This window comes from Aquarana catesbeiana, linkage group LG01 (assembly GCF_042186555.1).
Source record: "Aquarana catesbeiana isolate 2022-GZ linkage group LG01, ASM4218655v1, whole genome shotgun sequence".
Taxonomy (NCBI): domain Eukaryota; kingdom Metazoa; phylum Chordata; class Amphibia; order Anura; family Ranidae; genus Aquarana; species Aquarana catesbeiana.
In genome coordinates, this window is record NC_133324.1 from 893,234,597 (window position 1) to 893,378,775 (window position 144,179).

The 144,179-nt window shown below is 43.1% G+C and overlaps 2 protein-coding genes across 3 annotated transcripts in view; one reads left to right on the plus strand and one right to left on the minus strand.

The window, feature by feature from the left end:
• Positions 1-813: 813 nt before the first annotated feature.
• LOC141118535 (uncharacterized) lies at positions 814-63,750 on the plus strand. Its single transcript, XM_073610921.1, has 9 exons — positions 814-993; positions 6,244-6,366; positions 27,246-27,381; positions 29,515-29,603; positions 38,883-38,946; positions 46,672-46,760; positions 58,866-58,978; positions 59,421-59,577; positions 63,193-63,750. Exons 1-9 carry the CDS (start codon positions 912-914, stop codon positions 63,354-63,356), a joined length of 1,017 nt encoding a protein of 338 aa, XP_073467022.1. The 5' UTR covers positions 814-911; the 3' UTR covers positions 63,357-63,750.
• A 31,318-nt stretch (positions 63,751-95,068) lies between these two features.
• Positions 95,069-144,179, minus strand: part of NSD2 (nuclear receptor binding SET domain protein 2) — a 117,864-nt gene continuing 68,753 nt past the window's right edge. Inside the window, exons 7-23 of one of the 2 annotated variants that reach the window (XM_073610923.1) lie at positions 138,713-138,790; positions 137,154-137,254; positions 134,368-134,443; positions 131,745-131,863; positions 131,559-131,660; positions 126,070-126,193; positions 124,283-124,483; positions 119,977-120,156; positions 115,601-115,757; positions 115,189-115,394; positions 114,275-114,378; positions 104,701-104,970; positions 101,814-101,930; positions 100,538-100,679; positions 100,268-100,374; positions 97,092-97,296; positions 95,069-96,325 (exon numbers count right to left, since the gene is read on the minus strand). In XM_073610923.1, coding sequence (XP_073467024.1) covers positions 96,084-96,325; positions 97,092-97,296; positions 100,268-100,374; positions 100,538-100,679; positions 101,814-101,930; positions 104,701-104,970; positions 114,275-114,378; positions 115,189-115,394; positions 115,601-115,757; positions 119,977-120,156; positions 124,283-124,483; positions 126,070-126,193; positions 131,559-131,660; positions 131,745-131,863; positions 134,368-134,443; positions 137,154-137,254; positions 138,713-138,790 — 2,531 coding nt within the window. In that variant the 3' untranslated portion in view covers positions 95,069-96,083. Of the gene's footprint in view, positions 96,326-97,091; positions 97,297-100,267; positions 100,375-100,537; positions 100,680-101,813; positions 101,931-104,700; positions 104,971-114,274; positions 114,379-115,188; positions 115,395-115,600; positions 115,758-119,976; positions 120,157-124,282; positions 124,484-126,069; positions 126,194-131,558; positions 131,661-131,744; positions 131,867-134,367; positions 134,444-137,153; positions 137,255-138,712; positions 138,791-144,179 lie in introns of both variants that reach the window. The other variant, XM_073610922.1, reaches the window with a different exon arrangement.

Consider the following 144,179-nt stretch of genomic DNA (forward strand, 5'->3'; position numbering starts at 1 on the left):
TTGGATCATTGTCATGTTGAAATGTCCCAGTACATCCCATGCCATGCGCTCCCTATTGAGCATCTGTGGGGCATCTTCAAATGGAAGGTGGAGGAGCAAAAGGTCTCCAACATCCACCAGCTCCGTGATGGTGTCATGGAGGAGTGGAAGAGGACTCCAGTGGCAACCTGTGAAGCTCTGGTGAACTCCATGCCCAAGAGGGTTAAAAATAATGGTGGCCACACAAAATATTGACACTTTGGGCCCAATTTGGACATTTTCACTTAGGGGTGTACTCACTTTTGTTGCCAGCAGTTTAGACATTAATGGCTGTGTGTTGTGTTATTTTGAGGGGACAGCAAATGTACACTGTTATACAAGTTGTACACTTACTACTTTACATTGTAGCAAAGTGTCGTTTCTTCAGTGTTGAAAATCTGTGTGTGTGTGTATATATATATATATATATATATATATATATATATATATATATATATATATTCATATCACATTTATATATATATATATATATATATATATATATATATATATATATACACATATATATTTTGTCAGCACAGAGATATCTTTCAGAAATGAATACGTTCAAGCCGATTTCTGAAGAATTTGTAAGCAGTTTCCTATTTCAGATCTGATGAGGTTTTTTTTTTTGTTCCATGAAAGTTCTTTATAACCATCCAAGCAACCCCCAACAAAACCCTGGACACTAGACTCTTGCAGAATGCAGACATTAAAGCACAGGAACAATAGGTTTGGGGAGGGCCCTGTGTCTGAAGTTCCCAATCTGCGTGGATTGCTTGGAGCTGAGTCAGACACATGATCGCAGTCAGCTGACAAGCCAGTCTCAGGACAAGCCAAGCTGCAAACACAGGAGGAGGAATTTTGAAAGTTTGGATTGTATTCCAAGTCCCATGAAGAAGTCTACTGTCCGGGGACATGCCACTGTCACCATGAATAGACTCTGGGGGGTCATTGGTGGGCTCTTCGGCTTTGGTGAGTGATGAGTAGACACCATACACACAATCAGAGGTTCTTTCATTCACTTTTATCCTCATTTCAATGGATTAGTGCAGCTCTAAATAAATAGTCATATGATGTGAAAACATTATTGAAATTATTAGGCGCATTATCTGTCAAAGGCCAGAAACTGCGCAAACCCGCGCCCCATACATTTATGTCTGCTGCTATGGTTGGCAGAAAGAGACACTAAAACGACACTTGGTATTTTTTCTTTTTTTTTTATTTGACTGCTTGGCCTGAAATGAAGGGCACTAATAGGAAATGTTTCTACACAGGATTTATGCAGAATTCAATTTGGATTTAATTAGGAAGATGTGTGAATCCTGGGTGAGAAGTGTGTAAAAACGTTTGTACATATACCGCTTATTGTGCTCTTTAAAACGTTACGCCGTGCCACAGCACCTGTATTTTATACTTTCTCTTTAATCACATAAAGCTAATAATAATTGATGACTATCATTTAAAAACTCTTTCATGCATAGTTTGGGTGATGCCATGACTGCATTTTTTTCACTGAACACAAGTCCTGTTTATTAATAATAATAGGTTGTTCTTTTAAAGAAAGGGAAAAATAAAAATAATCACATTTTTATCCTAGTAGGGTTTGAAATAAATCTGGGGTAAAAAACAGTGGTCGAGATTAGCCGTTAGACAGTGTGCTGTATAATAATCTTAATTTTTAACATCTATATAAGCCTGACGTATACCTGCAATACGTTTATATTTTTCTTTATCTTCTTGATCAAAATGGTGTATTGCTATCTGCAAATTTCTTGGTTGATTGGTACCTCTCTGGTGATATAATAATGTTGTTATCTTATACATAAATAAAGAATAAAAAAAAAAAAATGGTGGAAAAAAAATGCAGTCATAGCTTATATATAATTTTGTAATTAAAAAAAAAAAAAAAAAAAAAAAATCTTATATATAATAATTTTTTTTTCTGAACACAAGTTAAAAAAAATGTATATATTATTTTATGGGCCCAGATTGTTATAATGATAATTGATGGACTATGTTATGACTTATTTTTTTTCACTGAACACAATTAGAAATGATATTTATTATAATATGATTTTATAATTTTTATTATTAACTGCTGTTTTCACTAAACACAATGTTAAAAAAATATTCATTTTATTGGGCCAGGGTTTGCATTTTTTACTAAACACAAGTTCAAAATAATATTTATTTTAAAATAATATTTTTGTTGAACTTGTGTTTATTGAAAAATGCAAACCCTGGCCCAATGAAATGTATATATTTTTTTACATTGTGTTTAGCTGATGATGATGATGATGATAATAAAATCATATTATATATTTTCTAATTGTGTTTAGTGAAATGCAGTTATAACTTTAGCCCAAAAATGATGATAATAATATTTAAAAAAAATATTTATTTTAAGACAACAATGGTCTTAAAATGTATATTTAATTCTAAGACCATTTTTGTGTGGCAGAATTTTTCTGCATAATGTAAGCCCAACACCAGGCAAAACTGCGTAGAGTGGAAAAAAAGGCTAGATCTTCTCTCAGGTATTTTTTGCCAGCCTAGTCCCTAATCTGGAGAATTCCTATCCTGGCGACAAGGTCTCACTAGCATAGATAAGGCAAGGGAAATCTTCCCTTTCCTTTTTTCTTTTTTTTCTCCCCACACAAGCTGCAGGGAAAAAACGAGGGTCTAACTATTCTCCAATTCAAAAAGCTGGCTACGTTTTGGGCTTCAGGACTTTAATAAATAAAAGATAATATTTTTAACTGCCTACACCTATAAGGTACCTGATTGTAACACACAATTCTTGAATCTTTCTAACATCTATATACAAGGTAAGAATACTGAAAAACACTTCTTCCTTTTTTTTTTTTTTTTTTTTTTTTACCTATACCTAATCAAATCTACATACTTCCTTCCCTGGTGACACGACAGAAGGTAAGGAAACGTTTTTTTTTCAAAATAGGAACACAGAAAGCAAATATACCTCGCCTTGTCCAAAGCAAATTATCTGCCATGAAAAAACTACCATGGAAAGTTCTGTAATAAATGAGCACTTCAGGGGCACTTGAAAAAAGTAAACACACTCTGGAAGGGGGAGATGATAAAGTGTTGTAATGTCAGAAGGTTTTTTTATCTTAATACATTCTGTGCATTAAGATAAAAAGCCTTCTGTGTGCAGCAGCCCCCTAATACTTACCTGAGGTCCCTTTCTGTCCAGCGATGTCCACAAATGTCTCGACCGTCCGAAACTCTCCCTCCTGATTGGCTGAGACACAGCAGCGGCGCCATTGGCTCCCGCTGCTGTCAATTAAAGTCAGTCAGCCAATCAGGAGAGAGAGGAGGCGGGGCCAGGCCACAGCTTCATATCTAAATGGACACTGGAAGCTGTGACTCGTCTCGAGTGCCCCCATAGCAAGCTGTTTGCTGTGGGGGCACTCGACGGGAGGGAGGAGCCAGGAGAGCCGAAGAGGGATCCGAGAAGAGGAGGATCCGAGCTGGTATGTGTAAATCCACTGCAACAGAGCAGGTAAGTTTAACATGTTGTTTGTTTCGGGGTTTTTTCTCAATAAAAAAAAAAAAAAAGACTTTACAGTCACTTTAAAAAGGGTTTAATATCCAAGTTGGGAAATGTTGTATCCAAAGTGTAGTGCTGCAAGCATACGCAGAACTTCTTTTTTTTTTTTTTTTTTTTTTTTTTTTTTGTTACAGCCCAACTCTGGCTGAAATATTTTGGTAGTTGCTGGAATGTAGAAAGAAAAGTCCACTCCAATGACCTCCAAACTTATTTTTATTTCCATCCATTTGAAGCCAGAATGGGCAATGGAATTGGGTGCTTCAGCTTTTTATAAAGCAGTTGCGAGGCTTCCAGGTTTGGGATCATTTGCCCTATTGGTTGGCCAGGCTGGGATGATGTGTGCACACAGGAATTCATTCATCCCAGCAAATGCTGGATTTGTGCACTGAGCTTCTCATGTGGAGCTCTGTGTATATTACCAGGAAGATTGCAAACACACAGATGGGAATCTTTTATTGCAGAAGAGACATAGTGGGGTTGATTTTACTGATACTGGAATGTGAAAAATCTGGTGCAACTCTACATAGAAACCAATCAGCTTTCAGTTTTTTTGTCAAAGCTTAGTTGAACAAGGAGAAATTAGAATCTGGCTACCGCGCACAGCTGCACCAGATTTGTAGTCTCCAGTTATAGAGAATCAACCCCAGTATGTCTCATCTGCAATAAAAATCCTGCCTGGCTGCCATTTATTTAGGGCTTATTTACACTTGTTTCGGCTTTAAAACGCATTCAATTGCCTACCGTTTCAACATGCTATTTTGCTTTTTTTGGTTTTTGCTTGTTTTGAAGCTTGGCAAATGTCCTCAGAACCCCGGCTCAGTAGTACCCCCAACTCATTAGTATCGCAGATCCCCAGATTATTAGTACTCCCCCCCCAGCAGATCCCCAGCTCATTCGTACACTTGCACAGCAGATCCCCTACTCGGTAGTAACCTCCTAGCTCTGCTGATTCCCCCCCCCCCCGCCCCGCTCAGTAGTAACCTCCCAGCTCTGCTGACCCTCCTCTCTCTCCAGTCCCCGCTCACCTTCTGCTATAATGCTCCCATGCTGCACACCATGTGTGTGACATTTGCTAGTTTCTCCTGCTCTGGCCCCCAGCTCTGCTGATCCTCCACTGCTGAGTACTATCTCTCTGGTCCCCGCTCACCTTCCGCTATAGTGTTCCCACTTTGCGCACCACATGCGCCATCTGCTAGTTTCTCCGCTCCGGTCTAGTTCCGACTTACCTCCCTGATTCTCCATGCTGCACGCCGGATGTGATGTCTGCAACAGACCCTGCCAAAATATATACACATGAACTGGAAGTGACTACTGATGATGTCTTATTCTGTTTCGCTTGTTGGTTTCCCACTGCATCCTGGGATATCCCATACCTCCAAAACAAGCAAAGCTATCTCTGAATAAAAGCCTCTCAAATACTGCAGGTGCTGTTAGCGAGCATTCAGCTGAACTCGCACAATTTCATTCCTGCATATCGGTCCCGACTTCGGGGGCGATTTCAGAGACATCTGTGTGAGTTTCTGCACAGATGTTAATGGAAATCACATTCCAAAATCACCAAAAGTAGTACAGAAACTACTTTTGTGAATCAGTGTGGACGCTGACATTGCCAGCAGTTTCCACCAATTTGACATATCAAATCGCATCAATGTGAACCAGGACTTAGTTATGAATGACCACGGTGAGTGATCAGTACAGACCACTCATTGTGTTTATTCAGAAAAGTAAGGGGCCAGTAAATTACATATTTACCGACATCCCCCCCCCCCCCTTTTTCGGCTCTCCATTCTGAAACATCCCCTGCAGCAGCCATCTGGAGAGGGAGCACTGCAGGGGGAGGGGGACCAGGGGAGCATGCAGGGGGCCCAGGCAGGAGAGGAGAGGGGGAAAGTTGGCAGCACTGCGGGAAGAGGGGGGGGAGTCTGACCAGGGGAGCATGCAGGTGGCCCAGGCAGTAGAGAAGGAAGAAAGAGGGAGAGGAGGAGAAGCAGGCTTTCGACGGCTGCAGGAGGAAAATGAAGGGGATGGGCTCCAGTATATAACACCCTCGCCTCCCCTCCTGTACAGGTGTAAAACCAAATGTGAAATAGAGGCTGCACGGCCTCATGGAGCATGGGCGGAGTTTCTATTGTGACCTCTGAAGCTACGTCAGTGCACATGGGGTGATTAAGGTGTGCCTATGGCACCTACAGAAGGAGATTCGAGAGTACCTAAATTCTACTTTTCTAGAATGAGACACCTCAAAGTTATCCAACCTCAAGTACAAAAACATACTATATTGCAGTTTACCAGATCTTGGTTGTGGTGGCTGTATAATATTTTATTTTTTTTTAAGCTAAGAACACTTTCTGTTAATAGAGAAAATGCCTATTGGTTGTTTTAGAAATGCTGTGTCCTTGTCACTTTTTGTGAGCTGAATTCAAATCGCAAACCATGAGATCTTCTTTTCGGGGCCACTGCTTTACCATACAGGAAGTGTTTCTTCTGGCTGGTGGTGCTTTCCATTTTTTTTAAAGGGCAGAACATGGTTTACTTTTCTTTATAACTTTATTGAAATGTCACAAGCCAGGGGCAAAGAAGTACGTGTGTTGTTTGCACAATGATGCTGGTTGAGTGGTGTGAATTGATTTGTTGCCTTTTATTTCTTGCAGCATGTTTAGTTGGTAGTCAGCTGACCACAACCAGCATTGTGACGACCACCGCTGATTTCAACTGCAGCTCTGTCAATACCACTGAATGCACGGTGTGCCCTGCTGGTACCTACCCTGATAATGGTAAGTGCACATATCACTCGGGTTGTTTTTAACTGCGTTGTCTCTAAGTGTCAGTTATGTTTGGCAAAGCTTGACAAACCAATTCTGGGTTTCCAGCAGATTTCTTTACTGCAGCAACCACTTTTTGAGAGTACACACATAGATGGCACAGTTGGGTAAATGGAGTCTGGCTTACACTACATAATTGTGTTCATATAAGTCTGCCAGCCACTCACAGATTTACTTCTACTGTAGGTGGAGCATAATGGACTGGGTCAGCCTCTGACTTCTTGAATATTTGAAATACTTCAGCATCAATATCTCCCCGCTGCATCCCTTAGGCACCATTCACATGGGCGTTTTGGTACACTGCAATTCCCAGCAGCAGGAATCTACATGTGTGCAAACAGGCACGGATAACTGCAGCCCATGACAGCCTGTCGTTGTAGTGTACAGGCTCAGCAGCTGCTGCTATCCACACACAGCTGTCAGTCCCAGCAGGAGGAATCGTAGATTTCCCCTAATTGTCTTTCAGGACAGCCACCCGAGAGACCTTGGCTCCTCCCCTCTGTAGGAAATACTGCGCCAGCCATCTTTAAATTTCCTTCTCCCCTGCTGGCTCCTCAGTTATTTGTGCTTCCTCCAGACACCACCTGGAATCGAGCCAGGGAGGCTCGGGCAGAAAGTCCTGAAAGGAGCAGAGGCTCTTCGGACAGGCCAGGTAAACTTACCTGGTGAAGATCGCCACCCCCACATCCCTGAGGTCAGGTGTAGGTCAGGGGGGCTCCGTTTTCACTACCGAGTGTGGTAGATGAGAGGTGCAGGCCCAGTCAGCGGTTCCAGAACCGCAGCAGCAACATGGCAAGCACAGCAGTGGAGAAACCATGCCGGTCTCTGGGACCGCGCAGAAGCCAGGTGACGTCACGTCCGGCGGAAGGGGCGGGCACCTCTGTTTGACCCATGGCTTCCAGTTCCGGCCACGGGACGCTGAAAAGGAGCCAGACATGGGCTGAAGAGGGGCTGCAATTGCTGTGGAGACAGCACAAGCTCCGGTGGCGGCACCAAGATGTCGGAAGCAGAAGGAAGGGACCAGACTGCTCCAGCTGAGGCCAGCTCCAGCCACGCTAAGGTAAGGGGAACCTAGGGTGAAGCTCCCTTTGCCAGACCCTCCCCTCCCCTCAAGGAACTAAGGGGGGGGGGAGAGTCCTTCAGGTGCCAGAGGGAAGTTCATGGGCCCCTGGAGAGGCAAGCCCACACAAAAAGTCTGCGCACCTGCAGTTTACTGCAGGAGAGGTTAAAGTAAATTTTTAATGCCTGTGGGTTTTTTTTGTGTCTTTCAGAACAAAACAGACAAACCCAGACCCCCTCATAGCTCTAGTAAGAGGTGCCCCTCCTGTAGAACTACACTTAGGGACTCCTGGTAAACACTATGTAGAGAATGTATTATCAAACTAGTGCAGGAACATGCCACTGAGCAGGGCAGTGAGCTAGCGGCATCAGTAAAGGAACTTTCTAATGTTTGAATCCTTTAAAACCTTCTTTGAGGGGTTTCAGATCCCGCAGCCTCAGACTGCTCCTCTATCAACACAGCAGGTAGCGTTACCAAGAAATGCAAGTATTACCATCCACTAGTGCAGGCCCTCCATTAGTCTCCAGGGAAGGGGCTAAGGAGGAGCCAGACAGCGCAGCCTCCGGCTCCCAAGAATCAGAGAGAGAAGCTCTGGAAGGGGATTCCAGAAAACCATCCCAGTACAAACTGTCACTGGAAGAGGTGGAAAATCTCTTGGAGGTGGGGGCATTTATACCACACTAGGTATGCAAATGGAAAAACCCCTATCTCTACATAACCAAATGTACGAGGGCCTGGGAGAACAACAAAAGAAAAATGTTCCAGTCCATGAGGTTTTAGTAGAGGCAATAAAGAAAGAATGGCAGGACCCGGAAAGGAAACCCTTCCTTCTTTTCAAAAGCATTAAAAAGAAGGTTTCCGTTTGTGGATGATCTGGCATCAGTTTGGAATAAGACCGCAAAGCTAGACGCAGCTTTCTCCCAAATCTCGAGGCACACAGACTTGGCCTTCGAGGACATGGGGGTCCTGTCCGACGCAATGGACAAGAGGATGGATTCCCTCTTAAGGAAGTCTTTAAGTCTTCCCACAGTGGGAAGCCTAAAACCAGCTATGGCAGCAACTGTAGTGGCTCGAAACGTGGAGTTTTGGCTAACTCAGATACAGGCCCACATTGAGGAGGGAACTGCAAAAGAGCAGATTCTATCCTCCTTTTTTTCTCATGCTCCTTCGAGGCATCGCTTATATCGCAGATGCATCAGCGGAATCAGTACGGATGGCAGCTAGATCCTCCGCCTTATCAAACTCCGCAAGAAGAGCCCTGTGGCTAAAGACATGGCAGGGGGACTGCGCGTCTGAAGCCAAACTTTGCAGGATGCCATTTACAAGGGACTTGCTATTTGAACCAGGGCTGGAGAAAGTACTGGATCGCACGACGGACAAAAAAAAAAGCATTTCCGCTGAAGCGTAAACCAGCTTGGGGACAGCCACAGCAAAATAAAAAAAGGCAAAGAGGGGGCACAAGATCCCGCTTTAGAGCACCCAAGGCCAAAAACCAAATAGACCTTGGGGACAGAGAGGAAAGGGCATAGGAGGGGCAATTTTTCGTCCTCCTGAGCATTTATTTTAATTTCAGGGGCCAAGAAAGGGCACAAGGCTTCAAAGCGCACTATAGCCAGATGGCTAAGAGAAGCTATTGGCCAGGCCTATACATTGGGAGGTATGCAGATCCCAGAGGGTATCAGGGCACACGCTACGAGATCAGTGGCAGCGTTGCAGGCAGAGAGAGCTGGAGCAACGCCGGAACAGATTTGTAAAGTGGCAACATGGTCCAGCTTCGCAAGTTACTTACTGGTAATGTTCTTTCCCAGTGTCTTTCAGGACAACACAGGTACCCACCCAAATGTATAAAATACTTGAGATTTCCTTATAAGAAATGTGATATGGTTTAACTATGTGTATCATATTTTCATGTGCCTCCCCAGTGGACTGGAGGTGCTCTTTTAAAAAACTGCGGAGCCAGCAGGGGAGGAGGAAATTTAAAGATGGCTGGCGCGGTGTTTCCTACAGAGGGGAGGAGCTAAGGTCTCTCAGGTGGCTGTCCTGAAAGACTCTGGGAAAGAACGTTACCAGTAAGTAACTTCGTTTTCCTGCCATTGGGATTCGCAGCATGGCAAATCGCCTGTGAGAATAGTGCCATATAACAAAAATCAAGTCTAGTGGAAGAAGTGAGACCCCCTAACAGTGTGGGGGTGTGGGAGCAATGTGAACAGAAGACATTCTGGGGCCCACAGTACAATGAATCCCTCCCTGCTGTTTGGTGCTCTTGTTTGCACATTTTGTGGTCCTGAGCTCATTTTAACATCAGGTATACTACCTGGAGTGTGTACACCGATTAGCCATAACATTATAACCACCCACTATAACCCATTGAGGCATGAACTCTACTAGACCTCAAGGTTTTCTGTGGCATCTGGCAGTAGCAGATCCTTTTAAGTCCTGTACATTGTAAGGTGGGTCCTCCCATGGATTGGACTTGTTTGTCTAAAACACCCCACAGATGCTCGATTGGATTGAGATATGGAGAATTATGGGGTCAAGTCAACACCTCAAACCCCTTTGTTGTGTTCTTCAAACCATTTTTGATTTCATCAGACAAGACTACCTTTTTCTCCCTTTTTTTGCCCACTGTATGGGTTTGGGCTGTGGACACTGGTTAGAATGAGCACCCTGACTGGTCTGTGGCTATGAAGCCCCAACTGCAATGCAATTTGTGTTCTGACACCTTTCTATTGGAACCAGCATTAACTTTTTCAGAAATTTGAGCTACAGTAGCTCTCTTATTGTGTCAGACTACATGGGCTAGGCTTTGTTTCCCACGTGCATTAACGAGCTTTGGTCACCCATGACCCCGTTGTTGGTTCAATGGTTTTCTTTCTTTTGACAGCTTTTGGTAGGTCCTGACCATTGCACCCCAAGAACATCCCACAAGGGTTGTAGTTTTGGAGTTGCTCTGACCCAGCCGTTTAGCCATGACAATTTGGCCCTTGTCGAAGTCTCTCAAATCCTTATGCTTGCCCATTTGTTCTGCTGTCAAAACACAACTTCAGTGACAACATGCTCACTTGCTACCTAATATATCCCACCCACTTTCAAATGCCACTTTAACGAGATAATCCATGTTATTCACGTTAACTGTCAGTGGTCATAATGTTATGGCTGATCGGTGTATGTTGTTGTTTGCACTGGTTTCCTCCCACCAAAAGGTAGACTACTCTTAGCAAACTGGCCTGTGTGTAGCCATCCACCTCTGAGGGTGACAAAAGCACGTTCAGAAGCAGAGATTGATGTGAATTGTTTTTTATCCTCAGATGCGATATACAGAAATGTAATTAAAAAATCTTGGATTTGCTGTTTCACTGTTTTCTTCAGCTAAAGTAATATATATATGTAGCACTGGTATATTTTCAATCTACTGCTTATAGGTAAATTTGGTGGGTTATCTGTTTATACATAGTCAGATTTGCCTCTGTTCCAGCTTGGCGTATAGTTGCGTGTAGTTTCACACTGTGCCTGTGGGTGTCGTCACCATGGGTCGGTGTTGGAAAGGCAACACGTTGAAGCGCATGAGTGCTCCTCTGTCCCGGACATAACTCGGTGGAGGTGGTCCTCCGAGTTGCATTCTGGGAGAGGGTATTTATGGGACAGACGCCATGTTTTGGGGTTCGTCTTTCGTTCCACCTGCTGGCCCTCCTGGCCAACAGGTATGTGCTAGGAGTACTACCTCGTGGTCCTCCGACCGGGAGGCCCACATCGCTGCAGCGTGTGGGTGGGCCCAGAAGTCTATCTGGGGCCTACCACAGCGGCAGAGGAATGGTCCTGGGCTGTCTGTCCTATGGGAAGAAGCTGGACAACTGAGAAGATCCCAGGGGAGGACCCGTCGCGGAAGGATCATGCAGAGTGCTGGTCTGGAGAGGGGCCTGGTGACTCAGTTGGAGGACGCATCCTAAAGTAATCTTACTGCATAGTACTGCCGGGTCGGCTTAAAGGTTCTAGTGCTGTGTTTGCTGTTCATCATAAACCATTACATCCTGTGGCAGAGGATCGTACGGGTTTTGTTCCAATCAAGTCTTGCAGAGACTTTTGTGCGTACTGGCTGCTAGGTTATTGAGAGAAACATATCCAGGTGTATGTCTATGCATACTAGCTCATTATGTCTTTGTCTTGCAGGGTGTTTATTTTTTTCCAGAGGGTTTACTTCCTCTTTAATGTGTTAATTTGTTGAAGCCCTTGGAAAAGCCTGGTACTTCTGGGTATGGGGGAGCATATGACCTTCGCCACTTCCTCCCAGAATGCGGTAATCTACCCTGACTGGCCAATCAATAGGCCTCAATGTTGTCACCTGGGGGTCATTAACCCTTTGTAAGCTCTGACACCAAGCTTGCACAAAAAGATTTGGCCTGGAGCTCTGACAAGTAAATGGGGAGTTGGAGGAGTGCCGTGATGGTGAGATTCGGTGAGCTTTGTTTTGAGACGTTAACGCTTTGACCTGATTGGGGACAATTCTTTTAACCACTTGCCTACTGGGCCAATTTTCAGCTTTCAGCGCTGTCACTCTTTTTAAATGACAATTGCGCGGTCATGCAACACTGTACCCATGTGAAATTTTTATATGTGGTTTTTTTTTTTTTTTTTTTTTTTTTTACCCCCTCAAATAGAGCTTTTTTTGGTGGTATTTAATCACTACTGTGGTTTTTTATTTTTTGCTAAAAAAACGGATTTTGAAAACAGGTAATTTTTTCTCCTTCATTGATGTGCGCTGATGAGGCAACACTGATGGGCTGCACAGATAGAAACTGATAGGCAGCACTGATATACACCTGTAGGTGACACTGGTGGCATAGCAGCAGTGCCTCTCCCTGTTCAGTACCGATGTCCCTCTGTCAGAAGCCGGTGATCGCTTTTTTTTTTCCCTATGCTGGCGAGGGGGGGGGGGGGGGGGAGCAGGTTATCGATCTTCTGTTTACGTCACATGATCAGCTGTCATTGGCTGACAGTTGATCACGTGGTCAAGAGCTGGGATTGGCCTCTTACTCCGATATGTGATGAGCTGAGTCTCATTGACTCGGTGATCACAGAGTGTGCCGCATGCGCCTCGCAGGCAGCTCATGCATGGGAAAACATCTTTTGACTCCTTCCCGGCATTATGGCCCACGCTGTAGCCATCATTTGGCTATAGCGCGTGGGGGGGGTTAAACAATGTGTCACAGATTATCGAAGGCCTCTCTGAAGCTTTCCAGTGCATTGCAACCAGCACTTAGTATCACTGCGCAGTAACCTTAGCCGAGGGCAGCCATGGACTTTCTCGAGTAGGAGTTAGTGTGGAAGAGGCAGCTTGTCATAATTTAGTTATTTAATCCTCTTCTGTCATATGAGCTTAAATTGGGTGAGTGAGTCAGCTGCATAGCTATTTCTGTTCAGATGACAGAATGGAACCATTCACAGTAATTCATTTAGAGACAAACAGGAATTGTAGATTGTCCCATTTACTGGTATATTTGATAGCTATGCATTCTATTAAAAATACGCAATCTCTTATGCAGGTGAAAAACACAAGGTTAAAAAGTTGTGCATTGATCATGTAGTTTCATTGTGTCATTTTATTGCCCTGTATACACCACCTATAGTAGAGTAAATCTTCATATTCCGGTGTTAGCAGTTTCTGTTTGTGTTCAAGCTTGAGGTATTAGGCATGACGCTGCAAAGGTTAATGTATGACCTCTGTAGTGTGAGAACTGACACTTCCTGTGAAGAAACTACCCGACAATCCCTGGGCTTCTGCAGGTGTGAGCTAATTTAGTAATTACAGTGAGGGGGAAAAAAGTATTTGATCCCCTGCTGATATTGTACGTTTGCCCACTGACAAAAAAATGACCAGTCTATAATTTTAATGGTACGTTTGTTTTAACAGTGAGGGACAGAATAACAACCAAAAAAAATCCAGAAAAACGCATTTTAAAAAAGTTTTATAAATTGATTTGCATTTTAATTAATGAAATAAGCATTTGATCCCCTATCAATCAGCAAGATTTCTGGCTCCCAGGTGTCTTCTATACAGGCAACGAGCTGAGATTAGGAGCACTCTTAAAGGGAGTGCTCCTAATCTCAGCTTGTTACCTGTATAAAAGACACCTGTCCACAGAATCAAACATAACCAATGACCTTTGCTAAATATATCAGTTTTGCTATGTGGAATAAACAGACCCAAACTATCTGGAAAAAACTTCAAGTTATGGAATAGAATACCTGTACCTCTATTTTTGGAGGTCGGTACAACTTCGGATATTCTCAGTGCTGCAAAAAAAGTCAGTGTAAAAACTGCCTTAAATAATTAAATCTTCATAGTCAGATCTGTTATTCACTGCTGGTATCAGACACAATTTTTTCAACATTAACCACTTCCCGACCGGCGCACGCCGATGTACGTCGGCAGAATGGCACGGCTGGGCAAATGGGCATACCTGTAAATCCCATTTGAATTTCCCGCCGTGCCATTGCGTGCGTGCGTGCCGGCAGCTCCGTGAGACGGGTCGCGGGTCCCGCGGACTCGATTGCTGCGGGGATAACCGCGATCGCCTCATGGAGAGGACGAACGGGGAGATGCTGATGTAAACAGTATCTCCCCGTTCTGCCTAGTGACAGTGTCACTGATCTCTACTCCCTGTCATCGGGAGCAGATATCAGTGACGTGTCACAGCTAGCCCATCCCCCTACAGTTAGAATCGCTCCCTAGTACTGACTAGTACTGACCATCCCCGTCCCCTAGTGGTTAACCCCTTCACTGCCAGTGTCATTTACACAGGAATCAGTGACATTTTTATAGCACCGATTGCTGTATAAATGACAATGGTCCCAAAAATGTGTCAAAAATGTCCGATGTGTCCGCCATAATGTCGCAATCACAATAAAAATCACTGATCACTGCCTTTACTAGTAAAAAAAAAAAAAATAATTAATAAAAATGCCATAAAACTATCTCCTATTTTGTAAACGCTATAACTTTTGCGCAAACCAATCAATAATCGCTTATTGCGTTATTTTTGGTAAAAAAAAAAAAAAAAAAAAAAAAATGTAGAAGAATATGTATCGGCCTAAACTGAGGAAAAAAAAATTTTTTTAAATTATTTTTTGGGGATATTTATTATAGCAAAAAGTAAAAAATAAAGCTTTTTTTTTTTATTATTTATTTTTTTTTTTTTTTCAAAATTGTCGCTATTTTTTTTGTTTATAGCGCAAAAAATAAAAACCACAGAGATGATCAAATACCACCAAAAGAAAGCTCTATTTGTGGGAAAAAAAGGACGTCAATTTTGTTTGGGAGCCACGTCACACAACCGTGCAATTGTCCGTTACAGCGACGCAGTGCCGAATCGCAAAAAGTGCTCTGGTCAGGAAGGGGGGAAATTCTTCCGGGGCTGAAGTGGTTAACAAAGTAATAGGTTTTCGACTGTCAACTGTAAAATGAACTTTACGGTAACCTTTTAAAGCCTGACGAACTGAGAAAAAAGTCAAGCAGTCAGGCAAATTGTTCAATTTCAAAAAGAAAGACACTCCAGCCCATCAGTAAATTCAGAAATCCTAACATTTGTTTTTTCCGAAACGTCTAAAGGCGTTAAATTTATCGAAGATCCATAAGACCCCCATGCCTGCCATGCGTAGGAATAATTATTCCAAGTTGTAGGAGCCACCGAACATTGAATATGTGCCCATGGTAAATCAAATCCCATAACTTCAGAGGGAATGGCTGACAAAACTGATCCACGCTGGGTAACCACTGGAAAAAACACTGCATCTGTCAATGAGAAAGGGCATCTGCTATTAGATTTAATTTACCAGGAATATATTTCGCTTTAATCCAAATGTAATATTGAAGACACTGAAAAACTAAGTATCTCAACAAACGAATAACCAGTGGTGACTTGGAGGACAGACAATTGATTGCAAATAGAACACCTCTATTGTCTGTACTAATCAATATCCGTCTACTGGCGAATTGCTGAAACCAATAATTTTCATTTATTTATGAAAATTAATGAAACCATAATTGGGAAGGGCTCCAATAAAACTATATTTTTGCAAAAAACTTTTTTCAACCATCGGTTAGGCCACAGTTCAGAACACAAGTGTGTATTCCATATTGTGCCAAAACCCACAGAACCTGCTGAATCTGTAAATAGACAAAATTCAGTGTCCAGTACAAATTCCTGTTGTACAAATTCCTGTTGCCATATCGTTTTTCCATTGAAATACTCCAAAAATTCCAACCAAACTAATAAATCTTCCTTCATATCAGCTGTTGCCCTAACATGTGAATTTGGATTTTTTTAACCCCGAAATCGCAGAATACCAACGTCTAGAAAAAACTCTCCCTATAGGCAAAATTCTAGCTGCAAAAGCTAAGGACCCTAATAACGACTACATTACTTTCAATGTAGCCTTCCGTTTTCTTAATAAAGACAACATGAGCTGTTGCACTTTATACATTTTTTTTTCTTCCGGTAATCGAAATTCCATAAGTGAGGAAACTATGGTTATTCCCAAAAATTCTATATTAGTGTTTGGAGATATAGTCTTTTCCATAGCCAATGGCACTCCAAACACCCTGCAAACCTCTTGAAAAGCAGACAATAAATCATCGCATTCCGCCAAGTGTGCTGGACCCATAAATAAAAAGTCATCCAAATAATGTATGAGATTATTGGAACCTGTTGTATATGATACAAACCACTCCAGGAATGTAGAGAAAGTTTCAAAATATACACAAGATAATGAGCAACCCATTGGGAGGCACTTATCAAAAAAGAAATCGAATTAAAGCTAAACGAATTAATCGGTAACAATCGAAAAGCTGAATGTCTGCTTTTGCAAGAAGCGCATTCGGACCCAACCTTTGCAATACCAAAAGCGCTTTGTCGAAAGATGTGTAAGAAACTGAAGCTGGTTCCTGGATCAATCTGATCATTTAAAGAATCTCCGTGTGGGAAACTTAAATGATGAATCATCCTATAACTATTATGCAGCGTACACACGATCTGACATTCCGACAACAAAATCCTGGATTTATTTCCGACGGATGTTGTTTCAAACTTGTGTTGCATACACATGGTCGCACAAATGTCAGAAATTCCGATCGCCAAGAACGCGCTGACGTACAACACATACGACGGCACTAGAAAAGGGAAGTTCAATACCAAGTGCGCCACCCTTTGGGCTCCTTCTGCTAATCTCGTGTTAGTAGAAGTTTGGTGAGAGACAATTCGCGCTTTTCAGATCGTTACTGCTCCTTCAGTTTGTGCTTGTGGGTTTGTATCTGGTTGTTAGTGCTTGTAGTCAGTTCGCATCTCGTTTTCAGTGCGCACTATTTATAGTACGTATTTGATATGCAGTGCGTTCTTGTCCACACGTTTCTGATTTTCAGCTCGCTCTTCTCAGGCCTTTCTGATTTTCAGTGTGTTCTGTTAGTTCGTTCTGACCAGCCGACCGTTTTGAAGCCATGTTGCGGGTACGTACTCATCATAGAGTTCGTGCTGTGCGGGGGCTTGGTGTTGGGGTTCTTACTTTGACCCAAGCCCAGTCCATGAACAGGGCGAGGAGGAGTTCATGGAAGAAGAATTGGTTGCTCCAGCGTTACCAATTCTCGCACATGCCTTTGTTGCGGGAGATCCAGGAGAATAATCCTGATGATTTCAGGAATTCTCTCCGGATGACAGACCCCGTTTTTCACCATTTGTTGGCTTTGCTGTCCCCTTATATTACGAAGAATGCATGCGGCAAGCCATCACTCCTGAACAGAGGCTAGTCGCCACGTTGCAGTACTTGGCGACAGGGAGAAGTCTGCAGGACATCCAAGTTCTCGACAGGCATCTCCCCCCCAAGCTCTGGGGATCATTATTCCAGAGACCTGTTCTGCCATCATTCAAGTCCTGCAGAAGGACTATATTAGGGTAAGTTTTCTCCTTTAACATCACAATCTATGTATTTAATGTTTACTAATGTATTGTATTTCTTTCATCATTCCCTAATTACCATGATTGTAATATGCTGTGAATGTCCTTTTTGTTCTCATGCATGCTGGAAGTTTTTAATGCTTTTTTTTTTTTTTTTTTTTGTCCTTCATGCATATTTGCCTTCACTAACCTCCCCAGCATGCTATCCTGGGCCCATACACCCCTAGCCTAGTCACTTAACAATGTATTTTGTCAGCTCCATAGTAGTGCTTTACCCTAAACACCCCCTAAAATGTGTACAAATGTTATTTTTGTCCTTAAAAATTCAGGGAGCGTGCAAGAGGCTTTTTTTGGGGGTCCCAAACTCATTTGGAACCCTCCCTCCCCCCAACCGCTAAGTCAACCAAAACCAATACTCTATCTGCTGACTTTGCCAAACCCATACACACTATACCTACCTCTTTTGTGTTCATATTTATGGATGAATTCACCAAAGCATGTAGTGAAGGGGCCTGAATGAATACTTTCAAATGGTGCTGTTTAAAGTTTTGTTCTCCTATTATCTTGATAGGTAATTGCAGAATGTAAAAATGTTCTTCAATTTGTACAGTGTGAATTCATATTTTTTGTATTATGACACTTACCTGTCCAGTGGGCTGTAAGTAAGGAGGGGCTGGCCAAAGTAAAACACATTACAGTGGAAACTCGGATTACGAGCATAATCTGTTCCAGGAGTATGCTCGTAATCCAATGTACTCACATATCAAAGCGAGTTTTCCCATTGAAGTCAATGGAAATAATTAATTCTGCATTGACTTCAATGGTATGCAATACGGCATGCGAGGGCCTTGTAAACGGCTGAAAAGGCCCGAGGGACACTTCGGCGGACCTCGGCAAACCTCGAAAAGACTCCGTTCATGAGCCTTTCTGAGGTTTGCCGAGGTCAGTCGGAATGTCCTCGAGCCTTTCCGTGCATTTCCGAACAGCGACTTTCGGCTCTGCTCGGCTCCGGCGCCCCCCACCTCAGGCCAAAAGCGGTACTGCACACCGCTTTCGAACTGAATCCTGCTCATTTTGCAAGACAACACTCGCAAACCGAGTTAGGAATTTTAGAAATACAGAGCTCAGTTTGCGAAACGCTCGTTAACAGCGTTACTCGCAAACCGAGGTTCCACTGTATTTATGCATTTAGTTCTCAACAAAGTGGAGAGGGTTACCTGTCCAAAACATCTCCCCCCACCATACTTGATTTGATTGTAGCCGTATTAGTGCAATTGTGACAGAGAACATTGAGTACTGTCCATGATACTTTTTTTTATTTGCACTAACCTACAATTTTTAAGGACAAGCTTTCGGGGTATGTCACCTTCAAGGTCCAAGCAGTACTGATTTACAAATTTTTAAGCAGTCTTATCTCACTAACTCTGCTGCTATCTTTATTACCATTGATTTGTATGTGTTTGGTTTTCCCTTTTTTTTTTTTTTTTTTTTTTTTTTTTTTTTTTTTTTTTACATGCTGCTTAAAAATTTGTGAATCAGTACTGCTTGGACCTTGAAGAAGGGGACATACCCCGAAAGCTTGTCCTTTAAAAATTGTATGTTAGTGCAAATATATAAAAAAAAAAGTATCACGGACAGTACTCAATTCCCCCCCCCCCACCCTAAAATTTTTACAATGGGCCATCAGAGGGGGTGAGGAATCTGATAAGTGGACCTTATATTTTTGTCTTTAAATATTAATTAATGTTTTATAATTATGTTGGCCAAGAATGTCTGTGTCTAATTTGCTTGCAATGTTATGTGTAAAAGTACTAATTTTAATTTATTTTTTTCTTGTTTCACTCTACAGTTTCCTTCAACACCACAGGAATTGCAGACTGTGGCTTCCCAATTTGCCCAGCGGTGGGACTTTCCCAACTGCGGAGGGGCAATTGATGGGAAACACGTCCACATCGTCCCACCCCCCAACTCGGGGTCATACTATTACAACTATAAGGGGTTTAATAGTATAGTGATGTTGGTGGTGGTGTCAGCGACATATGAGTTTCTCTATGTGGACGTGGAGAAGAATGGCCGGATGTCGGATGGTAGAGTCATTGCCCAAACCGAGTTCTACGGATAGCTCCAGAGTGGTGGCTTGGGCTTGCCACCTCCTGAAGACAACGTGGATGGTCTACCGTTCGTCTTTGTCGCTGATGAAGCATTTGGGCTGGGTAATCACCTGATGCGGCCGTTCCCGATGAGGACCCCCACCCGGACCAGAGGGTTTTTAACTACCGGCCAGAGCCAGAAGAGTGGTAGAGAATACTTTCGGCATAATGGCAAGCCAGTCCCGCCTATTCCTTCCTATATCCCAATCAACATGGCGGAATATAAACTAAACCATATAATACTTGCATGCTGCATTATGCACAACATTCTCAGGAGAAATGCTACAGACCATGTGGCCTCAGTTGGGCCTGAGGCCGGATTTCCAGAAAGAACAAACAACAACCCTGACGGCGCTTGAAGCTGGCCGTCCTGACTTGCCCCCCCAAAGCGCCCGCGAGGTCCGTCAAAAATATCTGGAATACTTTCCGGGTAAGGGGGTCTTTGATATGCCAGCAAATGTTTAATATACATTTTTATTTTAAACTGAAATAATATTTCATTTGATTTACTGCTTGTGTTTCTTTTAGCTGTCTCCCAGGTTCTCCAATGGGCTTTTCTTTTTGGGCATTTTCTTCAATAATGCAATCGTAATTTATTTGATACATGAGGTGACAATCTCTTCTTCAGCTAACGATTATGTTGTGGGTCTGCTACACACACACACTGGTTTTGTTGTTAATGTATGTAATCCATTAATGATTAAAAAAAAAAACATCCTTTTCAGCACCATGAATTAATTGTTTTGAGTCCCGAAACTGGCCTGATTGGGGAAAATTTTAGAGCACTATGGGGTTATTTACTAAACGAAAATCCACTTTGCACTACAAGTGCACTGAAACTGTACTTGTAGTGCCAAGTGGATTTGCCTTTAGTAAATAACCCCCATTATCACTGTAAACACCAACTTACTCCAAAAACTGGTATTGAATATTGAAAGAAGAAGCCACACATTGTTGAGTAAAAAAGATTTTACTCAAAGCACATTCACATGTGCATTAGAAAAGGGTTTTTGAACAAACCAACATATTTGTTGTATGTAAACATTTTTATGTTTGACAGTAGAAATGGTCTTTTTTGGGTTAAACAGGCATGTTTAAAACCATAAAACATGCACAACTCAGGAACTTACAAAGTTCAACTTTGACAAAATGAAGGCAATATCAGACATTAGTATGCCTAAACTGTGTTGATCTTGTCTTCATCAGATGGGGTGATGTCATCCCTGTGAAAGCCACATTTTGAAGATGCACACAAATTGGGAGTCAAAATGGGGATTTTCCTCCTGATCCCATGCCTAATGTCAACATGTGCTATCTCCCACCATGGGGGATCAATGGACGTGTTTTGGGTGTGCAACCCCCCTTCCTCTCATCTACTATAGGAAGGGGTTGCACCCACAACGCGTACATTAATATCCCGTGATGGCAGATAGCACATGTTGACAGACTGTGTGCATCTTCAAAATTTGGCTTTTAAATTACTTTAATTTTTTTTTTTTAAATAACAAATATAACAAGCTTGAATATTTTTGGGTCGTTTTTAGATTCTGCCTAAAACATCAATGATGTTTTTGAGTTTTTTTTTCAACATCATTAATGTCTTCTTTCATCTTCTGTAATTGACGATTGCACACCATGATCTCCTTCTTCAGAGCCTTAACAGTCCTGTTAACAGTCCTTTCTGACATTTGGGTTTCGGTAAGGTCCATGCTTCCCATCATAGTCGGCACTCTTCAAGATGTCCACCATCTCTACAAAGGACATATTTGAGGCCTTAAATCTCCTCCGGGATCGGGACGTTTGTAGCTCCGGGCTTTCGTCATCCTCCTCGTTGCTGCTCTCCTCTGCATGCACTTGCTCTTTCTTCGCCATGTGCTTTCCCACTGCGATGAAAGAAAAGGGGCAGGGAATATACTAGAAAGAAGGTCAGGGGCGGGCGGAGTTTCACGCATGCACAGTGTATATAAAGCGTTACACATGTGCATCGTACGTACGATCTGTGAGCGGAGGACGGAGTAGCATAAGCGGCGATCGTGATAATGAAGGTACAATTTTAACTTGGGGCATCAGTGGTCTATACTGCTCACAGACTGAGGCCTATATTGGGACGAGATTATGAGAGTTTAGCCTGACATTAGGGTTTGTCTTGTGTTGTGTTGTGTCTTGCAGATAAAATGGATTGATTCAATGATCACAGCTTCCTCCCCCAATTCATTGATATGTACCGAGAGCTGCCCTGTCTGTGGCAGGAAAAACACCCCTTTTATACTAATAAAATAAAGAGGCAGGCAGCGCAGGATCAATTGCTGGAATTGATGAAGCCGCAGATCCCCACGGCAAACATCAACTATTTGAAGGCCAAAATTGGTGGCCTGAGGAGCACATATAATAGGGAGCGCAAGAAGGTCCAGGCTTCCATGAGATCAGGAGCAGCAGCGGATGACGTTTATGTACCCAAGCTGTGGTACTACGACAGACTGCAATTTCTGTCAGACCAGACTGAAATCGGGCCATCACTCTCAACCTTTCCTTCCACACTTTCTTCCACCCCAGCTGAGGCTTCCGACGTCCAACCTGGGCCTTCCACCCAGGAAGAAGATGTGGAGGAGCCCAGCTTGAGTCAGGCATAGCATTGTTTAACATGTTTCTCAAAATTGTGTTTGATGAACAATAAACTAAAACTATGTCCCATTTTCATACACAGGAAAGCCTCAGCCAGGAGGAGGCTGTGGAAAGTGTCAACCAGGAGGTGGCGGTGGAAAGTGGCAGCCAGGAGGTGGTGGAGGTAAGTGGCAGCCAGGAGGTGGCCGGGCCCAGTAGCCTGTCCGAATCCCAGGTTCCTCCCCTCCGCCTTCCAACAAAAAGGACCAGGAAGGGGAGGAACGTGCAGGAGTCAGCGCTTTCTTTGATTCGGGAGGCTACTGCGGCCCTCAGAACCACCCCCCTTCAATAGGCCTATGCCTGCATGGTAGTCAGCAAACTGCAGGAAATGGAGGTGGGCCAAGGCCTCATTTGTGAGGAAGTGATTTATCTGGCCCTAAATAGGGGTTGAGGGGGCGAACTCACAAGTAACCCACCTGTGTGAGTTGGACCATCTTCCCATCTTCTTCTTCGACCATCTGTGAATTCTGGCAAATAAGAAACGTCCGAAAAACCTTCAGTAAGGAATTGTGCTTTCTGTCGCTCCAGATAAACCAGCAGCCACTGAAGCATTTTTTCCAATTTCACTGGCGTGACAGCTTTTTTGAACCTGTTCTCTATGGAATAATTGTGTAGTTTGTAACTTTCGAAAACACTTAGAGATAGGATGGGCCCCTGCACAAAACGCACATTCATGACGATATTTGCATGCATTCAACGAACGCCACTGCCCATCATTGAAAGAAAAACAAACACCTTTCTTATATGTTGCACCCACCATTGCATTATTTGTGACAGTCTGTGATTTATAATAAGTTGGTCTCTGAGGTGAAAACAAATTTAACCACAGCCCAACATCTTTAGTACCCCACTTCAAAACTGATGGAACAGACAACTTATGGCGGAATGCTTCATCATATGAAAACCAGGCTGTGCCTCCGAAACTTCTATAGGCTTCCAAAATGATGACGTCGGCAACAAAGATAACAAATTAACGAATTCCCCTCGGCAAATTTTTTCGGCAAATTTTTTCTTTAATCATCAAAGAAAGATGGAAACCTAATGGCGACAATATGCATGGGATAACCTCTTTACCAATTGTAATGGAATTACTATTAGCCATCGAGGTTTCCCCATGCTTATTTAACCTATTTTGTGGAACAAAATTAGCAGAAACTTCTTTATCTGACACTGATGACGACCAAACACTGGCCGATACATTATTCGATGGAACAATGTGTGAAGATGCCCCATCAGGTATTTTACAAAATTACATAAATTCCTGTAATGTAGAAGAAATATTATCTAATTTAGCCCATAAAACAGACTCGCCGCGCGCGAAGCAGCCTATTGTGAAACAACATTCACAGGCTGAGATGAGGCACACTGTACTGGGATTTGTGCGCTCAGAATACCAGCATCCTGCTGCACTTCCTCCTCCACAGCTGTGCCGGTGTCATACTCTTGCACGACTAACGCAGAGCCTACAGCTTCTTCTGTTGCTACTTGTTGCCATGATGATGTATCGTGTCGCAGGCTTGAGTGGCATTCACTACTGCCTCCGCGACCTTCAAAACCAGCTCTGCCTCTTCTCTGTGCCTTCCTCCCTGAAGCCGACCGTCCCTTCTCTGATGCAGCCTCTTTAAAAGGTGAGGTAATGTATTTTCTGTTCGCTGAGCGCCGCCTCTTCAAAGCCAGGTGACCTCGCACTCCTCCTTCTTCAATGACGTCTGCCTGAACCGGATCTGATACACCGCTAATACCGGCTTCATTCTGCTGCAGGCAGCCACGCGATGTCTCGAGTCCATCTTCTCCCGCTGCTGACCCTTCTCCGCTCACACCGGCAGCTTTGGATTCCACCGCTGGGCTGTTCAGGGGGGACACCAGGCATTGTCGCAGCCACTCTTCGCCACCTGCCAATTCCGCTCGTTCTAGCAGCTGACGGATGAGGGTCTGCATGTCGCCAGAGGTGTGTGTTATAGCTCAGATGCTGAGCTCCTCGATATCCTCTGGCGACTGGCAAAAATTCTCCTCAGCTCTTCCTTTTTAAATAGGGGCTCATTCAGCCTCTAGAAGCTTCCAAAGGGGGAGCTGACCTTTTCCCACCTATCACAACTGACTCTTCCCAAGCTTCCAGAAGGTTCTTAACATGTGACCTATCATAGGCCACCCATTGATTTTAAAATCAATGGGGAACTTTGAAACTTCCCAACCACCATGATCCCATTAGGGAAGGGGAGCCTTAAGACAGGCATACCCCTTCTTTTCCCATACCATGCACAAAGGGAAAAACCTTCCCCGTGCAGGAGCCCTCCAAATATTATTATTATTTTTTTTTTTTTAACAATCAGGATTGCTTTATTGAAGGATAAAATAATAGAACATACAGAAAGTAAAAACTGAAACCACCAACTTGACATGGCAGTACAGTAGAAACAGATTGTGCATCTAAAGCAGTTAACAATAAAGTAAAAGAAAATGATGTAAAATAAAATAAGGGGGAACAAAAAAGTACCTTTTAGCAATTTTAATAAGGAAGGAGAGACACGCTTCCAGACAATCCCACAGTATCTTCCATGGCATATACATCTAGAGGGGGGGCTACACTCTCCCCGGAGGTGTCCCGGAGAGGGAAGGCAAATAATGGAGGAGGCGAGGGAGAGGGGAAGGAGAGCGGTTATGGTCAAGTTTTTGAGGTAGTACAAAGGTTCAGCATAAAAGCCCCACCCTATTGGGATGTCCACGGCTGCCACACCCTCTCAAATTTCCAAGGGCAGCCACGACTGATGTACGCCAGCTTGTAAAGAGGTAACACGGCATCAATCATAGCCACCCGAGAAGACAGAGCAGGCGGAGTAGAGGAGGACCATTTGCATTTTTTTGCATACACCTTTTTAGTGTAGAATAGTAAGTAAGAAATCAACAGCCAGCTCAGGAGATATGGTAACCGACAAGTCCAATTTAGTGTTAATCAGGTCAAAGATTGCTGCCCAAAAGGTCTGTATCTTAGGGCACTTGCAAAGCATGTGAAAAAAGGTACCCATCTGGGTTTGACAATGTGGACAATGAGAGTCTCTATCTGGGTATATTTTGTGGAGTCTTACTGGTGTATAGTAAATACGGTGTAGTAGTTTTGTTTGTATTAGCTTGTTTCTCCATGAGACTACCAGCTTGGGGCATTGCTCAAGACAGTCCTCCCTGTCTAGGGGGGGAATGTCTGCTTTCTAGAGATCCCTCAATTTCTCATTTTTGGGGGAGTCATGTCCCATAAAGTATAGAGAGTGTTTTTTGCACACCTTCTTGTGAGAGGACTGCTTCTACAGGGTCTAGCTGGAGTAGAGTAGATGGTAGGGTCAGAAATGCGCAACAATATGAATTCATGAACGCATCCCATCTTGTGTTAGAGGTCAGAGAGCGCCAAATGAAAAGTCCTTAGGATTTTATTGCTCAAATGGATACAGCAAGCAGGGCAAAAAGACAGATTTGGCCTCAAGGTACTCCAACACAGACTGATCTGCATGTAGAGGATGTTATAAACAGCAGTCAGTGCTGGTGTTCACCATAGAAGTAGCAAGCTTGAACACCAGCACTGACTGTTTATAACATCCTCTACATGCTGGTTTGAAGTCCATTTAACATTCTGCCATTTCACCCAGCCCTGATGAAGGGGGATTGTGTGACCCCCAAAATGTGTTGGCTGTCCTTTGCCTTGCTTGTAACCAGTTGAGCAATAAAGACTTTGTACTAAGAATGTTTCATTTTAATTTAGTGTTAACCCAAATATGCAAAGCTGTGCCATCCCCTTTATTATAGGCAGACATAGCACACTGTATAAGTCTTTTATAAACATGAGCCATGTAAATATCTTTTTTTAGGGCAATCTTCAGGCTGGTCACGTGACCCGCAGACCCTGTACAGCTCCAATACATGGCTTCTGCAGGAGGGGCCGAGATCTCCCTCTGATGTCTGCCGGGGATGTCAAATGGCCGCTCAGACCCTCCCGCAGTAGCCCTGGTGACCCTGCAGCCGCGAGTCACGTGACTGGCCTGAAGATCGCTCTAAAACTGTATTTACATGCCTCGTTTTTATAAAATACTTGTACAGTGCTATGCATGCCTATAATAGAGGGGCTGGCAGTGAACATTTGTAAAAGTTTATTTCTAGTAATAGTGGCGGGGATGGGGGGGGGGGGGGGCAGAAACACAAAACACACAGAGCTGGCAGAAAGGAGGGGGTGAGAGAGGAGAGCAGAGAGGACAGCTGCGAATGACGGGAGGGACGTACGCTGACCCTGGTGGTCAGGGCTCAGCAGCCCTGATCATCTTGGTCAGTGCAGAGAGGGGGACACAGGAAGTGGCAGGATCAGCCAGGTTTAATACAGTTTAGAAGGGGGGCAGATTACATCACAGGGGGGGTTATAAACACTTTATGCTTGGATTTCTCAACTTGGGAATCCCCCAGGAGAGGACTTTCACCCATCTTTGTGGTGAGCTGCCAAATTAAGGCCAATTGGACTCAAGTAATTACTCATTTTAATAACCTGGTAACATCTGTGTCCAATGCCCCTCTACCACTGTGTGTGTCAGAGGTACAGGATGGTTTAATAGTGTGGGAAATGATTTTCTTTGCACATGTTGGCATCATTCCAATGCTCCAGTCTACTTGAGAATTCTTGGCGACAATGCGTATGAAATATGTATCTAATAAAATGGCTAGTATGTATGTATGTATATATATATATATATATATATATATATATATATATATATATATATATATATATATATATATATATATATATATATATATATATATATATATATTATGCAAAAGTAGTGCAGGAACTACTTTTGCAAATCGGTGTGGCATTGCAAAGTCGGCGTCGCACTGATTGGAACGGTGACATTGCCAGGAATAGGTTGTGACTTCAAAAGAGAGAGATATATATATAATCTCTCTCTCTCTCTCTCTCTCTATATCTATATCTATATCTAAAATCTCTCTTGTATACTCATCTATGTTCTTCCTGTACTACAGATACAGAATTTTGCCTGTGCTGTTCCAGCGGTGCCTGCGTAAACTCCTTATATTGCTTACCTTGCCAGTCTGGATATTACCAGCCACACAGTGGTCAAGCTGGTTGCCTGCCATGCCCACAGGGCTTTTATACCAAGTAAGTCATAAAAACGATTGACATTTTGCTTTTACAGATCATTTTCACACTATCCCGCAGCCCAAAACGCTGCTGCAGAACAGAGAGGGGGTAGCATGGTATGCATTTTATTGCATCACACAGCTTCCTTTTTTTTTTTTTTTTTTTGTTGACCAAACTTTATATGAAATGTACAAAGTGACACCTCATTCATGTCACTGCATAGCAGATGGGGAGCAGTGCAGGGCACAGCACTTGGAGTGCAGTGCAGGGCCATCCAGAGCAGTGGGCTATTATGCAAACATGTTGCATAATATCGCACAGCTCTGAAACGCAGAGTTCTATGTCATTGGAAACCATATAACCTACTTTTCATGCATTTTTGAAAAACAAAAGCGCTGGACTGCATGTGGTGTGAACTGGCCCTAAAAGTGACTCCAGGTCCAGATTATGTACACTAAAAGTATTTACATATTCTAAAGAATCAGTGAAAGCCTCTGTAGCTATAGGCATTGTGGAGAAATTCATCTTCAAAGTTCACAACAGAGGCACAGAAATCACAGCCCTTTTCTTATACATTAGAATCATGGCAGCCCACTAATGTAAATACAGAGTAGATACTTCTAGGCAGTTAGAGCTGTCTGAAACAATTGTAGAGTCCTAGTTGTGTGATAGATAGATATAGATAGAGAGATAGATCTATCTATCTCTATCAATATATCAATTATAATTTTTTTTTTTTTAATTCAGATTTCATGCAACTATAGTGGTCAGTGATGGATTGTTTTAAATCTCTTGCTTCTTTAAAAAATATTGCAGGCAGTGAAATTCGTACCTTTGCCAGAAAATCAGTTTCACCAAAATCAAAAGTCTAAAACCGCTAATAAAGATCTATAGAATGCTTAAAGTGGAGGTCCGCTAAAAAAAATTAATGAAAAGCCAGCAGCTACAAATACTGCAACTGCTGACTTTTAATATATGGACACTTACCTGTCCAGGGAGCCCGCGATGTCGGCAGCCAAAGCCGATCCGTCCTTCGGCTCTCGGCTGCTGCCACCACCATCCTCGGTAAGAGAATAAGGAAGTGAAGCCGTGCGGCTTCACTTCCTGGTACCCTACTGCGCATGCGCAAGTCGCACTGCGTGTCCTCTGGTCCCTGCTGTGTTCTGTGTCTCACAGAATACAGCGGGGGAGGATGGGGTAGGCGCAGGAAGCGGCGTAGGTCACTGCAAGCGCCGCGGTGATCTATGCCAAGAAGTGGGAGCAAATACCTGAATTAGACAGGTATCTGCTCCCTCCTCCCCCCTGAAAGGTGCCAAATGTGACACCAGAGGGGGGGAGGAATCCAAAAAGTGGAAGTTCCATTTTTGGCTGGAACTCCACTTTAAGTAACAAGTTCAGATGTCAGTATTTTTCACGCTGGCTTCTGGGTATCCCATAACAGGAACAGGACCTGTATTCCATCAGATTAGGCGACGCGTCAAATTTTATAACGGAAGCGACGTTCCATCACGGCCATCTTGCTGCACTCCGCACTTGCCCTTAGTAAAGAAACAGTGAGAAGCTGGCAAGCAAACATCTTTTACACCCACCGGAGTCTGCCTTTGCACACTTATTTTTACCACTAAACTGAGCTTATATAGTGAAATACATTGTTTTTAAATCGGTCTGACTGTTTTGATGTTGAATTTTAAAAGCAGTGGCAAGCCTGCTGATCTGACAGAACACGGCTGCTTTTATAATTCAACATCTAAAGAGTCAGATGGAATGCAAAATGCTGTATTTCACTATATAAGCTCAGTTTAGTGGTAAAAATAAGTGTGCAATGGCAGACTCCGGTGGGTATAACAAGATGTCCACTTGCCGGCTTTTCACTGTATCCTCACTGTGGGGAGTGCGGGGTGTACCCAGATGGCTGTGACGGAATGTCACTTTCGTTACAAAAAATGACAGGTCGCCTAATCTGCCGGAACACCTGCATTTAACTTTAACAGTTTATAGAAAGTATTATAGATGTAACAATTGCAAATTGTGACATGTACAGGCCATATGTATGAACCCCACATATCTACTCCTCTTATAACAGGCTCATTATGTCTATGTGATACAATAAATGTGGAAGTAATATTATTTTTTTTGCTATTTGTCCTGTAGCACTTCAAAAAGTGAGGTTTGCCAGTCATGTCAGCCAGGATCTTTTTCTAATGCAAGCGCATCCGTGTTGTGTACACCATGTGAAAAAGGTATGGTCATGTATTTATATGATAGTACGCTATAGCAGAACCAGGACTTTTATTCTCAGAGAATACAGTGGGGCAAAAAAGTATTTAGTCAGCCACCAATTGTGCAAGTTCTCCCACTTAAATGATGAGAGAGGCCTGTAATTGTCATCATAGGTATACCTCAATCATGAGAGACAAAATGTGGAAACAAATCCAGACAATCACATTGTCTGATTTTTGAAAGAATTTATTTGCAAATTATGGTGGAAAATAAGTATTTGGTCAATATCAAAAGTTCATCTCAATACTTTGTTATATATCCTTTGTTGGCAATGACAGAGGTCAAATGATTTCTGTAAGTCTTCACAAGGTTGTCACACACTGTTGCTGGTATGTTGGCCCATTCCTCCATGCAGATCTCCTCTAGAGCAGTGATGTTTTGGGGCTGTCGCTGGGCAACACGGACTTTCAGCTCCCTCCAAAGGTTTTCTATGGGATTGAGATCTGGAGACTGGCTAGGCCTCTCCAGGACCTTGAAATGCTTCTTACGAAGCCACTCCTTCGTTGCCCGGGCGGTATGTTTGGGATCATTGTCATGCTGAAAGACCCAGCCACGTTTCATCTTCAATGCCCTTGCTGATGGGAGGAGGTTTGCACTCAAAATCCCATGATACATGGCCCCATTAATTCTTTCATGTACACGGATCAGTTGTCCTGTTCCCTTTGTAGAGACACAGCCCCAAAGCATGATGTTGCCACCCCCATGCTTCACAGTAGGTATGGTGTTCTTTGGTTGCAATTCAGCATTCTCTCTCCTCCAAAGTTGGAGGAGTTGTGTTTCTACCAAACAGTTCTACTTTGGTTTCATCTGACCATATGACATTCTCCCAATCCTCTTCTGGATCATCCAAATGCTCTCTAGCAAACCTCAGACGGGCCCGGACATGTACTGGCTTAAGCAGGGGGACACGTCTGGCACTGCAGGATCTGAGTCCCTGGCGGCATAGTGTGTTACTGATGGTAGCCTTTGTTACATTGGTCTCAGCACTCTGCAGGTCATTCACTAGGTCCCCCTGGGTGGTTCTGGGATTTTTGCTCACCGTTCTTGAGATAATTGACCCCACGGGGTGAGATCTTGCGTGGAGCCCCAGATCGAGGGAGATTATCAGTGGTCTTGTATGTCTTCCATTTTCTAATTATTGCTCCCACAGTTGATTTCTTCACACCAAGCTGCTTGCCTATTGCAGATTCAGTCTTCTCAGCCTGGTGCAGGTCTACAACTTTGTTTCTGGTGTCCTTAGACAGCTCTTTGGTCTTCACCATAGTGAAGTTTGGAGTGTGACTGTTTGAGGTTGTGGACAGGTGTCTTTTATACTGATAACAAGTTCAAACAGGTGCCACTAATACAGGTAATGAGGACAGAGGACCCTCCTAAAGAAGAAGATAGAAGAAGATACAGGTCTGTGAGAGCCAGAAATCTTGCTTGTTTGTAGGTGACCAAATACTTATTTTCCACCATAATTTGCAAATAAATTCTTTCAAAAATGAGACAATGTGATTGTCTGGATTTGTTTTCACATTTTGTCTCTCATAGTTGAGGTATACCTATGATGACAATTACAGGCCTCTCTCATCTTTTTAAGTGGGAGAACTTGCATAATTGGTGGCTGACTAAATACTTTTTTGCCCCACTGTAGGTGCAGGAACTTCCCCCTTGATTCCACCCCCTACCCACCTCCCAGTACTGCCCCAAGTATCATTTGCTAAATAATTCGTATGGAATTTGTTCTTGTCCAATAACAAAAAAAGCAGTAAAAATAGATGCACTGGAGCCAGCAACAATAGACCCCACCACAGTAATAATTGATACTCCCAAGCAACAGTAGATTCCCCTCCCACCAATAATAGACCCCACCCCAACAACAATAGGTCCTCCCAGGCAACAAAAATTCCCCTCCCAGCAATAATAGACCCCACCCCAACAACAATAGGTCCCTCACACAACAATAGACTCCCCCAGCAACAATGGACCCCTCCCAGCAACAATAGATCCCTCACCCAACAATAGACTCCCCCAGCAACAATGGTCCCCACCCCAGTAACAATAGTTCCCCCCCAGCAACACAGAAACAATGGACCATCCACAACAAAATACCACCCTCAGCAACAAAAGATCCACCTTAGCAACATTAGACCCTGTCCCCCCCCCCCAGCAGCATCAACAGATCTCCCAGCGGTCAGCATTAATAGACCCTCCAGCAGCCAGCAACAATAGACCTCTTCCTCAACAGTAGATCCCTATAAGCACCATAAGACACACCCCCAGCAACAACAGATCCCCCACAAGCAATAATAAACCCTCACACAAAAACAGATCCCTACCAGTGACCATAAATCCACCAGCAGACAGCATCAATAGACCCTCCAGCACATCCCTTGCTATTACATACATTTGGTGCTGGAGGTGCTGGAACTGCGTTCCCGCTAAAAAAAAAAAGCCCTGAGCAGAACCTACGGGGTTAAAGCCCAGCTCTGGCAGTGCAAAAAAATATTAAGTGTCAAGGGGCTATAGCAAGTTCCTGGCTGCTGCTGCAAGCTTAGTATTGATTTTTTTTTTTTTTTTTTTTTTTTTTACAGCCGGTGATCAACTTTCAGGTAAAAGGGATTCTGGTGGCTCTAGCTAGAGCTAACCAATCACTTTTAAGGGGCTCTGAAGGTGCAGTCCACTACTGGCTCTTGCAGTTTCCCAGGCTCCCATTCCTTCACGGATCTCAGGGCTGTGGTAAAATGCTGTAACATTGAGAGCTGGAGAAGACTAATGAACCCAGCAGAAGATATTCAAGCACAATCTGTGCTTGATTAGCTGCAGTGGAGGGCAAGGGAGACATTGAGGGTGTAATGGGCCCCTGATGTCTCCATAAAGCGTACCTGTCATCTGCCCAAGCTGTCACACAGGGGGGCTGGTTAGTTCTCTTGTGATGGCAATAAAGTTACAAATAGAACAGAAGAGGAAAAAATAAATATTTATTAAAAAAATGTATGTACTCCCATTCAATACAAATGTGCAGGACATGCACACTTGTGGAAAATATCACACATTATCACACGTCAGAGTGAGAGCAGTAGTTATGGGGCCTGAATTCCTGGTTAACTTCTAAACCTATAACAGCTTTTAAAACCTATAGAACATTTGGGGTACTGTGTTTTTTTGCAATTTCACAGGCATGTACAATGTTAAGCCTTGACATGTTATTCTTCTTTTAGACTTGTTTGCACAAAAATGTATTTTAGTATATTTTTTCCTGAAAATATGCTTTGGATAAACCGCTTGGCATATATAGTGTGACATAAAAAAAAATTGAAACTGCCACTGTTTTATTCTCCAGGGTCTTTGCTTTCAGAAAATATAGTTGTTCGGGGGTTTAAAGGAATTTCTAGCAATAAGTGCAACATTTAACATGTATGCAAAAAAAAAAAAAATTGATTGCCCCAGTTAATTTAGAGTGTCCAGATAAAGAGAAGCCAAATTGATGTATCTGATTTGAGCCCTCTGTTGCTCTGCAGAGTTATTTCCAGAATTCTTACATTTTTGCTACTATAGGTTTTATAAGGATCCTGGGAAAATGCAGGGCCCCTCATTTGGAAAAGGAAGATTATTTTTTCTTGAGTGGATGACGTGGAATCATTTAACAGATTGAGCAACACCAGAACAAAGCACAAATGTTTTCATGCGGTCTGTGTTGCTATCCACCTTGTAATGTTTTCATAAAATGCAGTAAAGCAGCAATGTGTTCATAAAGTAGACCCGGCAGAACCAGTATTTTAACCACTTCAGCCCTGGAAGATTTTACACCCTTCCTGACCAGAGCACTTTTTGCGATTCGGCACTACGTCGCTTTAACTGATGATTGCGTGGTCGTGCGACGTTGTACCCAAACAAAATTGACGTCCTTTTTTTCCCACAAATGGCTTTCTTTTCGTGGTATTTGATCACCTCTGCGGTTTTTATTTTTTTCGCTATAAACAAAAAAAGAGCAACAATTTTGAAAAAAAAAGCAATAATTTTTACTTTTTACTATAATAAATATCCCTCAAAAATATATATAAAAAAATTTTTTTTTTCTTAGTTTAGACCGATACGTATTCTTCTACATATTTTTGTTAAAAAAAATTGCAATAAGCGTATATTGATTGGTTTGCGCAAAAGTTATAGCGTCTACAAAATAGAGGATAGTTTTATGGCATTTTTATTAGTAATGGCGGCGATCTGCGATTTTTTTTTTTTTATCGTGACTGCGACATTATGGCGGACACATCGGACACCTTTGACACCATTTTGGGACCAATGCCATTTCTACAACGATCAGTGCTATAAAAATGTACTGATTACTCTGTAAATGACACTGGCAGGGAAGGGGTTAAACACTAGGGGGCGATCAAGGGGTTAAGTGTGTCCTAGGGAGTGATTCTAACTGTAGGGGGGATGGGCTACCTAGGACATGACAGCGATCACTGCTCCCGATGACAGTAGATCTCTGTCATGACACAAGGGAGAATGGGGAAATGCCTTGTTTACAAAGGCATCTACCCGTTCTACCTCTCCACACTGCAATCGCGGGCCACCGGTGAACGTCGAGTTCCCGGGACCAGCTGGCACGCCCGTGCCCAAAAGGCGTCAAATTTAAAGGGACGTACCTGTACGCCCATTTGCCTGCATGTGCCATTCTGCTGACATATATGTGTGTGCGGTGGTCGGCAAGCGGTTAATTGCTAGTCAAGTCCATCTAAATTTGCTAGTGCCATCTAACACAGCTCTCTCCACAGATTGACAATGCTGCTCCATTGGGTGGCTTTGTTGTTGCTCCTCCATAGAGTAGTAGTAATCAGCATGAGTTTATGAAAGGACCTTCCTGCCAGACCAATCTGCTAACGTTCTAGGAGGAAGTGAGCTACCATCTAGACAGGGGAAGGCCTGTGGTTTTGGTGTATCTGGATTTTGCAAAGGCATTTGATACAGCCCCCCATAAACGCTTAATTTACAAGCTGAAGTCTACAGGCATGGACCATAAGGTTTGTTCTTGGGTAAAAAAAATGGTTACAGGGACCAGGCCCGGACTGGGACAAAAAATAGGCCCGGGCATTGTAGGCTGAGCAGCCCATTTTTTTTTTTTTTTTTAATACAGATCAGGGAAGCATGACATGTTGGTTACTTAATCAACCCCCACCCCCCCCCCGACCCCTCTTGTCACAGTGCGCTGCCAATCGTAAGCAGCTGAGACATTTTGTGGTCTGCAGCTGCACATATATAAGAGGAAGTGTATATGTGCGGCTGCGGGGCTATCCTGGCTGGAGAGCTCAGGATAGTTCAGACTAGGATCCAAACCCACCTGAGCTCACCCCTGCCAAGGGTGCAGAACTGGAGCAGGACCCTTTTTTATCCGCACCAGAATCAGATCGCATGGGTGTTCACACCTATGCGATCCGATTCAGCAAACTGCGCTGCATTTTGCAAACCGATTGTGGAATGTCGTTAACTTAACATACACTCTGCATGTGTATCACGTGGATACACATGCATCACTTGGTGGACAGGTTGCGGTTCAGATATTTAGATGCAGTGCTGAAACCGCAGCAAATTTGCTATGAATTCACACCACTTCTAGTGTGAACCCAGGCTAAGAGATGTCAGTTCATTTTAGGGCACATTAAAAATATATTACCCAAAATTATATATAATATAATCCAAAAGGTGTCCTGCATTTAAAGTGTGTATATATGATTTTTTTGTTAACACTGCACTGTACTTACCCAGCCAGCCAGTACTAAATTATACCACAATTACAACCACAAAAAAAAAAAAAAAAATCATGTATACACTTTAAATGCAGGACACCTTCTGGCCTGAGAACTGTCCCTCTCTCACACAATGTCTGACTGATCAATGATGCCATCACTTTACCGTCCTTCTACCTTAGTTCAGCTTCACTCTTTACTGTGTAAAAGAGACCACTGAGCAGACCAAAGCATGCTGTCATCATGCTGTGTAAATGCAGGTATAAAACATGATTTTTTGCAAACAGGCAGGCTGGCATCACTTACGTTTTAGCAGTCTTGTCCAGGCCCTGGTGTCTGCGGCTGCAGATACACCTTTCTGACATCAGGCAAAAGGGGATTCCTCAAGGCAGCTACTCCCCCTTCAAGGTCACCTGTCCCCTTCATTTCCGCCGCCTTAAAGCTGAATAGTCGGACGGCCGCGGAGCTGGCTGTGGTGAGGCCGGCTGAGCGGCGCCGACCCTCAAAGCAGCCCAGCTGCCTTGGGAGTGGGCGGTGGGGACTGGGGACCCGGCCAGAAGGAGATGGATGCGGCCCTCTCCGCTGAGCTGGCCATGGAGAAGCTGGCAATGGGTAAACAGGGCAGGCCCTAGCAGCTGCCCAGGAAGTCAGTCAGGCCGAAATTGACATGTGGCCCGGCAGCCCTGGCCCACCGGGTACATGCCCAGTGTGCCCTATGGCCAGACCGGGCCTGACAGGGACATGTCCAAAGGGTGGTGATAAATAACCTATACTCAAACTGGTCTGGAGTGGTAAGTGGGGTACCCCAAGGTTCTGTCTTGGGACCACTTCTATTCAATTTATTCATAAATGATATAGAGGATGGGATATATAGCTCAATCTCAGTTTTTGCGGACGACACAAAAATAAGCAGGGCAATGACGTCACATCAGGATATGGAAAATTTACAGAATTACCTGAACAAAATAATGAGGTTTAACGTGGAGAAAAGTAAAGTAAAAAAACATAAAGGCAAACTACTCACTAGGGGGAGAACCGTTGGGGCAATCAAGGATGGAGAAAGATCTGGGGGTCCTAGTAGATGACAGATTGAGCAATAGCATGCAATGTCAAGCTGCAGCTACCAAAGCCGGCGGAATATTAGCATGCATAAAAAAAGAAATATACTTCAGGGATGAAAAGATAATCCTATCACTTTATAAAACTTTGGTTAGGCCTCATCTGGGGTACTTTGTGCAGTTCTGGTCACCAGTCCTCAGCAAGGATGTGCTGGAGCTGGAGAGAGTCCGAAGAAGGGCAACAAAACTAATAAGGGGACTGAACACCCTACAAGGAACGACTAAAAGCACTAAATTTATTCTCGTTGGAGAAGAGATGCTTGAGAGGGGACATGGCAATCTACAAATACCTCAATGGTGATCCTAGCATAGGAAAAAAGGATTCAGTCTCAAGGAGTGTTAGAGGACATGGGGACACACAATTAGATTGGTGAAGAATCGGTTTAACCTTAAACTGAGTAGGGGTTTTTTCACTGTCAGGGCAATAAGGATGTGGAACTCTCTTCCACAATCAGTGGTGGCAGCGGGGAGTATGGATATTTTTAAAAAGACTCTTGGATGTGCATCTTAAACAGCACAATGTATAGGGATATGGGAAATAATTCTAAACACTGACACACGTGCACTTACACATGTTGAACTGGATGGACTATTGTCTTTTTTTTCAACCTTGCCTACTATGTAACTATGCCTTAGGACAGGAAGTGTGTTACTGGCAGGCTCACCAGGGGAAAAAAGCCTACAAAAAACGAATGCAGCCACCACTTTCAGGATCGATTGATAAGCTGCAATATATTATGTTTTTTGAGAGAACAGTCAATTCCCTAGAACAGCCTCATCTTCCTTGCATCTTACATAGCCCTCTCTTTTTCTGGGATTGTCCAGTTACTCTCTGTGCTAGCCTAGCTCCTCTGATTTTCAGTTCATATCCTTTTATGTAGTTTCCGGGGAGGAGTGAAGGGGAATACTGTAGAGATTTGAGTGACAGCTCTGGGACTGCTGACATCACATCCAATATGGCAGCGCCTAGCTGTAGTCTCAGGGCTTTTAGATGTCTACAAAAGGGAGGCTTTTCCAGGTAAATAATATGCATCAAATCTATTAGATGTAGATATCTTATGGGAAGAGATTTGTTGAAATCAATTGTCTAGTGATAGGGTCTCTTTAACCACTTGACCACTGGGCACTTAAACCCCCTTCCTAACCAGGCCAATTTTCAGCTTTCGGTGCTCTCACACTTTGAATGACAATTACTCAGTCATGCAACACTGTACCTATATGAAATTTATGTCCTTTTTTTCACACAAATATAGCTTTCTTTTGGTGGTATTTAATCACCGCTGGGTTTTTCATTTTTTGCGCTATAAATCAAAAAAGACTGAAAATTCGATTTAAAAAAAAAAAAAAAAAATTCTTTGTTTCTGTTAAAATTTATTGGCAGAGTATGGCAGAGTTGCAGTGTTGCCATTATTTATATTGAGCAGCACTGTGGGCACCAAACATCCAGCCCACAGCGCTGCCATCTCCCCCCCTCTCCCCCCGCACTGTACCGATCGGTACACGGAGGGGAGGGAGGAACCGGCGTCATGACGTGACGCCGGTTTGTTTACATGTGATCGCTCCGTCACGTGGTAAACGGTCGCGATCAGTGGCTATTTACCGTGATCCGTGATGCGCCGGGTCCTCAGGACCCTGCGGTCACGGATGTTCCCAAGTGTGACCCCCAGGGGGCGTACGGGAGCAACATTCTGGAATGACGTCCATGGATGTCCACCCAGAACTAGCTGACTGTGCTGTTGCCGTCTTTTGGCAATGGCCCGGTCAGCAAGTGGTTAAGGGACCTACAGACATTAACAATCCAACCGTTGGGTGTTGTATTCAGTGTTTGAATGGTTAATGTAGCAGTTAGAGCTAGAGGAACATGCATATTTACTGTGGATGGTAATGGATACTTGTTCGTCTGTTGACACCCTTGGCATCAACCAATAGTGATTGGTTGGGACAAAATCCAATCCCTGACGAGGGTTCTCAGGCTGGAGGTGTGGAGTTCTGGGGAGGACTTTTATAAATATTACCTGATCTAACCATAGATGGCCATATCAGCTGAACATTCTCTCATTTCCATATATACTTTTTTAGAAGCAGACCTGCCTTTTGGTAGTTTTGTCCTATTGGCAATATGTTGCCACAGCTCATCTTCTCCAGCATCAGCCACTTCCTCCAATGTCTCTCTGTATCCAGTATGTTATATTAGCCTGGTTCCTGCACCTCTCCCCCCATTCATACTATGTGAATAATAGGCATATCCAAAACCCAAACAGCTATTTTTAAGGCTTGTTTGTTCTTATAAGGTTGGAACTGTTAAATACACCCATTAACATTATGGTGAGGTAGGCCGCAGTTCCCTAATTATGCCACAATGTAACCAGAGTTTTGTTTCTTCCTAAAGGTTTCTTTTCATCAATTCAGAATGCCACTCAATGCCAGCCATGTACACCAGGGTCATTTTGCAAGTAAGTACATTTTTTATTTCCTATTATATGATGGACTATAACTTTTTAAACAGCTCCTTCCATCCTGCTTGCACTTTAGTCCAAGATTACTAAAGCTGTATTAAGAGTATGCATAGTGCTGTTTCCAATTTGGCAAGCTTTGCTTAATCTAAATTCTGTGTAACCCACTCTATCTGGATTTCAGATAGTTGCTTGCATGTAGGATGGGTGACTCGTTCTCCTGATGCTTGGACTCTGTAAATTTCTCTCTGTGTCTATTTCACAATGTGACTTTGAACTTAATTACTGGCTTCTATATAGATATGTTACAGTCTGACTGTGTAATCTGCAATAGCTTTACTAATAACTACACTACCTGTCAAAGGTTTTAGAACACCCCATTTATTCCAGTTTTTATTGAAATTTATGCAGTTTAATGTCTCCATGTACTCTGAAAATAAAGCATAGAACAAATGGACATAAAAAAGAATTCACAGAATCATTTTCTTTAACAACGTAATCTAAATTTTAACTCCTCAAAGTATCCACCTTTTGCAGATATATCAGCAGAACACACCTGGGGCATTCTTTCTACAACAGAAATCAAATATTGTTCTAAATGTTCTGCCCAACACTGTTGCAGATGTTCCCACAAATGTGTTCCACTTGTAGGTTACATTGCTTTCACCCTTCTGTCCAGATCATTCCAAACCAGCTTGATTGGGTATAAGTGTGAAGCCTGTGCTGGCCATTCCATAATTTAAAGCCTACAGTCTTGTTCTTTTCTTCTAAGGTAGTTCTGACACAGCCTGGAGGTATGATTTGGGTCATTATCTTGCAGAATGAATCCCTGACCAACTAGACATATTTTAGAGGGTATTGCATGGTGCTTCAAAACGCTGTGGTAGTTGTTTTGGTTCAAGATGCCACTCACTCTGTGCAAGGATCCAGCAGAAGAGCCCCAGACCATCACGCTTCCTCCTCCATGTTTGACATTTGGTGTCACACACTGAGGAACCATCCTTTCACCTACTCAGCAGCATACAAACACCCTGCGTAATGAATTGAAGATCTCAAATTTTTGATTCATAGGTCCAGAAGACCTTCTTCCAGTCTTCAGTAGTCCACTGGCAGTGCTTCAGGGCCCAGGCAAACCTCTTCTTTTTTGCCATCTTAGCAATGGTTTTCTTATAGCTGCAGCTCGAAGTCTTCTCTTCACAGTTGAAATGGAGACTTGCTTACTTTGATCGGTGTTAGGCAGTGATTCTGTTGTGGCTTTTGGTTGCCAGACCTCCTGTCAGTTTCCTCCAGTATCCAAGTGCCTTTTGATGGTGTAGGAAACTGTACTCACTGCTACCTTGGCTTTCTTTTCAATTTATTTAAAAGAAAGACTCTAAAGGAAAGAGTTATAATGGTCTTCCTTTGTTAATTCCCTTTTTCTTGCCATTTTGAGGGCAATATACTACTTCCTGCTGTACAATACTGTCAAAATATTGCTTAAAGGAGAAGTCCAGCCTGAGCTTGTTTGGCTGGACTTCTCCTATGGGTCACAGGAGTGCAATACATTTTGCACTCCTGTGACCTGTTTTCAGCAGAAGTCCACTCTCTGCTGACGTCACCAAGATCAGTCCAGGCACCACGTCATCCCGACTCTGGAAGTCTGGATCTGGCAGGTGCTTGGACTGATAGCCGTCTAAGCGAGCCGCTTCTTCATCAGTTTAGACCAATATATATATTCTTCTACATATTTTTGGTAAAAAAAATCGCAATAAGCGTATATTGATTGGTTTGTGCAAAAGTTAAAACGTCTTCAAAATAGGGGATAGATTTATGGCATTTTTATTGTTGTAGCAGTGCCCCTGTGGGGTCGCTGCTTGTTTTAGTTCCACAAATCACCCTGCTTGGCCAGACATTCATTTCATACACACTTTGCCAGTCAATGAACAGTCTTTAGCTTGTTTTTTTTGTTGTTTTATTTAGGGGATTAAACTTGGATGGGGAAAGGGGCATGGGATGCCCAGATGATGAATCTTGCTTGATTGAATGAAAATGGTTGGATCTAAATTGATGGTCTCCCATACTTCACACTCCTCCAGCACACTACTTTGCTTTCTACTGTACAAACTTAGATTCCTGTCACCGTTAGTACATGGTTAGGCCTCACTCTGAATAAGTCCTAACATTTTGCTAATAGCCAGGGCTGGACTGGGACAAAAATTTGGCCCTGGACTTCATCCAGACTGGCCCACTTTGACAGGTCTCTCCCATGCCGGCTGGACAAACCCGCCTCCCCCGGCCTGCCACCCAAGCCCCCCCCTCCCCCACTAGCCATTAGCCGTTCTACATTATTTCTCTTATAGGCAGTACCAGTGGGGAAGTTAGACATTATTTCACCTGGGGCAAAGAATCAGTTTGGCGCCCCCCCCCCCAATGGGACAAGATTAGGCAGGAAAATGAGGCCACCCTCCTTCCGGATCGTATGATGAGCTTCTCAGTGTTGACCCCTGAGCATCATGTCTGTATTCAGGCGCGCTGCATAACTAGCCAGGGAGAGGAGGTGAGCACTGTGGGGGGGACAGAGGACCGGAGGGAGGCGGCGGTCCACTGTCACTGAAATAGGCCCACTGAGCCATCGGCCCACCGGGAAACTCCCTGTAGTCCCGATGGCCAGTACATGCCTGCTAATAGCCATTTGCAGGCAGGGGTCTGCAGTCCCCTTAGTTGTAGCAACCAATTTAGATGAAAAAGGATAGTGTGCTGATACTTGGTGGACTACAGATCCCAGAAAGTCCGGTGCAAATCCTGCCAACCCTCCTGGCTACAGCAACTTGACTCCAACAACACCACAGTCTCTTCCTCTGGCTTCACATCATGTCTCTCACAGATCTTCTCACTGTGCTTCTCACTCACCGATCCTGGCATGGATCCCTCCTGAATGACTTGCCCAACAGTGCTCCCCACTGTCCTCTTCCTGCTCCTGTGCCAGGAAACCTATCAATGACCATAAAGAGAGAGGCTCCAGACCCGAGTTCACCAACCCCCCCCCCCCCCCCCCAGAGAGATGAAGCACATGTCAGTCACCTGCTGCTACACTAAACCACTCCCCAGCCCCAGATCAAAAACATACAGGCCTAGCTCACAGCTAGGCCTGCCTAAATTTACCTGCACTAGCAGTAGAAACAAAACACTACTCTAGCAACCTACGTAGCACCCCCCACCAGAATACAGCTGGTCCCCAGCTGAGGAAAAAAAAATAGAAAAATTACTCCTGGGCCCAGGAGCAAGGGCATCCCATTAATTGGTTGGATGGGGGAAGGGAAACAACTTGGACAGGGCTATGGTACAAATAATTTACGTACAAAAATCAATATAAAAGTATATACACTTTACATAAGTGACAGCCGTCCCATCCACGAAGATCCTAAAAAAAGACACATATCGTTACATCCTACACTTACATTAAAGTGGTTGTAAACCCTTATAGACCACTTTGTGTTACAGGTAGGCCTATAATAAGGCTTACCTGTAGCTACCCAGGATATCTCCTAAACGTCATCGGCACATGCGCACTGACACAAACTGAAGCAATAGCCCGTATGTGCTGTTGCTTCAGTGAGTGTGCTGTTATTGCGCGCATGCACGGGAGTGACGTCATCGTGGCTCCGGCCAATCACAGCGCCGGAGCCGCGATACCCGGAAGTAACCCCCGGGAGTGATGTCAGCCATCGGAGTGGTGTACGGGCACCGCAGCGAGGGCTTCGATCTCAGGTGAGTATTACATAATGAGCTAGTATGGTATGCATACTAGCTCATTATGCCTTTGTCTTGCAGGTGTTAGTTTTTTTTTTAAGTGGGTTTACAACCACTTTAAACCTATACACTGTACAAATCAGCACTGATAGGGGGATATGATCCTTCCAGCAGAGGAAAATCAACACGCAACATATATATTTCTGCTTGCTTTGTTCTGTCAGAAAGGAACTGCTAACCTCAAAACAGAACAACCACAACAAACTAAATACATTACTTACTTTTGAACAGGCCTTCTTTTGCTCCTGATAGAAGGGCCCCCTCCCCGGACAAACGGGCTCCAAAAGAGGTGGGCTGGAATAGTACACCCAAAGTGTCCGTGGCTAGGCAGTCCCTCTACCGGGCACACTGGGTGGCAGGCATAGGCTGTCCCTGCAAGAGTCAGAAAGGAAACGCACAACTCTGCCACTTCCCTGCAGTCCATGTGGCTACTTCTATGGTGGCTGCACAGCACAATAGTCCTCCTCACACATAGAAGCGGGGATCAGGCAATCTCCTCCTTCCATCCCCTTCCTCTCTGATAGAGACCAAATGGCTCCTGGTTGGCGACCCGCCTTTACAACAAGGATACGATCCCTGTAGATGGCTTGCCCCAATTTCCACTCCTCATGAATGTCCACAAATCGGGCCAAGGCTTCACTTTCTGGCACCCGCAGGGGTTTGGGGACGTGCATAAATCCCAGATGAGGTCATCCTCCCGCTCATCCCGGGAGTTCTCCATGATGTCCATTATCTGGGAAGGGACATATGGGTAGTCCAGAGCGACCCTTCTCCGTATCTCCCTCTGGAAGCGAGAGAACCGGGGTAATTCTATAGGCTTCCCCTTTCCTGGCAAGATGCATGCATCCCAGGATCTCACCACCCACTGCTGGTAGGTGGGCGCTCTGGTCTGGGTAGTGGAGGGTCTGCTGCAAGGGACAGGGGTCCATACTGTAGACTGGACATCTTTTCCTGCCTCTGACTGGGTCTCTGGGGGATGGGAACCTGCTGTCTCCCACTCCTCCTCTTCAGAACTTTCCTCAGGGGATGACCACTCTATTAGTCTCTCCAAAGACCCAAACTTTTCCAATATTCTGGGAGAACCCCAATCTATGACCCAGCCTTCGCTTACCTCATCCAGCTCACCTAGAGGCACATCTCCCTCTGGCAAAGACTCCCTCCGGATAGGTACAGCAAGGGACTTAGAGCTGGCCGGCTCTTCAGGGATGTCATCTGGCTCCTGCACACTAGCACATGCAGTCGCCAGGCCATAGGTCACGGCAGCCTCCTCTTGACCACATATGTCCTTTATCTTCACGGAGGGATCGCCAGGCCGCAACACCTCTCCGCCTCTTGGGGGTGATCCCTGGCCCTCTCCGGCGATCCGGGTCTTCCGTGGCTGTGGTACACAAAGTCCTGAAAGCAGGTTGATAATGTAATACTGCGGCTCCTGCTGGACGGGTCCTAGCCTGGTAAGTGGCTCCCCACAATGGCCCCACCGGGCCCAAGCAGTCACCTCCGCTGTCGGAATCTGCCACTCAGAGCAAAGCAGACAGTTGCTCCACTCTGTCCACCACTCCCAAGGCGAGCCCTCCGTGTAGCTCCAGCTGGATGCCAATGTCCACCAGCGCCCACTCCTGCACATTAGGTAACTACTGCAATGTGGGCATCAGCCGATTGCCCTCCACCATCTTCAGCTGCCTCATGGTGCCTGTTGCTAGCTGGAAGTTGTTAGTTTCCTTCAGGGCGTGGCTCCACCCTCCAACTTTCCGTCTGCTCTGCGCCTGAGGAACTGATAGCAGGCTCCTTTCTGCATGCGTTGCTTTAGCCCCTTGTTGGACAAGCCGGAGACAGCAGACATGCTGATAGTGCCCAGACATGTTCACTGCACCAAAATAACTAGAGACTGATAGCAGATGAATTGTCCAGTGGTTGCGTATGGCAACAATAAAGTCAATAGCCAATGCCTCCCTGTAAAGAACTGACTTAATATAGTCCTGCCCGCAGGCACCCCCAGGCTGCTTCCTATCACTTGGAGTAACAGTAGATATTCTCTGGCACACTTTACTGTCTTTAAGCAGGAGTCTGGAGCAAAGTGCAAGTTTCCTGTAATCTAGTGGGAAATGTCACCATTAGCACATGATTAGGCCTCACTCTGAATAAGTCCCAACATTTTACTAATAGGCATTTGCAGACAGGGGTCTGTCCCCTTGGTTGTAGCAACCAATTTAGATGAAAAAGGATAGTTGTGCTAACTGATACTTGGTGGACTACTGCTCCCAGAAAGTCCGGTGCAAATCCTGCCAACTCTCCTGGCTTCAGCAACTTGACTCCAACAACACCACAGTCTCTCCCTCTGGCTTCACATCCAATCCTGGCATGTCTCTCCCAGAGCTTCTCACTTACCGACCCCGGCATGGATCACTCCTGAATGACTTGCCTGGCAGTGCTCCCCACTGTCCTCTTCCTGTTCCAGGGCACCTCTCAATGACCGTGTAGAGAGAGGCTCCCTCCCAGCTCCAGACCGGAGTTCGCCCCCCTAGAAAGGGCGGGGGCGAACTTAGGGCAACGACAGTATAACACTCCATCATTCAGTTCTTCCATCCGACAACTCCTCCCCCAGCAGGCTGACCACGAGTATATATAGGAGGCCTGCCCCCTGCCAATCCTAGTTTGGGATTGGTCAGGGCTCCCAGATATACTCCATGCCACTCTCATCCTCTGCTCTGTCTCTTTTCCAGAACCCTCTGGAAACAAAGGAGGCGCCAGAGAGATGAAGCACATGGCAGTCACCTGCTGCTACACTAAACCACTCCCCATCCCCAGATCAAAAACAAACAGGCCTAGCTCACAGCTAGGCCTGCCTAAATTTACCTGCACTGGCAATACAAATAAAACACTACTCTAGTAAACTACCTAGAGGGTGCTACACCTATTTAATGTTTTTTTTTTTTTTTACTAGTAATGGAGGCGATCAGCGATTTTTATCGGGACTTCGACACTGCGGCGGACAAATCGGACACTTTTGACACATTTTGGGATCATTGACATTTGTACAGCAATCGATGCTATAAAAATGCACTGCTTACTGTGTAAATGTCACTGGCATGGAAGGGGTTAACACTAGGGGGGCAATCAAGGGGTTAAATGTGTTCCCTCAGCATGTTTCTTACTATGGGGGAATGGGACTGACTAAAGGAGAAGCCAGATTTTTGTTCCTAGCTAGTAGGAACAGATGAGCTGTCTCTTCTCTCCTGACAGAACCGGGATTTGTGTGTTTGCCAACGTACAGCTACGGCGATTTGTGAGAGAGAGCCGACCTGCCGAAGTATAATGATAGTGGCTGGTTGGCTAGTGGTTAACCTAAACTTTTTTTTTTTTTTTTTTTTTAACCTCTGGCAGTTTACCGCTTACCTTTGCACCATTTCAAGTTATTCACTGGACCTAAACTTTGTAAATTTCAATAAAAACTGGAAAAATAGGGGTTTGCTAAAACTTTTGGCCGGTAGTGTATGTAGTGCGTAAGCCTGCCTGATTGGATTTAAACTGAATGGGTGTGACAGACCCTCACACTACTTAGCTGTTGGTGAATCTTGCATAGTTCTGCAAGCAGTATTTTTGGCTGCATTTTGACAAACGTTCATCTGCCACGGAAATGAGCTGCATGACAAACTCACAAAACAGACATTTTATATTCAGTTTATAGAGGAGGTGCCTTCTCCCTCTGGAAACAAAAGGTTGGGGGGTGGTTGGGAAGGGAAACATTCGAAAATGTAAAACAAAAAGTTAAAAATACAAAGTGCATGCAGTCTGGTGGCTTGTCTGTAAACATTTGGCAGGACTGTTATTCTGTGAGCTTCGCCAGGGGCAAAATGGCATTTGTATGATGTGTTTTTGTCATGTAATACACGCATGTCAATGGGGTGATGTACTAATCGTATGTCTGCATTTTCCCAGTACTAGCAGCTGCACCAGCTGTGCTCCGTGTCCTCCTGGGGAGGAGGCTAAAAATGGCGGCTCGGCAGACTGCACTCCATGTAGTCCTGGTAAAGTACATATTTAATTTTCCTATGATATTGAAAACTGATCTCAAGGAGAACAGCTTAACACCATAGGTGTGCGCAGCCTTTTGCATTAGGGTGTGCACCTCAAAGCTCAAACACACACTACCGATTGCTCACTGTGTTCATTCAGAATGGGAAGGGGTCAGTAAATTACATATTTACTAGCCCCTTCCCCCATTCATCCTAAAACATCCCCGCAACAACAGCTGTCGGGAGAGGAGAGGAGGGAAGTCAGCAGCGGTGCAGGGGGAAGGAGGGGAGCTAGGGCAGTAGGGGGAATCTATGCTGCACAGGGTGATTAGGGTGTGCCTGGGCACACCTGGCACACCCTGTGCGCACACCTATGCTTAACACACAAATGAAGTGCGTATGTGGGAACTGTTTAACTTGCAAAAGGATTTGTATTTCTGTCCATCCAGACTTGAAACTTACTTGGCCATGCTGAACAATGGAGACAACATGGCATGTTTTCTCAGCTGTAGTACAATGGTGTTCACCTTCCCACCCTAGGCTGGAATTAGACAATGAAATAAAAGCACCAGTTCACCCACTGCTGATACCAAGTTTTTTTGAATCGCAACTTCTTTTTTATTGAAAAATTGCTCTTTTAACACATACAATGATTGCATCCAGTGAGTATAAAAAATATACCTGTTATACAAATTGCATCGAGCATCCAGAATACATGAGCAATAACAGAAGGCAATTCAGATATTATGATTTTTCAACTAAAACATAAACTAGCACTTTCAGTCCAAATAATTAGAAGAGTATTAACCATTTCTTCAACTAATGGATCATGTGGCTACTAGTGCTTTATCCTTGCACATGACCTAACTTGTTTCTCTTGCCTCCTTTTTTCTCTCTCTCTCTTCTCACCACCCCAAATCCCCCCCGAAGTCAATGGCGGGTCTTAATGCAAAAGTCTGTCCATCACCAATTTTGGTGGTGCAAGATTGGAATCCTCTAGCCATGGCTGCCAAATGAGATCAAATTTTTTCACAGCTTTCCTGCGACTATAGGCTAGTTGCTCCCTGAGAAGAAGTGAGTTAACATAGGTAATCCATTGTTTCCCTGTGGGGACTGCAAAAATACACAAGTAGAGAGGCGCCTCTGGGTGCAGTAGTTTTTTAACAAACAGCTTTAATAACGTAGTTAGATCAACTCACATTTAAGTGGAAGTTTACAGGCATGGTATGAGTAATGTCAGAGTGACTCTCCTGAGTCCTGGGCCATGTAGATTCCCTGCTGATAGCAGTGTCTCTTCCGATAGATGGATTCGCCGGCTCCGGAGGGCGGCCTCAGAACGAGGCGTGAAGCACAAGGAACGGCTGGCTGCAGGGGAATGACGTCACCAAAAATGGACGCGTTTTGTGAGCGTGTACACTGTGGGGACTGTAGATGCCATCCAATATCTAGCTATAAGTTTTCTAGCCAGGTATAACAGCCTGGTTATATAATACATTCCCCTCAGGTACATCTATTCATCAATTGCCCCTAGTATGTACACCAGGGGGTTCAGGGGTACCGCTATCTGAGCTAGTCTAGAGATATATTGGTATATTTCCACCCAATATCGGTGGAGTTTGGGACATCTCCAAAGTAGATGTATAAAGTCCCCCTGGTGCACTTTACATTTTGGGCAGAGAGGAGAGTCTCTTCTGCCCCAATCATGCAGTTGTATGGGTGTTCTGTAGGCTCCTAGTAGAATAAACAGTTGCGAGAGTTTGTGAGAGGCTGAGACCGAAGTTGCAGGTATTGATTCAAAAGCCATGTCCCACTGATCCCCATCTATAATCACCAATATCTTCCACCCACTTAGTTCTGCATTTAAAAGAGACGTGGTCCTGAATAGAGGATAGCAATTCCGCATATATCTTAGATATCAGTCCCCTCGGGGTGTCTGCCTGGAGGACTTCCGTCAGCATAGAAGAGGATGATACAACTAAGGAGCATGTTTGCTGCTGTGCCCGCAGGGCGTGTCGAAGTTGAAGATATTTATAAAATCGCCTAGAGGTGAGCTGGAATTCTGAGAATAGCTGTTCATATGTTTTTAGAATGGTTCCCTCATAAAGTTGAGGGAAGAACCATATCCCCTGTTGCCTCCAGGGAGAGAATCTCTGTAATTCTAGTAATTCTGGATACCTGGGGTTGTTCCATAAGGGTGTAAAGGGCAGTGGGCCCTTAACACCCAGGGGTTTTAGGAATTCCTTCCATATTTTCCTAATGAGGTCACCGGTTGGGACACTTGGTAGATTCATCTCCATATGGGAGGCGGCTTTTAATGTGGGGTAAGACATGGTTACCAATTTAGCTACAGGGTCCTCACCTGCATCCTGCCCCCACCCCGCCAGCTGCTGAATTTGCGTGGCCAGAAAATACATTTTGGGGTATGGTACTGCCAGTCCTCCTCGGCCTTTCCCGTATTGTAATGTGGTTAGACTAATTCTAGCTTTCATTTTTTTTCCATATTAAGTCTCGCATTAAAGAATTAATGCATTTGAACCATTTATTTGTGATCCACATAGGGGAGTTGTGAAAGATATACAGAAGTTGAGGTGCCCATACTATTTTAATTAGGTTCACTCTGCCTACCACCGACAGAGGAAGCTTACACCAGCTAGTGCATTTGTCTTTCTGTCTGTCTAAGAGTGGGCCCAGGTTCAGCCGCAAGTAGCCGCCTGGATCCGGTGTCACTATCACCCCCAGGTATTTAAAGCTGCTTGCTATGGTTATTTGGTTTGCTCCCGTGGGTAGAGGTGCCATCAGGGGGTCTATGGGTATCAATATTGATTTGGACCAGTTTATAGTAAAGCCCGAGAACCTGCCAAAATCTGTGATAATCCCCATTACTGTTCGCAAGGAGGCCGCTGTGTCTCCCAGGTAAATAAGTGCATCATCTGCATAAAGGGATATCTTATCTTCGAGCGGGCCTCTGCGGAACCCACAACCTCAGGTGTGTTGCGGATCAAAATGGCTAAGGGTTCTACCCGTTTTAATCTACACCGTGCCCCTGTGCAGATTAAAAGATGGGGAAAGATTGTTATTAATACGTATTCTAGTGCTAGGTTTTGAGTATAGGACCTTCACCAATTCTATGAATTGATTCCCCAGACCGAACCTTGCCAGGATCTCCAGGAGGTAGGGCCACTCCACACTGTCAAAAGCCTTTGCGGCATCCAGCGATAGAATGGCCCTCCCTCCAGGATCATTCACTGGTATCTGTAGATTCATGAACAATCGCCGTATGTTGTCTGCCATGGAACGGGTGGGGATAAACCCAGATTGATCTTTATGAATTAATCTACCTATCACCTTAGAAAGTCTGGTGGCCAGTACACGCGCCAGTAGCTTAACGTCCGAATTCAACAATGAAATCGGTTGATATGAATCCGGCAAGAGGTTATCCTTACCTGGCTTGGGAAGAACTGTAATGGCCTCCTGCGTACTTTCCAGCAGGTAGCCTGTTTCAACTGCCTCTGATAGGGCCTGCAGCAAAGGTGGAAGCAGGATTTCACCGTAGCGTGAGTATACCTTGGCTGGCAGGCCATCTAAACACGGAGATTTATGGTGTGGAGCCCCCTCTAATGCTTCTGTTAGTTCCGTCAAGGTAATTGGAGAGTTCAGCGTGTCCCTCTCAGCATCAGTTAGCTGGGAAAAGGGACAGGCCTGCAGGAATAATGTTAAATCAGATGGAGCATATCTAGCTTTAGAGGCATAAAGGTCATTGTAAAACTGGTGAAAATCATTTAATATGTCAGGGTTAAGAGTGTGTATTTCCCCCATTGTGAACCGTATAGCTGTAATAATAGAGGGGCCCCGTTGCTCCCTGGCCACCAGTGGCAGGAGATGCCGGGTGTTTCCCCCCTCTTCAAAATAGATTTGTTGGAGAAAGTATCTCCTCTTCTCTGCTGCGGATATTAAGATGGAGTAATACAAAGATTGAGCCTCAGTCCAAGCTTCATGGTTGGACTGGGAAGGGTCAGTGATCAACGCCTATTCCCTGCTCTGCATCTCAGTCCTCACTCTATCCTCCCATTCCCTGGAGCAATTCTTAATGCCTGTAATCTCCCGAATGAGGCAGCCCCTCGGGAATGCTTTCAGTGAGTCCCATATCACTACTGCGCTGGCAGAGTGTCTGTTAAATTACAGGAACTTCCTCAATGCATCCGGGATGCCATCAGAGGGCGGGAATAGTGTCAGTCAAAAGGGGTTCACTCTCCGTAGTGGACGGCCTGAGGAGGCTATGATATCCAGCCTTACCCAGAACGGGGAGTGATCTGACAGGAGACGCGGCTCATAGGCCGAGTCCTGAACCTGTTGTAGAAGCATCCCATTGCCCAACCCCAGGTCAATGTGCGAGAGTCCACCATGTGTGGCCGAGTAGCAGGAGTATCAACGGTCAGTGTTATGTCTCTATCAGCATACATCATGGAGTCCCAGTTCAATAAGCGGAGATGCGAAGGCAGTCTTACCCATAGTGGGTCTAGTGAGTCTGGGCATTATGGACATTCTGTCCAGGTGTAAATCCAGAGTGTTGTTAAAGTCTCCCAGTGCCATTACCGGTAGATTAGGGTGCAGTGCCATAAATTGAGCTAGACTCTTGAGGGGGATCACAGAAAATGGTGGGGGGATATATATTGCAGCAATAATACTAAATCCATTTAACTTGCATAATAAGAAGACAAATCTGCCTTCTCTGTCAATCTGCTATTGAATGCATTCAAAGGAAATAGTGGCTGAGATCAACACACTGACCCCTCTAGAGTAGGAGTGGTGTGTGGAATGAAATTGTGTCGGGAATTTGCGGGATCGCAGCAGATGGACAGTCAGGTTGCAGATGCGTCTCTTGGACGGCGCCACCATGTTAAAGGCCCCAGGCCCAGTACTCACATGGGTTGAGGCCTGTGTATCGTCCAGCAGCCTGGGGATGCCATCCAACGATCCAATGTCTGTCTCGCTGTGTCCTTCCCCTGGGTCCAGCAGCCTGGAGGATGACCGATCCTTTATGGAGAGGCTTTTGCCAATCATGCGATGTGCGGCATCCTTCGCCGAACGAGGCGGATGGCCGCGAGTGTCCGGCAGTATTTTAAGTCCCGCTCCTCGCTTGGACATGGTAGCTCGGAAATATACCCAGCCGGGCGTAGCAGAGGTTCTGCGGAGTCCGAGAGTGGGTGTCCCGTGTCCGTGCTGTGAAGGATTGCAGTGTTGTGATCAGGATTGTGCAGGATGGTCAGCAGAGCTAGCTCCAGCACGTCTTACTGCATGCCGTGCATAGCCACGCCCTGCTGATACTAAGTTAAATAGATACTCACAGGCCGGGCCAAGGCAGAGGGGAGGGGAGGTTGGTCACTTGCCTCTGCATTGCCCAGCTATATCCTGCATTATGCATAACTGAGCTGTCAAAGCATACAGTACATGTAACTAGTGTATTGTATTGTGCATTTCTGCCTATGTAGCATTCTTTCAGGCACTGGGGGCTGATGAAGTAGCAGCAAAACTTGTTAGAGGAAAAGCGAGGTCCTTGGCACGGTGATGATGAAAATAAAGAGGTCCTCGGCAGGGTGATGATGCCGGCTTATGGTCCAAAGAGCAGGAGGTTGCAAAGCTACAACAGGAATTAGTGGTGTAACCCCTCAGGCTATGTAGCATGTAATGGAAGTGTGATTTGGATAATTTCAACTACTCATGTAGCTTTTTGGATGGTGTAAAGAGAGGGCCCATGGAACCCAGAATCCCTTGGAGAGGTTGGGAAACCCTTGTTTCAGCTCCCCATGCACCTCCTATGTCTAAGTTACCTGTGTCCATTAGGGGCACAGGGTGAATGAGAAAAATTATGGACAGCTGTTTAATGGACAATGAGGAGGTGGTTACTTATATGCAACAGTAATATTTTTCCACAATATCTCCCAGGATCTATATAAAGAGCTGATCACAGGCCTCTAGAACTGGGTAGGAGCAGGACAGTCTACTCCTGCTATAGTCTGTTGCCTACTAGGCTGAGGAGGGGGGATATCACTGTTTGTATTGTTTAATTGTAATAAGCTTCTGCTATTGTGAGAAGGTTTGCTGTGTTTATATTTATGATCATTTTGATTGTGTCTTCTGAGCTAAAAGATGGCAAGTCTGTCCTGAAAGGTCATGCCTCTGAGTCACCTAGGTTGTCTAAACAATTAGTTTATTAGCTCATGTTAATTAGGTTTCTGGTTCGTTTGTATTGTCTTTCTGGTGTATATATTTGTGTGATATCTCAAAATAAACAGTCCATGTTAAAGCTGTGTAACTGAGCTAGTCTCATCTGGATCTTGGTTACAATATTGGGCTGTAAAATCTGAGTTCAGAAGGTCCAGATTGGAGGAAGCTGTGTACTGACGGAAGCACTCAAGCAGAGTGCGACAGGGATCCATTATAGGTGGTATGTCATTTATTTAATATGTATTTTTAGATCTTTGTCAGATGTTACTATGGTATACTGAAGTAGAGATGGGCGAACGGTTTGGCCTAAACATTTGCCTGTTCGGCCTTTCAATGTACACCCGAATCTGCAGGTTGTTCGCCCCGACGAACACCCTGCAATGCACAAAGTACTGCCATATCAGGGCGCAGTGTATGCTGGTTGTTGATGACCAAAGAATCATCAGCTGTCAATGGGTTTTACCACTGACAGCTGAACAATAGAAAAAAAAAAAAGAGCCATTTAAAAAATAAAGAAAAAGACGCCAAAATGTAAAAAAAGAAACAAAAACGGCGTACCAGACCCTTATCGGGGCATCCAGCCTGGCAGGTCAGGAGAGGGGGGGAGACAAGCGAGCGCCCCCCCCCGAACCATACCAGCCCACATGCTCTCAACATGAGGGGGGGTGGGTGCTTTGGGGCAGGGGGGCTCTGCCTCCCCAACCCCAAAGAAACTTGTCACCATGTTGATGGGGACAAGGGCCTCTTCCCGTCAACCCTGGGCTGTGGTCGTCTGGGTCTGCGGGCGGGGGGCTTATCAGGATCTGGAAGCCCCCAGATCCCGCCCCCCCCATGTGAATATCGGGTACATAGTACCCCTATCCATTCACCAAAAAAGTGCCAGAAAGTAATAAACGCAACAGACAGGTTTTGACAAGTACTTTATTAAAAAAATTTTTTTAAAGTGTCCCTCAATGTAAATCCATCGTCAATCACGCCGCCTACCAGACCCAAAAAGTAGAATAAATGAAAAACGCTCCCGCCTTCTGGGAGGCCTCCCGCCAAATGCCTTCTCTCCGCTTTGATATTTCTTATATTGGTAAGGGGCGGGGCCACCTAGCTACACCACCCTGTGGCCCCACCCCTTATCAATATAAGAAATGTCAAAGCGTATAAGAAAGGTGAAAAGCATGCACCAGTCCGTGATGTCAGAAGGAGAGCGGTGCCACCGGGTGATCTAGCTAGGTGGCCCCGCCCCTTATCTATATATGAAATGTCAAAGCGGAGAGGCATTAGGCGGGAGCGTCTTTAATTTTCTTTCTATTTTTCCGGTCCAGCGGGCGGCGTGATTGACAATGGATTTACATCGAGGGACACACATTTTTTAATAAAGTATTTGTCAAAGACTGTCTTTTTTTTTTTTGCCACTTTTTTGGTGAATGGGTGGGGGTACTATGTACCCGATACTCATTCACTTGGGGGGGGCTTTCAGATTCCGATAAGCCAGACACCTGCAAACCCTGACAACCACAACCCAGAGTTGTCGGGAAGAGGCCCTTGTCCCCATCAACATGGTGACAAGGTGCTTTGGGGTGGGGGGGTGCCCCGATGCACCCACCCCCATGTTGAGTGCATGTGGTCTGGTATAGTTCAAGAGGGACGGACGCTCGCTCGTCTCTAATTCGCCCCCCGGCCCCACACTGGTTTTTTTTTGGCATGGGGTTTCAAATCCACACCCAAATAGCCTAAACATTTTGCTAATTGCAATGTAACAGTTTTTATGTGGGCAAAACGAAACTTGAATTTCATAAAAGGGCTTATAGTCCTATTTTAAGTATGACCACTGCTAATTCAGGACTTCTATTGGGGAGATATGTTAGAGTTCACCATCTTAGTATATCTCCCCGTATACAGTTTCTCATCTTGGACCGGGTTCATCCCAACTCTAGGGGGGAGACTGGAATAACCCCTTCCCGCCGACCGTACGCACATATGTGGCCTCGGCTTTAAGGGGTTATACCGGGATGATGCCTGCAGCTGCATCCCAGTCCCGTTTTTTTAGAGCGGGTGGTCGGCTCTTCAGGGATAACAACTGATGCGGCTAAAAGCAGCTCGGCTGTTACCCTGAAGGAGCAAGAGGGGAGGCCCCCCCTCCCACCGCCTTCCTCCACTCTTCCCGGGCCTCCCGTCCCACCGGGAGACCCGATCCACGATCCGGCACTTCCGCCGGCTAGAGTGAGACTGGAAGGACACCAGAAACAGCTTTGATCCAGTCTCCTTTGTGTAAACACGGAAGCGACGTCACTTCCGGTTTACTCGGCTGCCAATGGCACCGTTTAAAAAAAAAAAAAAGTTACAGTATTCAGAATTGACGTTTTTGGCGATGTGAATACTTTGAAGTGCAAAGGAGGGATTTTGGGTCCTTTTAGACCCCCGATCCCGCCATAAAGAGTACCTGTAACCAGGGGCGGATTAATGCACAGGCTGGTCCAGGCTGCAGCCTAGGGCCCCACGTGTGCAAGGGCCCCCGATTGGCCATGATATTTTTATTAATCTATATATATTTATGTATATGTAGAATAAAAACCATGCCTGCGTGTTATACGAATACGCCGATAAATGTTTTTTTACCAACAGGGGGCGGGGATCGGGTGGTCCGCCCCCAGTGCCACCCATTGGGGGGGGTGTGTCAGGCCAGCTGTACCGCCTCACCTGGCCCTGGGACAGCGCTGCCAGCATACTTTAAAGTTGAGAAAACATTACTGCCAGCCCTTTCCCATGCACAGCTCCTCGTGTGTCACTCTCAATGTAAATGGAAGTCTTTTAATACCTCAATTAAAGCCGCTCTTCTCCTCCCGCTCCACCTCCTTCCCGAGTGTAGCCTTTGATTGCAGGAGGAGAGCGGTCATGTGACCATCAATGAAACAGCAGAGGAGAGCAGTCACATGACCAGGTCACAAAGAACGGGGTTAATTGAGGTATTTAAAAAATAAATAAAATAACTAAGAAATAAAATAACCCCCCATCCCGCGAGCTCGCGTAGGAAAGAAAACGCACACGTAAGTCGTGCCCGCATATGTAAACGGTGTTCAAATCACACGTGAGGTATTGCCGCGATCAGGAGCTAGCGCCTCCTCTGTAACTCTAACCTGGTAACCATTTTTTTTTTTTTTTTTAAAGCACCGCCTATGGAGAGTTTTAGGTACCGTAGTTTGTCGCCATTCCACAAGTGAGCGCAATTTCAAAGCATGACATGTTAGGTATCTATTTACTCAGCGTAACCTCATCTTTCACATTTTACAAAAAAAATTGGGCTACCTTTTTACTGTTTTTCGTTTTTTTTTTTCAAATCACGAAAGTGTCTTTTTCCCCAAAAAAAATTGCATTTGAAAGACCGCTGCGCAAATACAGTGTGACATAAAATATGGCCAATCACCATTTTATTCTCTAGGGTCTCTGCTAAAAAAAAGTATATATATAATGTTTGGGGGTTCTAAGTAATTTTCTAGCAAAAATATGGATTTTAACTTGTAAGCAACAAATGTCAGAAATAGGCTTAGTCATGAAAGGGTTAAGCTCCTACTCCACTCTACGCTGCTTTTAGGGGTCTAGTCGCGATGTCTCTTTTTCTAGACGCTTCTGATGCCTTTTTTTCCCCTGTTTCATTATTGTTCATTTATATTTTAGGTTGGAGAGGCTGTCCCTATTGGTGATAAGTGCCTCAATCCTCAGCACCGCTGACCTCCCTTCCTCCCCTCCCCCTCTATATACTTCACCACCCTCAGGCTGCAATTTTGGGTCATGTCTGGGATCCCTGTGCGGAACCTTCAAGGCCTTGGTGGCCCCATCTCTCTCCCTCTCTGGGGGACACTGGTTGGGGGATCATTCGAACCCTGGTGCAAACATATCTTTGGTTGTTTATAGTTGTGATGGGCCGACCCATTGGTATGTAAATTCTCCTATTATTAACATCTGCAATATGTGTGTACATATTTCATCTGTTTCATGGTTCCTAACAAATGTTATGCTCTGTTATAGAGTGCTCTAAATCTCTGATCTTCTCTATACAAATTGCCCTGAAGAAGGGATTCATGTTTGCTCCTTAAACGCGTTGGGCATAATGAGAAGAGAATTGTGCACAATACTACATAGCCCTTTATGGGTCATTTTTGTACCATTTTATGTTATATTTATCTCATGGCGATGTATGCACCAATGTTCTTATCTTTACCTGTATATTAATAAACTTTATATTTTTATAGTATTTGATTCAATATTGTGAACTTGCCTATGAAGTCCCAATTTACCAGGGGGTACCTTTTTTGTTCTCTTGTTCCATACCCGAAGGGCCTGGTATGGTTTTTGGAGGGGGAGACCCCACGCCGCTTTTTTTTTCGTTTTTTTTTTTTTTTTTTTTTTTTTTCCAATAGCCGGGTGTCGGCAAGTGTAACCGCAAATCACTTTAAATGGGATTTGACTAGTTTTTTTTTTCTCTTTAGAAATGTCATTTTTGCTGCAGCATGTTTTATGCATGCTATAGATGCGCCACTTTGCAGGCACATAAAGGGGGTTCCCCCAAGCATTATATTTAAAGGAATTTTTCATTCTTTTGTTCAAAATGACTTTACCCCAGTCCTCAGCAGTCCAATCCCTATACCTTTTGCAGAATATCAGTCTGTCCCTGATGTTTTTCCTGGAGAGAAGTGGCTTCTTTGCTGCTCTTCTTGACACCAGGCCATGCTCAAAAAGTCTTCTCACTATGCGTGCCTGCTGCCATTCCTGACTAAGCTCTGCACCAGTGGTTCCCCCGATCCCACAACTGACTCAACTATAGGAGACAGTCCTAGTGCTTGCTAGACTTTGGGCACCCTGAAGCCTCCACAAATGCAGTGGAAATGGTTTTTAATGGGATTAAGTTCATTTTCATGACAAAGAGGGACTTTGCAATTAATTGAAAGTCATCTGATCACTCTTCATAACATTCTGGAGTATATGCAAATTGCCATCATAAAAACTGAGGCAGCAGACTTTGTGAAAATTCATATTTGTCATTCTCAAAATGTTTGGCCATGGCTGGAGGTAACAAGAACATGCCAGATACTGGCAGTTTCTAGGCACTGCTATGTGCATGCTAAGTAGCATTTTGTATTTATAGCTTGTTTGGGTGGGGTAGGGGTGGGGGCTCAGACCTGTGGACAGGATGGTGGGTTGTCTGCTGAGGATAGGGAAGGTGTTTCCCACTGTAGACAGGCGCTCTACTGTCGATTAAGGCTCGGTTCACACCTATGCGTTTTTTAATGGGTTTTTGGTTCAATAGACTTCAATGGGGAAGCTGCAGAAAAGCATAAAGTGCTTTTTTTTTGCAGCAATTTGCGTTCTTTTAATCCACCCAACAACAAATTGGCTGGAAAAAAATGCAAAATGCATCAAAAACACACACAAAAAATGCGTCAAAAAGCAATGCAGAAACGGATCAAAAGCAAACTGCATAGGTGTGAACCAGGCCTAAGAGGGGCTTATCACTGTGGATAAGGGAGGGGGCTGGCCATTCCCCTCCGCTGTGGACAGGGTAAAGGGCTCTAGGAATTTTTAGCATTCTTTGCAAAGTAAAATTTGACCACGTTCATTAAGCTCTGGGTAAAATTCCCTTGCAAAGTTCAACTTCCAATACAAATTGCATAGCTTATTTGCCTTTAATAAATCAACCCTGAGTTTAGATGTCATTAGATCAAAATGGGACAGCCAGGCAAGTGGCATTTAGTGAAATGTCATCAATGGCAACATTCATAAATCTGTCGGGACAATCTTTGTGAATTGCAGCAGCATGCAATGAGCTGAGTTTGAGGAAATGTCACAGTGGTGCGGACCCATGTAATTGTAGCATGAATAACCTGTATGTCTCCCTCCTGTTAGGAACGTATAAAGGACCCAAAGACTTAAGATGTCTGCAGTGCCGAAATGGTGAATACCAAGTGGAGTCAGGAGCGGCTAACTGTAGCTTGTGTCCTATAGATCACTATTGTCCGGTAAGTAGATTGCTGATACAGTATTCTAAATTACTTTGATATTTTCTGTTTTAGTATACAAACCAACATTAGATATTTTTTCCATATTGTGCTCTTTAGGGACTTGTACACCCAACTTACACATACTTGAGTGCTATAAATTGTATTCCACTAGATATCTGGCAGAATCAACTGTATTTTTTTTGCACTTACCAAGCATGTAAAACAAAATGCTTTGAATGGTATAGTCAAAAGACTGAAAAGGAGCAAATAACTACTGTGGTCATATACAATAAGGGTGGATCCTAAAGGTAAAGTATATGTGGTAAATAATAATCTAGAACCTTCTGAACCTCAAAAAGGACAGCACTTTCTTTCTCTGCTTTTGTTTTTCTAAAGGGCACAATAGCTGTCAAGTAACCTAAATTTACTATTTTTTTTTTTTTTTTTTTTTTTTGTGTAGAGCCCTGACGTCTATCCTATAACCTGTCCAGAAGATGCCTTCTGCCCTGCTGGAAGCTCAGCGCCCAGTTACTGTATGGAGACGTTCTTGCAGAAGTCTGGGGACTCCTGTGCACTGGCCCCTCTCACTATCGTGCTTCTTGTCATCTGTGTAGCTGGTAAGCTGGAATACAGTGCTGCCTTCCTTCTGTAGAGGTGACTTATTTTTTCCCAATTCTTCCTACCTTAAACCCATCGAACTTCATTTTATCAAGAAATGAAACTCCCTGTCTAACTGCCATTCCATACCAGTTCCTGGGTTTTATTGAACTGGGGTTCTATTTGGTGGTAGTCACGCTGAGGTCCTGGCTTCAGTTCTTACCTAGAGAAAACATCAGAATGTACAGGTGTAAGGGTGCCTTAACATTCTTGAAGTTAGGCTGCTGCCTTCAGAAAATTGGACACTAGCAAACAAAGCAGTTAGGACAGGCTAGTATAACTCCTCCCACTCCCATCATGTTCAGCTTTGTAGCAAAGCAATGGTAGGAGTGGACAGGGCCGGACTGGCCTACCGGGATAGTGGGAAATTTCCTGGTAGGCTGGCTGCCCTCAGTGCCCTGGAGCCGCTTTGGGCTAGGTGCTTGCTGCTGCCATCTGAAAAGAAGCAGAGGCATCAGCTATAATGCAATGCTCCTCTTCTGGTCACGGCACAACCTACTGAACGGGTTCCTGCGGCTGTGGAGTGATATGCCTGGGGTCATCGGGAGAACGTCCGCTGGATTCCTCTTTCGATTCGGCGTGGCGCCGCCCACTAAACTCATGCTTGCGGCAAGTTCTGAGTGACATGCAGGGGGAGAATGGCAGAAGAATTAAGGTGCTGGATTTTTTTTCTCTCACTGATGGGCACTGGTCAGGCTGCATAGCTGCACACTGGTGAGGCTGCACTGGTCAGGCTGCATAGCTGCACACTGGTGAGGCTGCACTGGTCAGGCTGCATAGCTGCACACTGGTGAGGCTGCACCGGTCAGGCTGCATAGCTGCACACTGGTGAGGCTGCACCGGTCAGGCTGCATAGCTGCACACTGGTGAGGCTGCACTGGTCAGGCTGCATAGCTGCACACTGGTGAGGCTGCACTGGTCAGGCTGCATAGATGCACACTGGTGAGGCTGCACTGGTGAGGCTGCATAGCTGCACACTGGTGAGGCTGCACTGGTCAGGCTCCATAGATGGGCACTAGTGAGGCTGTACTGGTCAGGCTCCATAGATGGGCACTGGTCATTGATGGGCACTGGTCAGGCTCCATTGATGGGCATTGGTCAGGCTCCATTGATGGGCATTGGTCAGGCTCCATTGATGGGCATTGGTCAGGCTCCATTGATGGGCATTGGTCAGGCTCCATTGATGGGCACTGGAGAGGCTCCATTGATGGGCACTGGACAGGCTCCATTGATGGGCACTGGACAGGCTCCATTGATGGGCACTGGACAGGCTCCATTGATGGGCACTGGTCAGGCTGCACCGATCAGGCTGCATTGATGGACACTGGTGAGGCTTAGCTGATGGGCATTGATGGCCACTGATCAGGCTTCACTGATGGGCACTGGTGATGCTGCACTAATGGGAACTGGTGAGGCTGCACTGATGGTCACTGGTAAATATAATACACGCTTCAAATGTGCTTTAAAATGCATAGTTTTCCCTTTTATGAACAAGAAAATAATGGCATTATGCTGTTGGGCTGGTATAATAATGCTATGGGGCTGGTATGAAATTATTTCCAGGGCTGGTTTTTATTCCCAGTCCATCCCTGGGAGTAGATCATAAGAACAGAGGGAAGGGATTTGTGTCCCTTACTGTACCCCAAAAATAGATTTTACGGTAGATCAAAAAAATCCAGCATCCAAAAGAAGTCCAACTGAGGGGTGGGCAACAGCGCAAACAAATGTGAACATGCCTGGGTAAACAAGAGCTTAAGGTCTCATGCACACAGGATGTTTTTACGGCGCTTTTAGGGGTGTCAGGCGATTTGTTTTTTCCCTTTTAAAATGCCCCTCCATGTTGTTCTGTGTGTCCATGCACACTATGGCTTTTATAAACTTTTAGTGGCAGGGGCATTTAGAGGCAGGGAAAAAAAAAATGGGGACAGTGCGTCCAGGAGCAGAAGAGTTTGGGTAGGTAAAAGGTTTGACGCTTATAGGCGCATTTAGTGCTTGAACGTTAATTAATTTCAATGACAAGAATAAATTATTATTTTGCCCAATAAAATGAATTTGTGCACAAGCACTTGATACCTGTAAAAACGCCTAAACACTTATAAAAGTGTTAGGCCCTTTTACAAGCATCAACCGTTTTTTCTGCAAAGACGCTGCTGCTAGGAGGACGGTTTCTCGAAGAGATTTTTTTAACATCCTGTGTGCATGAGGCCCAATAGAGCTCACAGAGCAATCCTGAAGAACCGTATGGCCAAAGATGGCATCAAATTAGGTCTGAACATCCACCTGGTAAAACTTGATGAATGTATTGCAAATCTAATGCCCGTGCACACGGTCGGATTTTCCGACGGAAAATGTTCTATAGGAGCCTGTTGTCGGAAATTCCAACCGTGTGTAGGCTCCATCGGACATTTTCCATCGGAATTTCCTTCACACAAAGTTTGAGAGCTGGTTCTCAAATTTTCCGACAACAAAATCCGTTGTCCGATCGTGTGTACACAATTGCGACGCACAAAGTTCCACGCATGCTTGGAATCAAGCAGAAGAGCCACACTGGCTATTGAACTTTATTTTTCTCGGCTCGTCGTACGTGTTGTACGTCGCCGTGTTCTTGACGTTCGGAGTTTCCGACAACATTTGTGTGACCGTGTGTATGCAAGACAAGTTTGAGCCAACATCCGTCGGAAAAAAAAAACATGGATTTTGTTGTCGGAAAATCCTATCATGTGTACAGGGCATAAGAAACGGATACTCGATGCTGAGCCCATGAAAGCACTAACTGATCCTAGTGGAGTGTGGTTTAATAGAGAAGGTTGAGCCTTGTCCTTAAGTCTATAGGCTAGAATGATGAGCTTCAAAAACCACTTATATCGTGGACAGTGGAAGAAGAATCAAGTTGTATTTTAGAAGGACACTCCAGAATGATGAAAAAAGTCATTTTGTCTAAAAGTAGCAGTAAGATAAACTCGAACAACGATATCACACCTAGCCAGTAGAGGAAAATCTTTGGGATGTTATGGAGCAGGACATAGAGATGGGAGAGAAAGTTAAGGTTTCTTAGGCCTCAATACAACTGTGTCTATGTTGTACAAGAAAGGGATCTTTACAGGTTAGGGCCGCCAACTCAAACTCGTCTCACAGAGGCAAGGGCAGAGTAGTATCCTGACAGGTTCAAAGGAAGGTTTATATGGAGCCAACAGAACCAGGTTGAGATCTGCAGAATCACAGGGGGAACGTATACTAGACCTTACAGCTTTTTTGCCATTGTCCAATCTCCTGAAGCCAGCATAACCATATGTACCTGAATTACTCAGCGTGTCCCTATGAAATGGCAGCTTTATAATACAATAATCCTTATATCTACTGCTATAAAATGAAGAAATTCAAGTTCTTCACAGATTCCAACCCGTATTGGCATATTTTACCTGTGGCCTGCTGTCTTTATTTGGTCATGGAAGAACTTGGTGACTCATGATATCCTAATAATTTATGGGAGGTGGTACATTTGTCCATATGTTATGTAATTCTCATTACTGCCATGGTTTTAGTAATTGTTGCTATTCTCTTCTTCTCCTGTACAGTGCTGTTGTTTGCTTTGATTTATGTGGTGTGGAAGAACAGAAAGGCAGCGCAAAGACAACCTATGACCGCTTTCACCCCAAAGTCTCCCCTACTACAGCCACGTTTATCAAGCTCCATATACGGGCTCGAATACAACACTGAACCTGTGTATGCTGGATGGTGAACGGCTTCGATTTGGCAAGACAGTAGTTTAATGTGAAAAGGAAAAAAAAAATCTGTACAGTTTGTAAATAATCTGTATTTAATGTTCCTGTTAGAGTTCTGAAGCTATATATAGTGTACAGCCAGGCACCTGTAAAGACTTGTATAGTAGAGAATGTAAATATTGGTGCTTTGTATATGGCAGATGCTTCTTAGTGGATTGTCCAATGCCTTTGTTGTATAGAATATTTTCTTTGCAGAACTGAAGTTTTTTTTATTATTCTTAATAATAGATGTGGTTATACCTCATAAAATGTTTGAAATATTACGATATGGGTAAAACTGCTGTGCAGAACAATTGTGCAAGTTATCTGTGTAACAGGAAAAATGAGCAAAAAAACACTATTTGTTTTGTGTTCCTATTTGTAACTTATTTCAATTGGACATTCTGGGTCAGAACCTTTGCCAGTATTTGATTACTGCCTGCGCCCCCCTTTTATATTGCTATATTTGTCCTACTGTAGGCTGTCACCAAGACAGAATGTGAGGGGAAATAAAAAGGTGGGACTACCCCCTCATTCCCTGTTGTATGGGGAAATCTCCCCAGTGGGCACACACAAACCAAAAAGCAGACTGATTTTCTAACCCTTACCCATTCTGGCAAAACCTGGACAAAAGGTTTGGCCGGATTTCCACTTTTACGTTCTGGACCTCAATGGTAATTTAAACCACTTGCTGACCACAATATATAAATATACATTGCGGTTTGAAAGTGGCTTACCGGGATTATGGCTGATATCAGCCATAACCCAGGTATTGTGGTTTATTTTATTTTTTTTTTTTTTAGCCGGCGGCTAGTTTCTTCCTTTGGGGGGGAGGTGTGTCACAAGCTTACTGATTCTGCTGGTTCGCCCGACACATGATCCGACAGTGCCGCCGGCTGGTTGCACAGGCGATCAAAAAGTAGATTAACTTTGATCGACTGTATGGCCTTGGAAGACTGGAGTGACATCACAACGTCACTTTCGATCCAGGGTGAAAGTAAACAATTTTTTTTTTTTTTTTTTTTAAAGCAAAAGATCAATAAAAATTTTTTGTTTGATCATTTTGCTTTTTAAGGTAAAGAGATTTAGGGTCTTTTTGACCCCAGATCTCTTCATAATGAAGACCTGTCATCTTTATTTTTATTACAAGGGATGTAATGGCTTATGGAGATTTTTTAAGTACCATAGTTTTTTGCCATTCTACAAGCATGCGCGATTTAAAAGCGTAACATGTTGTGAATCTATGTACGTGGTGTAACATTATCTTTCATATCCTAAAAAGAAATATATTGTTTCTATTTCTTTTTTAATTCATTTAAAAAAAAAAAAAAGAAAATTCCCAAAAAATTGCATTTGAAAAACCGCTGTGCAAATCCCGTGTGACATAAAAAATTGCAACAATCGCCATTTTATTCCTTAGGGTCTCTGCTAAAATATATAATATATATTAAAATGTTTGGCGGTTATAAGTAATTTTCTAGCAAAAAAAAATACTGATTACTTTAATCAGTAATTTACTAAAATGCTTTAAACTTGTAAACAAAAAGTGTCACAAAAGGTCTGGTCTTCAAGTGGTTAATTCGTAAACCACTTGTCTGTAGGTGTGGAATATCAAATTCATCAACATATTTTTGCAAACCACATACGTTTAACCACTTTAACCCCGGAAGAATTTATCCCCCTTCCTGACCAGAGCACTTTTTGCGATTCGGCACTGTGTCATTTTAACTAACAATTGCATGGTTGTGTGACGTTGCACCCAAACAAAGTTGACGTCCTTTTTTTCCCCACAAATAGAGCTTTCTTTTGGTGGTATTTGATCACCTCTGCGGTTTTAATTTTTTGTGCTATAAACAAAAAAAGAGTGACAAGTTTGAAAAAAAAAAAAAAGCAATATTTTTTACTTTTTGCTATAATAAATAAAAAACACATTTTTTTTTTCCTCAGTTTAGGCCGATATGTATTCTTCTACATATTTTTGGTTAAAAAAAAAAAAAAAAAAAATCGCAATAAGCGTATATTGATTGGTTTTTGCAAAAGTTATAGTGTCTACAAAAGAGGGGATAGATTTATGCCATTTTTATTATAAATTTATTTTTTTTTTATTAGTAATGGCGGCGATCAGCGATTTTTATCATGACTGCGACATTGCGGCGGACACATCGGACACTATTTTGGGACCAGTGACATTTATACAGAAATCAGTGCTATAAAAATGCACTGATTACTGTGTAAATGACACTGGCAGGGAAGGGGTTAAACACTAGGGGGGTGATCAAGGGGTTAAGTGTGTCCTAGGGAGTGATTCTAACTGTTGGGGGGGGGGGGGGGGAAATGGGCTCACTACAACATGACAGAGATCACTGCTCCTGATGACAGTGAGCAGTAGATCTGTCATGTTGCTAGGCAGAACAGGGAAATGCCTTGTTTACATAGACATCTTCCCGTTCTGCCGCTCTGTGTCACGATCGCAGGCTCCCGGCGGACATAGAGTCCGTGGGACCCGCGGGCACGCTCATGGAGTACACGGCAGGCGCGCGCCCACTAAACCGTGTCTTAAAGGGGACGTACAGGTAAGCACGTTTGCCCAGCCGTGCCATTGTGCTGATGTACATCGTCGTTTGCTCGTCGGCATTGGGTTAAAGCAGTTTTTTTTTTTTTTTTTTGATGCCCCAAGGTTATATTCATACTGGTGGTATGTGAAAAGCTGGTCAAAGCCTTGCCAAGCACCTCCTGATGAGATCTTAAACGTGAGTGTAATGGCTGCTCAAAAGTGATATGCAATATTTGGATCCATCTCAAATTGTTCTTCTGTGCAAAGCCTTAAAGTGGTGTCGTTATATGTATATTGTAGCACCCAACCAATCTTAAATTCACTTGTTTCTAAAGAGGTTGCAACTGGTCTGTCCATATCTTTAAATGCAAGCCAAAGGTAGCTGCTGAGAACAGCACTGCTCCCTGGTTCCCAATGAATATGCCACAGCTGGCAGGTTCTGGTGCTCCAATTACTCTTAAGCTGGGTATACACGGATCAAAATTAATCTGGTTCAGCAGGGGCAGACAGAATTTTGATCGGTGTGTAGCCCTCCCTGGTCAACAGAAGCTGATCATTGGATTGGCTGTAGAATAGACCACCTAGAAAGCCTTCTTTGATTAGTGGCTTGCAGCGCTGATCAATGTATTCTAACAGCGCCAAGAAACCTCTGTCAAAATACAATGTCCTGGTGAGGGAGATCCTGTATCCAAGTCACTTGTGTGGATGCAGAAACCTGTTTCTTTTTTTTTTTTTTCCCCCCCTTCACCCAGCTGCCTGAACCTCCCAAAAAAAAGTGCTGCGTGTACCTAGTTTTAAATTGTACAATATATAGTATCTCACAAAAGTGAGTACACCCCTCACATTTTTGTAAATATTTTATTCTATCTTTTCATGTGACAACCCTGAAGAAAGGACACTTTACTACAATGTAATGTAGTGAGTGTACAGATTGTATAACAAGTTATTTTGAGGGGACAGCAAATTTACACTAAGGCCTCATGTACACTGCTGCTGGTAAACGGATGTTTAGGAGCAGTTGGGCATTTTTTTTCAACTGCTCCTGAACTCTCCTCTGTTATCAGTACATGTACACAGGGTTGTTTACAGTCGTTTCTAGGCAGCTGAGTTAGAAGCATTTTTTGGAATGCAAAAAAATGCGTTCAGAAGCGGAGTTTACAGGCATTGCAAGTGCTAAACGCTTCTAAGCACGGTAACTTGCGTTTAGGCACGTTTCGTTTACACTTTTTCATTTTTGTCTATTTAAAAAAAAAAAACACTGCTAAAACACGGCATAGCGGACGTTTTAAACGTGGGTTACTTTCAAGTTAAATCGTTCAGGAGAGTTTGTAAAAACATCCCGTGTACATGAAGTATAACACCCAACCATTAATGTCTAAACCACTGGCAACAAAAGTGAGTATACCCCTAAGTAAAAATGTCCAAATTGGGCCCAATTAGCCATTTTCCCTCCCCGGTGTCATTTGACTTGTTAGTGTTACAATGTCTCAGGTGTGAATGGGGAGCAGGTGTGTTAAATTTGGTGTTATCGCTCTCACTCTCTCATACTGGTCACTGGAAGTTCAACATGGCAAAGAACTCTCTGAGGATCTGAAAAAAGGAATTGTTGCTCCACGTAAAGATAGCCGTGATGGCGAACCTTGGCATCCCAGATGTTTTGGAACTACATTTCCCATGTCATGCACTCTGCAGTGTAGTTGAGCATCAAATGTAGTTCCAAAACATCTGAGGTGCCAAGGTTTGCCATCACTAGCCTCAGCTGTAAGAAGATTGGCAAGACCCTGAAACTGAACAGCAGCACGGTGGCCAAGACCATACAGTGGTTTAACAGGACAGGTTCCACTCAGAACAGGCCTCGCCATGGTCGACCAAAGAAGTTGAGTGCACGTGCTCAGCGTCATATCCAGAGGTTGTCTTTGGGAAATAGATGTATGAGTGCTGCCAACATTGCTGCAGAGGTTGAAGGGGTGAGGGGTCAGCTTGTCAGTGCTCAGACCATACACCGCACACTACATCAAATTGGTCTGCATGGCTGTCGTCCAGAAGGAAGCCTCTTCTAAAGGTGATGCACAAGGAAGCCCATAAACAGTTTGCTGAAGACAAGCAGGCTAAGGACATGGATTACTGGAACCATGTCCTGTGGTCTGATGAGACCAAGAAAAACTTATTTGGTTCAGATGGTGTCAAGCGTGTGTGGTGGCAACCAGGTGAGGAGTAGGAAGACAAGTGTGTCTTGCCTACAGTCAAGCATGGTGGTGGGAGTGTCATGGTCTGGGGCTGCATGAGTGCTGCTGGCACTGGGGAGCTACAGTTCATTGAGGGAACCATGAATGCCAACATGTACTGTGACATACTGAAGCAGAGTATGACCCCCCCCCCCCCCCTTCGGAGACTGGGCTGCAGGGCAGTCTTCCAGCATGATAATGACCCCAAACACACCTCCAAGACGACCACTGCCTTGCTAAAGAAGCTGATGGTAAAGGTGATAGACTGGCCAAGCATGTATCCAGACCTAAACCCTATTGAGCATCTGTGGGACATCCTCAAACGGAAGGTGGAGGAGCGCAAGGTCTCTAACATCCACCAGCTCTGTGATGTCATCATGGAGGAGTGGAAGAGGACTCCAGTAGTAACCTGTGAAGCTCTGGTGAACTCCATGCCCGAGAGGGTTAAGGCAGTGCTGGAAAATAATGGTGGCCACACAAAATATTGACACTTTGGGCCCAATTTGGACATTTTCACTTAGGGGTGTACTCACTTTTGTTGCCAGCAGTTTAGACATTAATGGCTGTGTGTTGAGTTATTTTGAGGGGACAGCAAATTTACACTGTTATACAAGCTGTACGCTCACTACTTTATATTGTGGTAAAGTGTAATTTTGTCAGTGTTGTCACATGAAAAGATATAATAAAATATTTACAAAAATGTGAGGGGTGTACTCACTTTTGTGAGATACTGTACTATCGTTTAACCAGTGATTTTTTTTTTACCATTTTGGATACCGTAAGCATAACCTCTTTTTTTTTCCCCCGCTGGGGGGTTTACCCTTCACTTCCTGTCGCTAAAACAGGAAGGGAGAGAATCCCTGGTTGTCCCCAAAACGGATATCCCCAAGATTTCTCTTCTATTCAAGTTCTGGTGCCAACCCAAAATTCTATATTTTTTTCCCTTACACTCTTTAATCACTAGGACAAATAGAGAGGGTAAATTTCCCTGGGGGAGCAGAGACAACCATAAAAACCCGACAGGTGTTCTAATCCCTCTCCACTCTATCCAAAACTAAAAGAAAAAAAATGTTTTGCCTTTGGTTTTACTTTAATTGCTTCAAAATACGGTTTTAGTACAACTATAAAAAACAAAAATGTGTTTTATTTAGATTATGGACCATGCCATATACACTCACCGGTCACTTTACTAGGCACGCCTTGCTAGTACCGGGTTGGACCCCCTCTTGCTTTCAGCACTGCCTTAATTCTCCATGGCATAGATTCAACAAGGTGTTGGAAACATTCCTCAGAGATTTGGGTCCATATTGATATCATCGCATCACGCAGTTGCTGCAGATTTGTTGGCTGCACATCCATGATGCAAATTTTCCACTACATCCCAAAGATGCTCTATTGGATTGAGATCTGGTGACTGTGGAGGCCATTGGAGTACAGTGACCTCATTGTCATGATCAAGAAACCAGTGGTGAGATGATTGGAGCTTTGTGACATGGTGCATTATCCTGACAGAAGGAGCCATCAGAAGAAGGGTACACTGTAGTCATAAAGGGATGGACATGATCAGCAACACTACTGAGGTAGGCCATGGTGTTTAAATGATGCTCAATCGGTACTAAGGGGCCCAAAATATCCCCCACACCATTACACCACCACCAGCCTGAACCATTAATACAAGGCAGGATGGATCCATACTTTCTATTTGTTTACGCCAAATTCTGACCTTACCATCGAGACTCATCAGACCAGGCAATGTCTTTCAAATCTTCTATTGTCCAATTTTGCAGCCCCAGTTACCCATTCTTAGCTGACCGGAGTGGCACCCGGTGTGGTCTTCTGCTGCTGTAGCCCATCTGCTTCAAGTTTCGATGTGTGTTCAGAGATTGTATTCTGCATGTCTTAGTTGTAACGAGTAGATTTTTGAGTTCCTGTTGCCTTTCTATCATCTCAAACCAGTCTGCCCATTTTCCTCTGACATCAACAAGGGATTTTCGTCCACACAACTGCCACTCACTGGATATTTTCTCTTTTTCAGACCACTCTCTGTAATCCCTAGAGATGGTTGTGCGTTAAAATCCCAGTAGATCAGCAGTTTTTGAAATACTCAGCCCAGCCTGTCTGGCACCAACAACCCATGCCACGTTCAAAGTCACTTAAATCCCCTTTCTTCCCCATTCTGATGCTTAGTTTGAACTTTAGTATGTCGTCTTCACCAGATCTAGATGCCTAAATGCACTGAGTTGCTGCCATGTGATTGGCTGATTAGCAACTGGTGTAATGAACAGCGTACCTAATAAAGTGGCCGGTAGTTGTATAAAATTGCACCCTAACGCATCTCCCTAGTACTAGCACCAGCATTGTGCTGTTGAAAATGCTGTATGCACAATTTATGGTGTGTTGTGGTGCTGTGGGCTGCCCTAAGGCCCCTTTCACACTGGGGCGGTTTGCAGGCGGTATTGCGCTAAAAATACCGCCTGCAAACCGCCCCTAAACAGCCTCCCCTCAGGCTTTCACACTGAAGCGGTGCGCTGGCAGGACGGTAAAAAAAGTCCTGCCAACCGCTTCTTTGGAGCGGTGAAGGAGCGGTGTATTCACCGCTCCTAAACCGCTCCTGCCCATTGAAATCAATGGGACAGCGCGGCTATAGCTGCGCTGTACGAGTGGATTTAACCCTTTTTCGGCCGCCAGCGGGGGTTAAAACCGCACCGCTAGCGGCCGAATACAGCCGCAAAAACGACGGTAAAACAGCGCTAAAAATAGCGCTGTTTTACCGCCGACGCCCCCACCGCCCCAGTGTGAAAGGGGCCTAACGCACTGCAGCAGGCCAGGCCGATGTAAACGGGCCCATTGCTGGAGAATGACAATTCTGATCCAGCCTTGAATGAATCAAATGAACACAGAGGCCTGAAGCACTACTCTGCCACTTGGAATTGCGCAGTACCCCCAACCATTCACCCTTCTCCATAGATGAGGGAAGGAGTGGCACCAACTCTGGCTGTGTCCATGTTGCAGATTCCTCTCACTTCCTGCCTATTTTTCCTTCCTAGTTGTATTCTATGTGGGCTCTTTCACTCTGGTGGCTGAGCTGCTGTCCTACCTGCCCCCAGAATTCTAACATTTACACCTGACAGAGCTGTACACACGCTGTACAAGCAACGCTTTGCTAAATGGCAATTTTAGCTTGGCCTTCAGCTTTTGACAGGCAGCACCAACTGTCAAACTTGCCAACTGAGACCAATAGAACCTCACTACAACCACAAGCCAAACAATGGTGGTGCAACGTAAAAATGCTGTTTGGGAATTTAAAACATAAACATCAGTAGTGCCTCCTAAATGTCTTCCAGGTGCTGTTATACCACTCCCCTCTGAAAAGCAATCTGCTACGGATTGCTTCTCAGAGGGCGGTAAACATTACCCCCTGTCTGAAAGAGCCTTTTATAAAAATACAGTACTGTACAAAAGTTTTAGGCAGGTGAGATAAAATGCTGTAAATTAAGAATGCTTTCAGAAATAGAAGTGTTAATAGTTTGTTTATCAAGAGAAAGCCGAATCAAATCAATATTTGGTGTGACCACCCTTTGCCTTCAAACAGCATCAATCCTTCTAGGTACACTTGTACACAGGTTTTTGAAGGGACTCAGTTGTTCCAAACATCTTGGAGAACTAACCACAGATCTTCTGATGTAGGCTGCCTAAAATCTTTGTCTTCATGTATTCCCAGACAGACTCCATGATGTTGAGATCAGGGCTCTGTGGGAGCCAAACCATCACTTCCAGGACTCCTTGTTCTTTGCGCTGAAGATAGTTCTTAATGACATTGGCTGTATGTTTGGGGTCGTTGTCTTACTGCAGAATAAGTTTGAGGCCAATCACACCCCTCCCTGATGGTATGACACAATGGATAAGTATCTGCCTGTATTTGTCAGCATTGAGGACACCATTGATCCTGACCAAATTTCCAACTCCATTTGCAGAAATGCAGCCCCAAACTTGCAAGCAACCTCCACCATGCTTCACAGTTGCCTGCAGACACTCAGTAATGTTCTGATCTCCGGACCTTCACCATCAAACTGTCTCCTGTTACAGCCAAATATTTCACATTTTAATTCATCAGCCCAGAGCATCTGCTGACATTTTTCTGCACCCCAGTTCCCATGGTTTTGTGCCCAATTTAATCTCTTAGCCTTGTGTCTATGTTGGAGATATGGCTTTTTGGCCGCAATACTTCTATGGAGGCCATATCTGGCCAGACTTCTCCAGAAAGTAGATGGGTGTACCTGGGTCCCACTGGTATCTGCCAGTTCTGTGCTGATGGCACTGTTGGATATCTTCTGATTGTTGAAGGGAGGTAAGCATGATGTGTCTTTCATCTGCTGCATTAACCACTTCAATACAGGGCACTTTTACCCCCTTCTTGCTCAGGCTATTTTTCAGCCTTCAGTACTGTCACACTTTGGGTACAGTGTTGCATGACCACGCAATGGTCATTCAAACTAAGTTTTTATTACTTTGTTCACATAAATAGAGCTTTTTTTGGTGGTATTTAATCACCATTGGGTTCTGCTATTGTTTACAAAATAAATGAAAACATTTCAAAAGAAAACATTTTCTTTTTTTCCGTTATAAAATTTTGCAAATTATTTAATTTCAAGTTTTTCATAAGTTTAGGCCAAACTGTTATCTGCTACATTTCTTTGGTGAAAATAACCCAAATTGGTGTATATCATTTAGTCTGTAGAAAAGTTATAGAGTCCACAAACTAGTGTGTGTGTAATATATATATATACACATACACACACACACACACATACATACAATCATTAAAAAAAAAAAAAAAAAAATCGATCAATCCTGATGTAATGACATCTAATTTCTTGAGGCCAAAAAATGTCAGGACAGTAAAAATATCCCCCAAATGACCCCTTTTTGGAAAGTAAACAGTCCAAGGTATTTACTAAGAGGCATTGTGAGTTTTTTGAAGTTGTAGTTTTTTGTTACATACTGTTACCAGTGCAGTACAGAATCATCATAGGGTGGTGATTAGGGGCATTGACTAGTGACAGTACGGGGGAAAAAAATGTATGTATTTTTTTTACCTTTAAACACAGTGACCAGAGCAATAGAATGTTACCATAGTAAGATTGCACTACTGTGGGGAAGTGATCAGGATTTTTTAATTAATTTATTTATAACTTATGATTGCTTATAGCAATGAATTTCATTGCTGTAATTAAGCAAGCATTTTCCTGAATTAAATCGATTAATTAACTTTTTGTTGTGATTAGCTGTTATTGGCCAGAGCTAATCACATGGTACAGATCGGCCCTGTCTGTACCATGTGATCACTGTGACCAATTACAGCTAGCAACGCATTAAAGGAAGCCATCCATTGTTTTGCAATTGCCATATGATCTGCTGTGATTGATCACATGGTACCAACAGCCAGCCGGTACACTGATCAGTCATCACCAGTGACAGATCGCAGCGCAATCCGGGAGGACATCATATGACGTCCACCGGATCTACGAAAGTCCCGCCGTTCATTTTGCTATAGGCTGGGTGGAAACTGGTTACGTTTCCTTGGCCGACCACTGTGTCTATGGTCCTTAACATTCCCCTTTTCTTTGTGCTTCTTCAAAAGAGCTTGAACAGCACATCTTAAAACCCCAATCTGCTTTGAAATCTTTGCCTGAGCGAGACCTTGCTGATGCAGTATTTATTTTGGCAGGAGTGTGATGTCATAGGGAGGGGGGGGTGACACCATTTTCCTTATGCTCTTATTGGTGGTTGATAGATGTATATTCAGCGCTGTCACTGTTATACTTTATCACATGCCTGACGAAGGGGTCCTGCAAGGTTCTGAAACGTTGCACTTGCTCTTGTGATGTGATCTTTTACAATAAAAATCTTTGGACGACATTTGAGGAACCTTGGTGTGCTCATTGATTTGTTGCTGTACTCACTGTGCTATGATACTGTCTTCCACAACTTCACCTTAGTAGCTGTGTTTAGCTGTTCCTCACCAAATTTTAAGCCTCCTACACAGTCCGTGACTTTATGCAGGGGTAAGAATTGACACTGGTTTCAAGCCAAAGAGTAGTCACACCAAATATTGAGTTGATTTAAAATTTTCTTTATGATCACTTTACATGGTGTAAATTAATAAATGTAAACAATTAAAATATATATTTTTGAAAGCATCCTTACTTTACAGCATTTCTTCACACCTGCCTACACCTTTTGCACAGTAATATATATATATTTTTTTTTTCTTTAATTTTTACCTTGACCACAGAATACCCTCCCCCAGTCACTCTGCTCCACTGTAGGCAGCCCTATTGAACCCACTTCTTGTAAGCACAAGCTGTCATTGACACAACCACAAAGATCAGAACAATCTGCGGGATTGAAGACCACCTACATCAAAAAAGGCTCAATGACCACACATGACTGGCCAAAAGCCATCTAGGAAATTCTTAAAAGGTAGGGATTTTTTTTTTTTTTTTTTTTTTAAGAGATATGCAAGTCACTTCTGACAATTTTATTTTCTGTGTACACCGTATGGTGGATGCATCATGAACAGCCTGGGAGATGCCAAGAACAAAGCCAGCTGCTAGGTCCAACTCTTGTGCACAGGCATCACATAATCAGCGACTGGCCGATGGCTCAGATAAATCGGTAACAGTTTGTCCCATCAATGCTGGAGCTACTCTGTGCTAGGACAAGTTACCTGCATTGCCATTAGACTCTCTACAGACAATTGTTTCCTGACTTACCACATTGTGCCTGGCGTAGCATCTGCCAGAGCAGTAAAGAAGCACAGATTTGCTTTCTCATATCAAACCCCTTGCCTCAATTAAGGAGGAAGGGCAAAACCACTCACATAGGCAGTCAAGGCTGTGGGAATTATTAAGGGGCAATGGAAGGGAAGAGAGAACGGACTGCTTCATAGACACAAGCACCAGAGTAGTGAAGCAATGCTCTTCAACTAGAGGCAAGCAACTCAGGAGTATGGATTCTAAAACTTACCTGGATGGGGTAAATAAAATAGAACGGTGAGCCTTAAATTACATCTTCCTCTGCAGCAAGCCCTCAATAGTACAATGAGCAGCACAGTACTAGCAGCTGTCCTTGCCATACACAGGAAGACAGCAGTTACCTGAGGCAGACATGGATGAGACATGCCTAAAACTGGTCATAAGCTTATTTTCTTTTCACACAGTCCAAAATCTAACATTTCTGCATCCCCCTAGTAGCAGCTAAATGGCCCCTTGTAGGCTATTATATTCTCACAGTTGGCAGCACCAGCTGTCAGAATATCTAACAGTGCCTGCACTCAATAGAGATATGCAGGACGGAAAAAAATTGTTTCATTTCAAATTATTTGTTAAGTCAATAATTTTGTTTTATGTTAGAATGAGTTTTGTTTTTTTTTTTTTTAGATATATTTGTTACTTTCCAATTGAAATGTGGAAACATACTTTCATAAATATGGTATAGAAGTGATAATCACGATCCCTAGGTAGGCTGCTTTATAGACTATATTAACCACTTCCCATCCAGGCCAATTCTGGCACTTCGCTCCTACATCTAAAAATCATCTTTTCTTTTTAGCCTCCCTGGCGGTTTGATTATGTCAGAGTTTTGCGTCTCAAAGCGGTATAGATTTTGTATAGAAATTTGGCGTTTTATATTGTGGGCCTGTAATTCTTAGCAATAACACACTTAAATCTGTCCAAACAAGAGTCTAGTAGATATCCCGGGTATGATGTTTGAAACACAAAATCATAACTTCTAATATAATAAATAAATTATAAAAAAAATAATAATATAATAATAAAATTAATTGTCCCACGATTCACTATCGCTGGTCTAAAACAACTTTTGACGTAAAGGGACACTTTTTGGTTGCTATGGACAATCTCCAGTTTCCAGGCAGAAAGAACAGTATTTATAATATAAAACTGCATGCAGGGCACTTGACAAATCACTAGGGACAAAAGGGATGTGAAATAATTTCATACAGTAATGTAATCTGTAAGATTGTCCTGTAAGCATTATGATTTTTCACTTTTTTTAAAATTTGCCCCCGGGCTCCGCCCCCTTGCGTCGCGACGCTCGCAGGGAATGGAGCCCGGCACAGAGAGATATCGGGCAGAAGACAGAGCCCGCAGACACAGCGGGGGAACATCTCAGGATCCTGGGGACAAGGTAAGTATATCGCACCCGGATCCTGCAATGCAATCCTCAGTGTGGCTCGGGGTTACCGCTAATGGTGCTGAAATTTAACCCCGAGCCACACTCAGGAAAACCGCGAGGGAGGCTAGAAAATATTCAGAACCCCCAAACATTATGTTTGTTTAGCAGAGACCCTAGGGCATAAAATGGTGGTTGTGGGCAACTTTTTGTGTCACACACTAATACACAACAATTTTTCAAACAATTTTGGTTTGGAAATAAAAACCAAAACAGTACAGTTGGCCCAATTTTTCTGTACAATATGAAAGCTGATGTTTCACAGAGTAAATGTATACCTAACATGTCACACTTAAAAATTGCGCACACTCATAGCATGGCACCAAACTTTGGTACTTAAAAATCTCAATAGGTGTCGCTTTAAAATTTCTTACAAGGTTACCCGTTAAGAGTAAGGCCCCGTTCACACTGGGGCAGTGGGTGCATCGGCGGTAAATCACTGCTACTTTTAGCAGCGCTTACAGTCAATTTCGAGGTGCTATTCAGCCACTAGTGGGGCGCTTTTACCCCAGCTAGCGGCCGAGAAAGGGTTAAAATCACTGCAAAACTCTGCTGCAAAAGTGCTATGCCGGCGGTATAGCCGCGCTGCCCCATTGATTTCAGTGGGCAGGAGCGTTGAATACACTGCTCCAAAAGATGCTGCTTGCAGGAGTTTTTTTTTTTTTTTTTTAACGGCCTGCAAGCGCACCGCTCCAGTGTGAAAGCACTCGGGCTTTCACACTGGAGAGACAGCAGCGGCTCTTTACAGGTGCTATTTTTAGCGCTGTAGCGCCTCAGTGTGAAAGGGGTCTTACAGAGGTGGTCTTGGGCTAGAATTGTTACTCTAGCTCACGCAGCAATACCTCACATCTGTGATTTAAATGCCGTTTACACATGTGGACACGACTTATGCACGCATGTGCTTCTGTGCATGAGCACACAGGGGCGCGTTATATATTTTTTTTATTATTCTTTATTTTACTTTTACACTTTGAGAAAAAAAAAATACAATTTCAAGAGGCTTTTATTCCTATTACAAGGAATGTAAACATACCTTGTAATAGGCATAGCACGTGACAGGTCTTCTCTATGGAGATATCTGGTGTCTATAAGACCCCACATCTCTCCTTCAGGACATAACGTAACTTTGAAAAGCCTAGACACTTCTGGTAGAGTAGACCTTTGCAGGAAAGGGAAGAACCCTACTTTTCAAGGAATACAGCTCCATAAAGATTTGCCTAATCCACTTTGTGGATCCAGAGGCAGCCTTCAGGCAACTTTAACAAGGATGAGGCTGCAAGGTAGACTTGTACAGCCCTAACAACATGTAAATCATTTGGTGGAGGGAGGATTATGGTGTGGGGTTGTTTTTCAGGGGTTGGGCTTGGCCCCTTCGTTCCAGTGAAGGGAAGGGAACTCTTAAGGCAGGGGTCTCAAACTGGCGGCCCTCCAGCTGTTGTGAAACTACAAGTCCCATGGGGCATTGCAAGGCTGACAAGCATGACTCCCACAGGCAGAGGCATGATGGGACTTGTAGTTCCGCAACAGCTGGAGGGCCGCCAGTTTGAGACCACTGTCTTAAGGCATCAGCATACCAAGACATTTTGGACAATTTCATGCTCCCAAATTTGTGGGAACAGTATTGGGGATGGCCCCTTCCTGTTCCAACATGACTGCGCACCAGTGCACAAAGCAAGGTCCATAAAGACATGTATGAGTGGGTTTGGGATGGAGGAACTTGACTAGCCTCTACAGAGTCCTGACCTCAACCCCATAGAACACATTTGGGATGAATTACAGCGGTGACTGCAAGCCAGGCCTTCTCGTCCAACATCAGTGCCTGATCTCCCAAATGGTCTTCTGGAAGAAGAGTCAAACATTCCCATCGACACACTCCTAAATCTCATGGACAGCATTCCCAGAATAGTTGAAGCTATTATAGCTGCAAAGGGTGGGCCAACTCAATATTGAACTCTATGGACTAAGACGCCATTAAAGTATGTGTGTAAAGGCAGGCATCCCAATACTTTTGGCAATATAGTGTAGCCTTGATGATACAAATGTATAAGTATGCCAACCTGGCTGTTTCTGTGCTGAGCTTTTGCAACTGTAAGAACACTCTACAGCCCATCCTCCCCCACGGCAAAAGATGCTATACACCTGTTAGATTCCAGTGAATCTATGTTTTTATCATCAAGAGAATTGTGGGTTTCATCATGCTGGTATGAACAAATATTTTACTTTTTGATTATGCTTGTACGATATTGAAACGGGTTGCATCTACATGTGGATTATTTTGGATCTAAACAACTGCGTGAACCCCAAATTTAGCACCATTTGTTTCTTATGTGTGGTTTGGATTTTACATGAATGTTTATAATAAAATGTATGTTTTTTAGATATGCAGTGTTCTTGCTTCTATATGTCTCTCTGAAAGTCATTGGCTACTATATGTAGGTTTGTATAGTCCCAGTAAAGAGAGGAGGGCCATTACCCAAAAGGACACTAGCAAAGAACTAAGGCTAGCTGGGAGGGGAAGGGATTATAGAGAAGATGGCATTGCAGACTGTAATGTTTATTCAGAATCACTGTGACCCGTAACCCCTTTTTCCTGATGCATGCTGGGGGAGGGGCTGTACTAAGAAGTCAGTCAGTGTGTGTGGGACTGGAAGCAGCAGCATGATACTGAGAGGGAGACCTGTTGTATAAGACTCCTCCATGTAAGAACGTACATCGCTTTCTGAGTGAGTAATAAACCCTTCCCTGGTTAAGAAGTGCATCGAGCCTGTGTGTAACTTGCTGAGCAGATACTGGCAGCAAAGGGACGTAACAGTGGCGACGAGGATTGTGGATTTTAGCACACATGGCTTTCATAGGGTTTATTCAACCATTTGATCCTGCTGCTGAATCATGGAGCTCCTGGGTGGAGAGGCTGGAGCAGTATATGGAAGCAAATAATGGGGCTGTAGAAAAGAAAGTTGCAGTTTTCCTCACAGCATTGGGTCAAGCTGCATATGGCACTCTCAGAGACCTAATTTCTCCAGACAAGCCTGCCTCTAAGCCCCTACCTGAGTTACAGTTTTTCTCCATTGTTTTGGCTCATTTCTTGAAACAGAAATGACATTCTCAAAACAACATGGACAAATCTCCAAACCACTTGGCAATTGTTCACAACTGAATTGAATTTCTCACTCATTTCATCAAAATTGCAAATGTCTCAGCACATGTCTCAATGTCTCAGTACATCTTTCAAATGATTAAGTACAAGTAGCCTACATTTAGCACAATTTCCAAGTGAATAGATCTTGTTGATCTAAACTGATTGTCAATTCTCAGTCTAATGGTTGTTCTCTACAAAACGTCTCAGCGTCATTTCATTGTTTAAGTCATCACATGCACAATAGTCTGTTCAATTGTCAAAATTATTCAGGAACATAATACCATGAATACCATATATGAATCTCTTGGAACATTTGATAAAATGATTACAGAAATTGACAGTCAGGTGCAACTAGAACTTGACTAAGGGTCCTTTCACACTGGGGCGGTTTGCAGGCGCTATTGCGCTAAAAATAGCGCCTGCAAACCGACCCGAAAGTGCCGCTGCTTTCATTCCAGTGTGAAAGCCCTCGATGCGCTGGCAGGACGGTAAAAAAAGTCCTGCCAGCAGCATCTTCGGAGCGGTGAAGGAGCGGTGTGTATACCGCTCCTTTACCGCTCCTGCCCATTGAAATCAATGGGACGGCGCGGCTATACCGCTGGCAAAGCGCCTCTGCGGTGGTTTTAACCCTTTCTCGGCCGCTAGCAGGGGGTAAAACCGCCCCGCTAGCGGCCACATACCGACGGTAAATTGCCGCTTACAATAGCAGCGCTTTACTGCCGACAACGCCCCTGCCCCAGTGTGAAAGGAGCCTAACAAAGGAGGAGTCGGAGTTGGTCTCAGATGACCAATCAAACAGTATGTTTAGTTACCTGACAGGTGCTGTCCATGATTGTAAATGCTGCCAAACATGTATATATAGAGCTTGACCATGCAGGACCAGTACAATTTCTGAACATGGAGGCACCTGGCCAAGTAAATGAACAAGGGAAACTGCCTGCTCGAGGAAGAGGAAGAAGAAGAGAAGAGGAGTAAGGGTGAGTGGCAGTGGAATAGGGGGAAGAGGCCGAGGAGCACGAAGACACCATGCTGTACCTGATGAAATTTGGGCCACAATTATAGATCATGTCATCAACCATGGCCTCACAATGGCGGAGGCAGGTCGCCGAATGCAGCCTAATGTGCCTCGCTCTACAGTCTTCTCTATCATCCAAACCTTTCGCAGGGAAAACAGGTATGTAGTCAGTCAATGATGGAATTATATAATGTATAGGACAGGACACTGTGCATAGAGCAACAAATATGTTTATTTACGTATTCATTTAGTGTGTGTGTGTGTGTGATAGGCCTACAGTATTACAGTATCTTACCTCAGTGGGATGTTACGTATGATACTAACAATGACAAGAAAAATATTGTAGAAAATAAACTATGGAATAGTATGGAATAGTTTATTTTCTACAATATTGATGATACAGTTTACAGTAGTATTCCAGTCACTGTGCAGTGATGCATTGGAATTGTGGTAAAGTTACTGTAAGTAAAACAACAATACAATTACATTGGTAACTCATTCTGTACGGAATACATAAGGTATAAATTACGAATGGAGTGTTGTCCTTTGAATTCTATGTCTAGGATTGAACGACAACCTGGCACGGGTGGCCGAGGAAAACTTCTCAATGAACAACAAGAACAAGAGATCTGTAACATGGTGTTGGCAAATAATGCCATCACATTGAGACAGATCCGCACTGCAATCCTACAAGACAAAGCCATATTCCAAAATGTCACTCTATAAGCATCTCCACAATAGGTCTCCACAATAGATCTCCACAATAGATCTCCACAATAGATCTCCACAATAGATCTCCACAATAGATCTCCACAATAGATCTCCACAATAGCCCGCATATTGAAGAAGCATCAGATGACAATGAAGCAAATTTACAGGGTACCATTTGAGAGGAAATCTGACAGAGTGAAAGAGCTGCGGTACCAGTATGTACATGTAAGTCAGTCACTGGTTGTCCATCAAGATAACCTTTTTACAATTACCATAAGCAGTGGTTCCCGAAATGTATTGGTTTCAGCACCCACTTTACCTGATTTCTGAATCTAGGTAATCCAGGTATGAAAGTATTTGATTTACGTATCTGATTTATAAACATTTTGTCTAAAAACTGCAGCTTACTGTATGATGCAATTATCATTATAATCCTTATTTTGAAGAATATAACATACAATACAGTAAGAAAAAGGGTCAAAGAGCAGCAATGACAGTAGTGCCTCCCATGTAAATCTATCTAATACTGTGGGTTTTACTGTAACATTTCAGTAAGTCTACTCATTGATAATTTTTCCTCTCCTCTTTCTGTCAAATACCCCCTGTAGTACCTCTGCATAGGATACATGTACCCCAGGTTTGGAACCACTGGAATACTGGCCAGTAATATATTGAACTTGTGTAGAACATTCCTATGTAACTGTCTGTAACTGTAGTGTATGACTCTTCTGTATGACTGATTTGATGTTTTCTTTTTTTACTCTATTGTAGAGAATAATGGCATTGGAAGGAAACGAGACCTCTCATATACTCGTGTATGTGGATGAGGCTGGCTTCAACCTGGCCAAGGGCCGAAGACGTGGCCGAAATTTTATTGGTCACCGGGCCACGGTGGATGTCCCAGGCCAGCGAGGGGGCAATATAACTGTGTGCTGCCATTTCTGAGAATGGTGTGGCCACTCACATCCCCAGTCTTGGCCCATAGAATACACAGAAGCTCCTTATCTTCTTGGACCGCCTTCATTTGGATTTGATCCCTGAAAATAAGAGAGGTCTCATAGGGCCTCACCTACCACAATATATAATTGTATGGAACTATGTGAATTTCCACCGTGGCCTGCTTATGAGGGCCTGGTTCACTGCTCATCCAAGGATGGATATAGTGTTCCTACCACCTTACTCTCCTTTCCTCAACCCTATTGAGGAGTTTTTCTCCGCTTGGAGGTGGAGAGTGTATAAGCATCGAGCTCAAGATCAGAGGTCCCTGCTCCATTCAATGGATGCTGCCTGTGAGGATATTACAGGAGATCAGTGTAGGGGATGCTCTGATGAAATCCGATTGGCGGATGAAACGCGTCAGCATGATGCCATCACGCTACCCATAGCATTCCCACAGACCTCCAGATCCACCCACCAGCCCAGGCATCACTGGCCTGTAATTACAGTAACATGGCCGTTTGAAACTTCCCGGGAAACGGAACGAGCGGAGGACTGAACACTTTAGAAAACCCTGCTTTATTCACCGCATCTCCCTGGGCGTACACCTTCTACTTACCCTCAGTACGCCATCAAAGGATATGCGCAGCTGAGGACCCGGCGGAGGATGAGAGACAACTCAACTAGCCAGCTGGAGACGGCATGAGCCTGAACTCGGTCCGGTGATGTGTCCTGATGCACCACAGAGTCAACACTGGGTGAGATCTAATCTGTTTGTGTCCTGGACAGGGGACAGTTGTCTCAATCAGTGCATCCACCCAGTATGTATGATTCACTAAATGAGTTACACTGCTCAGCCTGATTCAATCCGCTACGGCTCACCATATCCTGCAAACAGGAACTCCCATTCCCTGTCATCAGCGCTGCGAAATATTGATGGCCCAGGGTGATCTTACAGTAACTGACCAGGACTGCAGTATCCAGTGACCACGCTACTGTTGAGTCAGTACAGGGTCTTTCCATTTCCGTTCCCCCCATCTTCCCCTCCTATCCCCCTGGTTCTTCTTGTTCCTACATCTATGAGGACCTGATATCTAGGGCTACTGCAATACCATCCACAACCCCACATATCTCTCCTTTCACTTACCATCTGCTGTTATCATTTGATTTACCAGGACTTTCAGCTATCCAGCAGATGAAAATTTAGTATCTAATCTGAATTCATTCTTGTATATCTATCTTGAATGAATTCACATGAGGTGTGTGTGCAGGGGCGGACTGACCATTGAGCCACTCGGGCACTGCCCAAAGGCCCTGGGCCACTAGGGGGCCCCATCAGGGTTGCCAGCCTCAGTAAAACCAGGGACAGTATGTATAAATCTGTGTTTTTTTTACATCTGTCTGTGTATACTGTGTGTACATGTATGTGTATACTGTGTGTGTGTATACTGTGTGGCCCTGTAATCTCTGATTGCCTGGGGGCCCCATAATCTCCTATTGCCCGGGGGCCCCATGAGTTATCAGTCCGCCCCTGTATGTGTGGTATATGTGAGTGGTGGCCATCTGTGTCTGTCAATGACAACGTTGTCATTTTTATATTGGTGATGGTACCTGTTTTTACAGTATATTATTGGATTGGTGTTTGTAGTGTACTTTCAATAAAAAGCTTTTCATATACGTTTTGACCAGTGCATGTTCCTCCTTGATGATTGTTTGTGTGTTTATATTTCCGTATATTATGCTGTATTCATTTTCTTTTTACTCTGATGTATGGAAGTTACTTTGTGTGTGAATGATAATGGTTACAATACTGTAAAGTAATTTTTCCTTGGCAGTATGAGTGCAATGTGTGATGTCAAACCTTGGAGGCTACTCTTACCCTAAAATATTTTATTTTTTTTCAGTTTTATACACAATTGTATTCAGTTAGCTAGACAAAAACTGTACAGTAACCATTGTCAATGAAGGACTGGGCTAAGACTGAAAGGTGGACATGAGGGATATTTCAATGGTCCTCTGCCTTAGAGACAAAACATCTAAACATTTTGACTTGCAGTGCTTACACAATGCCAAAGGGATGAAGCGTTTTGGGGGCACTGACTATTTGAATGAGAAAGAAATGTATTTTTGACACATGAGTGAACTGTTTTGGGAAAGATATGAGCTTTTGAAGGTGAACCATGGTGTTGTGCTGAACCATCCAGGTTATTTTGGCAAAAGCACCAAGAAAGTTGAGAATGTCTGGTCTGTTTCAAGAAATGAGCCAAAGCAATTGAGAAGAATCTTTGCCATTTTGGTAGCACTGACTCTTTATATGGGAAAGGAATATGGTTTTGAAGAATGAGTGAACAGTTTTGGGAGAGATATGAGCTTTTGCACGTGAGTTATAGAGTTGTGCTGAACTGTAAGACTGTTTTGCTAAATGAACTTAGAGTTTTGAGAATGTCATTTCTGTTTCAAGAAATGAGCCAAAACAATGGAGAAAAACTGTAATTCAGAGGCTACATGAGCACTACAACCCAAAGCCGTTAGAAAATCACAGAGCGGTTTAAATTTGACAGTAGGAGGCAGCATGCTGGGGAGGATATAAAGACTTGCTTTACGTAAACTAGCTGCCACTTGTCAGTTTGGAGACTACCTGCAGAAGGCTCTCCGCGACATGTTTGTTATGGGACTCTGCGACCCAGCCATACAGAAACGTTTACCCACAGAACCCGACTTGACTCTGACGAAAGCCACAGAGCTTGCTACAGTCATGGAGTTGGCTACACGGGATGCCACTCTACTGAAGGCACCACCTGAACCTCCTGCAAGCCAGGGAGAAGAAACATTCCACACTGCTATCACCCGACACCCACGACAGCCGTTGCCAAATCAACCTAAACCTCACCACCCTAATTCTTCTGTCTCTAGGACGCCAACTTGCTACCGTTGTGGTAACACTTCTCACAGTGCACCTACTTGCAAGTTCAAGGATGTCATTTGTTTTCTTTGTGGAAAGACTGGTCATATTGGGCGTGTTTGCCGCAGCTCACGCTCCCCGAACGCTACCACAAAAGGTAGACGTAAACAAGACATTTCATGTGGATACTGAAAAAAGCGGCTCCAACTCTGATGAGGAGACCTGTGTCCAGCATGTTGGACTGTTTTGGGTAGCTGGGAACACTCCTGAGATAAAAATGGATGTCACACTCAATGGCTGTCCTGTCTCCATGGATGTTGATACAGGGGCGGCTGTGTCCGTTGTTTCATGGACTGATTTAAAGGCATCGGGTCTGACCCTACCACTCCACACTACAAACCTACAGCAAGGAACTGCTACAGCCCTTAGGTTATGTGAAACCCATTGTGACATTAGGCAAGCGCAGTCAAACTCTACGCCTTTATGTTGTAAGTAAAGGAGGTCCTCCGCTGTATGGTAGGGACTGGATCAAAGCCCTGGGCATGCCCCCTCTTGTTATTGCCCAATGTACATTGCTTTCTGAGGTAGACCATTGGGTGGAATCCCTGAAGTCACGCTTTAAGGAGGTTTTTGAGGACTCTTTGGGCTCAGTAAAAGGAAAAAATGGCCCACATTCTCTTAAAGCCTGGTGCTACACCTCGTTTTTGTAAGGCAAGATCAGTGCCCTTTGGCTTGCGGAAGAAAGTGGAAGCAGAGCTTGACCACCTATTGGCTGAAAAGATCATAACTAAAGTTGATAGAAGTGAATGGGCATTAGCAATTGTGCCTGTCAAGAAAAAGACTGGAGACATTAGAATTTGTGGAGACTTCAGGGTTGCCCTGAACAACCAACTTCTTGTGGATCAATATCCATTGCCTCGACTTGAAGATCTATTTGGCTCACTGGCTGGGGGGGGGCAAAAGTTGAAAAAAAATATAGACTTAAAGCAAGCATACCTGCAACTGCAAGTACACCAACATTCACGCCATCTGTTGACCATTAACACCCATAAAGGATTATTCCAATATAACCGCATGGTTTTTGGCATAGCCCCAGCTCCAGGCATCTGGCAGTGGATCATGGATGAGGTCCTGGCAGGCATACCTTTCACCCAATCTCTACTGGATGACATGCTCATCACTGGTCCCACTGATGAAGAACACAGAAAGAATGTTGAAGTTGTCCTAGAGACTCCATCGGTATGGTTTACGTGTCAATCTTTCAAAATGCGAATTTCTGAAGACTCGACTGGAATTTTGTGCCCACACTGTGGACAGACATGGGTTACACACTACTGAAGAAAAGGTTAAAGCCTATACCCATGCCCCTACTCCCCAGAACACACAGCTCAGGTCCTACCTTCGCCTCCTAAAATTACTACCACTGTTTCTTGCCGAACCTAGCACACCAACTCTGCCCGTTACATCGCTTACTGGATGCAAGAGCTAAATGGATATGGACAGACAAATGTAAAAAAAGCTTTTCGGCTTTCTAAAGAGCTCATTCTGTCCTCTCAGGTTCTAATCCACTACGATTTAAAGAAACACATCACCTTGGCTTGTGACGTCTCACCTTATGGACTGGGTGCCGTGCTTTCCCATGTCATGCCAGATGGCACGGAGCGCCCCATTTCTTTTGCCTCCAGGTCTTTAACTCCAGCAGAACAAAACTACTCCCAGATAGACAAGGAAGCTTTGGCCATTGTATGGGCCACAAAAAAAATTTCACACGTACATCTATGGTCGGGAGTTCACACTTATCACTGACCACAAGCCTCTGTTGTCCATACTGAATCCTCAGAAAAGAATTTCTACAACCACCGAATCTCGCTTACAAAAGGTACGCTTTATTCTTGGGAGCTTATACTTATTCTATCAGATACCGCTCTCATGAGGCCCATGGCAATGCAGATGCATTTTGCAGATTGCCAATTGGAGACCACCCTCCTAGAGACATACGCATAGTGGAAGTACACAGGCCACAGTCCTGCATGTCCACCTCCCTAATTGCCAGACATACAGCCACAACTGACCAAATTAACCTGTCCAACAGTCTGCGTTAAAAACAGGGGTTTAGTTAGCACACATTTACAAACGCATGCATAAGCTGCAAGGCCTCTTCACGGCACCCTATGTATGCTGTACCTGCCCCTCATCTATCCATTTAATGCATGTGCTTCCATTATGGAGACACTTATAAATTCAGTAGTGTTAGGACTGCAAGCATACACAGGGTGCCGTGAAGAGGCCTTGCAGCTTATGCATGCGTTTGCAAATGCGTGCTAACTAAACCCCTGTTTTTAACGCAGACTTTTGGACAGGTTAATTTGGTCAGTTGGCAGACTGGTTGGTAAGTTGAGCTATGGAATGTTCTGTTTTTGTCTATACAGCCACAGATCCCTTCCTGTCTCAGATATTCTCGTATGTCCCAGGTGAATTTCGTCCGTACTTTGCCAGAAGATGTGAGCTTGTGACTAATGCTGCTTGCCGACAGTGAGGCAATAGAGTGATTATACCTCCGTATTTGCAGCCAACCATGCTAAGGATACTGCATGAGGGCCACCTTGGCGTGGTGCTCATGAAGAAGCGAGCCCGGAGCTATGTTTGGTGGCCACAAATGGATACAGCAATTGAAGATTATGTGGCTCAATGTCTTGGGTGCTGTCAAGCTCAGCGACCCCAAAAGAAAGAAACCATGCTCACTTGGCCATGGCCAACAGACCCGTGGTCAAGACTCCATCTTGATTTTGCTGGCCCAAACCAGGGTAAAATGTATTTGATCGTGGTAGATGCACATTCAAAATGGCCAGAGGTATTTCAAATGCCTTCTACTACCATTCTAGTCTTAACCTCCCAGGCGGTATGATTCTTTCGGATTTTAGGTGCTGAAAGCGGTACAATTATTTTGCATGGAAATTTGGCGGTTTATATTGTAGGTCTGTAAATCTTAACAATAACACACTTAAATCTGTCCAAACCAGAGTCTAGTAGATATCCCGGGTATGATAAAGTTTGAAACACAAAAACATAAATTATAATATAATAAATAAAAATAAATAATTAAAAAAAATAGTAATAAAATAAATTTCCCCACAATTCACTATCGCTCAATTCTGCAAGTGTTCTAATTTACTATCGTTGTTTTCTAGCTGGTCTAAAGCCACTTTTGACGTAAAGGGACACTTTTTGGTTGCTATGGACAATCTCCAGTTTCCAGGCAGAAAGAACAGTGTATATCATGTAAAACTGCATGCAGGGCATGGGCCAGAGCACTGGGGACAAAAGGGATGTGAAATCATTTCATACAGTACTGTAATCTGTAAGATTACAGTACTGTATGTGTTATGATTTTTTACTTTTTTTGAATTTGCCACCAGGCTCCGCCCCCGTGCGTCGCGCCGCTCGCAGGGCACGGAGAGGCTTCGGTGGAGGTCGGAGCCCTCGGACACTGCGGGGGACATTGCAGGATCCCGGGGACAAGGTAAGTAAAGCCGCCCCAGGATCTTGCAATGCGATCCCGAGTGTGGCTCGGGGTTACCGCTAATGGTACTGAATTTTAACCCCGAGCCACACTCGGGAATACCGCCAGGGAGGCTACGGAAGCTCTTTGCCCAATATGGCTTGAAAAACAGCCATAGTCTCGGACAATGGAACTCAATTTACATTGCATGAGTTTCAATCCTTCCACAGTGGCTTGAGCATCCAACACTACAAAACAGCTCCTTAGCACCCAGCCTCGAATGGGCTGGCAGAACGGTTTGTGCAGACGTTTAAGAAGCACTTACTGTCCCACGCTGGACCAGGCCGGACTATCAGAGGAGAAGCTGCTGGAGTTCTTGTCCATGTACCAAAACATGCTACTACTGGGCTGTCCCCTGCTTTTCTTATGTTTGGCAGGCATCTCCGCACCAAACTTGATTTAGTCCATCCACAGGAACAGTCACCAACACCTCCTGCACCAGGCCATCCTAGATTCCGTGCCAGTGATCTTGTATGGTTTTGGAATTAGAGTTTTGCCTCATTGGCTTCCTGGCATAATTGATGGATCTCTTGGAAGAAGAATGTACCTTGTTCGCCTGGAGAATGGCGTTTATGTTCGACGACACCTTTCACAATTGAGGAAGCGCATTTGCCAACCACTAGAGACAAACCCGACCCCTTTTTCTAGCCAACCACCAGAGTCTACTCAGGGCTCTACTTGTGACATATGGCATGGTGTCTGGCATGATCCCACAAGTTTACAACCAACCCTTGAAACTGTTGGTGACCATATTCCTGAGTCCAGACTTGTGCCTGGAGTCGCAGAGACTAATTGGTCTGTTGGACACCCACTGACATCTCCAGAACCCTTGATCGACTATTCCTTTCAGTCCTTTGCCACTTCGTAAGTCTGCTCGCCAAAGACATCAAACTTCTTTTTAGCAAAGCACTGAAATCTTATGGGATACATCGGAGGTCAGGAAACAGACAAAAGGGCTCCTGAAGCCACAGAACTGAGTTGGAGATACTAAGATACTACTTGCTGAACTGATCCTGTTTGCCTTGTTCTTTCTGTGTCTATTTTATGGGTTGTGTATTTGTACTCTTGAAAATTTTATTCAATCTATCTTTTTCTTGCCTGCAAAAAGAGGTGTAATGTTTATTCAGAATCACTGTGACCCTTAACCCCTTTCTCCTGATGCATGCTGGGGGAGGGGCTGTACCAGGAAGTCAGTCAGTGTGTGTGGGACTGGAAGCAGCAGCATGATACTGAGAGGGAGACCTGTTGTATAAGACTCCTCCATGTAAGAACGTACATCGCTTTCTGAGTAATAAACCCTTCCCTGGTTAAGAAGTGCATCCAGCCTATGTGTAACTTGCTGAGCAGATACTGGCAGCATTGCTAGCAACACCCTGAGAGACCCTGTGTCAAAGGGTCATAACATAGAATTTTTTTGCCAGGGATCCGGTGTCCTGTATTTTAGGTCTAAAATAGTTGCCTCTCTTGACAGGTGTCCTTAGCATAAACCAGGGATATGCAATTAGCAGACCTCCAGCTGTTGAAGAACTACAATTCCCATGAGGCATAGCAAGACTGACAGCCACAAGTATGACACCCAGAGGCAGAGGCATGATGGGACTTGTAGTTTCGCAACAGCTGGGAGGTCCGCTATTTGCATATCCATGGCATAAACTATTTCACCAACACAATACTTTTTAAAGCGCTTGTCCATGAAGGAAAAAAAAAGTGGTACATCTCAGCAATATATAACATTTCGCCCATGTGTCATCCCTTTAAAAAGGCCTGAAAGTACTGAATATCTACCATAAATGCACTTGGCTCCCAAGTCATGCTGTGGACCAATAACCTACAAAATTTGTGTGGACTGAGCAGTGTCAGCCCTGCCCAAGGTCAAATGTTAAACTACCTAACCAATCCCCACAATATAAAGGCTAATTATTTGGTAGTCCAAGACAACACATGGAGGGCTCTCCTAGATCAACAGCTTTTTTGCAAACATCACACATAACAACCTGCTTTCAAAAAAGGCACAAATAAGTAAAGTTAATTGTTTGGGATTACACATTAAAAAGCTAGCTTTTACTTTGAGATTCTAATTGTTTCTGTACATGGAAGCAGACATATCTTGCTTATTACACACACTTGCTATTGTTCCACATTTCTAGTCAGGGCTGTCTCCTTGCATAGTAATTTGACAGGGGTACTGATAGCACTAAATCACTAGAAGAGGCACCAACTTATAAAACTGAAAACTAGGTTAGATTATGCTTCAGGCTGGGTTCACACTTAATGTGGGCGTGGCTCACAGCAGGGGTCCGGTGCGTCCCTGTTCTCCATTTCAGGGACAAATCGGGCCCGAATTCAGACCTGAAACAGAGCCAAACACACACACAGGACTCCTGTGCAATCCACTCCGCAGCCGCCCCAGAGATGTGTGAACTGGCTCCATTGAGAGCTGGTCAGTCTCCTGTCATGCGAATTGGATGTGAGGAAATCCACATCCAATTCGCGCTCGTTCCAACCCAGCCTTAAGATACATTTTTCAGTAATCGCACCACGTTTGTACTGCATTTGCTTTCTTCCCCCCCCTGAAGTGGGGGGGGGGGGGGGGGGGGGGGGGAGATACAAAAGAGACACACAACAGTTAGGTAACCAAAAATTTCTATTCCGGTGTGAAAAAAAAAAAAAAAAGATAACAAACTTTGTATGATGTTTCAAGTTGGAGTAATGATAAAATTAAAATGGCATTAGAAAATAATAAAGTGCGTATTTAAAATCACTGTTCATTGTAGAACCTCTTCAGAACACATTTTACTTTAACTTAAAAAAATAAAAAATAGGAAAAAGGATAGGAAAGGGTTTTGGGAGCCCAGGCCAAAAGCTTCAGTACAGAAAACAATGTGATAAAGGTAACACTTTTCAGAGATATATGATGTATACCATAATGCAAGAATCATTCTTCAGCAATCAGTTTCTACAGTACAAAACTATACTTTTTCTTTACAAAACCTTTAAAAACGAAATTATATATCTGAAATTCAATGAAAAAAAAAAAATCTGAATGCTCGACAGGGAGCTAACCACAATATGACAGGTGACATTACATGGAAGTAAACTTGTAGTCAAGTCACTGAGACAATACACAAAATGATTTTTGGCAGAAGACAACATAAGCAACATTTGTAAGGTATCCCTGCCACTGGAGACCCAATTTTGTTTCTGGGCCATAAAGTTGCTCTGGCGTCCTTTACACACACACACTGCTGGGTGAATGATTCCCTGGTACAGTCCATGGCATAATACAAAATCCTGAGACAGCAGCCTTCTCCACTGTGAAAATTGTGTAGATCTGTGCTTTGGAGGCTTGTATAAAACTCTGCACGAAGCTTGCCCGCATTCTCCACAAAACTGTGTTGATAAGCATCATTATCTCCTGGCTTCCTTTTCACAAACTAACAGAACGCTGCATGCCCGAGACTCATCGTTAACATGGTCAATGTCTCCTCTCAGCTGAAAAACTAAATAAAACTAAATGGTTTTTCGCTTTACAGTGTTAGTCTAAAGAACATGTAATAGGAGGCATTTACAAAGCTTTTGCAAAAAAAAATAAAAAAAGAGTCATGCTGTTTTTTGTAAGCCTAAGCACTCTTCTGTTCCAGGCCGCGAGAGCCAAATCAGACCTTCATAGGAATGCTTGATGCGATTTGAAAGCGGTTGTAAACTGCAGCTGGTTTAAAAAACAAAACAAAAAAACCCCAAAAAACTGTAAGACAGACAATGGCATAATGTGCTAATATGCATATGCATACTAGCACATTATGAAACACTTGCCTTAGAACTAAGCCCTCCAGCGCTGCAGTCACCACTGAGAGGTCTGAAATCTTCCCCCTGTTTTTCCTCCGGGTTCGCGCGCTCTGGCTGTGCGATTGGCTGGAGCCGCAATGACTTAATTCATGTGCAAGGGAGCCCTTGGCTCCGGCACAAAGCTCTGAAGTTCTGGCAAGATATGCCAGACCTTCAGAGCGCATGCGCCGGTGATGTCACTGGCTGCACTCAGGGTGACTATCTCCTAAACAGTGCTTGTTTAGGAGATATTAATTTTACCTAAAGGCAAGCCTCATTACAGGCTTACCTGTAGGTAAAAAAAAAATAAATTATATTCACAAAGCGGGCTTTACTACCACTTTAAGAAGTCTTTAAAAATCATTTAGCAAACTATGGGCAACTACTGGGCTTAAATGTTTAAAATAGAAATCACTTGTCTTAGAAGTCATTTACTAATATTAAGACATGCTTGTATGCACTTACAGAAAACCTGTGCTTGGCACACTTAGGGCAAAGCAACTGGCTTGCTTTAACCCCCCCCCCCCCCCACCCCACAGCAGCATATACTTTTCTTTCACTCCCCACCACTCAGTTCAGCAATAGGAGCCAAAAGAAAAATAGCTGATACTTATGGTGCTGGACTAATTATTGTCACAAAAGGAACCCTAAGCCCTGTGTAAACGAAAACGCCAGTATCTTGTAGCTTACACAGGGCTTTCCCTTTTTCTCCAAGCTGCTGAACAGAGTAGCGGGGGGAAGTGAAAGGAAAGTACAAGTCTTTGACAATCTGCATTGACGTGGACCTGAAATGTGGATGCCCCCCATTGCTGACCTTCTGCAAATTATTAGATATCTGGCACTCATTCTTCTGTAGCTTTAGTATGTCTGAATCAATACCCTGAACAAGCAAGGAGCTAGTGAAGTACAAGAATGTTAATTTGCATACTTAACCAAAGCTAGTGTAAAGCCAGTCACTGCTTCCTAAAAATGCCAAATTTTTTTTATCTTTAAAAGCACAGGTTTCTTTTTAAAAGGTGTCCAGGCAGCGTCGGGGAGTTAAGTCTTCTCTTCGATCTCAAACATAAGAAGCAGTAGCTAGATCAAAAACTAAACTAAGCATTCCAGAGTTCACAATTTTAAAGTTTTGGTACAAAACAAAAAACTGAAACAAAAAAAGTTAATGGAGTCACCCTTCAAGAAAAGTGTTACAAAATATGGCACGTTATATATACTCACTGACACTGTTCTCCCACATAGATTCTACCAAGCCCACATTCATTGCTTATCAACTTACAGAAGATCAAGGAGGCCTTGGCTGAAAGCATTGTGCAGAATTCCCAGGCTAAACATGGCCCTAACATACAAAACGCAAAAAATATATATAATAAAAAGTTGACAGAAGAAACGTGATGTGGCCTCTACAAGAGCCACATTTCCATGACACCATCGTCATCTGAACTCTGAGATGATGAAACCATTGGCTAAGACAAATACCACCTGTATTTTAAATGTGAACTCCGCTGAGTGGGATCAGTGGAGTGGCATGAAGTGTATAAATAAAAAAAAAAAAAAAAAAAAAAAAAAAATCTCCCATTGCTGGGCACTCTGGGGACTTGCTGACTCACAGGCGTTTGAGTGCTGGAGATTTCCTGTAAACTTCTAAGATTACAACACCTAATGAAGAAAGAAGATTCAGAGGAAACTGAGCACAGACTGGCATCTGTAATTTTTAAGTCTTCATCTGTTTCGATTGACCAGACTACAGTTGTCCAAACACAGGCTAGTAAATTTTCAAGCAAATTTTACTCCTATACCAGCAATTGCCACCTCTGGGCTGCCCTGACTACTAAGGCCAGCAGATGGCCTGCACTGCCTCTATGGTCTTCTGCACTATATTGGCATCTTTAGTGGCCAAGCCACCCACAGAGAAAAGTGAGACCTCTTGGGCAACTGTCTGCCTAAGTTTGGCTTGACGCCCCAATATGCTTCTTCCAGCATCCTCCATTTTCCTGATCATTCTCCCAATAAGGAACACTAGAAAGCCACACGGCCCCTTTCTCTACGATGAAATAAATAAATGAAGTCCAGGGAGTGGTGGTCATGGCAGGTGGTAAAAAGCTGGCTACCCAGGCACAGAAGTTTCTGCACGGAATTATTTAAGAAATATAAGAACTGACAGACCACCCAGCCTTCTGACATCAATACAAAAATAAAGTTGCCTTTGACTGAGTGATTTAAATAGAAAAAGTGGAACCCAGGCACAAGGATTTACAAACCCACCCCACTTAGGGAAATCCCCACCCCCCTCTCAAAAAAACACAATAAAATGTTCAGGTTGGGAACCACAATATTACCCAGGTGAGGTAGCAACTGTACATCTGTAAAACAATCACAGAACGAAAAAAAAAAAGTTCCCACAGTTAACAGTCATATATAAAATCTTTCACGGTGTTAAAAAAAAAAAAAACGTAGCCACATGTTCAATCCTGTTAATAGGACAGGTCGTTGGGCCGAGTGAAGCACTACTGACATTTGCAGCAAAAGCCTCAGATAAAAAGAGAAAAAAAAACACTATGAAAAACAATATTGTGTTAAATGTACCTATATTCTGTTAAAAGGATTATACAAATTCTTGTCTGGACTATAAAAATATGCTAAAATATATAAGTATTGCCAAGATGGAGCTAAATAGTGTCTTGTAATAAAAGAAAAACACAACAAAAAACTTTAATGGGAACTGTCATCCAAAACAGCGGTGGCAACCATATTGCTTTGACTAAAAATTCTATTTACTGGTAACAAGAAAAACCAATCTGGAACGAGAAACTGTAAAAATTGGCAGCTAGTTTGTGTGGTGGGGCAACACTTTAAAACACACAGCCTGTCACTTCACTGGCTGGTTCCAACGATGCTGCACATGAGTTACAGTGGGCAGCCATATGGTGCACTGGGACATGCTTTATAGAATAAAGCCTATCCATTCACTCAATTAGTAACAAGCACGCATTAAAGTCAGGCAAGCCCTTCACTATAACCTGCTGAAATCTGTTGCATCAGGCACAAGGCCAAAGGGTGCCATTTTTTTGCAGTGGAAAATTCTCTACAACAACTGCTCTGGAAGGCAACAAATGCAGCAACAGGCATCTTAGATTTACTGGGACATATATTTGCAATTTAGTCTATGTCCCATTATGTATAGATGACAAGTAATCAAGAAAATGAATGTGGGCTTTGCTCACTAAATGACCACCTCCACTGTATATGGGTGACAAGTTCTCTTCAATACCTGCTCAATAGGTGTACCTCAAGCAGCTCCAGTCTTAAACCAATACGAGAGCCTCTCCAATATCAAGCCACTAATAAGGCTATAGCGGTAATGCTGTGTAAGGTGTTTGTCCGACAGGTTATGGAGCTGCAGTAAATACAGCTTTGCATTCAGTGCAGATGCAGCCTAGGCTGCAGAGGTTGGCTCAGTGGGTACATTGTGTCCTGAATCAGAAGGAGGTGAGCTAGCTGTACAGCATTGAATTAAAAAAGGGCATCATACAATTTATTCACAAATAGGTATATATATTTACAATAGTGTTGCAGTCCTTTGTGTTTATCTAGTCTGACTTTTCTTCTGCATGGCTTTTGATTGCTCTTTAGCTTTGTTTTCAGCAGCTTGGACTTCATTGAATTCGTGCTGGTCATGCTCCAGACAGCACAGTTTGCCACCCCTTGTCCGCCTAAACTGTTTGTCCTCATGGTGACTTTTGCAAAAGGAATTGGGGCACAGGCAGCAGAAGGTGACAGAAGCTTTTCCACAGACGTCGCAGTGATGCCATGGACACTCCCACTTCCCTATAGGGAGAAATGTAAAGCACATCAGTTACCCGTTTAACCACTTAAGGACCGAGCCTCTTTTTGAGATTTGTTGTTTATAAGTTAAAAACAGTTTTTTTGCTAGAAAATTACTTAAAATCCTCAAACATTATAGATTTTCTTTTCTAACACCCTGGAGAATTAAATGGCGGTCGCTGCAATACTTTCCATACCATTGCAGGTGTGACAGACGGGTGGGGGCCATCTTCCTCTCACTCGTCTCCATACCCAGCAAGGAAGAGGATCCGATTGCCTCCGCTGCTGCCGACGGCTCCGGTAAGCGGTGGAGGGACGGCCCTCTCCTGCTGACGATAAAAGCGATCTCGCGGCGAATCCACCGCAGAGACCTCTATTATCGGAAACCAGGGTACACTGTTATGCATGGAAGAATTGTACTCATGTTTACATGCATAAAGTGCAAATTAGAGCGTGAGAGCATTGATGAGCACCCCTTTTAGTTAGACTCTTCATGCACTTCAATAACCGTCCATATGGAAGCATGCGCTGATAGCTGTACTGTCTGCAGGAACCTGGCATTACACACACCAGTGATCCACTAACTGCAGGTGCAATGCTTTGCAAGCAGCAGTGTTAGAAAAAAAAATAAAAAATGCCTTTTTTACTTTCAAAATCATGCGCTTTTTTATGGTTGAACTTGCCTTTGAACCTTAAATTACATAGAATAGGATAATCCAAATGCAAGGGATAAGATTATGGTAATGGAGAAAACAATTTATAAACTCACCAAAAGGCCTTGTGTCCAGATCAAGACAATCAAGGTGGTAGGTTTTTGTGCACACCTTTCTATCGCACACAATGAGCTCTCCACCATCATTGCAGCGAAAGCAGTAATCCTCAGACTCCTTTTTGCCATCACCTTTTGTTCGGCGTCGTTTTGCCTTCTTTTTGGGTTTTTTGGCCTTTTCTTCATGAGCAGATGTAGAGGAATTCTATAACACGATAAGAATTAGGAGAAACTAAGAACAAATGAACCGCGTATATTTCTTTTTTATTTCAGGTACTTGTATAGCGCCGTCAATAATATGCAGCTCTTTACATACACACTGCAACTGCACTAAATCAAGAAAGTTTGCCTAGCTTACCTTTAAAGGTAAAATACACAACATTACTTTAACAGAAAATTACCTGATGGAAAGTTTGAATTCTATTCAGCCAGCCTAAATACACACATCTACCACACCACACAGTCAGGCTGCCTGCGCCACTATTCACTACTACATTGTGAAAAAGTAGTAAACTTTTGTGCAGTTTTAACCCAACCCTTTTAATCTCACTTTGAGTGATTACTGAAACAGGAAATCTCTCTAACAACGCAGTCAATAATGCTCTGTCAAATGTTCTTCACGCCACACACAAAAAAAAGGCTTTGGGGCAATACCTTAATTATAACATTTTCAAATGGGTACATCTTACACAAACACCTTCAGCATTTACACAAATCACAGTTTTGGCAAGCCGTCACCCTTTCCGGAGATAAAGTTCGGAATTTTGACTTTCCTAAATATTCCATATCGTGAAGAACAGTAAAGGACACAGGTAGAGCATTCATACACCATGGGGTATAGGCATGTACTTTCAGTTGACTGGACAGTGACAAGGCTTTAGAGGACTCCTGGGGCCCACTTGATGGATGATTGAGGCCACAGCCTTGGCATTCTGACTGCTCACTGATTGAGGGCCCACTCAGAAGAGTCCAGTGTTGCAGGGCAACTTGACTGCTCTCAGCTTCAAGATGTTGATTAGGAGCTTGGCTTCTCTCAATGACCACGTGGCTTCTGACTTGGACTCCACAGCCTGAAGGACTTGTCTGTTGTGATAACTTTCTAGTAATGTGGAAGAAAGGACTTGAGTGGTGAGATATGGAATGCCACCAAGATGGGGAACTCCTTCCTTGGCTGGACAGGAGCATGGGAAGAATGAGAGAAGGACCCCTCTTAACAAGTCGGGGAAAAAAAAAAAAAAGGGGGGGGGGGGGGGGTTTGCTGGGAAAATACTGCTTTAATGGAGGCTACCATTAGGTCTAGAACTCAGTGTGGGAGGTCTTTTGTATCTCAATTCTCGAGCTCATAGAAAGAACTTTCCTTTCTGGTAGAAAGACTTATGCATGGGATGCATCTAGGACCAGACCCAAGTATTTCAGGGAAGGGAAGGCTGCAGAGATTTTTTAATTGATCATCCAGCCGAAGACCTAGGGCATCTGAATGGTCTTGTGGACATTTTCTGAGGCATAAGGTAGAGGTGTCCTTCAGAAGGTGACAGGCCTGTGATTTGGATACCCTGCGTTCGCAGCAAGAAAAGCAGGGGTGCTTAGACCTTTGTGAACACTCTAGGAGCAGATTATAGGCCCAAGGGCAGAGCCATCATTTTGAAGTGGTTGTCCGCTACTGCATAGCACAGAAAGCACCAATAAGATGGGTAAATGGGAACAAGTAAATAGGCATCTTGGATGTCCACAGATGCCATATGTATTCTCCTTGTCTAAAGCAATTACTTAACTTGTGGATACCATGAAAAGTTTTGGAAATTGAAGGGAAATGGAGGAATTTGAAGGCAAATACCTCCTGTTGGGGTTTTGGTACCGTGAACAAGTGAACAGAATCCTTCGAACCTGTCTTATGGTGGTACAAGCACAATGACTCCCCGGGACATAAGGTGGTTCAGGGCATTTTGCAAAACTAAGTGTCCTTGTCCTGGTTTTTAGTCAATTTGAAAAAAGGACAACGGTGAGGTAGGAGAGTTACTCTTCAGGCTTAGGAGTTGAAGCCTAGGTAGAACGCGGAGATGCTATGCGCTTTTAGGAGGTAAAAATCTCTGAAAAAGGAGATTTTGTAACTTTCTTGCTGTGGAGGGACCTTTACTCTTGTGACATCTTTGATCATTTTGTCAAGTTCCTCACCAAAGAGACATTCTCCCTTAAAAAGGCATACGTGTGAGGCATCTTACCGGCGTCGTCAGCTGACCAGGCTTTGAGCCAATAGATTCTGGGCATGTGAATACAAAGCAGAACCATTCTGGATATTTGTGTCATATTTTGTTCTTCAAGGGCATTCACACAAAAGAGAAATGTAGACGGTAATTGCTCAGTTACAGTACAGTCCTGAAATACAGGATTGTGTTGGTTGTTCAATACCCTGGTCTAGTTAGCCGAGGTTTGGCAGACAGAAGTTGCAGCAATAGCTGGTTGCAGAGCTGGGCTCGCAAGCATTTCAAAGTCTCAAACTTTCCATCAGCAGAACCTGAATAAAGGAACATCCATCTTCTCTAATCGAAGGCATCATCGAGCTGATGTGGACTGCTGCAGAAGGAGTTTACATGTTACCTGAAATAAGTAGCTGCCAGTGTTAATTTTGGCAGCAAATTTCAATTTAGTCTTATGCCGCATACACACGACCGGACTTTACGGCATACTTGGTCTGGTGTACCGGAGTCCGTCGGACAATTCAATCGTGTGTGGGCTACAGCAGACTTTTTTTTCTCAAAAGTTTGACAGACCTAGAAATGAAACATGTTTCAAATCTGTGCGACGGACTCGAGTCCGGTCGAAAAGTCCGCTCGTCTGTATGCTAGTCCGAGGGACAAAAACCAACGCTAGGGCAGCTATTGGCTATGAACTTCCTTGTTTTAGTCCGGTCGTATGTCATCACGTACGAATCCGTCAGACTTTGGTTGATTATGTGTAGGCAAGTCCGTTCATTTGGAAAGTCCGCCGGACAGTCTGCCGTAAAGTCCGCTCGTGTGTACGCGGCATTAGTCTTGACTAAAATGGCATTTTAGTTTTAGTCCCATTTTAGTCGTTTGCAATTGTTTTAGTTTAAGTCGTATTTAGTCGACTAAAATCTAATGGGTGTAGTTAAATTGTATGCTCCTCTGCATTCACAAACAAAAGCTGTAAAAACAAACCTTTGGTCTGTCCCCAAGGAATCCACTACAGTTAGGTGCTCCACACCTACACACTGTCTTTTCATTTCCAAGACAATCCAAGTTATAGTTAAATGTAAGTTCTTCACCTAAAACAAAAAAACAAAAAATAAAAATTAAGAAACATTTTACAAACATGAAAAAGAAAACAAAAACACAAACATACACATATGAAGAGGTATCAGACTCCCCAGGGATACGAAATGTACTGTTAAAGCAACAATATGGCCCCTGTAAAAATTGTGCTCTTACCTGCAGGTATGTCCCGCACTGCAAACAGGCCCACACGAGTGTCTCCATTTACTGTCCATTTCTGGGTATCGCAGTTTGGCTGACAGCTGTGATTCATAAATCGAGAATAGTTCCCTTTAGGCCCTGCATCAATAATTCGGTCCTGCAAATAAAAATAGGTTGCTAGTTTCCATTTTCCGCAAGAACATTTTTTCAGAAACAAAACCGCAACTTGCTAGGAAAGTTTACAATGGCAGGAATGATAAAGTTCAGGAGCCATTATTGCTACATCTTTTTATGCTGCTTGCAACTGCTCCACAGTTGGCTGATAGTTTTCTTGTGCAGAGCTCACACAGATAAGCGCCTAGGCCTTCACAACTAAAAAGCCAACCAGGGATTCCTGCATCTATTCCTGCCACACTAGTTGGTGGCTTCAGTTTTTGTATAGCATTTTTCATTCTGCAATAATACATTCAGATCAAACTGTATCCCACACATTTCATTTGAGAGAATGTTATCAAGGGCTAAAGGAGTATAATATACTCCTTTAGCCCTTGATAATATTTTGCTGGAACATTTTGACTGCATGGTCTATCTTGGAACCTTAAAATAATGAAGGAATGGCAGAGGATCCCCAAATTCAGGTGTGAAAAACTTGTTGCATCTTTCACAAAAAGACTCATGGCTGTATTAGAGCAAAAGGGTGCTTCTACTAAATACTGAGCAAAGGGTCTGAATACTTAGGACCATGTGATATTTCAGTTTTTCTTTAATAAATCTGCAAAAATGTCAACAATTCTGAGGTTTTTTTTGGTCAATATGGGGTGCTGTGTGTACATTAATGAGGAAAAAAATGAACTTAAACTGATTTTAGCAAATGGCTGCAACATAACAAAGAGTGAAAAATTTAAGGGGGTCTGAATACTTTCCTTCCCCACTGTAAGTGTCCGATTATTAAAAGTCAGCAGCTGCAGTATTTGTAGCTGCTGACTTTAAATTTTTATTTTTTTTCTTAACAGAACTCAGCTTTAACTTGCAGTGTCACAATATTACTGCATAGAACACTCCCAAATATGGTACAGGAATTATGCAGCTCATATTTTCTAGCAGCTGCCAACACAAAATATATATATATATATATATATATATATATATATATATATATATATATATATATATATATATATATATATATATATATATATATATATATATATATATATATATATACACGAAGGCAGGCTGGGTGAACTGAGCACACAGAGTCAAAGTAATACTATATGAGGCCTACAGGTACCTTATCAATGGTCAGCATATAAAAGTGCGAAATGTCATTCTCCTGTGCATGGCGAATCCTTGCCATACATTCTTCATCATCAATAAGCTCTCCGACGTACTCATTCACAAACTCTCCCTGAAATAAATATTCCAATTAAACATCCTTTCCATACATTAAATTACCTGGTTAAATATTTCAGAATGGGAACTGCTAGGGAAAATTATACACATCAGCTATTTTTTTTTTTTACACACATGAAAACCATTTTCTGGCCAGTTTGGCGCCATGTCCTCTCTATATACCAGTGTTTATGGATACAGGGATTAGATGAATGGTTTGCATGGGCCCAGCCACGATTATAAAAATTAGGAATTATTGTGTTTTTTTTTTAAACCTAAATAAGTGTTTGATGCGACTGGGGCGAGATTAGATGTCAAGTACCACATCACTAAGGACAAGGGGGGGTGGCTAAGAGACCATTTTCCACTGTGAGAGCACACCTAGAACTTAGGACTGGAAGCTATGTGCGAGTGACAGCACACCACCTCCTGCCACAGCCTATGATGGCTGCACAGAAATCTATGCTTGGATGTGATTACATGCAAATTTAGGCCATATCAGTGCTAAAAACCAGCAGTTCTTAATGCATAGTTGGTCTCAAGAACAAAGTAATCTGCATGGTTCCATCCTGAAATTATCTCTTTGAAAAAGTGACATTATGTAAATGAATTCTGCTATATGCATTTAGTACTTTGAAAGGGCTTCAAGAAGAAATCCAGGCTTAGTATATTTTTACAGTCCAGTTTGGATCAAAGAAACTATATATGGTGCCTTGAAAAACTATTCATACCCCTTGAAAATTTCCACATTTTGTCATGTTACAACCAAAAACGTAAATGTATTTTATTAGGATCTTATATGATAGACCAACATAATGTGGCACATAATTGTGAAGTGGAAGGAAAATGATAAATGGTTTTAAAAAGGTTTACTATCTATCTGAAAAGCATGGCGTGCATTTGTATTCAGCCCCCTTTACTCAGATACCCCCAACTAAAATCTAGTGGAACTAATTGCCTTCAGAAGTCACCTAATTGATGAATAGAGTTCACCTGTGTGTAATTTAATTTCATTATAAATACAGCTGTTCTGTGAAGCCATTAGAGGTTTGTTAGAGAACCTTAGTGAAGAAACAGCATTATGAAGACCAAAGAACACACACAGGTCGGGGATAAAATTGTTCAAAGCTTGGGATATTTTTTTTATAACCTAACCCTGCTATAAACTTCCTCACATCTCACGGAGCACTGTACAGTCCATCACCCGAAAATAGTATTGCACAACTGCAAACCTACCAGGACATGGCCGTCCACCTAACTTGACAGGCCGGGCAAGGAAAGCATTAATCAGACACAGCCAATTGGCCCATGGTAACTCTGGAGGAGCTTCAGAGATCCACAGCTCAGGTGGGAGAATCTGTCCACAGGACAACTATTAGTCGTGCACTTCACAAATCTGGCCTTTATGGAAGAGTGGCAAGAAGAAAGCCATTGCTGAAAGAAAGCCATAAGTCCTGTTGGCAGTTTGCGAGAAGCCACGTGAAGACACAGAAAACATGTGGAAGAAGGTGCTCTGGTCAGATGAGACCAAAATTTAACTTTTTGGTCTAAAAGCAAATTGCTATGTGTGGCAGAAAACTAACACTGCACATCATCCTGAAAACACCATACCCACCGTGAAACACGGTGGTGACATCATGTTTTGGGGATGCTTTTCTTTAGCAGGGACAGGGAAGCTGATCAGAGTTGATGGGAAGATGGATGGAGCCAAATACAGGGCAATCTTAGAAGAAAACCTGTTAGAGACTTGAGACTGGGGCGGAGGTTCACCTTCCAGCAGGACAACGACAAACATACAGCCAGAGCTACAATGGAATGGGTTTAGATCAAAGCATATTCATGCGTTAGAATGGCCCAAAGTCCAGATCTAAATCCAATTGAGAATATGTGACAAGATTTGAAAATTACTGTTCAGAGATGCTCTCCATCCAATCTGACAGAGTTTGAGCTATTTTACAAAGAAGAATGGGCAAAAACTTCACTCTAGATGTGCAAAGCTGGTAGAGACATCCTCAAAAAGACTTGCAGCTGTAATTGCTGAATATAAATGCACACCACACTTTTCACGTTTGCAAATAATTTTGAAAACCATTTATTCTTCTACCATGTCACAATTATATGTCACTTTGTGTTGGTCCATCACATAAAATCAATTAAACGTTACGTTTTTGGTTGTAACATGACAAAATGTAGAAAATGTCAAGGGGTATGAATGACACCTTTTTTCAAGGCACTGTATACACCATGATTGACTGAGGCCCCTGGGAGCTGGAACTTACTGACGAAGGTCCTACTACTCCAGTGATATCCACTTTCTTCCAGGTCCCGTTCTGAGTGGCCAGCCTGATGTATTATGAACACAAAGTCTGCTGCTTGACACCGGCACCATTCAAAGAAAGCATAGCATTTTCTAAATCAATGCAAAGCACTCTTATTGGATGAGGTGGAGTGGGGCTCCCATCATAAAGGGAGCAACTCTGAAATGAGTTAGCAAAGCCCGGATTCTCTACTAAGATGGCCATCTCCACACAGTCAGTGTGGAATAAAGCATGGTCAGCAATAGGGAACACCACCTGCAGGGAGCCTTTAGGCAATACTGGTGACTAGTCATTTGTCCTCTGCTTCCACAGTTTAGTTCCTCCAACATGAAATACCCAATGCAAAGTTGTAGAAGTATATGGGCATTATGTTATAGGAGGTTAAATAAAGAGAACGTTGGGTCAGAAAAAAAAAAAAAAATCCCCAAAAAACCCTTTTCACTACTATATATTCTATTTGCTGCTTACCTTCTTTATTTTTCGAGTGGCTATCAGCCCCCATCCTTTGCCCTCAGTCTTGATGATCTTGGTCTCAGGATACTGGCGCTTGGTAAAACACTGATTCTGACACCTCGCCCCAGCAGGACACACTTGAGGGTGGCACTCATACATCAGCATCCGATTTAGACATTCAGAGTCGAATCCACAGGGTTTATCGCTCGACGGCTTACAATTGCACTTAGGAATTTCAGAGATATCAGCAGTGTAAACTTGAACTTTGCCATATGGCTTATTCACCTAAAAAGTAGATGGAATACAAAAATAATGATACAATAATTAGGGGGCCAACGTCCTTTCATTTCTTTAAGCACTTCAGCTCCAGAAGGTTTTTCCCTTATTCATGACCAGGCCATTTTTTGCTATTCGGCACTGTGCTACTTTTTTTTTTTTTTTTTTCTTTTTTTTTTTTTTTTTATTAACAACAAGGTTGGTCTTTATTGGAGAAGACATGATTTTACAGTTAACATCTACAATCAAGCTCTCATATACAATTGAAAGTAAAAGGGTCAAAATACAAAAAGGTTCATTTGCAAAACATAAAATGTGGATTCAGATATAGGGAGGAAAAACTGTGCTAACTAGTGTAGGTATCCCTAAAATAGCTGTCCACGTGCATAGGATCTGGAATGTCGGGTTTTAAGATATTGCTTATCTGGTGGGGGGGTACTATATCATTTTATGTTAATGCCATAATATTAACACACAATGTCCTACTTATTACAGTATGGGGTACTAAAACTGTTCAGTCCAAGGCAGCCATAGTCGATCAAACTTCTGCGGACATCCTCTATTGGTGTAAGTCATCTTATATAAAAGGTAACACAGCATTGATAGTAGAGTCCCACGCCTCCACCCTGGGGGAAGACGGTGACGCCCACTTTAAGAATTTCCTTCTTGGCATAGAACAGCAACAATGAAATCAGTATTTTCGTGTATTTAGGCCTCTGGTCATCATCATGGATGCCCAAGAGAGCCAGCTCAGGCGAAACCGGCAACGTTAACTGTAGGCGGATATTAATACTTTCAAAAATGGCTGTCCAGTACTTCACAAGAAGAGGGCAGGTCCAGAAAATATGCAAATATGTGCTGTCTGGAGACTGACATCTATTACAGTTTGGTGATCTATTAGGGTAAATCTGATGCAGTCTCTGTGGGGTGTAATATACCCGGTGTAAAAACTTGGTATGTAGCAACCTATCTCTGGATGAAACCATTAACTTGGACCCATCTTCAAAGCATTCTTCCCAAGTCTCCCTGTTCAGGCTGGGAATATCAGCCTGCCACTTGGCCCATAGTGAGTGCATCTTAGGTGAATCAGTTTCCAGTAGAGCAAGGTACAGGGTGGAAAGGGTCTTCTTAAGAATTTCTTGTGCCAGTGTTTCTTCAATGGGGTCTGGTTTTAGGTGTATAGGATTGGTAAATTGAGCTCTAGCTGCATGCCTCAACTGATAGTATCTGAATATCATTCTACTAGGGAGCCTAAATTTCTCTGCTAATTCCTGAAACAAGAGCAATGCCCCTGAGTGAATTATGTCCTTGAGGACCTTAATCCCAAATCTGGCCCATAGTTGTGGGTCTGGTATGGTTTTAAAGTGAGGGAGGGACGGGTTCCCCCAAAGTGGTGTAAAGGGGGAGTACTGACATGGGCACAAGAATCTCTTCCTGGCCACTGCCCATACTTTTAGGGTCATCCTGGTGGGCCCCGGGAGCAGAGAGTAGGCCGAGGGACCCCTATAAGCTATATTCCCCAGTTCCGTAAATGAGCCTATGATGGCAGCCTCCAGACATGTGGCGGCGTTTGATCTGGATTGTTCAAACCACCATCGTACAGTAACTAGTACCGCTGCCCAGTAGTAAATTAATAGGTTAGGTAATGCAAGACCCCCACAGTGAACCGGAAGCTGCAGAGTTGACCTAGCCAATCTGGGGGAAGATCCCTTCCATAAAAATGAACCGATACACCCATCTAGGTCCTTAAATAGGGAGCCACACAGGGCAATTACTGTGCTACTTTAACCACTTCAATACTGGGCAGCCCTTCCTGACCAGTCCAATTTTCAGCTTTCAGTGCTATCGTACTTTGAATGACAATTGCGCAGTCATGCAACACTGTACCCAAACAAAAGTTTTATAATTTTGTTCACACAAAGAGCTTTCTTTTGGAGGTATTGAATCACTTTTTCTTTTGCTAAATAAAAAGTGGTTTTGTTTCTGTTATAAAATTTTGCAAATAATTGTTCTTAATAAATTTAGCCCAAATGTATTCTGCTACAATTCTTTGGTGAAAATAACCCAACTCTGTGCATATTATTTAGTCTGTGTGAAAGTTAGAGTCTACCAACTAGGTTATATACATCTGAAAATTGATCAATCCTGATGTACTGACGGCCCATCTCATTTCTTGAGGCCCTAAAATGCCAGGACAGTACAAATACCCGTCACGACCCCTTTTTGGAAAGTAGTCAGTCCAAGGTATTTAGTAGGAGGCATGGCGGTTCTGACATAATTTTTTGAATAATAAAGAATTTAACCACTTGAGCCCCGGACCATTATGCTGCCTAAGGACCAGAGGTCTTTTTCCAATTTGGCACTGCGTCGCTTTAACTGCTAATTGCGCGGTCATGCAATGCTGTACCCAAACGAAATTTGCGTCCTTTTCTTCCCACAAATAGAGCTTTCTTTTGATGGTATTTGATCACCTCTGCAGTTTTTATTTTTTGTGCTATAAACGGAAAAAGACCGAAAATTTTGAAAAAAAAAAAAAATGATATTTTCTACTTTTTGTTCTAAAAAAAATCCAATAAACTAAATTTTAGTCATACGTTTAGGCCAAAATTTATTCGGCCACATGTCTTTGGTAAAAAAAATGTCAATAAGCATATATTTATTGGTTTGCGCAAAAGTTATAGCGTCTACAAACTAGGGTACATTTTCTGTACACAGCTTTTAGTTTATGACTGCCTATGTCATTTCTTGAGGTGCTAAAATGGCAGGGCAGTACAAAACCCCCCCAAATGACCCCATTTTGGAAAGTAGACACCCCAAGGAAATTGCTGAGAGGCATGTTGAACCCATTGAATATTTATTTTTTTTGTCCCAAGTGATTGAATAATGACAAAAAAAAAAAAAAAAAATATTTACAAAAAGTTGTCACTAAATGATATATTGCTCACACAGGCCATGGGCCTATGTGGAATTGCACCCCAAAATACATTCAGCTGCTTCTCCTGAGTATGGGGATACCACATGTGTGAGACTTTTTGGGAGCTTAGCCACGTACGGGGCCCCGAAAACCAATCACCGCCTTCAGGATTTCTAAGGGTGTAAATTTTTGATTTCACTCTTCACTGCCTATCACAGTTTCGGAGGCCATGGAATGCCCAGGTGGCACAAAACCCCCCCAAATGACCCCATTTTGGAAAGTAGACACCCCAAGCTATTTGCTGAGAGGCATGGTGAGTATTTTGCAGCTCTCATTTGTTTTTGAAAATGAAGAAAGACTAGAAAAAACATTTTTTTCTTCTTTTTTCAGTTTTCAAAACTGTGACAAAAAGTGAGGTCTGCAAAATACTCACTATACCTCTCAGCAAATAGCTTTGGGTGTCTACTTTCCAAAATGGGGTCATTTGGGGGGGTTTTGTGCCACCTGGGCTTTCCATAGCCTCCGAAACTGTGATAGGCAGTGAAGAGTGAAATCAAAAATTCACGCCCTTAGAAAGCCTGAAGGCGGTGCTTGGTTTTCGGGGTCCTGTACGCAGCTAGGCTCCCAAAAAGTCTCACACATGTGGTATCCCCGTACTCAGGAGAAGCAGCAGAATGTATTTTGGGGTTTAATTTCACATATTCCCATGGCATGTTTGAGCAATATATCATTTAGAGACAACTTTGTGCAAAAAAAAAAAAAAAAAAAAAAAATTAGTCTCTTTCCCGCAACTTGTGTCGCAATATAAAATATTCCATGGACTCGACATGCCTCTCAGCAAATAGCTTGGGGTGTCTACTTTCCAAAATGGGGTCATTTGGGGGGGGTTTTGAAATGTCCTGGCATTTTATGCACAACATTTAGAAGCTTATGTCACACATCACCCACTCTAACCACTTGAAGACAAAGCCCTTTCTGACACTCATTGTTTACATGAAAAAGTTATTTTTTTTTGCAAAAAAATTACTTTGAACCCCCAAACATTATATATTTTTTTTTAAAGCAAATGCCCTACAGATTAAAATGGTGGGCGTTTCATTTTTTTTTTTTTTTCACACAGTATTTGCGCAGCGATTTTTCAAACGCATTTTTTGGGGAAAAAACACACTTTTTAAAATTTGAATGCACTAAAACACTATATTGCCCAAATGTTTGATGAAATAAAAAAGATGATCTTAGGCCGAGTACATGGATACCAAACATGACATGCTTTAAAATTGCGCACAAACATGCAGTGGCAACAAAATAAATACATTTTTAAAAGCCTTTACAGGTTACCACTTTAGATTTACAGAGGAGGTCTACTGCAAAAATTACTGCCCTCGATCTGACCTTCGCGGCGATACCTCACATGCATGGTGCAATTGCTGTTTACGTTTGACGACAGACCGCCGTTTGCGTTCGCCTTAGCGCGAGAGCAGGGGGCGACAGGGGTGCTTTTTTTTTTTCTTTATTTTTTTGCTTTTTTATCTTATTTTTAAACTGTTCCTTTCATTTTTTTTTAATCATTTTTATTGTTATCTCGGGGAATGTAAATATCCCCTATGATAGCAATAGGTAGTGACAGGTACTCTTTTTGAAAAAATTGGGGTCTATTAGACCCTAGATCTCACCTCTGCCCTCAAAGCATCTGATGACACCAAGATCAGTGTGATAAAATGCTTCCCCAATTTCCCAATGGCGCTATTTACATCCGGCGAAATCTAAGTCATAAAATGCTCGTAGCTTCCGGTTTCTTAGGCCATAGAGATGTTTGGAGCCACTCTGGTCTCTGATCAGCTCTATGGTCAGCTGGCTGAATCACCGGCTGCATTCTCAGGTTCCCTGTTGAGACAGGAGAGCCAGAGAAAAACACGGAAGACGGTGGGGGTGGGGGGGGCATTCCCTCCCACGGCTTGTAAAAGCAGTCTAGAGGCTAAATAGCCACTAGGATTGCTTTTACATGAAAGCCGACCGCTGGCTGAAAAGAATGATACCAAGATGATACCTAAACCTGCAGGCATCATTCTGGTATAACCAAAGTCGTGAATGGCGTACCTGAAGACAAAAAAATGGTTAACAATAAAGCACAGTAAACGGTAAAGTATAAAAAATTGCATACCTGAAAAGCAAACATGATAAAACATAATGACAATAAAACATTGCAGAATAGAATACAGTAAAAAAGAGCAGAACAATAGAGAGAGAGAATAGAGAGAGAGAGTACAATAAAACGACAACTATTTTTTTTTATTTTATATATTTTTTTTTTTTAACACTTTTTTTGTAACTAACTTTTATAACGGTAACCGGTTCCAGGTTCGGGTCTCAAAATGCGATGGCATCTTGGGAGACCCTGTGAAAGTGTGCCTAGTCTGTGCAATGCTGTACCCTACGCTAATACTCAACTAGTGAATGGTAGCGTTCAAAACATTCACCAATGCAAAGACCAGGATTGTCAGGACAGGAGGGACAATAATAGCGGGTGTCACGCCTATATTCGCGCTTGCTGCAGACACGACATCTTTTTTGGGGGTTTGTTGGGTAGGGGTACTCGGGAGGACATAAAGAAAATGCCTCTCATGCAGCCGACTGCATTTGGTTGGGGATGTGAATGGGGGAAGTACGGGCGCTGCAGAAGCGGTGGGTTCCCAATTAGGATTGGCGAATGCAGCAGGAAGGGCATTATGGGCACGACGGGCCTGTGTTTGTCTTCTTGGTGGCAGCGGGACACTACTTGTGCTTGCCACCTCACCAGCTTGAACTGCACTTATAGGACTCGCCACATCACCAAGTGTTACTGCAGTGCTGGTTTGACTACAACCGGGGTGTACTAGGCCGCTGGCGCTTGCCAGTTCAATAAAAAGCTACCAAAAAAACTGTTAGCGATCGCAGGGATCAGGCCTGACTCTGCGAATGCTGCAGTTATGCGTTAAGTGTTTTGTAAGTGACAGTGATCGATCGATACTGCACTTGGGTGGGCTGGGCCGGGCGGAGGGGCAAAATGCAGGTGCTAGCAGGTATCTGGGCTGATCCCGCTAACACTGCGTTTTTGGGAACCCTAAACTGCTGGGGACGCCAGTATAGATCTGATCGGATCAGATATTGATCCGTTCAGATACTATACCACTAAGGGAGGTGTACGGTGCGTGCGTGGGTGTTAGCGGTACTGGCGCTAATCTGACGCTGCTTGGGGCTGGTGTTTGCCAGTTCACCAAAATACTACCAAAAAAACTGTTAGCGATCGCAGGGATCAGGCCTGACTCTGCGAACGCTGCAGTTATGCGTTTAGTGTTTTGTAAGTGACAGTGATCGATCGATACTGCACTTGGGCTGGGCCGGGCGGAGGGGCAAAACGCAGGTGCTAGCAGGTATCTGGGCTGATCCCGCTAACACTGTGTTTTTGGGAACCCTAAACTGCTGGGGACACTAGTATAGATCTGATCGGATCAGATATTGATCCGATCAGATACTATACCACTAAGGGAGGCGTATGCTGCGTGCGTGGGTGTTAGCGGTACTGGCGCTAATCTGACGCTGCCTGGGGCGACGCATATCACCGCCGGGCGATCAGGGGGCTAAACCTTTATTCGGTAATAAACGGCGGGTGCCCTGACACTATAAAAAATAAACAAACTAACCAGCGTCACCCGTAACGGTTATACGATGATCAGTGGTGAAACTGTTAACTAGGGGGCCATCAAGGGGTTAAAACATTTATTCGGTAGTATATGGGGGTCCCTGTCGCTATAAAACGCTGACGGCGAACCTAAATATTTAGGTCCCTAACTAGCGTCACCAGCGACACTAATACAGCGATCAGAAAAATGATCGCTTAGCGACACTGGTGACAGGGGGTGATCAAGGGGTTAAAACTTTATTAGGGGGGGTTAGGGGGGTATCCTAGACCTACAGGGGGGTAATACTAACTGTCCCAACACTGTAACTGTCACAAACTGACACCAATGCAGTAATCAGAAAAAAAAAAAACTGCTGGGGGGCGATCGGGGTGTTTTGTGTGCCTGGCATGTTCTACTGTGTGTGTAGTGTTGTGCACTCACATACCTGTCTTCTCTCCTCGGGCCGGAACGGAAATTACCGAGCCGAGGAGAGATGACATTTCCTTTGCTGCTGTTTAGCATACAGCAGCAAAGGAATGATGTGATTGGCCGGCGGCGATCGCGAGGGGGGGGGGCCACGAACGGATGGCCTCCCCCTCATCTCCGTGGGACAAAAGACGACCGCCTCGGGCACCGGGGGGGGGGGGGGGGGGGGTCCGATCGGACCCCCCACCCGCGGAAGGCAAATCACGTATATGTACGTGATTTTGCCTGTCCGTGCCACCGTGCCGACGTAAATCGGCGTGAGGCGGTCGTCAAGTGGTAAAAAAAAAAAAAAAATTATTTTTTTTTTTAACACTGTCAACAGTGCAGTGTGATGGTAATCAGGGACTAGTGACAGTAAGAAGAAAAAAAAAAAAAAAAACATTATAAAATGATATAATGTTACTATACTAGTAACATTGTACTGCTCTGGGGAAGCGATCAGGATTTATTTTTTTTTAAACACATTGCTTGCTTATAACATTGCATTACATTGCTATAAGCAAGCATTTTACTGAATAAAAACGGATTAAGTCTGTTTTGTTGTGATTAGCTGCGATTGGTGAAACATGGTACATATGGGCTGTGATTGGCCCTGTCTGTACCATGTGTTTAAATTGACCAATCACAGTTGGCAACACAGTTGTACACATTGGATGGCATGAAAGAAAGCCATCCATTGTGTACAATTGTCATGTGACCAACTGTAATTTGTCATGGTGGTCACATGGTACCGGCGAGCGAGCCGATACTCTGATCGGCTATCGATTGTGTCCCGTGAACACGGCCAGTGACAGATGTCGCTGCGCGGCCCTGCGATCGGCGATTCCTGAAAGGATGTCAAAGGATGTCCACTCAGGATAATAAAACCACCGTGCGGCAGTCATTTGTCTATAGGATGGGCAGGAAGTGGTTAACTGGTAATTGCACAGTCCTGCAATCCTGTATGCAAACAGTTCTATAATTTGTTCCACACAAATAGATTTCTTTTGGTGGTATTGGAACACCTCTGGGTATTGTATTTTTTGCACTAGAAAACAAAAAAAATCCCAATATTTTCTACTTTCAGTTAAAAATATATCCCATAAAAAATGTAAAAATCCAATTTCTTTAAAAATTTAGGCCAAAATTTATTCTGCTACATGTCTTTGGTTCAAAAATTAAGATTTTATAAGTATATATTGATAGATTTGCGTCTACAGATATAAACTGGCATTTTTATACTAGTAATGGCGGTGATCAGCGACTTATAGCAGAACGGTGGGGGATCGAACACTGACACTTTGTGGGAACTGTCTGCCACTGACATCTCCAGTGACACCAATACAGTGATCAGAGCTGATAATAAAGACAGACGCTGTACTAATGACACTGGCTGGGAAAGGGTTAACATCTGGGGCAATCAAGGTGTTAAAAAGTGTAGTAAACAATGTGTGTAATGTGTGCTGATTTTACTTAGCAATGTACCAGTTTTTATTCCCTGCTCTGCAGGTAAACAAAGACTGGAAGGTTGCTGCTGTCAGTAGAGAGCATTGTGTTTGGCCTGGGAATCGGTGATCGGAATGTACTTGAGCCAGTGACAGCACAGCTGGGCACGGGTGCACCCCCTACCTAGAAATGCAGAGCTCTCAATTGATCTATCAGACCAAGACTGGGAAAAAAAAAATATATACATGTATACACAAAGGAACAGTTAACGTGTACACACAAGAGAATGCATTCAAAATATTCTCAAGGATGGTATAGCACCCCCCCCCCCCACCCCCAAATCATGCTCTTAACCCTAACATCTCAGATCCCTACATCAGAGTATAGATGCAAGACCCACTATAGAAACTAAACATCGGACCACCTGTCGATACCTGAAATAAAGTTCACGTAAATGTGTCTTCTTTCTGAGACCACTTGCCTATACCACAATAATATATATGTTATGTTACCATATGTGCATTTTTTATTTAACGGATATATTGTTCCATCTGTATGTTTAGCACAGCGGCTGCCTCCGTGCTCTTATCTGCTAGGAGATAGATATAGAGATATATAGAGATATATAGAGATATATAGAGATATATAGAGATATATGCGATTCTGAGCAGCTGGCCCGCAATGTAGTAGTAAAACTACAGTGCACGGTCGGCAAGTGTTTAAAGATTTAGGCACACTATGATCTGTTCTGTAATTATGGGGTGAGAGAACACCAAGCATATACAATCACCAGAGTAAACTATCCACTCATTTTTGTTAATATTTATACCTTTATGTGTTTATACGGTGGTGGCTTTTTCTCATTTTCCTGAGTTTCTTTTGCTTTCCGCTGTAAATTTATCTCACAGAAACGATCTTCTGCTTCTTGCAAAGCTTTTCGGTAGAAAGAAAAAACAAGAAGACTGAATGAAAGACTGAGATCGAAAAAGGTTTTCTATAAAATATTTTCGCATTGCATTGGATCTATTCAGAAACATTTTTGGGATCTCAAAGCAATGACACACATTTGGGGTCCTAAACAGTACCCAGCACCACACACGATTAAGCATTGGAGCAGAATTGCTCAAAGTGGTTGTAAAGTCAACATTAAATAATCCTGTAATCCAGGGTGTTACAGGATTATATCATGTGCAATGTGTGACTTTGTGCAAAAGGATTGTGATAAATACCTTATTTACAGCGTCGCTGGGCGCTCACATGACCCGCCAGAGCTCTCCTTCCCTGCTCTGAGCACTGCAGAGAGAGGAGCCGAGATTCCCCACCGATGTCAGCCGGAAGGTGAGGAGCGGGAGGTCACGTGAGCGCCCAGTGCACTGTAAATAAGGTATTTATGGCAATCATTTTACACAAAGACACACACTGCACATGATATAATCATGTAACACAGCGGATTACAGGATTTCTTAATGTTCATACTACATACACCCAAGCTGACAGGCAGGGGGAGAAAGGAGAGCAGCGGATGACGGAGACACATAAACTGACCACAGTAATCAGTGCTCAGCAGCCATGATTACCCTGGTCAACAGAGACAGGGGGACACAGGAACTGGCATGATCACATAGAGAGGGGTAAATGACACAGCACAAGCACTGTGCTGTGTAACATGCTTTAAAGGATCAGGATTTTTTTTTTTTTTTTTAGGATTACAGCCACTTTAACATGGTTACTGTACCAACATACCATTTTTAAAGACCTTGCCAATGCTTTTTACACCGTGATGTTTGCTCCCTCTATCACCCTCCATGTAAGGGAACACTCGAGCATGGTGGGTCCAGTAATAGTCTTTGGAACCGAAAAAGAAAACTGGGAACTCTCCAATCTCATGCTTCATGTTCTGAATATTCGGAGGAATGTTTTTGGGGTGACACACTTCTGCCGGCCACCATCTGTTTTACAAACAAAGCATTTTAAATGTACTTGATAAAGAAAGGCAATGTGTTTACTCAACAAATCAACAGTCCTCATGAAATAAATGCTACTATAAGAAGGGGGGGCAACCCTCCAACACAAACAATGGACAGGTCTGAAGGATCTTTGGATCAAGAAGGCAAGTCCAAAAAGTAGCGAAATTAAATAGTGATGGCAAGCATACCTGTAATTGCCCAGTTTCACCCAAATGATGTCTTGGTATTGTGGTTTTTTCCCTGTTCTGCAGTCATTGCAAAACCAGGTTCCCTCTGGCATCTCAATATTCAAGCATTCAGGGTGGAAAGCAGAAGGACATGACTCACAGCACAAGAGACTTCCACCTGCACATGCAACAAAACAAATAAATGGAGACTCACAATGGACACTTCACTTCAGTATTAATTGCTGCACTTATAACCACTCACTGGAACTGCATATTAAATCAGGGCTACTACACTGTGTTAATACAAGACTGGATCATTTTAACCACTTGCCAACCCCTGCACGCCGATATACGTTGGCACAATGGCAGCGGTGGGCAAATGGGCGTACCTGTATGTCCTTTAAGAGGCAGGAATAGCAGGCATGCCCCCGCCGCATACAGCGTGAGTGCAGGACCGGCGGACTATGTCCACCGGTCGTGTCACGGAGCCGCAGAACGGGGAAGTGCCTATGTAAACAAGACATTTCCCCGTTCTGCCTTTTGTCATGACAGATCTACTGTGAGATCTACAGTGATCGCCGTCATGTCCTAGGTAGCCCACCCCCCCCCCACAGTTAGAATCACTCCCTAGGACACACTTAACCCCTTCATCACTCCCTAGTGGTTAACCCCTTCCCTGCCATTTACACAGTAAATCAGTGCATTTTTATAGCACCGATTGCTGTATAAATGACAATGGTCCCAAAATAGTGTCTAAAGTGTCTGATGTGTCCGCAATAATGTCGCAGTCCCAAAAAAAATTAAAATAAAATAAATAAAATCGCAGATCGCCGCCATTACTAATAAAAAAAAAAAAAAATAATAAAAATGCCCTAAAACTATCCCCTATTTTTTAGACGCAATAACTTTTGCGCAAACCAATCAATATATGCTTATTGCGTTTTTTTTTTTTACCAAAAATATGTAGAAGAATACATATCGGCCTAAACTGAGGAAAAAAAATGTGTTTTATTATTTTGGGGGATATTTATTATAGCAAAAAGTAAAGAATAGTGTTTTTTCAAAATTTACGCTTTTTTTTTTTCTTTATAGCGCAAAAAATAAAAACCATAGAGGTGATCAGATACCACCAAAAGAAAGCTCTATTTGTGGGGAAAAAGGACGTCAATTTTGTTTGGGCGCAGCTCCGTACGACGGCGCAATTGTCAGTTAAAGCGACGCAGTGCCGTATCCCAAAAAGTGCTCTAGTCAGGAAGGGGGTAAAATCTTTCGGGGCTGAAGCGGTTAAAGTTGTTGTAAAAGCTTAAAGTGTCACTAAACCGACAAAAAAAAAAAAAAAACTATCAATAAATGGTGAGACTGTTTTCTGAAATTAAAAAAAAAAAAAAAAAAAAAAGAAGGTTGATCCTGCTATTCTGTCTCTCCCTTCTGTTCATGTCCCCAATTCAGCTAGGTATTTTGCAGCTGTGGCGGCAACTCTGCACATGCTCAGTTTTCAGTGAGTTTCTATGCTAAGCATTTCCTCCCTGTCACATCTGAGCAGCCCATGTGACTATAGAGTCACACATGTGGGCATATACAAAGTGGTAAATGACAGCCCACTCACTCACTCCCTCCCTCCCTCTCTTCCATGCCCACACACCAGCTAAACACAATGGGGGTGGGATATTACATGTAGATTAATGGAGGCATCACCTCCCTTTTATTCTAAGACAAAGATTGGAGGGGCGTGACACAGCCTGTGACTAGCAGAAATCCGCCCACACGTTAAAAAATAAGATAGATTTGATTTCAAATATATATATTTGTATGACAATTTAAAAACAGTGTATGGATATTTTTTATGCTCTATTCCAAAAGGTTTTTTTTTTTTTTTTTTTAAACATGTGACCAGCAGCAGAGGACTAGAAGCTCTTCCTGATTAAGTTTTCCTACAGAGAGGCTGGGAAAGAGCTGGATCATTTGACAGCTGTATATGAATTAGGAAAGAAGGTATTTAGACAAGTTTTTTTTTTAATTTAAATAATTAGTGCCATCATCCACATACAGAAATAGAAGGGACAATGTAAATTAAACAGTGCATGTTTAGTATCACTTTAAGATTTGTTTCATCCTAATGCATAAAGGTAAAAAACCTACAATGATCAGCACCCGCTAAATATTTAACAGAGTTCCATCTCGAACCGGCACTGCTGCTCTTAGGTCAGAGATGCACACACAGTCCAGCTAGAGAGAGTGTACCCATAGCAAGTGGCTTGCTGTGGTGGCACACACAGAAGAAAGAACCCCAGAAGAAAAAAAAAAAAAAAAGAAGTTCAGCCCCGGAGGGATTTGCCCCCTTCCTGACGAGGCCATTTTTTTTTTCGATACAGCACTGTAACTGACAATTGCAATCGTGCGACGCTGTGCCCAAACAAAATTGATGTCTTTTATCCCCCACAAATTGAGCTTTCTTTTGGAGCGACAATTTTGAAAAAAAATAAATGTATTCAGTTTAGGCCGATATATATTCTACAAAAAAATAAATAAATAAAAAAATCGCAATAGGCTAAAGTACGGGATAGCTTTAGGGACTTTTTAAAATTTTTTACTGGTAATGGCGGCGATCTGCAATTTTTAGCACAACAGCAACATTGTGGCGGACAAATCTGGCCCCAAATGACACTTTTTGGGGACAAGTGACAGTGTTCCCGGTCATGTCCCTGCGAGCCCATCCCCCCTACAGTTAGAACATCCCAAGGTACCAAACTTAATCACTTGATCGCCCCCTAGTGTTAACTTCTTCCCTGCCAGTGTCATTTTTACATCAGTGCATTTTTATAGTAATGTAAAAATGACATTGGCAGGGAAGGGGTTAACACTAGGGGGTGATCAAGGGGTTAAGTTTGTTCCCTGGCGTGTTCTAACTGTAGGGGGGATGGGCTGGCAGGGACATGAAAGATCACGGTTCCAGATCACTGGGAACTGAAGAGCTGTCATGCCACAAGGCAGAACAGGGAAATGCCTTGTTTACGATCGTGGGCCACCAGCGACACTGAGTGCGCGGGACCTGCAGTGCACGCACGCCCGCTAGCACAGAGTGACGTACATGTACGAAACTTTGCGCAGGAGTGCCAACCTGCCGCTGTATATCTGCGTGAGCAGGTCAACAAGTGGTCAAAGGCCGCTCTGTGCAATACCATTGCACAGAGCAGACAAGTAGGTTCATTATTTTAATAAAAAAACATTTTATAGCTTTACAAATCTCTTTAAAAGCAATATTATGAGCTTATTATAAAACTATGTCCAGAACACTAATAGTACATACAATGCCCCTCTAATTATAGTATAACGATTTAAATGTTTTCTGAGGGCTAGAATCAATTAAATGTTAAAAAGGAGAAGTCCAACCTGAGCTCATTTGGCTGGACTTCTCCTATGGGTCACAGGAGTGCAATTAGTTTTGCACTCCTGTGACCCATTTTCAGCAGAGCGCAGTCTAAAGTCAGCTCTCTGCTGATGGCACACAGATCAGTCCAGGTACCGCGTCATCCCGACTCTGGGAGTCTGGATCCGCCAGGTGCCTGGACTGATAGCCGTCTCAGGCTCTCAAAACAACCCACAAACGGATTTCCCCGTGTACACAAGCAGGGTAGATGGAGGATCATGCCTGCTGTGCTATTGTATTCTGACAGCGAGGAGCCCTCAGAATAATCTGATTAGTACTGTAGATGACTGGCTGCAATACACTGAACAAATTTTCCAACATTCCAGGTCAAGAGAAGCTGATCACTGGGAACTGCCATAGAACGATCAAAACCCATCGTGTACTTGCTGAACCAGCCATTCCTCAATCCATCTAAAGCCAGCTTAAGGGGTGACATCACTGCTAACTCTAAGCTCCAGGCATCAGATCTTGGTGCCATCTGTGATGGTGCAAAGACGGGTTGGGAATTGCTATAGAGGTTCAGTATCTGTGGGTCAGGTGGTAAAGTGAGCCTTGCCCTAAGCCAGGCAACATAAAAGCAATGGTGGCTCCCTAGTTATTTTACAGTCTAACCAGCTTCTAAATTATGAAGCAGACTCCTCGATATACTTGAAATGCTAAAAAAAAACAAAAAAACAAAAATACAAATATGGAAGCTGCCACTGCCAACTTTAAGGCGTCATGCACTGGGGCTCTTCTAAATGCTTTTTTCTAGGAGAAAAGTCGCTTTTTAAAAAAAACCTGTTTAGTTAGGTGCGTCACGCGCTTGAGCATTTATTGATTTCATTGGCCAGAATATTAATTTAATCTGGCTGTAGAAATGAAAAAACAATCAAGCAGATACTGTTAACATACGTTTTAGTTTATAACAAAAAAATCTCCAGCACAAAATTCTAATCAACATAAAATCAAATAGAAAAGGCTCTCTCACCTTTGGAGCATATGAAACACCAGCTCACATTGACGTGACTATGATGGCTGTTGCCCCTCTTGGCGGCAAAGTGTGCAGTGCAGATGATGCTGAAAGGTGACAGCACTGTGCATCCTGCTGCGATACAGGACTCCCCACTGTGGTAGGCAACTGGGCAGCGGACGCAACGCATCAATTTATCTGTTAGACGTAAACAACTGCTTAGAATTAATTATCAAAAGCCAAAAGCACAAAACTGAAAACAGACACCATGCAAAGACAGACATCAGCTAAAAAAAATTCTGGCCTTATTTTATCAAATGCAATATAGCAAGAGCCATTTCTAAACTGCTGCAGCCAGTCAGTGCTGGTAAATATGAACAGGGGAAGTTTGTTGAAAGCAACAGAGTTTTGATCAGTTGCATTAGTGCAGATATTTTTTTTATACACTCCAAGCCAGTATGGTACTAAAATTTTTGAATATTGATTAGAGCCATAATAAACCCTTTCGCTGCCAGGTCGGTACATCATACGGGCTTGACAGTGGGGGTTTTCACACACAATCCGATAGCTGCAGCCACTGGGATTGTGTGTGTAAAAATGACAAGCAGACTCCTGCATGTAAGGTGGAAGCATTCAGGCAGCTGCACTCCCGCCCAATTGCTTCCACATCCATTTACCGAAACAGAAAGGACAAAGAAAAGTAAAGTAAACAGTGTGCGTTTAGTTGTGTAGTGTATGGTGCTGCACTGTTACAGGTAAGGAGCGTAAACTTGAAAACGAATAAAGGACGCACATAAAAACTAATCAAATTGAAATGTGAGCAAACGAAACACTGTGCAAAGTGCCATGGCAATGAACTACCAAAGAATCAAACCGATCAGCAAACCAATTAACAGGTAGAGAGTAAGAATATGTCCAAAGGCGCAAATTCTGCAAATAGTGCCTCATGCAAATAAAACGACAAACATAATATAGTGACACAAATAACACAAAGTAAATCCTAAACGTGAGTCTCAAGTCCTAGGTGACAGTGCTGGGGAGTAGTGGGTGGAACGGTGTATAAACCGTAAAGATGGGCGTCTTTCTCTTCTTAGACTTCCTCTAGGGGGCCTTCTGTTGGTTGGCGATTCCCACCGGGATGAGTATATTATATTTGCTTTTTTAAAACGGATTAATGTTCTGGGAGTGCCTCCCGGGCTTACCTATAAGGTATATAGAATGAAAGAAGGGGTCCCAGATGGTGTAATATTGTAAAAGCAACAATGTTCATTTAAAACGACAGCTGATGTACTCACATAAACACTTGAAATAACATGTAATCCATGAGCAGCGAGCTCGTATTCCAACGTCACTTCCAGTGTGCCTGTCTGTCCCAAGGCAAAGCGTCACACCCACGTGATTATCAGGGGATCGTGAAGTCACATGGGGGCGACGCTACGCGTTGGGACAGGCACACCGGAAGTGACGTTGGAATACGAGCTCGCTGCTCATGGATTACATGTTATTTCTAGTGCTTATGCAAGTACATCGTTTCAAATAAATATCTTTGCGTTTACAATATATTACACTATCTGGGACCCCGGCTTTCATTCTATATACCTTATAGGTAAAGCCCGGGAGGCACTCCCAGAACATTAATCCGTTTTAAAAGGAGCACATATAATATACTCATCCCGGTGGGAATCGCCAACCAGGAGAAGGCCCCTAGAGGAAGTTTTTTTTAATCCAGCCACAGGAGCCCACAGCGAGACTGACCATAATCACCTTGGATCGCCAACATTATCCACATATGCCGTTACCTTACAGCAGCAAGGCGAGAGGCCACCCTGCACTTAGGTTTCACTACACAGGAAGAAATATATATATATTATGCACAGAGTGAAAAAAGGGAATACACCATTCCACCCACTACTCCCCAGCACTGTCACCTAGGACTTGAGACCCACGTTTAGGATTTACTTTATAGATTTGGGTCACTATTATGTTTGCCATTTTTTTGCATGAGTCACAATTTGCACTATTATTTGCAGAAGTTGCACCTTTGGACACGTTCTTACTCTCTGATAACTGGTTTGCTACCCAGCCAGATGCTGGGCGGCACAGTGGTGTGGTGGGTAGCACTCTCGCCTAGCAGTAAAAAGGGTCGCTGGTTATACCAACCACGACACTACCTGCCTGAAGTTTGCATGTTCTCCCTGTGCCTGCGTGGGTTTCCTCCCACACTCCAAAGACATGCTGGTAGGTTAATTGGCTTCTGTCTAAATTGTCCCTAGTATATGAATGTGTGTTAGGGACCTTAGATTGTAAGCTCCTTGAGGGTAGGGACTGATGTGAATGTACAATGTATATGTAAAGCGCTGCGTAAATTGACGGCGCTATACAAGTACCTTAAATAATAATAATAATGTTTAGGATTCTTTGGTGGTTCATTGCCATAGCACTATGCACAGTGTTTAGCTTGTTCAATTATTATTTGATTAGTTATGTGCATCATTTATGTTTCAAGTTTACTCTCCTTACCTGTAACAGCGCAGCAGCATACACTACACATCTTTTACTTTTTATAGCGCGTGAATACCACTTTATTAGTGTGTGTGTTTAGTATCGATAAGTGTTCAATTTAGAAGTCAGCTGAAGGGTTTAAAGTGGTTGTAAACTTCAAAAAAAAAAAAAAAATAGAATAAAAGTATATCCTTCGATAGCAGTGATGGCGAACCTTGGCACCCCAGATGTTTTGGAACTACATTTCCCATGATGCTCAACTACACTGCAGAGTGCATGAGCATCATGGGAAATGTAGTTCCAAAACATCTGGGGTGCCAAAGCTCGCCATCACTGTTCTATAGTACGCAATTGCCTCAGTCAAAGCACCTATTGCAGGGGTAGGCAATCTTTGAGAGGTGGAGATCTACCTGAACATGAAGGAGATCAGAGATCACCAGGATTTGGCACCTTTTTATTATGCACTGTGTGCAGTTAACTGCGTTTTTTCCTCCTGGATAAATACAGGTCACTACAATGATCCACAGAACACAATAGTTTTCTATGTGTCATGATCATACCAGAACACGGGTTCCAGAGATGTGCGATATGCAACATCTTTGCATAATATCGCATCTCACTGGATGTGCCTGCATGTCACCGCACAGCAAACAAAACGCACCATGCGAGTTTGTGCAGTGATACAAAAAAAAGGAAACCAATATGCTTAAACATACATCACACTTCTCCCTACCAGAGGCTCACTGCAGCCGAGACAGACAGATGCCTGCACACTAAAACGCTTTGGTTTAGTGTGCAATCAGTGTGAATGTGCTTAGCAAGGACAGCACGAAGAAAACTTTGAAAAATATAATAAAAGAGATGTCACTTTAAAAATATAAAAACTTAGCCTACCTTAAAAGTAAGCTTCAGTGACCAAGATTAGCATGTGAGGTAGCATACAGGTGTCAGCAGTTTGCAGGGCAGTGGACGGTGTGTGTCAGTTGGGCAGTGGACATTGGCAGTAGCAATGTGGATGGTGACATTGTGAGCCAGAGCCACCCACTTGGCTCTCTGCCTGGCAGCTGTGGGGTTAAATCTGTGTGGTCACTAAGCTCACTTCTCATACAGACTGCCTCATAAATCCTGTGTCCTTCTGTGTATACCCAGGGGATTGCCTATGGCATAAGTACTGACATGTCTGTCTCTGCTCAGCTGTTACACTGGACGCAATTCTCAAGCCCACTCATGAAATGGTGTTCCCCCGTGCCTCTGATCTTGCCCGGAATAGTTACTTTCACTTTGTGCACGATTATTCTGCTGCTGCTCCTTCTCCTGTGAAATTAATCTCTCTACACATGCGTCGGATCCCCAGACGACAGAAGAAGTCAGGTGCCGGCACATGCACAGAAGCTGAAGAATTTCACAGGAGGCAGAGGAGCTGTGCAGACCACAGGGTGGCAAGACAGGGACGCAGTCTACCTGTCACCTGCTAGCGATCGACGGGATGCTGACCCCCGACCTAGTGTGATTTCTGCTTTGTCATTCTCTGCATTCTCTACACCGGACAATTACGGCACTGTTAACTGGAATAGTCAGTCACAGGAACCTCTGCACACAATGATACAAATCCCTGCTGCCTGGCATGGATTGTTAGTAAAGGAAACAGCAAGTGATCAAAAATACAAAAAAATAAAAATCACTGGAATTCACAAACACAGCTTGCACTATAATTCGTCATAGAAAATATAAACATAACTTTTGACGACAGATAAGCTTTTACATGTTAATACACACTGATTCATTTTGTGTAGACCTCCTTAGTGAAAGAAGTGTAGCTCACTTTTAATTACTCTGACACTGTTGGACTTCGACGCAATGCAGCTTGCACAGTGGTGAAGAGAGCAGCGGAAGCCTTTGTTGTCAAAAACAGCCAGAGGGTACTTCCTCAGACAAGACTCGTGGTAGAACTTGCCACAATTTATTGCGCTGCACCGTTTGGCTTCTGCATCCTTCTGCTTGCAGACAAAGCACGTGTGAATACCTTCACAGAGACAGAAACACAGTGTGAAGAACGCAGGCATAGACAGGGAAGAAAAAAAAAAAAAACAAAAAAAAACAAATAATATATATATACATACATATACACACACACATATACATATATATATATATATATATATATACATATATATATATATATATATATATATATATATATATATATATATATATATATATATATATATATATATATATATATATATATATATATATATATATATACATATATACATATACACATACACACACACACAGGGTAATGCTCACTCAAACCCAATACATCATTACATGAAGAATACACAGGGCTGCTGTTAGAGACCATGGGGCCCCGTACATCTTATCTGACGGAAACAGTGAACCAAGCCTAACATGTGGCTCCAGCGGCATGAACAATCTTAATTTATGCAACCAGAATACATGGGAGAAAAAGCCCTTATGTTTTTATATGTTTTTATTTTTATATTTTTTGAACAGCCCTGTGGAGGTTGGTGAAATATCCGGGGTTTAAACAGACACCCAATGTCTCACTTTTGAGACAGAGAAAGATTGAGGACACGGATTCCTCAATCCTTTCTCTGCAGCACTAGCTGCAGAGGCGCTCCATACAGAGGCTCTGTTCATTCATAAATTAAAGCATTTGTAAACAGAGTGACACGGGGATTGGTTTCAGTAACTGAGCCCACTCCTGCTGCTCTGGGCCCCCCTGTTCCACTTATAGGACCTGAACCCATAGGCCAGGTACTACCCCCTTACCAGTGGCCCTGAGAATACAGCTTTTGACCTGCCAGCGTGTACAGCTAACTAGTTAACATTGTCAGAATTCTGTCGAAGGGGCATGACCGGAAAAAGGTCTGCCGATCGGCGCTCTCAGCCAACGGCTAAGAGCGCTGACCGGTGTGTTCTGGCGGGGGCCTCCCCCTGTCAGAACTCAACAGCTCAGTGGGGGAGAATGCTGTACTAACATTAGATTGTTAGTACAGGATTATTCTATCGAGCGTTTGTTTGTTTTTTCGTTCAGCCTGTTGGGTTTTAGGGAGGGAAGGAGGATGGGCTTGTTTTCCCAAGTGAATCAGAAAAGGGTTTTTAGTGTCAGAAATAAAAATCTGTGGGCAGTAAAGCTGATGCCATTCTGCTTCGACACGAGACCTTTCTATCCTAAAACTAGTATATAGTCAAGGCATCAGAAGCTTCCATCTTACGCATAGTACACACACTGAAATTATCAGATGATCGTCAAATGTTTTTTTTTTTTGCATGCTAGTCTCCAGTCGAAAATGAAGAAGTTATTAAAGTACGACAGATTAAAATTCGGAAGTGATGTAATTGTATTTTCAGATGTAAAAACTATACTGAATATATCAGATCATATGATTTTTGTTTGAGAAAAAATTTCCTGTTTGTTCCTTCAAAAAAAAAAAAAAATTAGGCTGAAAGCTGTGTACCAACGATATCGTACGATCGGTTCGAAAGTGGTATTTTTTGTACGATACTTTAGGTTTCTCACATAGATACTTTGGTTTTGTACATATTTCCTTTAAATTGCGCTTCCAGAAGAGGCCCGCTCACCTGATTTACACTCTACACACAGAAATTGGCCCCTTGGCTTCTCAGAGAGCCCAATACATGATAAATGGAAAGCAGAGAAGCATAGGCCTTCACACAGCAGGAGGTCTCCCATTTTCTCACACACCTAAAAAAAAAAAACCACAATAGTAGATTAATGAACATCAGTATTAATGCAAGATATCAGTTTTACTGTTGATACAGCTCCTCACATCTGTCTACTGGGCTACCCTCATAGTAGGCTCGCTGCAAGCAACACCACAAACAACCACTAGTATAATGGATACACACCAGTTTAAAAACAAAAATTGATAAGCGGGTGCCTCCATTTGTTATGCATGAATCAGAATATCACTTCAGCAAAATACCCTCAAAAAAAGGCAATACCATGCAAAACTACTATGAAGTTGATAAACATGAAGGGTTTGTAGTTCTGTTATTTCGATTCTTACATTACATAGGGTAAGAATACCACCATTTCCTGTTGTAACTTTTACAGCTCTCTACTTTGGCATCTTGGTTATAGGCGCCAGTAATTTTTGGAGTGAATCTTCCTGAAAAGAGCAAACCCCCTACAGCTCCCTTTAACCCTCCTCCTCCTTGAAGCCTTAACCACTTCCAGACTACCTCACGCAGATATACTGCAGCAGAAGGGCATGTACAGGCAGATTAACGTACTGTACTTTGCCCTTTAAGAGGCGGCTTGTGGGCGTGTGCCCTCCGGGAGCTCCATGAGCGTGATCGCGGGTCCCGCAGATTTTTTTTTTTTTAACCAAAAATATGTGGAATTACGCATTGGCCTAAACTGAGGGAAAAAAAGTTTTTTTTAATATTCTTTGGGGGGATATTTATTATAGTAAAAAGTAAAACAAATAAAGCGTTTTTTTCAAAATTGTCACCGTTTTGTTTATAGCGCAAAAACTAAAAACCGCAGAAGTGATCAAATATCACCAAAAGAAAGCTCCATTTGTGGGAGAAGAAAAAAAAAAAAAAACACGTCAATTTTGTTTGGGAGCCACATCGCACAATTGTCAGTTAAAGCGACGCAGTGCCGAAACGTAAAAAGTGCTCTGGTCTTTGGCCAACCAAATGGTCCGGGGCTTAAGTGGTTAAAGAGTATCTAAACCCAAACACCATGGTGGTCACACAGGCTAGGTGATAAAAATGATGATCTTTAACATAAGTTCTTTACCTTCCCAATATGTTTGGTGTTCATAAGTGCTTGTGCTCGAGGTAAAGGACTCAGATCAGGTGATCCACATGGATGTTCACCCCCACCCCCTAGGTGTTGACCAACTATCTCTAGTGGGTCAAATGCACAGGTGGGGAAGTCCCTGGATGAAATCCTTTGCTGGTAGCTCAAATACCGAATATGTCCTCACAAGGATGAAATGGAAACAAGAGAAGATCGCATTGCGTAAAACAGTTTAGAATTTATTGGATAAAACAAAAAAGAATTACACTCACATGTAATGGTCCCCAATAATCATGGCACCCGATGTGTACAGCATGTGTTTTGTAAACAGGGAACTCGGTCCGCAGTCTGCTGAATGGCAGAGATCTTCTCTTGTTATCTCCATTTCATCCATGTGAGGACATATCCAGCATTTGAGCTGCCTGCAAAGGATTTCATCCAAAAGCACCCTATCTCCCCCCCCTCCGCTCATTTGACCCACTAGAGATAGTTGGTCAACACCTAGGGGTGAGTGCACATCCATGTGGGGCACCCGGTCTGAGTACAAGTCATACTGAGTACTGGTTATTTACCTTGAACACAAGCACTTATGAACACCAAACATGTTGGGACTGTAATGGACCTCTGTTTCCTAAAGATCATAATTTTTATCACCAATGATCATTGTCATTTGCTTGTTAGCATGTTTTTTTTCACTTCAGCTGGTACCGTATATACTTGAGTATAAGTCGAGTTTTTCAGCACATTTTTTTTGTGCTCAAAATACCCCCCTCGGCTTATACTCGAGTCAAGCACTTTCCTGCAGCAGAGAATGACATTTTCCAAACCGACTTTGGGGACCCGTATCTCGGGGCCACTTGGTGCTAGGAACCCCAAATTTGGTGTGCAAACCCAGTGGAACTAGCACTACAACATATCCAAAGCTGGGGCCCCAAAGTCGGTTCTGAAAATGTCTTCTCTGCTGCAGAAAGGTGCTTGACATTTTCCGAACCTACTCTGGGACCCTGTATCTCGGGGTCACTTAGCGCTAGGAACCCCAGCTTTGGATATGTTGTAGTGCTAGTTCCACTGGGTTTGCACACCAAATTTGGGGTTCTAGCACCAAGTGGCCACGAGATACGGGGCCCCAAATCAGTCAACTGTGTCCATCTGCAGCAATGTCATTTCAGGACCCTTTGGGTCCATAGACCTCAAATTTTGGCTACAGCTAGGGGGCATCTAGGAACCCTTAACTACTGAGTTTGAAGTTCGGGGGACCTATGGCTCCAAATGGGCACAGTGAGGCTGCAAATGGGCATTGTTGACCCCCTTTTCCACTTACAGTAGCTGCACATTTCTCACCCTAAGCCTATACTCGAGTCAATACGTTTTCCCAGTTTTTTGAGGTAAAATTAGTCGCCTCGGCTTATATTCGGGTCGACTTATACTCGAGTATATACGGTATATTTATATTTGAAATTGCACATTTATATTTTATTATTTATTTTTATATATTTCCTTTGGCGCTAATTTATTTCTCATGGGCTTTCAAACATGTCTGCCTTTGTTAATCTCCATTATATGGGGGTGACGGGTTTAGTAGTTTACACACAAAGATATATTTGTTGCTTCTAATTAAATAGAGGACACCATTTCTGACAAGATTAAAAGGCATTTTTAGTATTAAGATATGAGTTCTCCCAGGCTGAGCCCTACACTTCCATTATGGAAGATGGGTACTCCTGCCCCAGCATCATTGATTATGGTGTCCAGAGTAGCTCCGAAGAGATGCTATCCCTCAGTATGTGAAGCAGGCACCTTTTACGTGCTGGTTCTGCAGTCAAGCACTTGATCCATAGAGTTCTTCTCATGTTGATAGACAGGAGACTCACCCGAGAAAGGAGTACGAAGACATCAAACCACCCAAGCACACAGAAGCTTGAGACTGCAGGCATAAGCTCCAGATGCTCCATGATCAGACTGAATAGTAACCAGATCACTTCCTAAGGACCTTACAGAATTAGCTTAAGTTTGGTAAAAAAAAGGCAGTTTGCAAGGCCGAGTTCTACCAGAGAGAACAAGGATTTTTAGAAAGGGCCCCCAACCCTTTGTCAAGGAAGTCCCTTTGATAAAAGCACATCTTCCACAAGGATGGTTATAGCATTAAGTTGGCAGGAACCTGGGGGAGCCCACTTTATAACCAAGTTGTTTATTATTCAAGGTCATTCTGAAACTAGTATTGGGAGGAATGAACTGGATAAGGTTTGGTAAAGATTTGGGGCTGGGAGTGAAAATTCTGTCAAGAGTAATCCAAATTGTCATAATCACATATTCTCTGTTCCTAAACAGGAAATGTTTTTAAAAGATATTGCAGGTCTCTTTGTAAACAAAGGGGCATGGTGAGAAAGAATCAAGCTGTACAATGCCAAGGCTTCTGCAGAAGGCAGTGAGCTTTTCCACATTAGCAAGAACGTTGTGTAAAGCTCCCTCTTCCGTTTAGTATCAATCTGGGGAAAACCTTCCACAGATTCCTTCAATACTCCCTGTAAGCAAGGTAACCCCCTCGGGAGAGCGCTTCTCCTAGGGGGTTATCTAATGTGGGAAGGAGACGAGAGAGCCGCTGGGGGACCCCAGAAGAGGATGTTCGGGGCCAACAACAAGGCTTTTGTCAGAGGAACTGTGACATAGATGCAGAAATGTCTCCTTATGTCAAAAATGCCCCTTGTGTTCCTGAAATAGAGCTATAATCGAATGCAGAAACCAATGTTAAGAGAATGTTCCTGCTCCTGTGCAAGGGATGCATCACTCTGAGACAGTGTTGTACAGGTCTTCAGCAGTGTGAATGTTTACCTGCAATTTTGCAATGGTTCCCTTTGGCTTGGTCCTTGCCATAATTACATCTGACTGTATGCCCTTGTGGGGGTATGCATAGAGTAAGGTGCAGAATAAAGCGTAAGCAAGTCCAGAAGGAGAATGCAGCAATCTGGTCATCCATCCCAGACTATGTTCTGGAGTGGCCTAGTGCCAAATTTGAAAGTTTACACGGCGGTGAATAGAATTCAAATATCGCTGTGGTCTTTAACAGTCACGTTCAGACGTTTACAGGGTGACATTCTTACCTTCCACAATGCTGAACTGCATATAAAGCCCAGACTTTCCTGTTCTTGTTGGGCTTACTCCTGAAGATGTCTTCAGGGAGCGAGTTTGATAGGGATAGACCCCGAACCTGTACTTGCGCCAAGGTGAGCACAAATGCAGGATCCAGTGCCTGAAACATTACAGGCCATGCCCACATTGTGTGGTCTGGGCATGGCTTCCAAATTTTACCAAGGTTGCGCCGATCCTGATGCACTGCTTCCATTTCTGGCATTGGAAGGCAGTGAAGAATTTGAAGATAACTAGTTATTTTAAGCTCTTTGAAAGAGAAGAGGTTCATCCAATCTGAAAGTACGAGCCTATATAACCCAGCATAAAAGGAGCAATTTTCCGCGTTCTACACGATTAAAGGAGAAGTTCACCTTAGGCAACACGTTACACCCGTTTAGCATGGAACGTAACATATTCCCACTGCTGCAGCCACTGCCTTTTCTCCTTGTGACAGCAGCACAGGGAGAAGTTTCCCCTTACTAGCAGTCACACAGGGCTCCGCCCACATCATTCATTCACAGAGCTTTGTGTATGAACTACAAGACCCAACATCCTTTGTGGCTGTTGGCTTGTAGTTCTCAAGCTACCACGGCACTGTTGAGCACTCTGGTAGTTCATGGAGTCTTCCTGTTAGTGTAAAACTGCCTGGCCGTACAACGTACAGGCAGACAGCTCACACTGAAAGTGTGCAGAGAACCGGCATGGCATCAGCGATTTGCTGATCGCTGGTGCAATTCTTTCCAGGCTCCTGGGAAAAAAAAATAAATAAAAAAATTAAATGCACATGTTTTTACCTGCAAAAAACGTGCATTTATTTTTAAGAAAAGTGAACTTATCCTTCAAGATATCAAATTTTAGCTACTTGAAGTACCACTACAATTTTGCTTAGACTAAAGGACGGGAGGTGCAGGATCCTGATAAGTTGCTAAGTTCAAGTTACAAAGTAGTAACAAGCAATGATAGCATCTTATAAACATAAAAAGCCCCGTTTAAATGCATGTGCTATTGCATCAGACAGAGAACAATTTTACTGCATGAAATGCCTGACAAAGGCAAGAAGATTGTCATTTTACTCTTTTTCAAGGCTAATAAAAGCAGTTCATAGCATTGTGTTTCCTTGTACGTCAGGTCTAAGCAATCAATGGTGTGTTGTAGGGTGGTGTAAAGTTACCTGACAGACAAGCTCCTTCTTTGAACTTCCTTTTTCAGACTTTTTTGACAAGACCGACTCATCTGCACTCTCTGATTGGGATTCAGACCTCTCGTCAGACACCTACAATGAGAGTGTTGTTCTTTAAAAACAATCTGATACGTTAGCTGGCTCCTTATTTGAACGCAGCTTGTATACACCATGTACCTCATTATCTGCCAGAGATAAGGGAGACAGGCTCTTACGGGCACCACGTGCGACTGAGCCCAAATCTGAATTGCGGGTCCTCTTCTTCAATGGTTTACAAGCATCGGATAGGTTGCTAGCTGCTGCAAAATGAACACAGTTACATTTCTACCTTCAGATATATATTAAAACATGGTCATTGACCTAAAAAATACCCCAAAGCAGTTCCCCTGATATGAAAGGCATTTCCTTTTGGGCGGACCACATCTACTCTCAACTTTAAGAGCTGCAACCTCTATCAGAGTTTTCCGCATTTGGAACTTCAATGAGTGTCTGATGCCTGTGTCCCAAAGTAAATTTTTCCAAAAATCGAATGTCACACTGCTGTGCGCTAGAATGACATGGAGACCAGAGGATGGGACCACAGGCAACTGAATTTCCGGAAATTGTATGCTGAAGATAATAATGACAGAGGCTGCAGCACTTTCATGGAGAGAAAAAGATGCAAGATACATACCAGCAGGGAAGCGTAAAACCTATTCTAAGTCAGGCAATTACTTTGAAAATTTTTGGATAACACTGGGGTTGATTTACTAAAACTGAAGAGTGCAAAATCTGGTGCAGCTCTGCATAGTAACCAATCAGCTTCCAGGTTTTTTTAGTCAACACCTAACGGAACAAGTTGAAGTTAAAGCTGATTGGCTACAATGCACTAATCAGTTTAAGGCTCCATGAACACTTTTTTTTTTTTACGCTAAAAAAAAAAAAATGCTGGTAATAGCTTATCGTAGCAGCGTTTGAGTTTTTTGGCAGTTCCTTAAAAAAAAAAAAAAAATCCTATTAGTAGCGTTTGAGCAGACTACAAAAAAATGGCCTAAAAAAATAGCCTAAAGTAGTGTGCATGGATAGAACACCATTTCGTTTCTAGAAACAGAAAAAAAAAAAAAAAGCCAACACCTTCTAGGAGCTTAAAAAAAAAAACAAAAAAACAAAAAAAAAAAAAATGCTGGTGTGCATGGAGCTTTAGTAAATCAACCCCAAAAATGTTGCTTTAAAAAACACAAAGCGAAGAGCACAGATGATGTGCAAAGCGTAATAACATACAGCTTCAAAAGTCCCACCCCTCATAATGATTGCTACGGTTTGGAGCACTTCTCTCTGCTTTTTTAAAAAATAAATTGGATTATATGCATATAAGATGATTAAGTGCGATTCACACATGGGGCAACCTGACTTACAGTGACTTTGCAAGGCGATTTGGAGGTGACTTCAGCACGACTTTGAGCAACTTACAACGCGACTTAAAGTCGCCTCCAGGACAGGCGACTTTGGCTGTGGCCAATCACAGAATAATCAGCTCTGTGGGAGGGAGTTGCCTGGGTAAACTATTTTATTTTTCTTGTAAAGTGCTTCAATATAGATGATCCAACTTTGAGGCAACTTCCATTGAAAACAAGTTGCCTTTAAGTAGTACAGGAACCTTTTCGGAAGTTGGAGCGACTTCAGTAGTGTACATGAAGACGGCTCTCACTCACTTCTATGGCATTTTTTATGTCCAGTGACTTGGGGGGACTTGAGGACTTACAAGTCGGATCCCAAGTTACTCTAGTGTGAACCGGCACTTAAATCGCCAGATTTTTTTTGTTTTGGATAACAGGAAGTATTACGTCTGTAGTTTTACTGCTGTGATTCCACCAAAAAACCTCACAAAATCCTTTCAGACCAAATATTAGGATTTCAGTCAGGTTTCTACTGCTATCTGGGAATACAGTTGGAGAGATTGACTCACTTCCCATCCAGATAGTTCACAAGATGCCTAACCCGCTATTTAAACAGACCGAAAGTTTTGACTCGAGCGCTGCTTTAAGTGCAATGCAAAACAGCTGATGCTACAGATGGGGACAAATTATGCACCGATTTTAGAGGTCAAGTTTACCCAAAAGCCACTTCTCCTTACATAAGAATGTGTATGGTAGCAGGTCATATACATTCAAAAAAAAAAAAAAAAAAAAAAAAAAAATTCAAAAAAATAATAATAAACCCTTGATGCACAAAAAAAAAAAAAAAAATTAAAAAAAATGTAATAAAAATGTTTTCTTTCCAAAGAAATAAGGCCACACGTGATCTTTCCCCTGGGTCAGAAAGCAGCTGTGGGAGGAGAGATTAAGGAACGCTGACAACAGATGGGCAAAGGTACCAGTGGGTGACGTCACGGCTTTGGAAATTCACAGCCGGTCTCAAGGACTTCCTTACAGAGGAGAGCTGCAGATGCTGAATCACGTAACTGCCCCCTGGAGCAGATAATTAAAACGTATTCAAGCACTTTTTTATGCAGGCAATGCAGCATTGATGGGGGTGGGGGCAGCGTTTTTAATAACCCCTGTAATTTCCAAGGAAGATAAAAGCAGGCTCTTTGACAGAGAAACCAGACATTTGCCCCGGCTGAGGTCAGGAAAGAAGCGCCCCCAACGCTGAACATTTATCCTTCACTAGAGGGTTTTTTTTCCCCTATTAAAAACAATCAAAGACCAAATCCTACCTCTACACATAAAGCCAGCCCAAAAATTCAGATAAACAAGTAATGGAATTCCACTTTAGCTTGGCACGTTCTATATTTGGTGCATAGCATGAGCATTTATATTACCTGGCTGGGCCTTTACAGGGGCACGTTCTCTGCCTCTACATGATTTTGAAGACTTCTCATTACTGCTTTCCACTTGCTAAAGAGGGGAAAAAGAAAACAAAAATGACGCAGATAATGATAATATGCTGTTAGTGATCACCAAGTGTATGCAAACACAAAAAACAAAAATGCTGGCAACTGACAATTAAGAACAAAAATGGCGTGGTTGGTAATATATTTGCGTGCCATACTCTCATATTTAACAAAAGCTGGAGATTAAAAAATAAAAATGATATGAATAATTTAGACAAAAGCGCCTTCCAGTTCCAAGCATGTACAAAAACAAATCCTTGGCTGCCATCTAGTGGAAGACTTGCAAAGCCGAATAACACTTCCAAAAGAACTGCATGCCATCTAAAAGCAGGAAGTGCTATGACGCTGCACGTCTGCAGGGTGATTTAGATGGATGAACGTGAGGAAAGCAAAAGGGGGGGGGGGGTGGGGGGTGGGACATACGACTAAAAACCAATGAGGGATGCCCTCAAACCGAATGATGGCAATTTTGTTGTCCCTAATGAACCAGTTAAGTGCTGTATAGGCTTTGGAACAGTAACAAGGAAGGCACCTCATTAGGAATTGAGAGGTTTTATTCGGCTTTAATATTCTGACCTCACTAAACACAGAAGGAATGTGTGAGAGGCAGTAGATCTGTTCAAATACACTTGTATAGCAGGCAGATAATTTGCAGATTCCCTTATGCATGGTAGAATAGCTGCAATGCTGGTCACATGTACAGGAGATGACGTATCGCTGCTGCCCTTCCTTCATCACACTGGACAAAAATGATGCATACATTTTCCAGCTGAAACTTTGAGTATCTATTCATAACTCCATAACATGGTTGCGACACAGGGAGCCCGTAGACCAACTGCTTTGTTCAATACTCACCATATAGCTTCAGGTTTAACTTTTTAATACAAATAATCTTGATGCGAATTAGGAAAGCTCTTTACATGATACCATTGAATCTCAATTCATGGTGTGTTTTGAAGTTAGTCAATGGAATGCAACACCTGTGCTTTCTAGGAATTATGCAAGGGGGGGGTTTCAAAGTCCAATTATTAACTACATGAGGCCAGAAACAGAGCAGCTCTTGCTCATTCACTACTGCCACAAAGAATGAAATGTTTGGACGGGGGAAATCAGTTATGGTAGTTCTGTGTTGCTCATAGAAAACAGATTATAGGTGTAATTGTTTTGCAATGCAGACCTGCAAGGAAAAATGCTGGTTCCTTTGGTCAACACAAATCAAAAAGACCAAATATGAGAGAGAGATAGAATAGATATATATTTTAATGTTCACATGGATGAATGCCCAACCTTGACACAACGCTGCTGCTGAGAAGCTGAAATATTTGAAATATATGTACTGGCTTGCTTAGAGTTCAGTTATGAAGAAATACTGACTTTTTTGTATTTTTCTCACTTTAGAACATGTTTCATACTGAAGACGCTGTACATCTGATAATACACCACACTGCTTGTAGTAGCCTTGAAGACTGTTCTTCATTTACAAGCAGTTCATATGGGTTGATTTACTAAAACTGGAGAGTGCAAAATCTGGTGAAGCATAGAAACCAATCAGCTTCCAGGTTTTAATGCCAAAGATTAAACCTAACAATGATGAAGAAATGGCTGCACGCCACGTCTAGTTCCAAAGTCCTTTTATGGGACACTACAGGACACCAACACCAACTTGATTAAACACATTTGCACTGTGTGAAACGCATCTACAATGCAGTCGGATGGTGCCCTGTAGTGTCACTTTTAGGATTTCCAATAAAAGGACTTCGGAACTAGCCGTGGTGTGCAGCCATTTCTTTATTCATCATTGTACACGGTGGCGAGCTGAGGTGGGCACCCACGTGCAGTTTTCATTAGGCTTTATTTCCTCACCTGGAGCGGCGAGTCTTTATCCACTTATGTTAAACTGAACAAGCTGAAGTTAGAAGCAGATTGGCTACCATGCAGAGCTGCACCAGATTTAAAACTCTCCAGTTTTAGTAAATCAACCCCATAGTGTCCTAAGGTTGGTACACGCTGTTTTTATTTTTTGTTTTTTTTCAACCCAGCGAACTGGGAGCTGAAAAAAACAAAAAAACACAAAATACACACCACACACCTGAGTAGTGCAGGAGGAGGTAGCTGTATAAGCTGTGAGGTTGGTACTGCGATCTCCCCCCCCAGAGCACACCAATTAAGCTGCCAGCACTGATCGGATGCGCCTTTCCAGTATGCCTGTTCAACAGAAGCCGGATGTTAGGCCAACTTCTGTTGGACAGGTTGCTGTACACACTGGCCAAATGTCACCCGGTTTCTGTTGAACCAGCCAATATTCGCCCAGTGTGTACCAGTCTTTAGATGCATAAAGCACTTCAATATGGAAAAGAGGTGTCCTTTTCCAGTCAGATGTTTTTTTATTCTCCATCCAATACTTCTAAAAGTAAAGCAGGAATGAGACTAGCAACTATGAGTGACAAACACAGATACAAGAAGCATGTTTTGAAGCATTTACTTCAAAGAGTGTATACAATGTGTGCCTTCCCTGCAAAGAAATACAATCTGTCTACTACACTGGTTCATTTGCAGGCATAAGAGATATTGCACTGCAAAATTATGTTTTTTTTTTTCCAGAAGGGAAAACTGACCACAATGAAATCTGTGTACAGGCTGGCAGGAAGAGTTAGAGCTGGCCTTGGCTACGATGTTAGTATAGCAGATAATGAAGCAAACATGGATTTCTTTACCTTCTGACTGTGGGTCCTGAGCCTCTTCCTGGGGCCGTCTTCATCGTCAGTAAGCTTGCTGTCCATCTTTGTGTGGTTTCCTGTATTTCCATGCAATCTACCTTTAGGGGGGAGGGTGTGAAACGTGTGTGAAAAGACCCAGGAATACTGTTGCTACCCTAATCGGGGTTAATATCTAAACCATACATCCCTACACCCTTCTCTTCCATAACACGCTATTGGCAAACCATTAGTGGAGAGGACATGAGCTTAATTGGAATCAATTGAACAATAAGAAATAGCTGGATGTTTGCCTTCATTGGTTCCTGTCATCCACAAAGTGACATTTTGTTTTATTTACTGGCTGCTACTGGTTACTGTGCTTTACATATGATGCCTTAAAAAAAAAAAAAAACACTCCTTTGTATAGCATGCATAGACAAGCACTTTACCAACACAGAGTAAAAGGTCAATTCTTTTATTTATTGCTGGCTCATATTAACCATTAACTTTATGAAAACATAACATTTGTAAATATATGATGCACAGCGTACAATGAATCACATTTTTCCTTCTTGTATTACTATAATTCAGGTGAATGTGACTGCGCTAAGACACTTGAGGTTGGTACCTCTGCTTGTGTCACTTTGTCTCCCCCCCACCCCTCCCGAACACCGTGCAACACCACTGTTTTAACTCCATGTACAAAACAAATGAAATGGATAGTTTATTACGTTGAAATGATGCAGTCTGGATGGATTTGCCTGTACATAAGACTGTAAATGTCCTGGTAACCACTGTGCTGTTTCTCGCAATTACAACAGGACTGCACATTTTAAAAATTAGGCCCACACAGAACTTTCTTGTTTTGGATGGATACTGCCATGAAAAAAATCACACACCGACATGCCGGAACGCTTTGTTCCCCACCCGAATGTAAGGATAGGCAAGAAAAACGTGTCAAGAGTTTAGAATCGGGAACTCCAGAGACACCAATCTCCTGCAGAAACATTGGGAGACACCTGGTGACTCAAAGCAACATCCACCCAAAAATTTACCAGTTCCGAGTGGACGCTGTAAAAACAAAAAAGTATTTACAAAAGTTGTCACTGAAATGAAGTTCTCTTCTTGAGAAACTAATGAGGTATGACGCTTAGGATTACGAGCATGTTCTTCTTGTAATCACATGTATTAGAGGTCTGCACTGTTAGAATTACAAGCTAAAAGGGTGTTCAAACAATTAACAGTACTAGAGACAAGCTAACAAGTCTAGCTTTAACTGGCAGGAAAGAGAATCTGATCTAAAGGCTGCACAACAAAAGCACATGGAACTGAACACATGAGATCCTTGATTAACATTACATGCAGTACTTCGTCTTCCCAGAAAAATTAAAAAAAAAAGGACAAAATTATCACCACTACACCTATATGTATTCAAGAAGCCATTATTCCCACAAAGGAGGTTTCTTTTACATGAACTTATTCTGTACCAAATATTAAAAAAAAAAAAAAAAAAAAAATGAAAAGAAAAAAGAAAAAAAAAAAAAAAAAAAAAAGTGGACAACAGGAATTTCATTTACTTCTTGATCTTGATCTCCTCTTTGGCGACTCTTGAATTATGTTCCTCTTGATTACCCCTGCGTCCTTCGGAGTTGAACCTTGAGGGATACAGAAGGGTTGGTTTTGTTTTTTTATTTACTGTTCCCCATTCAAAAATCGGTATCCAATTATTCCACAATAAATTCTTATACACAGGATTGTCGCTGTGCCAATGAAGGGAGAGCCGACTATTAAAGTTTGCAGTACCGTACACAAGACATGTGCGATACAGAAAAAATAAAAAATAAATAAAAAAAAAAAATCGGTCTGCAGCTCCCCGATGCTTTCAGGATTTGCTTGGCAAAGCTGAGTAGAATCCAAATAATGATTTTTTTTTTTTTTTTTAGCAGATGAGCAACTTTTTTTTTTTTTTACTTTTTAAAATTTTATTTAGAATAGCCTAGAATACTGGGGGGGGGGGGGGAAACCACCTTCTATAGGGACTGAAATTCTCAACAGTGGCTGTGGACCTGAAATGCTGTAATATTTACACTGTAAAAATTAGGTTAACAAAGCTGTTATGATAGGTCATAAGAAACTTCAGTTCAGAGAAATTGAATCTGGATCTGCACAGCTTCACAACTTAAATCAACATCTTGCATGCAGTGCCAAACTCAGGCAATTGTATTTGCTGTAGGTCTTGGGAATAGATTCTCTGTTTAACAACATATTCCCTTTAAAAAAAAAAAAAAAAAAAAAGAGAAGGGGGGGGGACATTTTTCAGGGGAACCAGGCCTGGACTGGAAGTTTTCTAAATTAACCACAATATCCCTTCCCTACAAAATGACCTGAGACACTAAACTGGAACTCCAAGCAAGAATCTAAAAACACACTTAAAATATTCATTAGGTGTACAGCCTTGGCTATCAAAAATATTGTTAATTTTGTTCGGGGAGTTGTGTTTTTTGCCTGTGTGTTCAATCCAGAACCTTGGACAAGCACGATAACATTGGCATTGCCCACCTACAGATCCAAACCAACCTCTCCCCTACTGTTCGAATCAGCCACCTTTTTAAAAAGGACAACTTAACTTAAAAAAATAAAATGCTAATTTTTGCAGGAGAAAAAAAAAAAAAAAAAAAAGTGCATTTATTCATTTATTTATTTTTGGGGCCTGTAAAGCATCGCACCAGTGATCAGCAGATCGCTGGCAACATGCAGGTTTCCTGCAGATCTGTGTGTGTGCACGTAAATCCCATAAAGCAGATATACTGACAGGAAGTATCAATGAAAAGCACCATGGTAGTTCATTGAGAGCTACAGCCACAAAGAATGTCAGGGCTTGTAGTTCATTCACACACAAAGCTGAATGAATGATGCCCCACTGGGTGGGCTGAGTCCTGCACGGCAGCGCTTATTCCAAAAACTGACCGCTAACACAGGGGCAGCATTGGGTTGGGGGAAATTAGGCAGCTGCCGCTACATTGGGAACATGTTGCATGCTTCACCCTAAAAACTGGAACATGTTCCCAAAGATGAGCTTATCCTTTAAAACATGTCCGACATCCCTGTGCAATGCTATACATTCAGGCTGGCACCCAGTAGGGGAGGTGTGTAATCGAGGATATTATGTATAGAAAAGCTTTAGATTTCATTTAAATTTTAATGGATACACATTTAGCTGTTTGGAGTTTAACTTTGGTGTACATGAAACTAAAAGCACTACCGTTTCTGCAGCCTTTATAGAAATAAGCTTCCCCAAATATATCTATTCAGTACCTCAGTCCTTTGGTTTACCAAAAGGAAAAGGTCCAGCTGCCATTTTTTTTCCTTCATGTACCCCGGAATTATTTATTTTTAGCCCTTTGTTATAGATTACTCCACACTATTATACTATATATTGTAGGTTTACTGAACTCACATGTGAGGATGGTCGCCTTAAGCAGGTGAACAATAAGTAAGCGAGCAAAGTATCAAATTAGAACAGCATGCCAGTAGTAATCAGTAACATGATAGGAGCCTGGTATACTGAATATTCTTGGCAATAAGCACAGACTGCCTCTCTCCATATTCCAAGTACACACTAGTAGTAGGCAGCAAAGGGCTGAGAGAATGCTACAGGTCAAATCGGTCCTAAACTCGAGAGATGGAGAGAGAGGAGAGAGAGGAGAGAGAGGAGAGAGAGGAGAGAGAGGAGAGAGAGGAGAGAGAGGAGAGAGAGGAGAGAGAGGAGAGAGAGGAGAGAGAGGAGAGAGAGGAGAGAGAGGAGAGAGAGGAGAGAGAGGAGAGAGAGGAGAGAGAGGAGAGAGAGGAGAGAGAGGAGAGAGAGAGAGAGAGAGAGAGAGAGATCTAATCCGGTCTGTGTAATCCCAAGCAGATATTGCATGGGGTGCAGTGAGCCTTAAGAAGCTTCTTAGAGTGAGGTTTGTAAAGTAAAACACAAAATGGTCACGCTTAACCAAATAAAAAAAAACTAAAAATTATAGAGGATAATAATCAAATTGCTTAATATAATTATGTAGAATGTGGTGAAAAAATGTAAAACTGTAAATATAAAAAAAAAGTATATTGATAAAGTTCTGAAAAAAAAAAAATTTGAAAGTTCCCGAGGTAAATAGAAGGAATCCAGTGAGATGTTTGAATCCAGAGTTCCACCACCAAGAAGCATACAGATTCCTCCTGTGACAATCACTCTAAGTGAAAACTCGCATCGGATGGTGTGGACCTCCCATCACTAGCGAGGTCACATGCCCAATGGTATATTAGGGTAAGGTGATCCACCATGCCTCTAGAACTAGCCGAGGATCAGAGATAATGGTCCAAGATATCCAACTCACATCTGGGAGTCTCGATCCGCCAAATGCCACGGGGCATAAGGCTCATTAGATATGTCCACAAATCCAGCTGTGATTAACCCTGGGATGGTCTGGTCTGCAGCTGGAAGACAGGGATCCCGCAGAGGGAGAAGACCAGGAAAGGCATCCACGCTGTGGTAACCAGCGTAGAACGCTGGACCTGGAAGTAACGTCAGTGGAAGGGCGCATGGAAACCACGTGGAACGCAGAAGCTGGGAAGTGACATCAAAGGGGCAGGACACACCGTGGCATTTCTTGGACCAATCTCCCTGAATCTCCGCTAGTTCCAGAGGTGTGGTGGATCACCTTACCCCACAGAGGGTTATATCTGCATGCACATGTGACCTTGCTAGTGATGGGAGGTCCACACCATCTGGTGAGAGTTTTCACTTCGAGTGATTGTCACAGGAGGATCTGTATGCTTATTGGTAGTGGAACTTCTAGGATTCAAAGATCTTACTGGAGTGGATTCCTTCTTCTATTTACCTCGGGAACTTTCAATTATTTTATTTTTTTAGAACTTTATCAATATACTTTGTTATATTTACAGTTCAATTTTTTCACCTCATTCTACATAATCATATTTTATTATGCAATTATTCTCACTATATAGAATTTTGTTTTTTCATTTGGTTAAGCGTGACAATTTTGTTTTTATTTCTGTATGCTACGATTATAGCACATGGTTTGTCGTTGCTGGTTTTTAGTTAATTTATCTTTACACTTTAGCGTGGTATTTCACTTTATACTGTTTAGGTTTGTAAAGGGTACTGGACTATCACAGGGTAAATTATTTTTCATGGAAAAGTGCTCTTAGGTGTCCTAGTATAAGGGCTTGGAGGTTAAAGTAAAAAAAGGATACTTCTTGAGCTGCTAAACCAATGTCAAAATCATGCACCTCATTAGAATCTCATCTACCATGCCAATTATGCATTTATGTAAACTGTATAGCCTCCTGCAGAACTTGTCAATCTGTTTAGCTGACCCCCGCTGAGATCATTCCGTAACCCCATCTAAAGACCCCTTTCTAGCACCCAGTGCACTAAACAGGTGATTAAAGCACTATGTCATGCAACCCAAGTGGCTCCCATTGTTGGCACGCCCATGCTTGAGCTCCAGTGCCATGAAGATTTCGACACATTATACCCAAGCACCAAACATTAACCACATTACATTTTTGAACTGACTGTATTACCATGATCTTATTTATAAGTTTGACAGCATATTTACATGTCATGTTTATGTGGAAAGTGATGTGTTTTTTCTTAAAGTTAAAACACAAAAAAAAAAAAAAAAGGGTTATGAATGACCCAATCCATAGGCAGTCCAGTAGAGATTACATACTGATTTGTGAGCATTATAAGCTTTAAATAAAGTGGTTGTAAAGGCTTAAGGTTTTTTTTTTTTATAAAAAAACAAACTTTGTGTGCTGCCCTGAGCACAGCTCTCCCCCCACCAATACGGACCTGAGCCCCCGCTTAATCAAGCGATGTGCACAACAGCCTTTCCCTCTCCTCATTGGCTGAGACAGCAGAGGGAGGGCTGAGGGGAGAGAGCAGCATGCAATAGGTTTTTTTTTCCTAAAAAACCTTAAGCCGTACCACTCTGTCAGTGACTCTAGGTGTCCTATGGATTCATCAAGCAATAGCACTTTAAATATCCATTTCACAAAGAACTGGGGTTTAGGTATGTAAAATATAAAAATTTTAGGTGAGAAAACTAATATAATGTAATCAAAGGATATAAATAAAATATCTTCTTGTACAAACCTGTAAGTTTTGGATGCATGGTACATTTCCAGATTTTAAACTGCACAACATAAGTTATTTGGGGCATTGAAATGCCCACAATAGCGAGGCCAGTTTTCAGAAGCAAAAACATAATGGGATTTCCAATGTACACTTTATATTAAATTTTTTTAGTTAATTATACTTGCATTATACGAAAATACACTCCGATTTTTAAAGTGGAACTATGGACAAAAAAACAAAACAAACATATGATGCAGCATGTAAACACGCCGGTTTTTGCATGTTACACCCCCAAAGTTCCACTTTAGGGGTCCATTCACACTTGTGCTACTTGTCATGTGATTTTGGACATCATTCACACGACGAGTCGCAGCCTAATAATTTCAATAGCACCCGTTCAAAACTGGTGCAGCTTAAAGTCTGACTTTGAAAGGTGCCCGGGCTACTTTAGTGAGACTTTGGACCAGAGAATATAAAGTCGGATACAAGTCACCACAAAAGTAGCTCTAAAGTCTCAGTGGAAATCATGCGACTTTGGAGATGCGCTAATATGAGTGGAGCCTAAAATGTATAGCTGCACTAAAGTGTTTTTGTATATCTGCCTGGAGTTCGACTTTAGTGTATAACAAACGGATAACAAAACTTCACAAAAAGGGGCTTGAGGAGTTCTATGCAACCTATGCCTCAATATTCCTAACTTGAGCATGTTACACACTGCATTGTCGTGCCATCTGGCAAGGATTACCAGCTGCGATTATGGACTGCTCCTATACCCAGTCTGGTAGCTCAGCTTAATGCACGTTGAGGTAAAAGCAGAGTAAACATAGGGGTAGGGGAAAAAAACAAGTCTTTCCAGAATGGCTTTGTTAATAGAAACCTATTCTTCACGTGTTTAAGGATAA

Bases quoted from the DNA above. Each gene is read 5' to 3' on its own strand.
- LOC141118535 (XM_073610921.1), top strand. From the start codon at position 912: ATGAAGAAGTCTACTGTCCGGGGACATGCCACTGTCACCATGAATAGA. The intron at 6,367-27,245 runs GTAAGTGCACAT...CCTGTACTACAG, and splicing joins TGGTACCTACCCTGATAATG to ATACAGAATTTTGCCTGTGC. The intron at 59,578-63,192 runs GTAAGCTGGAAT...TCTCCTGTACAG, and splicing joins TCTTGTCATCTGTGTAGCTG to TGCTGTTGTTTGCTTTGATT.